Below are 144,179 nucleotides of genomic sequence, written 5' to 3' on the forward strand. Positions count from 1 at the left end.
GAATACTATTATAGTATATGTGACATTCACATGGGGAAAACATTCTGGGATGAATTTCACTTGGTCCCGGAGAAGCTCAAATGGAAGGTGCCGTCATAAACTCATCCTGCTGATGAGCGTCTTGATATTTTCTCATTGAAAAATAACATTCGCACTAGATACCACTAGCTAGAGATAATACGTGAGAAATACTCCTGCAACGTTACGTAGAATTTGGATGTAGATATGCAAGGTGGCATCTCCACCATAGAAATATAATTATATTACCCGAGGTGGCAAGATAATGATAGAAGTCTTGAAAAGAATCCCACAAGACAACAACAAGATTAAAACTCACCATTTTATTATGATAATGTTATTTGATATGTCAAATTACAAGTGTATGATGTAACAAAAACAGTTACAAACATATGTATGCATATTTACATGATATATTTATGAAAAGTAACAAGCTACATCTGTATGAAGAAAATACAACTATGACATGAGTTATTGAACCATACATTTTACATCATATACTTGGAATTTTCAAACCATGATAGAAATAGCTAGACATATATAAACCAATATAACCAGGACAAGAGCTGTTAAGTTTTAGATGGAAACTATGATGGACGTGAGGCACTCCCCCCCCCCCCCCGATGGTTGTCAGGGTGTGAAGCCAATGGCACTAAGAAAACGAAAGAAAAGATGCACGAGAAAGAAAATAAACAGGCAGTGTTTACAGAACAACTAGAGTACCATTGTTACTGCAATTTTCAAAAAAAAATCACAAATGTTTCCCACTATTTAGAACTAATCACATAAAATGTTACATCATCAAGCGCTGTAAGAAGACAAAAAAAGTCTACATATATCAGTGCACCAAAGCATCGGAGAATGTAAAAGTGACCACTCAACTGCTGTGAAAAGTAACCTTTCTAAGCAACACACTGAAGAAACACGTTTATATAGGCGTTTCATTTGAACCGAGACAAAGTGGAGAACGTACATTTTGTATGCATTCCAAAGATATCCACACTTTAAGATTGAAGGAAAGAATCATAAGACTAGCAGCAGTGGTTAAAAACTGAAGTCTTACATTTGCAAAGTTAACTGACAGGTAAAAGATATATATTAAAGCAGACAGACGTTGCATATATATAACACAGTACATGATAGCGAGTTGCACTGTGCTGGTTAATGCAGAATGAAACAGGCTATTTCAGTATCTCTCAGCTATACTTGTAAAAAAGAAAAATGTACATCCTACATTTTGCTTCTCAGCCAGCAAGTTTTTAAATCAGGTTCATCAAACCTTGGTTCAGCTTGCAATATGCAGGGCAATCCAAATTACAATATGGGATGAGAACAGAAAGGAAATGGACAAACAAACCAAAACGGGTGAACACACGCCTAACACACAAGAACACACACTCGTGGTCATGGTTATATGCTGTCAGAGAACTAGATATTGTTTTAACAGTCTTTCAGAGCAGATCTTTCTCTCCCTCCCAACACAATAACATTAGTGATTGTATCTAGCAGCTTTATATATAAACTTTTTAAAAATAAGTGGACTGCCACTACTTTGACATTGTTAGCACTCTAGCCTTCCTTCCTCGGTACAAAACTAGAAAGAAACTCTATTCAACGCGCAATAGTCACTTCAATCCTCAACGCCCTCTACTTTTCAATGTGAAATAATACTAAAAGGTGACCTATGTACATAATGCTGTCAATTGAAGCTACAGTATATGCTGACAGCAGTGATAAATACAGCTCTATCTTCATTTCCCAAAAAAACCAAAACAGGATTATTATCAGGTATTTAAATATAGTGTTACATATTTACAGGCATTTGGATTTTGGTACCTGGGTAACATCTATATAGCATTATTAAAGTGTCCTGTCACTGACTCAGTGTGGAGAGAGGTCTATATGTTTCCCATGGTCAAGAGTTTGCATAGAAAGTAAAGAGTGCCCAGCATGGGGCATAAGGGTGGGATTTGGAAGAAGTTGACTGCCCCCGTCCAGTCTGGAGACAAGACAGAGTTGCCACTTCCTTTTCTCGAGGAGTGGCGGGCCGAGGGATGGGGTTCGTATCTACTGGCCAAGGTACAGGGCGGTAATGACATGGTTTTCAAATTGGGAAGGGCGATTTTCTAATCAGTTTGATCTAAATGATCAAAGACGACTCTTTGTTCTCAAACATTATTCAGGTGCACAGGCAGACAGTCTAAAATCAACAGTTGATGCTGTTGTGTGGAATTAGCAATATCATACGGTCTTTTTGAGACACAGTATCAAATGAATACAACTGGGGGTCTGTCTAGTCATTCATTGGTTGTTATCGTGGCTATTGTTCTTCTGTGTGAAATATGGATTTGAACAAGGACCTTCATATCTACCAATCAGGCTTCAACAAAGTCTGTTTTGTTACAACTAGTCAAAACAGAGGAGTTTCTACGATCCCTGTGCTTATGCACCAATCATACTCATATGCTTTAATAACCTATAGCCAAATGTACTTTCTTTCTGTGACCTTTAAAACGATGCATCCATTAATTCACGACTGGGCAAATGTTACATGATGTATTCTAGGAGTTACCGTGAACAAGCTGCAAAATGACCTAATAACAGCAGTACATTAGACTCATTCTTACAAATGCTTCCATCACAAGGGGACAGACATACAGTACTTTTGAAACTTGGAGATGGTGCTGTAACCAAAGCTTGGAGTCCAGTGCTTTCAAGGTGGGTTTTTCCTCACGCAACATTTTTGTTTTAAAATTGGTGATTTCTTGTTGCCGACTAATTCAAAAATATTTAGTTTTTCCCAAAACTAGCCTAATTTTAGTCACCAAAATTACATGTAAAAACTTGCTGGTTGAGTCAAATTTCAGCTTTATAAATTCAAAACATAAAATGAGCAAGAAAAAAGAAGACAAACACCAGTTTCACCATGAAGCAAACATTTGATTGAGTCAAAATTGAAAATCTGGTAAAGTACATGGAATTGTGAAGTATTGGTCTCATTCGTGTAAGGTGATTCAAGGAGTGTTAACATTAACTTGGGAAAAACATTTTTTTTGGGGGGGGGGGGGGTTCAAAATACATTACCATGTTTCCCCTTCTGCTCATGGAATCGATCCCTTTATGTTGGAATGCAAATAAGTGGTCCAAATCGCCTTACCAAAACAAGGAAATAATTCTAACATTATCTATGGTGAACGTCAAAAGCTATGTCATACTGTACCCGTCAAAAGATAAAGGTGTTACGCTCTTTTTTTGTTCAACATTCGATGAATAGTACAAAATAAGGAAACACGTACACATCCACCACAGCAACATCTCTGAACTGTTAAATGACTCTGTAAGAATGGTCTTATGGTTTATCGTACCATTAGAATTGTGTGAAGTTTACCTTTATGGGGGGAGGATAAAACATGTCTGGTGCACTTTCTCGGTCTAATAATTACACTGTCGGCCAATGCTCGAGTCATAGGAAAGGCCACTGTTACCCAAACGCAATTTCACAAAAATGCAAGAAAATATCCCTTTCAGCATACTGGAACACTAAGTATGTTTTCTTTCCGCACAATTGTTTCCTTTTCTTTTTGTCGTCATTTGTTATTCCTTCATAAAGTTACACATTACTTCTAGAGAGAGTCTGACATGGTGGCCTGCCTGTGTGTATTATGTACGAGTGTGAGTGTGTGTTTAGTAATATCACCATGTCTGTTAATCACAATGCCTTCTCCTCGCGTTCAGCTCCTGAACTTAACTTCACACTCAGAGCCCCGTAAAGCACGAGGTCGGTCTTCCGTTGCTCTCTGCGTCGGAGGACACAAACATCTCCAAAAGACATCCAGAGCCAGGGGTCTATAACAACATGTCACCCCCCTTTGAGAGGTGAATGGAAAAACAAGCTTCCGCTTTCCTGTGTTAGCTAGCTGTGTTGTGGGTAGGTCGTCCCGGGTGAGGGGGGGGTCAGAGTTCAGTCAGGTCACCCGGCGGCCTTGTGCTTGCCCCCGCAGCATCGGCAGGCCTCCCCACAGTGGTGGCAGGCTCTTAGCGGCAGGTAGCAGCACATACAGGGTGCGATGAAGGACAGTGCCGTCAGGGCCAGCCAGCGCAGGCAGAACTGCTCGTCGGCCGTGTCACACGAACACGGGTCCGAGAAGTCTCCCTCAGAGTCGGACATGCAGTGGTACAGCATGCTCTCGGCACACAGCATGCAGCTGACTTTATAGATGCACTGCTTGATGGGGTCTGGAGCGTCCTGGCACTGCCCCCGCCGGTTGTCCTCATGATTGAACATTTCCCGACAGTAGATACAGCGTGAACGCTCACCGTCCTCCCGCCGCCGCCGCCCTTTTTTGGACTTGAGCAGCGGCGAGGGCTGGGTCTTGATGGAGGAGTCTTTACCCAGCCCTCGCCCTGTGTCCATACCCATACTCCCAGGGCCCGAGTGGGACTCCATGCCCGGCCCCTCGGGGAAGAGGTACTCACACTTCTTGGTGTCCAGTTTGTGGAAGGAGGCGGGGAAGTCGGGGTCCTCTCGCTCCACATCATGCTTCCACATGAAGGGGTGGCGGTAGTCCTCGTAACCGCGGATCAGAACGTCCTTACGAGGGTTGATCCTAACGATCTCCTCCTCGTCCATGTGAAAGCTCACGTGGCGCGTCGACTTGAAGGAGACCTAGTGGAGACAGTTATTATAGTATTTGTATATTCAGTTCAGGAGGGCGCACAGACATTTTAGCATGTTGTCAGCATATATTAAAGTCGATTTTAGTATGCATCTTGACTGATCTTTACTGTTCTTCCATGTCATGTAAAAAAAAATGCTTCAGAAATAGTATACTTAACTAGGTTTAATCTCCATCAGTGATAAAGGGCGAATGATATACAATAATATAGAGTAAGTCTAGAGACGTTTGATACTGACCTGAGGAGGCAGGTAGCGCCGGTTGCTGGAGGGGAAGTCGTCAAAAGGCTGAGCGCGGACATAGCAGCCTCGGCAGGGCTCAGTGGACACCACACTGTGGACACTCAGGGGGGAGAAGGGCTCCTTCATGGGTGTACAGATGGAGGGCGGCTCCTCACACAGGGGCTGCAACACAACCACACACAACCAGTCAGACGTCGGCCACATTTATCAACTTCTAAACTCAGCAAAAAAAGAAACTGCCCTTTTTCAGGACCCTGTCTTCCAAAGATAATTCGTAAAAATCCAAATAACTTCACAGATCTTCATTGTAAAGGGTTTGAACACTGTTTCCCATGCTTGTTCAATGAACCATAAACAATTCATCAACATGCACCTGTGGAACGGTCGTTAACACACTAACAGCTTACAGGCGGTAGGCAATTAAGGTCACAGTTATGAAAACTTGGGACACTAAGAGGCCTTTCTACTGATTCTGAAAAACAAAAGAAAAATGCCCAGGGTCCCTGCTCATCTGCGTGAATGTGCCTGTGTGGGACAGGTACAGGATGGCAACAACAACTGCCCGAGTTACACCAGGAATGCACAATCCCTCCAACAGTGCTCAGACAGTCCACAATAGGCTGAGAGAGGCTGGACTGAGGGCTTGTAGGCCTGTTGTAAGGCAGGTCCTCAGCAGACATCACCGGCAACAACGTTGCCTATGGGCACAAACCCACCATCGCCGGACCAGACAGGACTGGCAAAAAGTGCTCTTCACCGATGAGGAGTCGCAGTTTTGTCTCACCAGGGGTGATGGTCGGATTCGCGTTTATCATCGGAGGAATGAGCGTTACACCTAGGCCTGTACTCTGGAGCGAGATAGATTTGGAGGTGGAGGGTCCGTCATGGTCTGGGGCGGTGTGTCACAGCATCATCGGACTGAGCTTGTTGTCATTACAGCCAATCTCAACACTATGTGGTACCCTTCCTGCAGGCTTATCCTAACATTGCCCTCCAGCATGACAATGCCACCAGCCATACTGATCGTTCTGTGCGTGATTTCCTCCGAAACAGGAATGTCAGTGTTCTGCCATGGCCAGAGAAGAGCCCAGATCTCAATCCCATTGAGCACGTCTGGGACCTGTTGGATCAGAGGGTGAGGACTAGAGCCATTCCCCCCCAGAGATGCCTTGGTGGAAGAGTGGGGTAACATCTCACAGCAAGAACTGGCAAATCTGGTGCAGCCCATAAGGAGGAGATGCACTGCAGTACTTAATGCAGCTGGTGGCCACACCAGATACTGACTGTTACTTTTGATTTCGACCCCCCCTTTGTTCAGGGACACATGATTCCATTTCTGTTAGTCACATGTCTGTGGAACTTGTTCAGTTTATGTCTCAGTTGTTGAATCTTATGTTCATACAAATAATTACACATTAAGTTTGCTGAAAATAAACACAGTTGACAGTGAGAGGACGTTTCTTTTTTTGCTGAGTTTATATTCAACACATCTTATTCCAACTTATACAAGGCGTCTTTATTATACTTCTAAATAAGAAGCGTAACACTGACTCACATTAGCTACAGATGCCACTGATATCCTAACTATATGAATTCCAACATTTGTCCACCAGGTGGCAGCCAGAGCCCACATTTCTCCCTGTGCTTCTGCCTGAGATGACTCAAGCCCCGTCTGTTGAGAACTCAGAGTTCCTATCAGCCGCCCATGTGTTCCCACAGGCATTTTTATTGCTGTGAGATCTACAAACATGGGCCTGATTGACACATAGCCACTTTTCAACCCTGTAGCCAGTTTCGCAGTCCCATGTGGCTCAGTAGGTAGAGCACAGCGCTTGCAATGCCAAGGTTGTGGGTTCAACCTCCACAGGGGGACCAGTACCAAAATATATGCACTCACTACTCTAAGTCACTGTGGATAAGTGCGTCTGCTAAATTAAAATGTAAAACATTCCCTCCTCTTTAAGGCTAAATGTGTCCTCAAAGGAGTCTTTTTTTCCCTTTGAAAATAGTCTCAGAAGGTATTAACGGCATCATCCAGACAGCTCCTAGTCAACTGAAAATACTGACAAAGACTGTTAATAACTATGTAACATCCACACACTAAATACATTCATACATGTTCAGACACACACCTGTTAGGTGACAATGGAGTATGAGCCCAACCCCAGCAGGAGAGGCAGAAAGGTATGGAGGAGAGGAGATGGATAGGCAGCCATGACAGAGAGAGGCCTTATGGCCAGCACATTTCAGCACTCACACAAGCATGGTGTCCCATCTGTGCACATGCCAGTACACGCATGCAGACACAGGCACACAAATTCTCACACACACACACACACAATATATATATATATATTAGTACGCAACCTTACACGCAGTCACACAAAGATACATATTCTCACACACATAAGCATACACTCCCTGGCTCCATCCAGGCTTGTCCATCTCTCCCTCCCTCCCTCTCTCTCTCTCCCTGCGTGTGGAGGAGGCTGCTGGTTAGTCAGTGCACTGTGTAAAGTAGCCCACGCCAGTGTTTTAACGCACAGCGGAAATCTGGTTTGCGCCCAGCTGCTGTTACAGTAATTACTGTCCTGTGGTTGCTAAGAGATGCCTCTCTCTCTCAACAAAGTGTGTGCGTCTTGTTTCCTCTCTGCTTCTCTGAATGCTAAAATACTGTGTCACACACACCCAAGTGTGTTAGACGTCTGAGCAGGAAGGACAGACTAAGAAGAGGAGTGGAAAGAAGAGAAAGAACAGAACAGGATAAAATAAGTGTGTGTACGAGAACATATGTATACGTATGTATGTATGTATGTATGTGTGTGTGTGTGTGTGTGTGTGAGAGAGAGAGAGAGCACGGCCAACGAGTCTGCCGAGAGAATGTCATAAACCAGCTCCAGCTGGAGAAATGCAGCCCATAACTTAAAAAGACAGATGACAGCTGTGTGTGTGTGTGTGTGTGTGTTTTAGGGGAGTGAAATGGGAACCAGATTTGGGCTTCCTTTTAAAGCACAGGGCTGAGCCCCACCATTCAAAGGCATGCGTGGGGGCCAATCTGGTTCTGATCTGACCCCAGAGATGTCGAGGGGGAGATGGCGGGGAGCAACCTGGCGCAGGACCAACATCAGAGCTTCAAGCGCTCCCACCCTCCCAGGCACACACACGGGGGAAGGGGCTTGGCTGCTCCACACGCTGGAAACCCCATAAGGCACAGGTGTGTTGAATCAGCGACTAATAAGGAGTCACAGGTCCAGGCATCTGCATGACGACCTCTGAAATATCTGGATCCTCGGTTCACAGTATTTCATTGTGAAACATCCCAAGCAAAAAGCATTCAGATGTGTGTTAGAGAGAGAAGCAGAGGGGGAGAGAGTGGGATTGTGTATGACGAGTTCTTCAGTGTCACAGACGATGACTCATTCCTAGTATGAATCCTCGTAAACGCTGCTCAGCCCTGCTCTACACAGATTCTATGGGGGGGCTTCTCTTCAGGAAGCTTTCTCCTCAACCAAACTACCTTACTTGGACTAAAACATGCACCGTTTGACCACCCACCACTGGGGTTTGCTTCTTTAATCTCTCTTGAACTATATCACCCCCCACCTCCTCTCAAATACTTGGCTACATCAAAATCTCTGCAAACACAAACTACATCTCCCACAAGTCCTATCTTCTACATCCATTTGAGATAAGGAAAGGCTCATCCATCCCCCTCAGCTGAGGTCATGCAGTAGATGTGGTTTTTCTTCTTCATACATCTGTCAAATGTTGCATCTAAACAAGGTTCTGCAAAGGCTAAGTCAAGGACAGCAGCATCTTGTCAATGAAGTGTGTGAATGGCTATGAGAGTGTGTGTGTGTGTGTGGGTGGGGGGGCATTTTTGCAGTATGTCAGCCTTTGACAGTGTCGACTGTGCATGTGTGTGTGTGAGAGAGACTGGCAGTGGGTGTGAGGTGTCAGGGTGAGGGAGGGCAGGATGTGGGCTGATGAGGGCCCTACACCACACACAGGCACACACAAGATACAGAGCCGAGCATTACACACACACATCTGGACTGGGGGTTAAGAGGTTCCAGATACCAAGAGACCTGGATGGCCATTGATGTCTGCATATGCTCGGAGTTTCAGAGTATCAGGGGAAAACCAGACATCCTAAAACGCTCTACATGGCAGACATGTTACAAGTCCCGTCAAGCTCATACAGAGTGACTAGGCTAAATCCAATAAAAGGCCAAACAAGCCTCCAAAGTGCCCTACCTCCCGTGCCAAAGTGCCCTACCTCCCGTGCCAAAGTGCCCTACCTCCCGTGCCAAAGTGCCCTACCTCCCGTGCCAAAGTGCCCTACCTCCCGTGCCAAAGTGCCCTACCTCCCGTGCCAAAGTGCCCTACCTCCCGTGCCAAAGTGCCCTACCTCCCGTGCCAAAGTGCCCTACCTCCCGTGCCAAAGTGCCCTACCTCCCTGCCCGCCAAAGTGCCCTACCTCCCGTGCCAAAGTGCCCTACCTCCCGTGCCAAAGTGCCCTACCTCCCGTGCCAAAGTGCCCTACCTCCCGTGCCAAAGTGCCCTACCCCCCGTGCCAAAGTGCCCTACCCCCGTGCCAAAGTGCCCTACCCCCCGTGTCAAAGTGCCCTACCCCCCGTGTCAAAGTGCCCTACCCCCCGTGTCAAAGTGCCCTACCCCCCGTGTCAAAGTGCCCTACCTCCCGTGTCAAAGTGCCCTACCTCCCGTGTCAAAGTGACTCGTCTCAAGGATCTTGGCTGGGCTACAGCACAAGGTCACTTTCAGCTAAATCAATTAATGTCAGACTTTCGACAAAGAAATTAAACTGGACAAAACCCAACTTATTTCTATGGCCTTCTTAGTCTGCACACACACAGTTCTCGCCGTCCGAGTTAAATTCTGGGATGGAGCACAGCACATAGTGATGGCTGAAACGTGTTCAGTTATGAAGAGGTGCAGGCTAACGTCACACAGTAGATATGTTTCCAGTAACTTGTCCAGTGATTTATTTTTAACTTTTAAAAAGTTTGCGCAGAAAATAGATGTGACAATTGCCTGCTAGGGAGCATTTCCATTCAATCTTGTGTCGATGAATACAGCTGGACGTAATGACATCACACCTACAAAAAAATAAAAACAGTAGGAAAGAAAATAATGACAAAACTAGTGCCAAATAAAAATGCAGTGGTCGAAGTGCTTCCATTAGCTATTTAGGCAAATTGCGCATTAATAAATTGGCAACAGCCTGTTTGCCCTTCCACCTATCTGTTTCACGTCTCAGGTAGCCCGCGAAAGCCAGCATGGATAGATTGCAATAATTGACTAATATTTGACATGTTCTAATAATTGTGTCGCCACGGTCGATGTCTTGGTGAAACCTGCACGCCTGTAGAGCTGAAATAATTGGATGGTGAAACTTTCCAGCCAACCAGAAAAGCAAGGAGAAGCAATTCTGGCATTCTTGAAAGTCAGGACAATCCTTGTCCTGCAAAGGAACATGATTGTTATACTAAAAAATGTTTTTGCAGGCAGTAGACAGAATTAAATGTGGAGTGGAGATTTATAGTTATGCGGTGACATCACGAGCGTACCTTCAAAATGATTCGGCAAGGATAAATATGTTGTAGATCTTTAGAACGTTTCTCCTGTATCTGCCGTTTCCATTACACATACTGCAAAAACATTTTAAAATTATTTTTTTACATTGCTTTTGTCAAATAAACCTGGGTCAGTCGAAGCTTGCCTAGCGTTAGTTAGCTCCATCTCTTTGGCTGCGTGGCTTGGTGTGAGAGTGTGACTCGCCTCACAGTTTCTCGCCCGTGTAGCCCACTCCCAGGTCTCAGACCGCAACACTCTGATGCCAAATTACCATGGCGACACCCTCGGTTGCTCACTTACTGAACCCCCCTGCTCCACCCACCCACCCACCGCCCGCCCGCCGGCTCCTTTGCTGCCTGGCAACAGCTGTCACTGGACTTCCTGTACGGTTGATTTCTTAAAGAGGAAGCTGCTCTCCACAGGAACAGGAACAGATCCTCTCGTTTCTCTCACGCCCTCTGACCTTCTCTACTCCACTCTGTGAATCAGGTCAGATACTGTGGGGTCAAAGGTGATTGCAGCCCAGCCACCAGGTCACTGGTGGACACAAAACCCCCAGATACTGGGAATTAAAGAGCAGCAGGGGATACTAAATCATTAGCTTAGCAGGTCATCTGAAACAATGCCTTTTGGAAAGAGGTTCAGTTTGCCATGTATACTTTCACAAATACAACACATTGGCCCTTCGTGTCACAAATCTGATAGGTTTGTCTACTTGTGGTGTTTCATAAGCAAAACTTGAGCAAGGAGCAGTGGTGTTTTTACAGCACACTCCATATCTAAAGCAAAATCAGCTTGGGTGTGCAGGCCTTTACCTTCACTCCTTGTTGATGAGATTGAGAAAACTTTGCTATCTACACTGCCGAACAGTACCAGTAGCTTGTAAAAGGTCATACTAAGGAGGACAAAGAGAGCCAACTCCTTTATCAACTTACCAACACACTACACCTGAGCACAGCTCAATCTATCAAGAGATGAGGAAATACGAGTGGTTTCAGATAACCCACAAAGACAAACTGGAGAAATGTACCATGTTGACTTTAATATTTTTTTTTTTTACGAAACTTGGTTCCCAGGTATCAGTTTTGACCCGGGTGACAGATATGCACACCTAAGCCGTGGGCACACTCGACAACTCCCCAGCAATGAAAGGTAAGGCAAGACCCTGGCTGTTACAACAGACCCATATCCTAAAGACAACTGTCAGAGGAGAAGACAAAGGGCCTGAAGCAGTACTGGGATAGAGTGTCGTGTTGAGCCACTGCTCAGATTTACCTCGGCCCTGCATCCTTGAATCAAGCCCAGGCAACAGAACTGAATTACACTAGACTGGTGGGAAGTCAGGTCAGTCCGACAGAAATCCGTAGTGCTACCAAATAAAGCCATGGAGAATATACGAGGACCCTTGTCCCTGGACTCACCTGTAATCCATCCAGGGAGTCAGAGTCACCAAACGCAGGACAGCCTAAAAAGAGAAGATTGATTAAAGTCAGAAATTCAATAAGAATTCCAGCATGTAGCTACACAGACACAACAGACAGTTCACATAACATACTGTACATCCCCACATCCCTTTATATCAAAAGTCCCTAAAATGTTACAAGTCCCCTGACGTCACACATCCCCACAAGCATGCCATCGGTGATAGATGGGAAGAGGGAAGCCATTGAGGGAAGTATGGTAGGCCCAGACTTACATTGACCATCACAGCTAAATGGGGAAATGAAAGCTACTCTGTGTTAGTAAGGCACATGGCCTAATGAAATCTGCTCTCTTCATGTATAAGTACAACTTGGACCGGGGATAAAAAGCCTTGACGATTTTGAAGAAAGTAGACTTATAAGAATACTACATTAAACAAAAATATAAAATCGCAACATGCAACAATTTCAATTTAAATAAATTCATTCATAATCTATGGATTTCACGACTGGGAATACAGATTAGAGGTCGACCGATTAATCGGAATGTCCATTTTCAGCTTCCAGGAATTGTATACAGATTCTTGAGACATGGGGCCGTGCATTATCATGCTGAAACATGACGTGATGGCAGCAGATGAATGGCACAACAATGGGCCTCAGGATCTTGTCACAGTTGATATGTGCATTCAAATTGCCATCGAGAAGATGCAATTGTTTTATGCCTGCCCATACCATAACCCCACCGCGGGCACTTGTTTCACAACGTTGACATCAGAAAACCGCTCGCCCACACAACGCCATACACGTGGTCTGCCATCTGCCCGGTACAGATGATACCGGGATTCATCCGTAAAGAGCACACTTCTACAGCGTGCCAGTGGCCATCGAAGGTGAGAATTTGTCCACTGAAGTCAGTTATGACACCTAACTGCAGTCAGGTCAAAACCCTGGTGAGGACACTGAGCATGCAGATGAGCTTCCCTGAGACAATTTGACAGTTTGTACAGAAATGACTTGCTTGTGCCAGCCCCACACTTGTCAAGCCGCATCAGCTGTCAAGTTGGCTGGTCTCACAAGATCCCGCAGGTGAAGAAGCAGAATGTGGAGGTCCTGGGCTGGCGTGGTTATACGTGGTCTGCAGTTGTGAGGCCAGTTGGACGTACTGCCAAATTCTCTGAAGTGATGTTGGAGGCGGCTTATGGTAGAGAAATTAACATGAAATTCTCAGGCAACAGCTCTGGTGGACATACCTGCAGTCAGCATGTCAATTGGACGGTCACTCGAAACTTGAGACATTTGTGGCATTGTGTTGTGAAAAACTGCACATTTTAGAGTCCAAAGTTAAATGTTGGCAGTAGTCTAGAAAACAGAGATTAGCTCCTTTCCACTGGGACGGACGAAGAGGAAACTGTTTGTACCTACGGCATCAAGAGGCTCTTTTAAGACTCCCAGTTCACTTAATTAGGATCACCAAGATCTCATTTAAAACAAACCAGGCAAGCAGCAGGAGAAGCCAGGCAAGCAGCAGGAGAAACCAGGCATCTGTCTGTCTCTCCGTCTCTAGTTTAGAGAAGACTGTCGGGTGGAAACGTAGCAGAATCAAACTGCGGAAGCATTCAACAGTGTGCGTGTATCTTTGTGTCAGTCTCTGTCCATTGTTAATGTTATTTTTTCCCTAACCTTTATTTTTCCAGGCACGTCTATTAACAACAAATTCTTATTTACATTGATGGCTTGGCCAAACGTCTGTCTGTAGCACATTGAGACAGAGACTTTCTGCAGCACGACTCTGTCAGTGCTGGGCCATGGAGCTGCCTGAACCATGTACCCACCGTTGCCATGGCAACAGAGGACTGCAAGGTTGAGACACACACACACACACTGCAGTCCGGCAACAGAGCGATGCAACGGGAATACAGAGGATCCTGCCTGTGTGGAGGAGAGGCATTACACAACACTGGAGGAATACAGAGGAACCTGCCTGTGTGGAGGAGAGGCATTACACAACACTGGAGGAATACAGAGGAACCTGCCTGTGTGGAGGAGAGGCATTACACAACACTGGAGGAATACAGAGGCACCTGCCTGTGTGGAGGAGAGGCATTACACAACACTGGAGGAATACAGAGGAACCTGCCTGTGTGGAGGAGAGGCATTACACAACAGAGGATACAGGGAGGAGAGGAGCAGAGTAGAACAGGCACTGGGAGCCAGGCAGCACTCTTATTATACAGCCATTCCTGACAAGACCAAAGGTATAGGCATGTGTGCTAATTTACAGCAATGATATTTATGCTAATACACTAGTATTGACTGTTACTTCTACTGGTTTATCAGTACCTAAGACATTTTGAGATAGAGTTACATACACATTTTGGTATAGGCTAGCGACCCTTTTTCATATTGTTAGACCCCATCAGTCCCCCCGGTCTACAGGGCCAGGAGGTGGTATCCATAGCACCCAAGCCAGGTTTGAGTCTTGAGTAACACAGGCCAGGAGGCTGGATTTCAGATTGCTGAGCTGGCGCCTCTCCTGCTAATTGGATGCCATTGCTACCTCTGGCACTACCTCTACTGGAAACTCTTATCAGAGCCCCGAGCTGCTGTATTAACCTCTGCCCATCTCCAAACACTTAGCCCGGCCTACACTAGCCTCAGCCAATCTGTAACCAGGTTGGCCTAGCAACAACCAGGTTAGCCTAGCCCAGCTTCTGCCCACCAACAACCAGGTTAGCCTAGCCCAACTTCTGCCCACCAACAACCAGGTTAGCCTAGCCCAACTTCTGCCCACCAACAACCAGGTTAGCCTAGTCCAGCTCCTGCCCATTAACAACCATGTTAATCTAGCCTATCCCAGGTTCAGCACATCAACAACCATGGTAACCTAACCTATCCTCAGCCCATCTCTAACAATGCAAGCCAGTCGGGTAGAAAGTGGTTACCGTTTTTTAGGGATATTTTCAACCTAACTTCTGGAAGTGGGGACTCCGCTATTCCAAACTCCACCTATCTTAAAGCCCAAACTACACCTATCTTAAAGCTTAAAACTCCAAATTTCACCAGACACAGACTGCTGCAATTTTGAGACTGCCCCTATCCTCTAACTCAACTGTCTAGGCTGCCCGTCTGTACAGGAAGTGCTGCCCTTATCTCCTCCACAACTGGCAAAGATAGGAGGGCCAATCATGGGTGAATGAGCAGGGAGCAGGGGAAGTTGTCACAGCTAATCAATGCTATGCATCAACCACCTGGAGAACAGGTCAACCATTACACACCAGATATAAACCAACATAGAATCACACGCAGAAATTTACACTTTCACTCACACACACACACACAAATTCATACAGACACATGCATAATGTCAGAGGAAAGGAGTCTACAAAAGCACAAGTTCCGTGAGGTGAGACTGTACTGAACTGAGGTGAACAAAAGCTTGGGGATTCTTCCTAACCCACCTTGGTTGATGTCCTCGATGGCCCTGCGGATCCCTCTATCAAAGGCCCTGGCATCGGCAGGACTCTGGAAGGTCAGGCCAAACTTCTTGTCGTTGATCCTCCAATGGTGGAATATGGGGTTGACCTTGTTGTAGACCAGGTCCTTCTTTAGAATACACTCCAGAACAACCTGACCACACAGACACAGAGACGAAAATCTCTGTTAGTGACTTGAAGTTCCCAGATAGTAAAAAGTTGGTCCCACAACTTTAATGCAAAAAATATGATACAGAAGCACACAGATCACAATCTAGTCTAGCTCTCTCCAGAAGCAGAAGAAAACCCCAAAATAATGTATATACCCAATAAGCAAAGCCATTCATGGTTAAAGGGATACTGCAAGATTCTAAGGTTTTATGCTACTGCACGGGTACCCGTGGACTTCGTCATTGCGCTAACGCTAATTAGCATTGGCTTGCAAAACGACCTCTACCATCTCACTACACACATGGGCAAAGAAAACAGTATCCACAAGTTCACCTGACTCGAGGTTAGTAGAAAAATGTCTGAATTGCCAGAATCTTGCAGTCTCTTAACCTCCATCTTACTCCTCACCCGAAGACGTATAATTGTCTCGTTCAAATAAAACACCGAAAAACGAAACAAGTGGAGAAAGAAAAGCCCCAGTCCTGTCCCGACACTGGTTATGAAACTTTGGAAAAATATAAACAAGTCCAACACAAACATTTTAGACATCCACCCCCCCTCCTCATAAATGTGTAAAACACATAACATAATGGGGTTTAATGACAAATGATGATAAAGCAGTAGAGGGGGGTAAGTTTTGCAGGCATCCACAGAAACTACAGAGCCTTCAGAAAGTATTCACAAGTCTTGATATTTTTGTTTAACATCTTTTTTATGACTACCTCATCTCTGTATCCCACACAATACAGATAATTGTAAGGTCCCTCAGTCGAGCATTGAATTCCAAACACAGATCCAATCACAAAGATCAGGGAGGTTTTCCAATGCCTCACAAAGGGCGGTGCCTATTGGTAGATGGGTAAAAAAAATTAAAAGCACACATTGAATATTCCTTTGAGCATGGTGAAGTTACTAATTACACTTCGGATGGTGTATCAATACACCCAGTCACGGCAAAAATGTAGGCATCCTTCCTAACTCAGTTGCCAGAGAGGAAGGAAACCGCTCAGGGATTTCACCATGAGGCAAATGGTGATTTTAAAACAGTTAAGAGTTGAATGGCTGTGATAGGAGACAACCGAGTATGGATCAACAACATTGTAGTTACTTCACAATAAATGACAGAGTGAAAAGAAGCCTGTACAGTATAAAACATACATCCTGTTTACAATAAGTCACTAAAGTACAAAAATGTGTCAAAGAAATGTACTTTATGTCTTGAATATAAAATGTTTTTTGGGGGGGGAAATCCAACACATCACTGAGTACCACTCTTCATATTTTCAAGCATGGTGGTGGCTGCAGCATGGTATGCGTATACTTCGTCATCCGGAAGCTTAGGGAGTTACTTTTTTAATTGTTTTTATTTTTTAAATTCAGAATAGAGCTAAGCAAAGGCAAAATCCTGGAAGACCTGGTTCAGTCTGATTTCCAACAGACACTGGGAGACAAATTCACCTTCCAGCAGGACAATAACCAGTGTTGTAGTACTTGAGACATGTCTTCGTCTGGTCTCTGTGTAGGACAGTGAGGACTCGTAATTTCTTCCAGAGACCAGAGGAGTAAAAAACAAATGGTCAGCTTCCATTCAGAAAGCACATAAAATCACTTTGCGAGGCCAAATATATACACTCATTTCTTTAAACATTAATAAAGTATTCTTAACAGCCTTTATATCTATTGTAAACATGTTTGCACAGTGGTGAACCTATAGGCCTTCAGTGTGTGACAGGTTAGTACAGTGGCGTACCTATGACCTTCGGTGTGTGACAGGTTAGTACAGTGGCGTACCTATGACCTTCGGTGTGTGACAGGTTAGTACAGTGGCGTACCTATGACCTTCGGTGTGTGACAGGTTAGTACAGTGGCGTACCTATGACCTTCGGTGTGTGACAGGTTAGTACAGTGGCGTACCTATGACCTTCGGTGTGTGATAGGTTGGTGATTCTGAAAGGACAGCAACCCTAATACCAGCACTCATGTAGAATGCACTTTTTGTACAACACAAAGGGCCAGGGATGTAGTGGAGGCTATATACACACGTATAGGCCCTACACTCACTTTCTTTCAGTGGGTATTGTGTATTTTCACTTCTTAATTCCTACTGATGCATATCAAAGTAGTGTAGTGGAGGTATACAACTATACAAAAGGTGTATAGGTAGACTAACTATACAAAAACATTTATATAGTTAGTCAAGAATGCTCTAGATAATATGTAAACATCCTAACCAGCTCTGTTACGGAGAGTAAAATTGTCAGTGATGTGTGCTCTCATTTGTGTCTGGAAGTAGCTAGCTAGCAAGCTAACCAACTTTAGCCAGTTCGCTTGGTTGGGACAAGCATGCATTGGCAAGCAAGCTGCAGAAGAATGAGGCGGCTACAATTCCCTATCGTTTATCAATGCAATTTTGACGGCCAACTAGCTGAAAAAGTGAGGGTTTAATATAATGTTCCTTCGTTAGATTTTAGCTTGCTCTGGCTAGCATTAGTTGTTGATCTTGTTGTTTATTTGCATAACTGAGGGAGAGAGAGCCTACCTTTTCATGCTTGCTTGATCAATAGGACTGTAAAGTTCCCAAATGTAAGAGGACTCTGGTGGTGTTTACATATTTGCAGAAATCCATTCAGAAGTATTTTGTGGCTTTTGGCAAATGGTTTCAAGTGATCTAAAGTCACACTGTTGCAACTGCCTGTAAACACACAGTCCAGTTCAAAGTGAATGATGGCAGGCCCATGAGGCAAATGGCTTGTTGTACAAAAGGGCAACTGTATCTCTGACTGGCTAGACCGTGGGAAGACTACTGCTTGTATTTGGAGCTGTGACTATGTTGGCCTTCAAGAAGGCAGACGTTTCACTGGCCAAATCGGATAGCTCAAACCTCCATGCATACAGAGCTTCCACAACCTGGCCACAGCAAAGTTTGATACTAGTCTATGTAAGATTGAATTCATCTTAAAACCATGATCACAGAGAGACTGACAAAGAATACAGAAAAGAGCTGCTGTTTTTACAAGTTACTTTAAGTTTTAATTTAATTTATTACAAAACATAAAACGAGTAGCCAAGTGTAGATAGCCCTGCGTTATTTTTATTAGCAGCTATTTTAATATCGAGGAATATTTCACTTTCTCTGGTCATAGGAACAACATGAATTTGTGCATGAGGCAGATGCGGTGCGACTCGAGATTCGCCATCAGGTGGAAGACTGTGTCCCCTCTCTCTGGTCAGTCTCACCGGAGGAAAGGAAGTAGAGGGCAGGGCCCGTCGTGAACCTCTGTTGATCCCTGCATTGAGACTAATGCAGTGTTCAAAACAACTGGAAACTCTGAAATCTCAGACTTCAGACTACGCTGCATTCAAGACAACTGGGAACTCTTAAGAAAACGAGATCAGACTGCAAAAAAATTGTTTTGAACAATCATCCAACTTGGAATTCCACGTAGGAAACTCAGTCATCTTTATAGAGCTCCAACTTTCTGACCTGAAGATCACTGACGTCACGATTTGACCTAGTCCCCCCCAAGTTCCCAGTTGTCTTGAAAGCACCGTGTGGCATCAGATGCAGGTACCATCAGTACAGTAAAATAAGAACGCTAATTATTTACATGTATGCTCCACAGTGCCTCGCAAGTGCTACACCAACTGATCTATTTTGTTGTCAAAGCTCAAGTTTTTATATATAATATGGTCTGAGAATAACAATATTGGCAGGCCAGGCATATAGCCAATATGCTGTGATAATGTATTAGGCCTGCTGCACAAACATTATTCATACAGAACTGGTTATATTAGGTTAATGTTACATTTTTTGTTAAAAGTATTGTTCAAATAAATAATCTGAGTGGTAGATCTCGGTTTACTGGGAAAGTGACCTTGACACAGAAAAGGTTGGTGACCACTACCCAAGGCAGATTAAATGAAATGAGAGGTGGCCATTGGTCTGAGGTTGTGTGTGAGCGTGCACAACGAAGAGGGCCAAGTGAGTGAGACGGGGCGCGTGCACCTGGGGTTGGATCAGGGAGGGACGACACTTGGTAACTTGTGCATTCTGTTTGATGTGCATGTTTGAATCCCTTATTTGGGGGCAGTCTATAACATGGTAATCTGTGTTGATGGTATTTAGTAAATGAGATGAATCAATAAAACAAACAAGTGAAATAGTCTTACCAATGCAAGAACAATACTAACGAAACCCCTAAAACAAATCAACATTCAAAGAAAGTCTAGCCCTAATTGCACCATGACAGTCGCTATCTAAATCACTGTCGACGTGTGCACCTTTGTCGATGTTTGATAAGAGTGCATACGTGGCAGCTGTATGTGAGGGCGTGTGGATGTGTGATATACCTGGTGTGTGACTGTGGTCACATGAGTAGGCTAGGAAACATTTGGTGAGTTTGTGAGTGAGGGAGTATGACATTAGTGTATGAACACATTCCCAACAGGCCTAGCAGGTGTGTAACAGACAAGGTGTGTGTGTGTCGCTCCCAGAGAAAGAGAGGAGTAAGAAAGACAGGGGTAAGGGTTAAGCCCTTGCTGAGGGATAGAGAGGGGGGAGAAGAGGGGCAAGGGGTGTCTGCCTCTGGGGCTGATTGTGGGAGGCGAGACTGAGCGGAGCCGGAGTGGGTAAGGTGAGCGGTGGGCCCGGGAGGAGGAGGAAGTATCTCCACTAGGAGGAATGACGACAACGCATTCTACACATGGGAGGTAGAGCGAGAGGAAGAGAGGTGAGGAGAAAAAAAAAAAAAATAGGAGACAGGAAGCGAGAGAGAGCAGGATTAGGAAAGACAGTGAGAGATAAGTAAGGAGCGAGAGGATTCATGGAATTAAGATCGTCTAAACAGATTTGGGGAGTTTAGAGTTGCACTCTGGCTTTTGTGACAGGAGGAGGGGGACTGATTCCACTCTGGGATGTTATCAAAAGGACAGGACTGTTTCTCTGTGTGAGAGCAGACACCAAACAGCAGACACACACCACACAGAGATGGATAGATACCACATCCATCCATTCAGGTATCCCTTTGGTAATCTACCAAGCAGCAATGCTATCTAAAAACGAATTCCAAAAACAACTTCCGATGCACAGAGTACCTGGGGCTGAGTCCTCTCAGATCGTATGATCTATTATTTGTATTAATTTATCAGTTAAAGTGAGTGATGGTTGCTGATAATGGGCCTCTGTACGCCTACGTAGATATTCCACGATTTGTTTTTGTTTTTTAATAAAAAAAATCTGCTGTTTCCAGTTACAATAGTCATTTACAACATTAACAATGTCTACACTGTATTTCTGATCAATTTTATGCTATTTTAAATGGACCAAGAAAATGTGCTTTTCTTTCAAAAACAAGGACATTTCTAAGTGACCCCAAACTTTTGAACGGTAGTGTACAGTGGGGCAAAAAAGTATTTAGTCAGCCACCAATTGTGCAAGTTCTCCCACTTAAAAAGATGAGGCCTGTAATTTTCATCATAGGTACACATCAACTATGACAGACGAAATGAGAAGAAAAATCCAGAAAATCACATTGTAGGATTTTTAATGAATTTATTTGCAAATTATGGTGGAAAATAAGTATTTGGTCAATAACAAAAGTTTCTCAATACTTTGTTATATACCCTTTGTTGGCAATGACAGAGGTCAAACGTTTTCTGTAAGTCTTCACAAGGTTTTCACACACTATTGCTGGTATTTCTCCATGCAGATCTCCTCTAGAGCAGTGATGTTTTGGGGCTGTTGCTGGGCAACACGGACTTTCAACTCCTTCCAAAGATTTTCTATGGGGTTGAGATCTGGAGATTGGCAAGGCCACTCCATGACCTTGAAATGCTTCTTATGAAGCCACTCCTTCGTTGCCCGGGTGGTGTGTTTGGGATCATTGTCATGCTGAAAGACCCAGCCACGTTTCATATTCAATGCCCTTGCATCAAAATCTCACGATACATGGCCCCATTCATTCTTTCCTTTACACGGATCAGTCGTCCTGGTCCCTTTGCAGAAAAACAGCCCCAAAGCATGATGTTTCCACCCCCATGCTTCACAGTAGGTATGGTGTTCTTTGGATGCAACTCAGCATTCTTTGTCCTCCAAACACGACAAGTTGAGTTTTTACCAAAAAGTTATATTTTGGTTTCATCTGACCATATGACATTCTCCCAATCTTCTTCTGGATCATCCAAATGCTCTCTAGCAAACTTCAGACGGGCCTGGACATGTACTGGCTTAAGCACTGCAGGATTTGAGTCCCTGGCAGCGTAGTGTGTTACTGATGGTAGGCTTTGTTACTTTGGTCCCAGCTCTCTACAGGTCATTTACTAGGTCCCCCCGCGTGGTTCTGGGATTTTGCTCACCGTCTTGTATGTCTTCCATTTCCTAATAATTGCTCCCATATTTGATTTCTTCAAACCAAGCTGCTTACCTATTGCAGATTCAGTCTTCCCAGCCTGGTGCTGGTCTACAATTTTGTTTCTGGTGTCCTTTGACAGCTCTTTGGTCTTGGCCATAGTGGAGTTTGGAGTGTAACTGTTTGAGGTTGTGGACAGGTGTCTTTTATACTGATAACAAGTTCAAACAGGTGCCATTAATACAGGTAACTAGTGGAGCACAGAGGAGCCTCTTAAAGAAGAAGTTACGGGTCTGTGAGAGCCAGAAATCTTGCTTGTTTGTAGGTGACCAAAAACTTATTTTCCACCATAATTTGCAAATAAATTCATTTAAAAAAATCCTACAATGTGATTTTCTGGATTTTATTTCTCATTTTGTCTGTCATAGTTGAAGTGTACCTATGATGAAAATTACAGACCTCTCATCTTTTTAAGTGGGAGAACTTGCACAATTGGTGGCTGACTAAATCCTTTTTTTCCCCACTGTATATATTGGGGCAGGGGTGTATATATACCCATTGATTCTTGGAGAATATAACTATACACCCAATAACATTAATTCATAAGTCTAAGTATTAACTAAGTATTCTAGCTTTAAGAACTACGTTGGTTAAGCAAGATTGACTTTTTATCTTTCTTAAAACACTCCAATACAAAAGTAGCCTATTAGACAGGCTACACAAATAGTAGACAGAAATAGGAAGTTCGGTTAAATCTAGCAGTGGAGATAGAAATGTTGTATTAAGAGTCAAAAAGCTTAAAACCCTTTACATTCGTGGGAATTGAAACATTTCTTACAGAAGAAATATGAAAAGCATATGCATAACCATTGTAGCAATTGAAAGGGAACAATTTGGAGATAATGGGAACATTATTAGACCAAAAGGTGAGTACGCAACATTTCACTTGAATCAAAACATTACTCTGTTGATTTGATTATTTATTGTACTTCTTGCAACATTTGTTGATAACAAAATCTGAAAATACTCTGGATAACATAAGACTATTCATGGAAAATGTGGGGTAGGTGCAACATAACATTTATAAAGGTTTGAGTGAGAGGGCTAACTGGAGTCTCCAAGTGGCACACACCTCAAGTAAAAATCTCAATCTGGGTCAGGCGAGCATGATTTCAAAGCTTTTTCTATTGCCAACATGACTAGCTAAGTTTTAAAATAGGATCTGACAGTGCTAGGCTTGGACAAGGCAGTTCAGAGAAACACACCGTAATGTTGGTGTGTATATAGAAAGGGGTCATGAGTGTATTCAGGTGTGTGTGCCGCGCCAAATATTCTTCACAATAAACAAACATAGGCTCAACTCTGTTCAGAACAACCCAGGGTTTGACAACACGTCATCTTGTAACTGTACAAACATAGTGATCATAAACGTTGACACTATATATGACATGGGTTTTATGATTTGGAAATGTGAAGAGCCCATTTGGACTCACAGGTGTTTGGCTTGCTCGTATGACATCAAAACTGTATTTATTATAATCCACAGCGTCACATCTTTCAAAACACATGGTCCTCTTATTTACAGTATGCCCCCAAAGTTGCCCAATTACAGGGAGGGAAGGTGACAGCTTCTTGTCGCACATCAAATCAAAGTTCATTTGTCACATGCGCCGACAACAACAGGTGTAGTAGACCTTACAGTGAAATGCTTACTTACAGGCTCTAACCAATAGTGCGGAGGAAAAAAAGTGTGTGTGTGTGTAGGTAAGTAAAGAAATAAAACAGTAGAAAGACATTTGAAAATAAGAGTAGCAAGGCTACATACAGACACCGGTTAGTTCGGCTGATTGAGGTAGTATGTACATGTGGGTAGTTAAAAAGAGAGCGCTGTTATAATCTGAGACCTGCTAATTCAGCAGCCAATTAAAGCTGTGTTCTTTAACACACACACAAAGACAGAGAGAAACCAGAGAGAACAGAGAGAGAGGAGGCCCATTGGTGGCTATATCAGGAGCCCGCTGACTCATCAGTACACTCTGTGCCGCATCACTGCACTGATAGCCAGATCCCCCTCCAACATTGCAGTCACCACCTCTTCTCCCTCTTTCCCACTCCCTCTCTCTTTCCGTCAAATGTTTTGTTCCACTACCTCTTGCAATTTGACTGGCCATTTCGCTCTCATCCTTCTCTCTTTTTCCCTCCTCTCCATCTCTTTCTCTTGTTCTCTGGCTCCAACTCTTCCCATGTTTCACCCTCTTCCTTCCCTCGATGCATTTCTCTGTGCCCCTCTCTCTCTGGTGTCCTCAATCTGCTGGTGGCACAGTGGGTAATGCCAGCTGACACCCTGGCACTGGGTGGCATGCCCCATACAGCCTACATATGGTGGGGTGTTTGTTGTGGTGGCCGGGGAAGCCATGTTTTACTACATGAGCCACCCAAACATCTGAACTGAAGACGTGCTGTAGGTCTTGACTGTACAACACTCCGAGAGCACGCCCTGTCCCACCGCGTAAACACACACGGGGTGGGAACTATGAGTGTCAGTCTGAGGTGGAAGGATTGTCTCTAGTAAAACGGCGGGTTGGACCTCCCGCTTTAACAAGCCACTGGGATTGGTGACATCACCATATTCACGCACCATGTTGCACAGTGGCCCAGGCTCAGAATAGACAGTTACACTTGAAGTGACATGGCAGGGAGGAGCCACGTATCCGCAAAAATGAATTAATACAGTCATCTCTTAATTCTTGTCAAGGGAAATATATTTTTTTACATGAAAAAAGAGAAAACGGTATCAGAGTTTTAGGGCAAGAGCATAGGTATATATAGGTATATAGATAGATAGATGTTCATATATATATTCATGAATTAAAGCAGTGCTCAGAGCATGACTATCCATTCGTTCATTTCTTTCCTTCATTCTTTTCCCTCTGATATAGTTTAACATTTAATTTCCTACATCCCCCATTCTCTTCTCCTGAGCAGTCTGTCCTTCTCTTCTCTCTGATGATGTCAGCATGTATCACACACTCAGTCAGCCCTGCTCCTATTTACAGATACCTGCCTTGCAGTGGAAGAAAGACAAACAATCACTTCCTGTGTGTGTGTGTGTGCGCGTGTTGATCTCATCCCACGACCCCCTCAGTGGTTGTTGCGTCACAGGCTGAGTCGGTGCATAGTACATAGCGAACATACTTGCACTCCATTGTGAGTGACGAGTGTTAGGCGTGGGTGAGGTCCTCAGAGTGAGCAAGAGTTACAAGGTGAGGAGTGTGAGGTGTGTATAAAGAATGTGTAACCCCTTGAGTGGAAGGTTGGTATAGTTTTATAAGAATCATAGGCTACATGTCATACATCTTAAATGGGGAGAATTGTGCTTGGTGTGTGTGTTTAGAAAGCCAGTTGGACCTTTACCGATTTGTCTTTCAGCCTCTCCCCCTTGATGAGGAAGTCTGCTGTGGGGTTGGTGGTGGTGGTGTTTGGGTCTGTGGTGCTGCTGTTGCTGTCCGCTGTCTGGCTGACTTTGTAGACGGTAACGCAGCTGAGGCCCCCGCCTCCCAGAGGCAGCCACCCACCACTGGAGTCATCCCGAGTCATGACCACTGCTCTCACACGCGCATAACTGTCACTGCAGAGAGAGAGAGAGACATAGTTAGGGTGGGGACCACAACAAGACCATGGCATCAACTACCTCCACATATAGAGAGATGTTGAACACAACCATGTTGCCTCATGAATATAGGGGTGCCATTGCACACAGACAGAACATGGTTAGACATAATGACTGCAACACATTCCATGACCACTGCTTGAACACACATTTTATAACCGACAGTTATGTGACTCTCTCACAACTGTCAGTAAGTGAGAGGGGGAAAGAGAGAACCAGAGACAGGAAGACAGAGTTTGAGGTGTCAGAAAAAGACAAAATCATTTGAGCAGACGGGTCATAAAAACAAACGTTTGAACATCTTGGCCATCTATTGTTATAATCTCGACCTGGCACAGCCAGAAGAGGACTGGCCACCCCTCAGAACCTGGTTCCACCTCTATGTTTCATCCTGGGTTCATGCCTTTCTAGGGAGTTTTTCCTAGCCACTGTGCTTCTACATCTGCATTGCTTGCTGTTTGGGGTTTTAGGTTGGGTTTCTGTTTAGCACTTTGTGACAGGGCTTTACAAATACATTTGATTGATAAAAGACAATGGCAGGAGGGCCTGGGAACCCAACACACCCCAAAAACAACAGGATATTAAACTCTTGAATAACCATTTACAACCTCCATATCCCAATGGGCTTCACTGACAGATGATTTTGGCAGGACTTATCCTACTGGTTAGAGTTGAACAAATGGCAATAGCCAAGGATACCCAACCACAATCAAAAGGTATTGGAGAGAAGCATAAAATGAAGCATAAAATGCAAATCTGTTAAGAGTCTGTAAAGATACCAACTGAAAACTCAATCCCAGGTTACCATAAACTAAAACGCACTATGGTTATAACTAACTAGCACCACATTAAAAAGGCCCCTACATATGACAGAGGCAGAAAGTCGGTCTTTTGTGTGTGGTGTGCGGTATGTGTGTGTGTGTGTTGGGGGGGGGGGGTGCAGTCAGTGCATATGATGTGTCCCGCCTCTTTCAGGTCAAACAGTGGGTGAGTGACCACGTGGGCAGGCTACAGTACCAGGCTCATGCTGTGGCCTCACCTTTCCCCTACAGCAGGCCAGCCAGGTAGTTACTGTAGTGTAGTAAATGTATCCAGCCCTCTCCCTGTGCTCTATGGCTGCAGTCTGATGGCTCTCTGATTAGATAAGAACATTCCACTGGGCCACCGGAAACGACAAAGGTCAAAGTGTGCTGAGGGTAGCACTTCACAGATCCTACTAGTAACATATTAAAGGCTAGGAGGAAGAGAGAAAGGAGGGAGTTTGACCGCGAGACGTCTTTCTCTGTGGCACGGCGCACCCTCACCAAATGATGACGCCAGTATGGAGGACCAAACCTGCCATAATTAAAAATAAACAAACAATGAAAAAATTGACACAGAGCAACGAAATACGAAAACTGACCCAAATTAAATGCATCTCTCTACATACCTGTATGTATTCAATTATTGATCTATTATCCAATTATTTACACTTTTCATTTCTGTATGATAATGACAGGGTGACAAATGTCTGTGGGTGGTATCTAACACACCATTGGTTGTCACGGCGTGTTGCTAGATTGCTTTTGCCTGGCTCTGATGGTCCACAAAGTAAAACTACAGTAGCCAAGTTCTTCTGGCCTGTAGTATGGCTGCAATCAGACGAGCGGTAACCAGAGACTTGGCGGTGCTGGCTAACACTGCTGAAAACATTGCCTCTCCAGATCAACTGCTTTTCAGTGTGGAGGCATGCATAAAAAAATTGGGTCAGCTAGCTGCTACAACAGACAAAAGTGAACGCGTTAATTCTTAACAATTTGAAGGAAGTTGCCCGAGGAATTCAGATTCTGGCTGAATGAAAGCAAATCCCTGCAGCAATGTTCCAACATCTAGTGGAAAGCCTTCCCAGAAGAGTGAAGCCTGTTAGCAACTAAGGGGGGGACCAACTCCATGTTAATGCCCATGATTTTGAAATGAGCTGGCCGACGAGGTGCCCACACACTTTTGGTCATGTAGTCTGTTTTCTTGACACCCCCTTATTATCATATTGGAAGAAGAAATAAGGCAATGAATAATATCAATTAATAAAATGAATTAGTGGGATTACATTTTTTAAATAATTATTGATCTATTGGTGTGCATTTATTCATCTATGTGTGTGTGCATTTATTTATTTATAATTATGGCAGGTTTGATCCTCCATAGCCAGCGCCACTGGGTTTGGTTGCGAACATGTATTTACCCCCCTCCTGTTAATTGTGATCAATTGTAGTAGTCAGTGAGCCCGGAATGAGAGAGGAAATGCTAAATGACGCTTGATGACTGAAAATTTACAAAACGTTTACAAAGAGACTGCCTATTCAAGTAATGTCAAATAGGCTAATGGTCTCCGTCAAAAGACAGTTCCTGTCCGAGTTCCGTTTTCTCCACTCATACTAGTGTAAAGTCTCTCCACTGCAGCAACAACTCAAACAGGTGCCCTTTGCTCTGCAGCCACAACTCTTGGCAAACCTTTATACCAAGGTTATTAGTTATCAATTAATCCATTTTAGTAATCGAGCTTAAACATATTTTTTCCTTGCATCCAAACTTAGGTAGACCTGCATACAAATGCTAGCCAGCCCTGGTAATAGTTGACCAAAGTTCCTTCCAGGATCAATGACCAAAGTTAATAACTCCAAAATAAATTAACTAACAAAATAGGAAAGTTGGTTTAAGCAGCATTGAAGCCACACAGTCAATTCTGTTCCCGGTGGAAGGAGGGATGAGAGGTGGGAGAAGGCCTACTGCATTACTGTGCACATAATGTCGTAACACACTCCTGGTCATGCTAATCAAAAGTAGACTTCCTTCCTAGGAAGATGGATTCATACAAACAGTAGGGCTTGAAACAAACAGGAGAGATGTGAGCTAAGATTTTTCCTGTGCGAGCATCTGGCTTGAAGAGACAATTCTCTTTACATTCCACTGCTCGGAGGGGGTTCAAATCTAGGGGGGTAGTGTACGTGACGTGAGATATGAATCAAGATTTGCTTCTTTACAATACAGTAATATTTGTATACCAGTATACCAGTGTTTCCATTAGCTGGTAATAAAATTGCCCCCAGCCAATTGTCTGGGAGAAGAACAAAAAACGTGCAATATATGGCACTTTAGCCTGTTCATTGACTGAAATATGTCAATGTAGCACGAGAGCTGCTGATACAGCTCAAAACAATGGTTGTTACTGCTGGAGTAAAATGTGCTTTAATAGGCCCAATCATTGAGTAAAACCATTCTAAAGGCAATTGCACGCGTAAAAAAAAAATAATATATATATTTTTTTTTAACTATGGCCACGATTAAGCGGTACTATTTTTTATTTTTAAACTGGTAATTGACACTTCCCATTCACCATTCAAGTGCAGAGACAACTAGACAGGCTTCAGCGTGTCACACACCACTTTGCAATGAGCTGGAGGCAGTATGCATTTTGAAAACATATACATAATTTTTTTAAACCTGAATGTTTTACTACATATTATGATGCATGTCTTACCTTGGTTCAAAGTAGCCAAGACAAAATCTAACCAAACGTGCAGGCAATTCTTTAATACAAATATTGAAACAAGTAGTCCCCCCCTTTATGCTGCTGCTACTCTCTGTTAGTATCTATACATAGTCACTCTAATAACTCCACCTACATAGTACCTCGACTAACCGGTGCCCCTACACATTGACTGTACCGGTATCCCCTGTATATATAGTCTCGCTATTGTTATTTCACTGCTGCTCTTGAATTATTATTATTATTATTTATTTTTGTGTTAATATTTTTCTTAAAACTGCATAAGGGCTTGTAAGTAAGCATTTCACTGTAAAGTTCACTATTGTATTCGGCGCATGTGACAAATAAAATGTGATATTTCGTCGCAGGTTACTACTTCACAGGAGAGCCATTTGAACGTGAACTTTTGTTTGCTGTTGATCAAAATGCGTTTTTGGGCAGAAATGCCTTCTGGAACATGTGAACTTTCATGTGCCTTAATAACAAACATGTATACCATCTGTAAATACGAATACAATTGTTAAATTACGATTCTAGTAAAACAGAAACCTTCCCGCTAATGAATGGACTGGACATGCCGAGAGATGAGTTCAGATTGGTCAGCCTTGTAGCACCTTCTGTTTATAACATGATCTGCTCTGTACATGTAGATAATCCTTTCTACTGCAGCTTTCTTGAAAGATGATATGGAGAACTGCAAAAGTGTTTTTCTGGATTACATCTTCAAACTAAAGGCAACCATGGCATCCGTGACAAAGAGGGAGAAAAATCAGATGGCATTGCACACGGTCAGTGTGAACCAGAGTGACTTGTACAAGAAAGCTGTACAATCAAAACGGAAATGACAAAGTACGTGATATTTAATGAAAAGGGTTGCAGTCTGCTGTGAAGCGTTCATCCATGTATACAGGTAAGAGTCTAGCTACATTTTCAGATATAAAGTTTCTCATTTTGCCAGAAAGCTATAAAAATCGGTTTGTATTGCTACTACTCCATGGATTGGGATTATAGTTCATTATTTAGCTAGCTAGCTAGCTGTCTAAACAAAAAGACTCCAACTTAAAGCGTATAGTTAGCTTGCTAGCTAAAATTAGCTGGCTGACACACTAGCTGATGTTACATGTGTGATCTGTGGAGCAATATGATTTTTATCTCAGGAAACCATTCACATTGCTAGTTATAGCCTAATGTTAGCTAGCTAACTAACATTGAACCTAGTTGGGTAGCTTTAGCTAGTTATGACAATCGGTTTGTATTGCTAGTACTCTATGGGTTGGGATTATGGTTCATTGTTTAGCTCGCTCGCTAGCTAGCTACATGTCTAAACAAAAAAAGACTCCACTTCGCCAGATGACATAACCCATCAAATTAGCCAGGAGTGTCTGGCGGTGATTACGGCCATTTATTGTATAATAATGCTAATATATTTGCACCTGGAATTTGTCTTGCAGCATCAATAGAACACGCCCGACTCTCCTCAATCATTCATACAAGGAGAATGGTCTAATGCCTCCCATCAATAGAGCCAGCCCAAGCAAGCACAGGTCCCACCTAAAGCATGAGGACTTGCAGTGAGTTGTGAACTTCATCAACAACTACGCAGAAGATAATACTATTGCATTACCAGGACACCACCCAGGAAGCAAACACTTTGGTGGAAAGCTGCTGCTATCTCATGTGACAAAATCAGCGGTGTAGTGTCTACAAGGGATCGATGACAACACTTGCATAAAGCATAAACAAATATTTTGATTATTTTACCTCCAACATGATTGGCAATACTTTTCTAGATCTCAAATGATTTGTGTAGTCAGGCTGTCTTCCTTCAGGAATCTGTGAAGACACTGCTGGTGTAGTGAAGGACAGCACTGTGACAGGGGTCAACATTCCACAGCTGGATGGACTGGAGGATGGTAAGGTGCTGGTGGAAAGCTTTGGCTGGCACCAACACCTGACTCCTCTGCCACAGAACAAGCAGTACCAGCACTTCAGGTGAATATAATTTTCATTCCATCGTATAAGGTTATTCTTATTATATAAACTTGGGAGGTCAATTGATGTTATGCAAGGTTGTAATGTCTTCTATTTTTTTGTCTATTTCCTGTTGTTGCCAAGGAGCGTTCGGTGTCAGTCAGTACCAGGTTTCAGCTGCTGCGTATAGCTGATGTCTTTCCTTCCATAGATGATCTGCCTGTACAAGCACCACCTGGACTGGACACAACTAGACAAACTTATCTTTTTGAGAAGATCGGGGAGTTGTGCGACAAAAGAGGCCATGGACATCACATACCCTGCAGCAAAGTCAAGGGCAGAACAGAAACAGGCTCTCCGAATATAGATTCCCTTGTTCATACGTGGTGTGAACGGACGGAGGCAAGTTCCCAGTCATCCGGACTATCTTCAGTGCCTCTATGCAAATTAACATGAATCTCTCCTAACACACATAAGTCATACGTTGCTGATAATATTTGTAATATCCTGCTGCTCATCCACTTGACCTCTTAATGTATGCATATAACTTAACTTGTCTCAAGTTTCACTGATATCATTATTGATATTGTTATTGTACATACTGTATATTATTTTGTTCTTTCTCTACTGGCATTGACACTGTTTTATATTTTTTTAAATTGACACTTTCTATTCTTGATATGGCTAGTAATCATTTCACTGTACCATTTAAACCTTCTGTAGTGACCCATTTCCCTGAACAAGATGTGGCTGGGGGTTACATCATTTCCTTCACATGACCCATCAATTTAGACAAGTGTGTCTGGGTAAGCGTCATCTAATATCTATAAAATATGTTTATCTGGACACTTTTTGATATTGCTACTATGCAAGTAACCATTCAACTGTACAGTTGACACTTTCTGTAACCTGTGCATGTGACAAATACTTTGATTTGTGTTTTTTTATATACCAGAGACAGTAATGTGAACAACAACATGACCAGCACCAAAGTTAGATTAGGATATAGGCCAAGTACTAGATCGTTTATTTCTACCTGGAGTTTCTTTTTGTAGGCTACTATTTTTAGTCTTAATCTTTGGTTGTTTACTACACTTTTCACTCTGTTTAGCACATGACCTCACATGTGAACCCTTAAAGAGATGAGTGGGACTAAGGCTTAAGAGGGTGTGAATGATGCTGAAAGGGTGTAGACAAAGAGCTCTCCAGTAGGTGTACCATTTTCTCAAAAGTGGGGTTACAAGTTTATCAACTATGAAAGCAGAATGACTTTCCCATTGTTCCTCAACTGCAGTCTATGATATACCATTCTGAGTCTTTGCTTCTATCCAATGAAAAAAAAAAAAAAAAAATTGGTCACATTTTTTGCTGGTCACACATGACCATTTGAGTTATGCCGGAAACCTGGTAAGGCAATATCATTGAATGCAGACGGTTTCATAAACCGAAGAACGCCCATATTTCTGGAGGTATCACAATCAGGTGCTACACATACACCCACTCTGCCCTTCAACAGCTTACTAAAGTGCCGTTCCATTTCATTTCAATCACTTTTTGACCGCAGCCCTTTTGATTTGAACGAAACTTGCCATACATATTTGCCCTTGGTAGAAGTAGTCCAAAAGTTACTGTTTGTACCTGAATGGCAAAACATTTTAGGAGATTGAGTAGGGCTAGACGATATGGACAAAATATAGCACTGTATTTTTCAAATTTTTGACAGTATGACAGTATTTTATGCTTTGGAACAAATTTGCTTTGAGTAGTGCGTGACCCTAGGGTGGAAACAAAGTGATTTCAATGGGTCTATCTCCATTTTGATTGGTTCATGTTGAATTGAACAGTATAAAACAAAAATATAAATTTCTGCATTTCCTGCACTCATTTGAGATCATTTACACACTGGCATTGTATTTCCAAACAAATGTAGCGCACTTTTAATGAAATCTTCAGTGCTCATTGACAATGCATTGAGTAGAATGCTCAGTTGGGCATCAATTAGGGATGCAAGATATATCGGTGAACATATCGGAACCGGCTGATATTAGCTATAAAAAAAATGCCAACATCGACCCGATGTCTAGTTTAACGGCAATGTGGAAAACCGATGTCAAAGCTGACGTGCATACCTATATAACGTACGTACATGACGTAATGACGCAACGTAAAATGTTGCACTACACAGCATTCCTAACTTAGCCCACAATGTCTGCTGTGTGGATCGAGCAGTCAACAAGTCGATCAGTCATTTGAAAGAGTAAGAAAGTTTCAGCGAGACAAGTGAAAGGCGAAATCCATTAAAGCCAATATAATAGAATTCATTACCCTTGACAACCGTTCTGCCGTGGGTGATGTTGGCTTTCGCCGACTGGTCGAGTACCAGTACACACTACCAAGTGCGCTACTTTTCAGATGTTGCCCTACCGGAGTTACACAGTAATCGTGTCACTGCTATTAGCTTCACGACATGCATACTATGGAACGCCGTTTTTGCAGTCATTTTCATTATACATAGCAATGATTTAGGAATCCTTGACAGTAAGTATTAGCTAGGTTGCCACGTGTTGTTTGCCTATTGAAATTTAACTACAGTTCATGAAAATAAATAGCTAGCCTGCTACTTAACCCTGTTACCCAAAACTAAGGTTATATGCAGCCAGTTAGTGAGGCTCAACCGGACCGGGTTATGTGTTGCGAAGCTAGCCACAATAAGGATTAGGCACAATAGTGGAATTTGCGGGTTGCCTTCAAAATAAAAGTATGACATTGACGCAAATGAATACAAATAGCAGAATTGTGCCATACTTTTATTTTGAAGGCTAACCGCAAATTCCACTCTTGTGGCTAATCATCGGGGCTCACTTCACAGATTGGTCTGACTACCATCAATCAAATAAGAACCGTCTTATAAATTATTTTAGATGATGACACCTAGCTATATAGTTAGCTACTGAAACAGCTGTAGCTACTGAAACAGATATCGTTTTGCTATGTTTTGGGGGAAGATCATTGTTTGCATCCATGAGCTAGCTAGCTTTTCTTTATGACCAGCACTGTAGGTGCGCTAGACAACTTTACCAGCATCATAGCATATGCATCGATGAATCGTTGTGACATATGAAATACGAGTGATAGTGTAATCAATGTGTAATAACTACGTTAAAATTATGAACGCGTTCAATTATTATGCGACGTGCAGTCATATTCAGGTCCTGATTGGTCAAATAGACATGTCAAATAGTATATATTTTGACACGCAAAGACACAAACAGCGTTCCATAGCAAAGACCCAAACGGCGTTCCATAGCAAAGACCCAAACGGCGTTCCATAGCAAAGACCCAAACGGCGTTCCATAGAAATCCTGGTTGAGAATGAAACTACTGACCAAATGAACAAAGAAACAGAACAGCAAATAAGTCAAATAAATAGTTTTTGATTATGTCTTACTGGTACTGGGAACATACGTAAATGCCAAAAAAATAACTTTTTGTTCAGTGTGGTGTGCGTGTGTGTAACCTTTATTTAACTAGGCAAGTCAGTTAAGAACAAATTCTTATTTACAATGACGGCCCAGATGACACTGGGCCAATTGTTCGCCGCCATGTGGGACTCCCAATCACAGCCTGGATGTGATACAGCCTGGATTCAAACCAGGCACTGTAGTGACACCTCTTGCACTGAGATGCAGTGCTTTAGACCACTGCGTCCATGTTTGTGTGTTAACTATTTAACTGTACTAGAATGCTTAAAAGGCCAATAACATTTTTAATATTGGTCATCGGTTTCGTTTTTTTGGCATGGAAATGATTTCGGATATCGGCCAAAAATGTAATGTCGATGCATCATTAGCATCAAAACAATATTGTGATGAAACATGCAACCCATGAATAGTTAGAATATAAATAATAGTGGGCACTTTGAATACAAATGAAAATGCCAGGGAGGAGTTATTGTGACAGGGTCGGAAGCAGTGTTGGTCAGTGTTTCATAGGGGAACCTATAATCTTTGGCCCCATGAAATGTTTTCATTTAGCCAACATATTCCTATTTAATTTAGAAGATACTGTTGCACAAACATGCTGATTTAGGCCAACACCATCACAGCTATTAGGCTGTATTAGCTAGATACATTTGCTATGACTCAGTATATTTATTAGCTAGCAAACTAACTACCAATTAGCATTAGCGGCTAACACGATTTAGCTAAAACTTGCTAAGAAAAGAAAAACTAGCAGATTGTAGAGGCAAGAAACACAAATTAAGTGTAATTTTAGAATGCTTGTGGATTTATATTAATAAGAAGCAAAGTGGAAACAGCATCATTGTTATCAACATTGTTGCATCAGCTGCATTGACCATGCAGACTGAACGCAAGTGTCTCGTAGTCAAGCAAGAACAAATGCACTTCTTGAGTGACAGGGAGCGGGGCTAGGTCTGGAAAGCGGCATGGCGAGAGAGTGCGGAGAGGGATAACTATAAAAATATACGATACACATCGCATATCACATTTAATAAACCAAACATTAAAATACTGTTATAGAACATCTAGTAAAAACCCAAACCGGTCCGTGCATCAATATCGGAATATAGTAAAACACGATATACCACCCAGCCCTAAGATTGAGGTGCTTAAAGTTTACCCATTTTGCATACCCCACTCTACCATGAGACATCTATGTCTTCATCACTGGAAAATATACACAATTGATTTTGATATAATTTAAAAGCTTACAAACACTAACAATTCCTTGAATTATTATTTGTTTAAATAAAGAAAATATCATTATTTTAACATCAATTCGCTAAAAACGTGTCAACTCTGTTTTTCACTTTGTTAATTAGACCCTATTTGACATCTGAGGTGTTTGTGTTGTGCCTGTCAACTTGAGTGGAGTCAAATTCAATTGATTGGAAAGGGACAAATTATATAAGGTCCCACAGTTGACAGTGCATGTCAGAGCAAAAACTATGCCTTGAGGTTGAAAGAAAGGCCGTAGAGCTCCGAGACAGGATTGTGTCGAGGAACAGATCTGGGGAAGGGTACAAAAACATTTCTGCAGCATTGAAGGTCCAAGAACACATTGGCTTCCATCATTATTAAATGGAAGAAGTTTGGAACCATCAAGAAGCATCCTAGAGCTGGCCGCCAGGCCAAACTCAGCAATAGTTCCGGGTTGGAGCGAGCGGTCGCATCCGCACTCGGTCCGCAGATAGTATTACATTTCATTATAGTACAACGGTTTGATTTGTCTAATCTTAGCAATTTCTTCTTAGCTAGCTACATAGCCGTCTTTGTATCATAGATAATTGCGTAATTATCGTATTTCGTCGTCCTAACGCAGTCTACACTGCTATCTGCCCTGCAGCTAGCCAGCTAGCTAACGTCCACCGTCTACCGATTAGCAGCACAACTATTACACTCAACTGAACGACTTGATTAGTGTAGTGTTAGCTAGCTACATAGTTGTCTTTGCTGTCTTCGTATCCAAGATAATTGTGTAGTTTAGAGTGTGTAGTTTTAGAGTGATTATCTTAATTTACCGAGGTTAGCTAGCCAGCTATTTGTCGTCCTTAACGTAGGAGACACTGCTAGCTAGCCAACAGCTAGCCAACGTCTACCGAACAGACTTCCGCACTCAACAACCCGGTCGCATTTCGCTTCGCTCCACAGGTAGTATCACATTTTTCATTTCATTTCATTACAGTACAACGGCTTGATTTGTTTGATCGTAGCTAGCTACATAGCCGTCTTTGTATCAAAGATAATTGTGTAGTCTAGAGCGATTTCCTAGGTTAGCTAGCCAGCTATTGTCGTTCTTTAACGCAACGTAACGTAATCAACACTGCTAGCTAGCCAGCTAGCCCCGAATAGCAGCAGAGTAGAAACTATTACACTCAACGGAACGACTTGATTAGTGTAGTGTCAACAACGCAGCCACTGCCAGCTAGCCTACATAGTCAACAACGCAGCCTCTGCCAGCTAGCCTACTTCAGCAGTACTGTATCATTTTAATCATTTTAGTCAATAAGATTCTTGCTACGTAAAGCTTAACTTTCTGAACACTCGAGACGTGTAGTCCACTTGTCATTCCAATCTCCTTTGCATTAGCGTAGCCTCTTGTGTAGCCTGTCAACTATGTGTCTGTCTATCCCTGTTCTCTCCTCTCTGCACAGACCATACAAACGCTCCACACCGCGTGGCCGCGGCCACCCTACTCTGGTGGTCCCAGCGCACGACCCACGTGGAGTTCCAGGTCTCCAGTAGCCTCTGGAACTGCCGATCTGCGGCCAACAAGGCAGAGTTCATCTCAGCCTATGCCGCCCTCCAGTCCCTCGACTTCTTGGCACTGACGGAAACATGGATCACCACAGACAACACTGCTACTCCTACTGCTCTCTCTTCGTCTGCCCACGTGTTCTCGCACACCCCGAGAGCTTCTGGTCAGCGGGGGTGGTGGCACCGGGATCCTCATCTCTCCCAAGTGGTCATTCTCTCTTTCTCCCCTTACCCATCTGTCTATCGCCTCCTTTGAATTCCATGCTGTCACAGTTACCAGCCCTTTCAAGCTTAACATCCTTATCATTTATCGCCCTCCAGGTTCCCTCGGAGAGTTCATCAATGAGCTTGATGCCTTGATAAGCTCCTTTCCTGAGGACGGCTCACCTCTCACAGTTCTGGGCGACTTTAACCTCCCCACGTCTACCTTTGACTCATTCCTCTCTGCCTCCTTCTTTCCACTCCTCTCCTCTTTTGACCTCACCCTCTCACCTTCCCCCTACTCACAAGGCAGGAAATACGCTCGACCTCATCTTTACTAGATGCTGTTCTTCCACTAACCTCATTGCAACTCCTCCAAGTCTCCGACCACTACCTTGTATCCTTTTCCCTCTAGCTCTCATCCAACACTTCCCACACTGCCCCTACTCGGATGGTATCGCGCCGTCCCAACCTTCGCTCTCTCTCCCCCGCTACTCTCTCCTCTTCCATCCTATCATCTCTTCCCTCTGCTCAAACCTTCTCCAACCTATCTCCTGATTCTGCCTCCTCAACCCTCCTCTCCTCCCTTTCTGCATCCTTTGACTCTCTATGTCACCTATCCTCCAGGCCGGCTCGGTCCTCCCCTCCCGCTCCGTGGCTCGACGACTCATTGCGAGCTCACAGAACAGGGCTCCGGGCAGCCGAGCGGAAATGAAGGAAAACTCGCCTCCCTGCGGACCTGGCATCCTTTCACTCCCTCCTCTCTACATTCTCCTCTTCTCTCACTGCTGCTAAAGCCACTTTCTACCACTCTAAATTCCAAGCATCTGCCTCTAACCCTAGGAAGCTCTTTGCCACCTTCTCCTCCCTCCTGAATCCTCCTCCCCCTCCTCCCTCTCTGCAGATGACTTCGTCAACCATTTTGAAAAGAAGGTCGACGACATCCGATCCTCGTTTGCTAAGTCAAACGACACCGCTGGTTCTGCTCACACTGCCCTACCCTGTGGTCTGACCTCTTTCTCCCCTCTCTCTCCAGATGAGATCTCGCGTCTTGTGACGGCCGGCCGCCCAACAACCTGCCCGCTTGACCCTATCCCCTCCTCTCTTCTCCAGACCATATCCGGAGACCTTCTCCCTTACCTCACCTCGCTCATCAACTCATCCCTGACCGCTGGCTACGTCCCTTCCGTCTTCAAGAGAGCGAGAGTTGCACCCCTTCTGAAAAAACCTACACTCGATCCCTCCGATGTCAACAACTACAGACCAGTATCCCTTCTTTCTTTTCTCTCCAAAACTCTTGAACGTGCCGTCCTTGGCCAGCTCTCCCGCTATCTCACTCAGAATGACCTTCTTGATCCATATCAGTCAGGTTTCAAGACTAGTCATTCAACTGAGACGGCTCTTCTCTGTATCACGGAGGCGCTCCGCACTGCTAAAGCTAACTCTCTCTCCTCTGCTCTCATCCTTCTAGACCTATCGGCTGCCTTCGATACTGTGAACCATCAGATCCTCCTCTCCACCCTCTCCGAGTTGGGCATCTCCGGCGCGGCCCACGCTTGGATTGCGTCCTACCTGACAGGTCGCTCCTACCAGGTGGCGTGGCGAGAATCCGTCTCCACACCACGTGCTCTCACCACTGGTGTCCCCCAGGGCTCTGTTCTAGGCCCTCTCCTATTCTCGCTATACACCAAGTCACTTGGCTCTGTCATAACCTCACATGGTCTCTCCTATCATTGCTATGCAGACGACACACAATTAATCTTCTCCTTTCCCCTTCTGATGACCAGGTGGCGAATCGCATCTCTGCATGTCTGGCAGACATATCAGTGTGGACGACGGATCACCACCTCAAGCTGAACCTCGGCAAGACGGAGCTGCTCTTCCTCCCGGGAAGGACTGCCCGCTCCATGATCTCGCCATCACGGTTGACAACTCCACTGTGTCCTCCTCCCAGAGCGTTAAGAACCTTGGCGTGATCCTGGACAACACCCTGTCGTTCTCAACTAACATCAAGGCGGTGGCCCGTTCCTGTAGGTTCATGCTCTACAACATCCGCAGAGTACGACCCTGCCTCACACAGGAAGCGGCGCAGGTCCTAACCCAGGCACTTGTCATCTCCAGTCTGGATTACTGCAACTCGCTGTTGGCTGGGCTCCTGCCTGTGCCATTAAACCCTACAACTCATCCAGAACGCCGCAGCCCGTCTGGTGTTCAACCTTCCCAAGTTCTCTCACGTCACCCCGCTCCTCCGCTCTCTCCACTGGCTTCCAGTTGAAGCTCGCATCCGCTACAAGACCATGGTGCTTGCCTACGGAGCTGTGAGGGGAACGGCACCTCAGTACCTCCAGGCTCTGATCAGGCCCTACACCCAAACAAGGGCACTGCGTTCATCCACCTCTGGCCTGCTCGCCTCCCTACCACTGAGGAAGTACAGTTCCCGCTCAGCCCAGTCAAAACTGTTCGCTGCTCTGGCCCCCCAATGGTGGAACAAACTCCCTCACGACGCCAGGACAGCGGAGTCAATCACCACCTTCCGGAGACACCTGAAACCCCACCTCTTTAAGGAATACCTAGGATAGGATAAAGTAATCCTCTCACCCCCCCTTAAAAGATTTAGATGCACTACTGTTCCACTGGATGTCATAAGGTGAATGCACCAATTTGTAAGTCGCTCTGGATAAGAGCGTCTGCTAAATGACTTAAATGTAATGTAAATGCAATAGGGAGAAAAGGGCCTTGGTCAGAGAGGTGACCACGAACCCGATGGTCACTAACAGAGCTCCAGAGTTCCTCTGTGGAGATGGGAGAACCTTCCAGAAGGACAACCATCTCAGCAACACTCCACCAAACAGGCCTTTATGGTAGAGTGGCCAGACGGAAGCCACTCCTCAGTAAAAGGCATTGGCCAAAAGGCACCTAAAGGACTCTCAGACTATGAGAAACAAGACTCTCTGGTCTGATGAAACTAAGACTTAACCATTTGGCCTAAATGCCAAGCGTCACGTCTGGAGGAAACCTGGCACCATCCCTACTGTGAATTATGCTGGTGGCAGCATCATGCTGTGGGGTGGTTTTTCAGCGGCAGGGACTGGGAAACTAGTCAGGTTTGAGGGAAATATTAACAGAGCAACGTACAGAGAGATCCTTGATAAAAAATCTGCTCCATAGTACTCAGGATCTCGGACTAGGGCAACGGTTCACCTTCCGACAGGACAACAACCCTACCAAGACAATGCAGGAGTGGCTTCTCTGAATGTCCTTGAGTGGCCCTGCCAGAGCCCAGACTTGAACCTGATCGAACACCTCTGGAGAGACCTGAAAATGTGCCACATTTTTCTAAAAAGCTGTTTTTGCTTTGTCATTATGGGGTATTGTGTGTAGATTGATGGGAAACATGTATTTGATCCATTTTAGAATAAAGGTTGTAATTAGAGGATGACCGATTATGATTTTTCAACTCTAATACCGATTACCGGAGGACCAAAAAAAAACGCTACCGATTAATGGCCGATTTTTATAATAACGACAATTACAACAATACTGAATTAACTTTTATTTTAACTTAATATAATACATAAATAAAATCTACTTAAGTCTCAAATAAATAATTAAACATGTTCAATTTGGTTTAAATAATGCAAAAACACAGTGTCGGGGAAGTAAAAGTGCAATATGTGCCATGTAATAAAGCTAACGTTTAAGTTCCTTGCTCAGAACATGAGAACATATGAAAGCTGGTGGTTCCTTTTAACATGAGTCTTCAATATTCCCAGTTAAGAAGTTTTAGGTTGTAGTTATTATAGGAATATTTCTGTCTATACCATTTGTATTTAATTTACCTTTGACTATAGGCTGGCCAGCCTAATCTCGGTTGTTGATAGGCTTGAAGTCATAAACAGCGCTGTGTTTCAAGCATTGCGAAGAGCTGCTGGCCAACGCAGGAAAGTGCTGTTTGAATGAATGCTTACGAGCCTGCTGCTGCTTACCACTGCCCAGTTCGACTGCTCTATCAAATCATAGACTTAATTATAATAAACTCAGAGAAATACGAGCCTTAGGTCATTAATATGGTAAAATCCGGAAACTATCATTTCGAAAACAAAATGTTTATTCTTTCAGTGAAATACGGAACCGCACAACCTTCAATGTTATGTCATAATTATGTACAATTCTGGCAAATTAATTACAGTCTGTTAGGAAAAAATGGTCTTCACACAGTTCGCAATGAGCCAGGCGGCCCAAACTGCTGCATATACCCCGACTCTGCTTGCACAGAACACAAGAGCAGTGACGCAAATTCTCTAGTTAATATTGCCTGCTAACATTAACTTTTTTTTGAATTTTACCCCGTTTTTCTCCCCAATTTCGTGGTATCCAATTGTTGTAGTAGCTACTATCTTGTCTCATCGCTACAACTCCCGTACCAGCTCGGGAGAGACGAAGGTTGAAGGTCATGCGTCCTCCGATACACAACCCAACCAAGCCGCACTGCTTCTTAACCTCTTCAGTCGACCCTCTACTTTTTTGAACATTTTGTTAAAAATCGCGCAACATTTCAGCGCCCTGCTACTCATGCCAGGAATATAGTACGTTCATATGGTTAGAATGTGTGGATAGGAAACCCTCTGACGTTTTTAAAACTGGTTAAATCACGACTGTGGCTATTACATAACGTGCGTTACATCGGAAAGCGCAGGAAAACCTGATCACAGAAAATGGAAATAAATATCCTTGCGCCACTTCCAGCAATTGTTAACAGTGAGCCGAATTAGATAAGACCGAGCATTCAACTCCCACAGCATCCCCATGTTGTCTAGAGTCTTGTGAATTGAATCATCTTTGATTCTTGGTTGAACCGAAAGAGGGGCACGACTTACCTCCGGTCTCCGCCCAGATCATTCCGGAAGAGCTCTCTCCTGAAATTTTTTCCAAGACGACAGCTAATGATTTCTACATCGCCTATGGATGATTTTTATCGCTTATTAACATTTACTAATACCTAAAGTAGCATTACAAACGTATTTCGAAGTGTTTTGTGAAAGTTTATCGTCTACTTTTTGAATTTTAAAAATGACGTTACGTTGTGAAATCGCTGTTTTTTTCGTTTATCACACAGTCTACATATAACGATATCTTGGCTTTATATGGCCCGATTTAATCGAAATAAAGACCCAATAGTGTTTATGGGACATCTAGGAGTGCCAACAAAGAAGATGGTGAAAGGTAATGACTGTTTTCTATTTTATTGTGCGGTTTGTGTAACGCCGAAATGCTAATTATTTTGTTTACGTCCCCTGCTGTGCTTTTCTGTTGTAGTGTATTGGTGCATGCTATCAGATAATAGCTTCTCATGCTGTCGCCGAAAAGCATTTTAAAAATCTGACTTGTTGCCTGGATTCACAACGAGTGTAGCTTTAATTTGATACCCTGCATGTGTATTTTAATGAACTTTTGAGTTTTAACTAATACTATTAGCATTTAGCGTAGCGCATTTGCATTTCCAGAGCTCTAGTTGGGACGCAAGCGTCCCAAGTAGAGGCAAGAGGTTAACACAGCGCATCCAACCAGGAAGCCAGCCGCACCAATGTGTCAGAGGAAAGACCGTGCACCTGGCAACCTTGGTTAGCGCACTGCGTCCGGCCCGCCACAGGAGTCGCTGGTGCACAATGAGACAAGGATATCCCTACCGGCCAACCCCTCCCTAACCCGGACGACGCAAGGCCAATTGTGCGTCGCCCCACGGACCTCCCAGTCGCGACCGTTTACGACAGAGCCTGGGCGCGAACCCAGAGTCTCTGGTGGCACAGCAGGCGCTGCAGTACAGCACCCTTAACCACTGCGCCACCCGGGTGGCCCCTCATGAATTTATTTTAACTAAATATGCAGGTTTAAAAATAATATACTTGTGTATATATGTCCAGAGTTATTATTTGTAAGGAAAACAACAATGAAGGCAATGCGAGCGCAGGCCAGAAAATGTGCCCTGCGTAAAAAGTTTGTACAAGACTGAGGAAATACCTACATACTTGATCTGGGGAAACACTGGGGAAGTGCTTGGGCTCTCATTGAAGAGAAGTTTGTCCGGCTCAGAAAAGCCTCAAACATAAAATTGTCCACAACAGTGAAATGGGCTACTTCCATTTGAATTAATGAGGCAGAACACACCTCAGTTCAAACTATTGTTAGAAAATAACTTGTTTGAGAATAATTTGAAATTGACAAGTTGAAACATAGCCTATAGATCATTAGCAGGTAGCCTATAGATCATTAGCAGGTAGCGTATCTTGGTTTGAGGGCAGCGCAGGTTAACTTTCCTGTTGAGTAACAATCATATATTGGAACAGCGAGTGCTGGGGAGACCGTTAGAGATATTTGGAATTCATGCGTGAAAAGGTTAACAAGGTGACAGGGCATCATACATTACTCAAAAAAATAAAGGGAACACTTAAACAACACAATGTACCTCCAAGTCAATCACACTTCTGTCTGTTCACATGCTGTTGTGCAAATGGAATAGACAACAGGTGGACATTATAGAAAATTATAGGCAATTAGGTGGTGACCACACACCACTTCTCAGTTCCTATGCTTCCTGGCTGATGTTTTGGTCACTTTTGAATGCTGGCAGTGCTTTCACTCTAGTGGTAGCATGAGAAGGAGTCTACAACCCACACAAGTGGCTCAGGTAGTGCAGCTCATCAGGGATGGTACATCAATGCGAAATGTGGCAAGAAGGTTTGCTGTGTCTGTCAGCGTAGTGACAGAGCCAGTACATCAGGAGACGTGGAGGAGGCCGTAGGAGGGCAACAACCCAGCAGCAGGACAGCTACCTCCGCCTTTGTGCAAGGAGGAGCAGGAGTAGCACTGCCAGAGCCCTGCAAAATGACCTCCAGCAGGCTACAAATGTGCAGAAACAGACTCCATGAGGGTGGTATGAGGGCCCGACGTCCACAGGTGGGGGTTGTGCTTACAAGCCCAACACCGTGCAGGACGTTTGGCATTTGTCAGAGAACACTAAGATTAGCAAATTCGCCACTGGTGCCCTGTGCTCTTCACAGATGAAAGCAGGTTCACACTGAGCACGTGACAGACGTGACAGTCTGGAGACGCAGTGGAGAACGTTCTGCTGCCTGCAACATCCTCCAGCATGACCAGTTTGACGGTGGGTCAGTCATGGTGTGGGGTGGCATTTCTTTGGGGGGCCGCACAGCCCTCCATGTGCTCGCCAGAGGTAGCCTGACTGCCATTAGGTACCGAGATGAGATCCTCAGACCCCTTGTGAGACCATATGCTGGTGCGGTTGGCCCTGGGTTCCTCCTAATGCAAGACAATGCTAGACCTCATGTGGCTGGAGTGTGTCAGCAGTTCCTGCAAGAGGAAGGCATTGATGCTATGGACTGGCCCGCCCGTTCCCCAGACCTGAATCCAATTGAGCACATCTGGGACATCATTAGTTCAGGTCTGGAAGGAGATCCCTCAGGAGACCATCCACCACCTCATCAGGAGCATGCCCAAGCGTTGTAGGGAGGTCATACAGGCACGTGGAGGTCACACACACTACTGAGCCTCATTTTGACTTGTTTTAAGGACATTACATCAAAGTTGGATCAGCCTGTAGTGTGGTTTTCCACTTTAATTTTGAGTGTGACTCCAAATCCAGACCTCCATGGGTTGATCAATTTTATTTCCATTGATCATTTTAGTGTGATTTTGGTGTCAGCACATTCAGCTATGTAAAGAAAAAAGTATTTAATAAGAATATTTCATTCATTCAGATCTAGGATGTGTTATTGTAGTGTTCCCTTTCTTTTTTTGAGCAGTGTATATTGTTCGCTTTCTGCCGTGGTTGAGAAGGCCAAGCCCTTTGGATGAGTTATCTGTACAGCTGCCAATGCTTGATTTCCTTGCATTTTTCTCCCGTCTGCTCCTCCCCCTCTTCTCCAAGCAGAGCAGGTAGGCCCATTGCCCTAGCAACTCCAGACGCCACACAGACACAGCATGTACACATGCTGCTTCAGAGCCTGTACTGTTGGTCCTTCAGACTAGCATGCGTCTCAACTTTTTTCATTTGCACAATGTCTCTCGTTCACATTTGCTTGTAAATGTCCAAACGCATCAAAAATGACATTCGCATTCGGTAGCTCCTACCTATACATGTATAGCTTTATGAGCTGGTTTGCCGGTCTTTGCAATTTGATTATTTTCGTTTGCGCTCTTTGGCATATTTAGGTACCAGCGTCCATGCAAATGTGCTATTACTTTTGTTAGCATTCTGGTAGACAGCCAATGGCCTTATCTTTTTTTTTTTGGTGCCCCCTTGTGTAGTACTAAGCCAGTAATACTGTAAATCCCAGGATGTGAGAAGGACTGTATTACGATATTAAATTCAGGATACCGCCCAACTCTATTTCAGACCACTGCAATTTAGCTGGTACATCATTGAAATGTACATTGAACTGAAATGTTCACTTCCAATTACTACCACAAAGATGGCCACCAGTCCACCTACCGTCAAATGTCAAAAAAAAAAAAGGGGAATGCCTATTCTATTATATATTTTTCTATGACTTCAATCGGCTTCCTATGGAAGATTGACAGTATAATTTAAAACAGTTGATGTTCTCATCCAAGTCAACATTCTCTGATGTGTGGACCTCCAACCACCACTGTTTATCTTTTACAGCAGGGAAGGGCAACTTTGATGGGGCAGGGGCCACAAAATCTGAAATGATCATGAGGGGCCGCAGTGGCTCGTGGGTCTGCGTACCCACATCCATACCCACACATGCAGTCAGAGCCGGCTCTAGGGTTCTATGGGGCCCTAGGCAAAAATGTGTTTCCCCCTCTCATACCTTGTGAGCAAAACATTTTAGCGGACTGCAATTCTACACATTTTGTCATGGGTCGTAGAGAACATTTAGCAGTTTTTATAGCTCATTTCCTGCAATTGAACACATTTTGCCATAGGGTAGAGAGAAATATTTGCAGATTTGAGTCAGACTGGCTAACAAAATCAATGGAGGCCCCCTCGACCATGATTACTATACGTTTAAATAGCTGGCCGCTAGACTCACCTTTTTTTGCTGGCATGGGCTAATTGATTGAATGTCAGTGACTGACATAAGAGAACAACTGCTGATACACAACCACATTTCAAAATGGCACCTTCTGTATTCTACAATGTTACAACATTAAGTTGAGACTGACTGATCCGTGGGCCTGCAGAAGTGGGTCACACCCATCCCTGTTTTACAGTGATGGTAGCGTGGGGTATATACAAATGGGCAAACTTAGAGCACCTCTCCCCTTTAAATGTTTGGGCATTCAGGTCCAAAAAGTTACTCTGACCACTTCTATCGTGGGCAAATATGTATAGAAAGTTTTGTTCAAAGCAAAAGGGGTGTGGTCAAAAAGTGATTGAAATCAAATGGAACGGCCCTAAAGCAACATGACAATGAGCAGCATTTGTCTGGAAAAATAGGCCTTGCACTGTCCACAGACATTAAAAGATCTACAAATTGATTCAGTTCCTTTCATTCCAATTCAATTCATATTTCTCCTCTCATGCGACAACTCCTACAACCCTCAAAAAGAGAAACCCACAATCTGCTAAAAAGCGCGTGTTAAGCCTAGACACCAACTGCTCCACTGTCCTCACACACACACACACACACACACACACACACAACCCTCCTGTCCAGAGCGGGACGGCCTGTGGAGACAAAGGTTGGGCGCCGTGCTCCTCACTGGGTGCACACAGTCCACTGGACATACAATGAGAGCGGAAGCAGATCAGCTGGCTCAGGCCTGCAAGGAGAGAGAGAGGGAGAGAGAGAAAGAGAGAGGAGCCCCCCATTCCAAATTTTCTGCTGGATGACTGACTTCATTTCCGACAAAAAGGAGAAGAACAAAACAGAGGGAGTGAGTGAGCCCGGGGTAGAAAGAGGGTGTGGGTGGGGAGAGAGTCTTCAGCTCTCTTCCGGATTTAAAACCCCTCAAGTTCATCACCAAACTAGGACATGGGTCTCCTCTTCTCATGTGAGGGCATACATGTGCATTTCAGGATTATATCATCTTCCTCAATATAGGCTAGCCAAACAGGTTTGTGGAGTCAGGTCATTGAGAACGTTCGCTCAAACACCTCAAAACAATCTTGTTGGATGTGAGATTTGAAACCCAAAATAAGGTTATTTTACTCCAAGGTTTGGAAACTATGTATTTGTCAACAAAAAAATGCATAACTTCAAAATATGTAGATCTCATGTACTGTCAGTAGGGCCTTACATCCATAGGTCATGAGCATGTTTGCAGATTTAAAATCAGTTTCCTGCATGGCTTATGCTGTGTTCTTATGCAATCTGAGTGACTCCAATATAAAATCAATGGTATGACATTTTTTGAATGTTAGATTCTCCCAGACTGTCTAGTTTTTTTTTTTTACCCCCTTCTCTCCCCAATTTTGTGATATCCAGATTGGTAGTTACAGTCTGCAACTCCCGTACGGGCTAGGGAGAGGCAAAGGTCAAGAGCCATGCGTCCTCCACTAACGTGTCGGAGGAAACACCGCATAACTGGCGCTCGAAGTCAGAGTGCATGTGCCCGGCCCACCACAAGGAGTCGCTAGAGTGCGATGGGACAAGAACATCCCAGACGGACAAACCCTCCTCTAACCCAGACGATGCTGTGCCAATTGTGAGCCATCTCATTGGTCTCCCAGTCACGACCGTTAATGTTATGGAAAAGTATATTGTTCCATTATATTTCTATATTATTTTTTCTAAATATTTGGTTTAAGTTACACTGAAAACGTTAAGTCTTTTTTCATACTTATTTTGCATTGGCAAACACAATTGAGCAGTGGTGAGATCTCAGCGTGAAAGTCACATGCAGCCGCTTGTGCTCAATTCTTTATAATCTTTGCTAGTTAATGAGTCATTAGCCCTATAATTTCTGGTCAGCAACGAGGGAATGATTGCCTCCTACAAGAGCACAAAACTGGTTTTATTCTAGCCATCTTTGAAAAGCGAGTCAGGAAAATGCACTGAAGAGGGATTTTTCTTTGTGGCTTGATTTAACCACAATGGTAAATGTGCATTGATTTGTAGAAATTGCGAACCCTCTTTTTGTACTGCGGTGATAGGTCAGTTTTATGCAATAATTTTGCTTTGATTTGCCTGTTGTATGTGGAAATAGTGAAGTGATTGGTGAAATTTGCAAGCACTCATAACATACAGGGAATTGTTGATGTTGGTTTCTTGCATCAAACAACATTTTCAGTCACCTCCTTGTCTGAAGGACAAGTGGCTAAACATGTTAATGTCAAGACCTGCATGTTTTCAGAAATCTCATGGAACATAGGCCCACATTGACCACCACACATTGGCTGATACTGCAGGCTGCATCATAGAACAGCCATTTCAATAGTTATTTCCATGTTAAAAAGTCATGGCATGCATTTTCTCCAATGTTTTTGGTGGTAGGGTACTCAGGAAGGCCTACATTATGAACTTCTGTAGGCTAGGGCTGTACTTGAGAGCAAGCACGTGCTGGCCAGGCCTGTGTCCAGAGGGCCTGGCTGCTTCAGTGTGTGGTGGAGAAGGGGGATCCTGGGACAGCCATTTCCTGGCCTGACAAAGTGTCCGTTTGTCTGTGGCCCCGGCCCGTGGCTCACAGAGCTCCAGCATGGCATCATGCTTTGCTTCTGCCTCAGCCCTCTGGCTTCCCAGCCCCTGAGGGGAGAGGAGGGGGGTGAAAGACAGGAGAGGGAGAGTGGAGGAAGAGTGGGGGAGGAGGAGAGGGACGATGTGGCCTGAGCCCTGGGTGCTCGCCAAGTCACCATCCCCTCCCACCCCTATCCATCACCCTCCCCCGGCTGCCTCTCTCTACACAATGGCCGCTTCTCTGCTGAAATTTCACGTTATTGGATCCCGGGCCTGAAGTTTTGTACTCTCACAATGTCCAGGCAGTGGAGCATGCTGCAGGAGAGACACACTCTGCAAGCTAAAGGCAGAAAACCGTTCCTCTTTTCATTAGCATCAGAAAAGGGGAGAGATGACCCTCCCCAAATTGCCCCTTTTCTACCTCCCTTGTGCCCAAACCGGAGGAAGGCCGTCAAGCTCCAGCAGTCCACTTTGGGTAAAATAAAAATAATAATTTGCTAAATAAACAAGCTACTTACCCCAATCGGATTCTATAGATTATCCTTCTGCAGAGTGGGAAACAAACCGCTAGCAGGAGAAAAAAAAAAATCTAGATTTTTTATTTTTTTGCTTTTCACAGTGACTCATTCTTTTTTTGTGGCTGAATCGTCTACCTTCTTCCACACAAGCCAAGCAACCGTTAAAGGACAAATATATATCACACATCTTTATGCTTCCAAAAGACATATCTAGCCTACTGAATTCCACCATGACCTTCTAAACTAAGGGTTCTATTTGGCGTTAATATCAAATAGGCCTACAGACATCTATGTACAGCAAGTATCAGGTTAGTTAGCAATGAGCCTAGCTATCCTAAAAAAAGGGATAATGAAAGAGGTGTCCTAGCCACATATTCTCTCAACATGGTAGCTAGCTAGCAGATGTTCTGAAAGAGCTGCAAAACCTGGACCCGTACAAATCAGCTAGGCTTGACAATCTGGACCCTCTATTTCTGAAACTATCCGCCGCCATTGTCGCAAGCCCTATTACCAGCCTGTTCAACCTCTCTTTCATATCGTCTGAGATCCCCAAGGATTGGAAAGCTGCCGCAGTCATCCCCCTCTTCAAAGGGGGAGACACCCTGGACCCAAACTGTTACAGACCTATATCCATCCTGCCCTGCCTATCTAAGGTCTTCGAAAGCCAAGTCAACAAACAGGTCACTGACCATCTCGAATCCCACCGTACCTTCTCCGCTGTGCAATCTGGTTTCCGAGCCGGTCACAGGTGCACCTCAGCCACGCTCAAGGTACTAAACGATATCATAACCGCCATCGATAAAAGACAGTACTGTGCAGCCGTCTTCATCGACCTTGCCAAGGCTTTCGACTCTGTCAATCACCATATTCTTATCGGCAGACTCCGTAGCCTCGGTTTTTCGGATGACTGCCTTGCCTGGTTCACCAACTACTTTGCAGACAGAGTTCAGTGTGTCAAATCGGAGGGCATGCTGTCCGGTCCTCTGGCAGTCTCTATGGGGGTGCCACAGGGTTCAACTGGCCGACTCTTTTCTCTGTATATATCAATGATGTTGCTCTTGCTGCGGGCGATTCCCTGATCCACCTCTACGCAGACGACACCATTCTATATACTTCCGGCCCGTCCTTGGACACTGTGCTATCTAACCTCCAAATGAGATTCAATGCCATACAACACTCCTTCCGTGGCCTCCAACTGCACTTAAACGCTAGTAAAACCAAATGCATGCTTTTCAACCGTTCGCTGCCTGCACCAGCACGCCTGACCAGCATCACCACTCTGGATGGTTCCGACCTTGAATATGTGGACATCTATAAGTACCTAGGTGTCTGGCTAGACTGTAAACTCTCCTTCCAGACTCATATCAAACATCTCCAATCGAAAATCAATCTATTCCGCAACAAAGCCTCCTTCACTCACGACGCCAAACTTACCCTAGTAAAACTGACTATCCTACCGATCCTCGACTTCGGCGATGTCATCTACAAAATTGCTTCCAACACTCTACTCAGCAAACTGGATGCAGTTTATCACAGTGCCATCCGTTTTGTCACTAAAGCACCTTATACCACCCACCACTGCGACCTGTATGCTCTAGTCGGCTGGCCCACGCTACATATTTGTCGCCAAACCCACTGGCTCCAGGTCATCTACAAGTCCATGCTAGGTAAAGCTCCGCCTTATCTCAGTTCACTGGTCACGATGGCAACACCCATCCGTAGCACGCGCTCCAGCAGGTGTATCTCACTGATCATCCCTAAAGCCAACACCTCATTTGGCCGCCTTTCGTTCCAGTTCTCTGCTGCCTGTGACTGGAACGAATTGCAAAAATCGCTGAAGTTGGAGACTTTTATCTCCCTCACCAACTTCAAACATCTGCTATCTGAGCAGCTAACCGATCGCTGCAGCTGTACATAGTCTATCGGTAAATAGCCCACCCATTTTTACCTACCTCATCCCCATACTGTTTTAATTTATTTACTTTTCTGCTCTTTTGCACACCAATATCTCTACCTGTACATGACCATCTGATCTGCAAAATTGTAATTATTCGCCTACCTCCTCATGCCTTTTGCACACAATGTATATAGACTCCCCTTTTTTTCTACTGTGTTATTGACTTGTTAATTGTTTACTCCATGTGTAACTCTGTGTTGTCTGTTCACACTGCTATGCTTTATCTTGGCCAGGTCGCAGTTGCAAATGAGAACTTGTTCTCAACTAGCCTACCTGGTTAAATAAAGGTGAAATAAAAATTTTTAAATTAAAAATAAGTAAATAGCTACCTCAGCCTGGTGCTAGTGGCGACTCATCTCCGTCACTACAACACTGCTTAGCAGAGACAAAAAAATGCAACGTGCCTTCCGCACAAGAGCAAATCTACCCATCAAGGTGGGTATAAATAGGCTAGAAGAGTAACAAGGAAAGAGAGTGGTTGAAGGCCACCCTTTGTTTATGCCTAATCACAGAAAAACAGCTAAAGAATAAAAAAAATAACTAGAGCGCCATGTTAAGCTACACAGGCAACGTTTTTTGTAACATTGATTTTATGCCTTGCGCCGACGCTAACCAACCTTTCATTGCAGGATTGGGACTGTAACCCCAACAACAATGTTCTGGGTACCGCAGCGCCAGGGTAGTGTAATAAATCAAAAATAATCCCACATGTGTATCAGAAGCCCCAAAACTATTTGTCAAACATCAATCAAAGCCCCACATATTGAGATGATCTTCATTCGAACCGCAAGCATTTGGAAAATGAAAACCTTGCACTCACCATTACAAAAAAAGAGGAACCGCAAATTTGGACTGCTGCGGCGTCTCCGGGGCGGCTTTGATGTGAAAGTAGTCTCTGGAGACACTGCTTCTAATCGTCATAGTCAGTCTGAATCTCAAGACTGGGGACTGTTGGGAAAGAGTACCAGGACAAGGCTGAGAAGAAGCCATCATTACAAGGAATCCACCATGCTGTAAAGAAGCCATCCACCATCCACCATGGCTGTAAAATCACAGAAATTTAGCATTTAAACTATCTAGGTTGTAAACTATCCCTGTAATCCAGACTGTTCCAGCCATTCGCTCCACCCTCAACTTCCGGACTGGTCTCTGTGCTGTTGTGCGGTTTGTTGCTACTTGGCTAACTGCCAAAGTTTTCTAATTTTACTTTTAATACATTTACCAATGTCTTAGTTTTTTCATCGCTCTAATTTATACATTCAACTTTTTCACCCCAAACGCTTTATCTGGATATGGTTCTACAAAACCTCCACCAGCCAAAAAAGCTAGGTAGTAACATTAACATGATGCCATCCAATTGCAGTCACTGTACTCATAATATACAGGAGAACTATCGCCTTATGGTGAGGATAGCCATGTTGCAAGCACAGCTTCAGATGCAATTGTTAGGCAAGGGTAATGTAAGTGCAGGAAAGGATGGAACAGCGTCTGTAAGTACAGGGAGGAGTTTAAATCCCCCCCCTCCGCATAGTCCCCGCAGTCGGACAATTTTCCTCAAGTCTTCGGGAAAGAAATGCTGTCAGCATGCTCAACCTGTGTCACTCATTCAGCCGACAGAAACTTTCAACCGGTTCTCTCCATTAAGCAACAAGTCGGAGTCAGAGGCCGAGCCTTCTCGGGTCTCTCCTCCTCCCGTTACGGGGTCTGACCAACCGAAGCCTCCCACCATTAGCTTGGACAAATTGAAAATCCTATTCATTGGTGACTCCACTACCCGCAATATTGGACTGAAAAAGAATCATCCAGCTATCATACACTACCAGGGGGCAGGGCTACCGACGTTAAGGCTAATCTGAAGATGGTGCTGGATAAGGCTAAAACTGGTGAGTGTAGAGAGTATAGGGAGTATAGGGATATTGTTATCCACGTTGGCACCAACAATGTTAGGATGAAACAGTCAGAGGTCACCAAGCACAACATAGCTTCAGCATGTAAATCAGCTAGAAAGATGTCGGCATTGAGTAATTGTCTCTGGCCCCCTCCCAGTTAGGGGGAGTGATGAGCTCTACAGCAGAGTCTCACAACTCAACCACTGGTTGAAAACTGTTTTCTGCCCCTCCCAAAATATAGAAGTTGTAGATAATTGGCCCTCTTTCTGAGACTCACCCACAAACAGGACCAAGCCTGGCCTGCTGAGGAGTGACAGACTCCATCCTAGCTGGAGGGGTGCTCTCATCTTATCTATGAACATAGACAGGGCTCTAACTGCTCTAGCTCCACAACGATAGGGTGCAGGCCAGGCAGAAGGCTGTTAGCCAGCCTGCCAGCTTAGTTGAGTCTGCCACTTGCACAGTCAGCGTGGTCAGCTCAGCTATCCCCATTGAGACTGTGTCTGGGTTGAGCAAAACAAAACATGGCGGTGTTCGCCTTAGCAATCTCACTGGAATAAAGACCTCGTCCATTCCTGTCATTATTGAAAGAGATTGTGATATCTCATCATAAAAGAGAGCTACTTAATGTTAGATCCCTCACTTCCAAGGCAGTCATAGTCAATGAACTAACCACTGATCATAATCTTGATGTGATTGGCCTGACAAACATGGCCCAAGCCTGATGAATTTACCATGTTAAATGAGGCCTCTCCTCCTGGTTACACTAGTGACCATATCCCCCACGCATCCTGCAAAGGCAGAGGTGTTGCTAACATTTATGACAGCAAATTTGTATTTACAATTTGAGCTTCTAGTCATGAAATCTATGCAGCCTACTCAATCACTTTTTATAGCTACTGTTTACAGGCCTCCTGGGCCGTATACAGCGTTCCTCACCGAGTTCCCTGAATTCCTATTGGAATTGTCCTTACAACAAGGCAACCCTGCCTCCCTACAAGCTATGGGTATTGATCATGTTCCGGCCACAATTAGAAAAGGGGACCATCTTAAACAGCTAAACCAAAGGGAAAGTTTTGAGATTTACAAACTACAGGCCACTAAATACCCTGGTTTAAATGAAGATATGGATTTCTCACCTTTCCTGTAGGGTCGCGAGAGGTCCATTTGCTGTCATCTAGTGGACTTTTTGCTCTATTGCCCTCAGCTATGTTTAGACAGTTTTGGTCCACGTTTGCTGCGTTCTAGTGTACAATACAATAGATGGTGCCCCTATTCTTAGCACTTTGCCCAGTCATATTCAAATCTAATTTATAAAGCCCTTACATCAGCTGATATCTCAAAGTACTGTACAGAAACCCAGCCTAAAACCCCAAAACAGCGAGCAATGCAGATGTAGAAGCACGGTTGCTAGGAAAAACTCCCTGGAAAGGCCAGAACCCAGGAAGAAACCTAGAGAGGAACCAGGCTATGAGGGGTGGCCAGTTCTCTTCTGGCTGTGCCGGGTGGAGTTTATAACAGAACATGGCCAAGATGTTCAAATGTTCATAGATGACCAGCAGGGTCAAATAATAATAATATTAATCTCAGTGGTTGTCGAGGGTGCAACAGGTCAGTACCCCAGGAGTAAATATTCAAGGTTAGAACTACCTTTCTATGGGTTCTGATTCTTCTAGCCTCGAGTTGCATTTACAGTATTTCACTTTTGAATGTGTATAGTATTGCTGACTAGGTAATGTCCAATCAATTATGTAACCACTCCCTCTTCAAAAGAGGACATTGTATTATCACATCTTTGTACTCCCTGACGAAGGCCATGCAGCCGAAACGCGGCAGATTTTTAAATCTTTGTTTCTATTAAACATGCAATACAAATTAGAGGTCGACCGATAATGATTTTTCAACACCGATACCGATTATTGGAGGACCAAAAAAGCCGATACCGATTAATCGGACAATTTATTTTATTTGTAATAATGACAATTACAACATTACTGAATGAACACTTATTTTAACTTAATATAATACATTAATAAAATCAATTTAGCCTCAAGTACATAATGAAACATGTTCAATTTGGTTTAAATAATGCAAAAACAAAGTGTTGGAGAAGAAAGTAAAAGTGCAATATGTTCCATGTAAAATATGTGCCATGTAAGAATGCTAACGTTTCAGTTCCTTGCTCAGAACATGAGAACATATGAAAGCTGGTGGTTCCTTTTAACATGAGTCTTCAATATTCCCAGGTAAGAAGTTTTAGGTTGTAGTTATTAAAGGAATTATAGGACTATTTCCCTTTATACCATTTGTATTTCATATACCTTTGACTATTGGATGTTCTTATAGGCACTTTAGTATTGCCTGTGTAACAGTATATCTTCCGTCCCTTTCCTCGCTCCTCCCTGGGATCGAACCAGCAACACAACGACAATTAGCGCGTGCTAACTAGCCAGCCATTTCACTTCGGTTACACCAGCCTCATCTCGGGAGTTGATAGGCTTGATTTCATAAACAGCGCAATGCTTGACGCACAACGAAGAGCTGCTGGCAAAACGCACGAAAGTGCTGTTTGAATTAATGTTTACGCGCCTGCTTCTGCCTACCACCGCTCAGTCAGATACTAGATAATATCTAGTAATATCATCAACCATGTGTAGTTAACTAGTGATTATGATTGATTGCTTTTTATAAAATAAGTTTAATGCTAGCTAGCAACTTACCTTGGCTTACTGCATTCGCATAACAGGCAGCCTCCTTGTGGAGTGCAACGAGAAAGAGGCAGGTCGTTATTGCGTTGGACTAGTTAAGGTTGCAAGATTGGATCCCCCGAGCTGACAAGGTGAAAATCTGCCCCTGAACAAGGCAGTTAACCCACTGTTTCTAGGTCGTCATTAAAAATAAGAATGTGTTCTTAACTGACTTGCCTAGTTAAATAAAGATTAAATAAAGGTGTTAAAAAAAATGTTTTAAATGATTTCTTTTTAAATCGGCGCCCAAAAATACCGATTTCTGATTGTTATGAAAACGGCCCTAATTAAATCGGCCATTCCGATTAATCGGTCGACCTCTAATACAAATAAAGGCATTTTGATGAAATATATGAAGAGTGCCTTGGTCCTCCATTCTTTTTGAAGACCTTGTAGTCATGGCAGATAATATTCAGATTTTTAGTGACTTTAATATTCACTTGGAAAAGTCCACAGACCCACTCCAAAAGGCGTTCGGAGCCATCATTGACACAGTGGGTTTTGTCCAACATGTCTCCGGACCTATTCATTGCCACAGTCATACCCTGGTTCTAGTTTTGTCCCGTGGAATAAATATTGTGGATCTAAATGTTTAACGGAAGTGGAGTTCGGCAAGTGTTTTAAACTCAGACAAAACAGAGATGCTAGTTCTAAGTCCCAAGAAACAAAGAGATCTGGTGTTGGATCTGACAACTAATCTTGGTTGTACAGTAGTCTCAAATAAAACTGCGAAGGATCTCTGCGTTACTCTGGACCCTGATCTCTTTTGACCAACATACAGTATCAAGAATATTTCAAGGACAGCTTTTTTCCATTTTTTGTAACATTGCATTATTCTGAATATTTTTGTAAAATAAATGGATGCAGAAAAGATAATCCATGCTTTTGTCACTTCTAGATTAGACTACTGCAATACTCTACTCTCCGGAACCTGGATAAAAGCACAAAATCAACTTCAGTTAGTCCTAAACAAGGCTGCTAGAATCCTGACTAGAACCAAAAAATGTGATCATATTACTCCACTGCTAGCCTCTCTACATTGGCTTCCTGTTAAGGCTAGGTCTGATTTCAAGGTTTTACCGCTAACCTACAAAGCATTACATGTGATTGCTCCTACCCATCTCTCCGATTTGGTCCTGCCGTACATACCTACACTACACTCACAAGACACAGGCCTCCTTGTCCCTATCATTTCTAAGCAAACAGCTGGAGGCAGGGCTTTCTCCTATAGATCTCAATTTTGATGAAATGATCTGTCTATCCATGTGAGAGAGGCAGACTCGGTCTCAAACTTAAGTCTTTACTGAAGTCTCATCTTCAGTAGGTCCTATGATAGAGTGTAGTCTGGCTCAGGGGTGCGAAGGTGAAAGGCACTGGAGGGACAAACTGCCCTTGCGGTCTCTGCCTGGACGGCTCTCCACTGTGATTCTCTGCCTCTGACGGGGGCTAAGTCACTGGCTTACTAATGCTCTTCCATGCCGTCCCTAGGAGGGGTGCATCACTTGAGTGGGTTGAGTCACAGACGTGATCTTCCTGTCCGGTTTTGCGTCCCATCGGGCTCTTGCAGTGAAGGAGATCTTCGTGGGCTATACTCAGCTTTGTCTAAGGGTAGTAAGTTGGTGGTCGGTTGATACCCCTCCAGTGGTGTGAGGGCTGTGCTTTGGCAAAGTGGGTGGGGTTATATCCTGCCTGGTAGGCCCTGTCCGGAAGTATTGTCAGACGGGGCCACAGTGTCCCCCGACCCACCTCGGTCTGTCTGCAGTATCTATGCTGCAATAGTCTATGTGCCGGGGAGCTAGGTTCAGTCTGTTACATATGGTTTAATTCTCCTGTCATATCTGGTGTCCTGTGTAAACTTAAGTATGCTCCCTCTAATTCCCTTTCTCCCTCCTATTCCAGATCATGCCTCAGGACTAGCTGGCCTGATGACTCCTCCTGGCCCAGTCCACCTGGTCGTGCTGCTGCTCCGGTTTCAACTGTTCTGCCTGTGACTAGAGAACCCTGACGTGTTCACCAGATGTGCTACCTTGTCCCGAACCTGCTGTTTCCGAATCTCTCTCCCTCGCACCTGCTGTCTCGACCTCTGAATGCGTCGCCACTGAAAAGCCAACTGACATTTACTCCTGAGGTACTGACCTGTTGCACCATCTACAACCACTGATTATTATTTGACCCTGCTGGTCATCTATTAATGTTTGTTCTTCAAGATGTTCAATCTAGCCTTAAATTGCCATGTACACTTATAATCTCCACCCAGCACAGCCAGAAGATGACTGGCCACCCCTCAGAGCCTGGTTCCCCTCTAGGTTTCCTCCTAGATTCCTGTCTATTTAGGGAGTTTTTCCTAGTCACCGTGCTTCTACATCTGCATTGCTTGCTGTTTGGTATTTTGGGCTTGGTTTCGGTATAGCATTTTGTGACATCTCCTGATGTAAAATTGTACACAAATTCTTTGTTTTATTGAAAATGTATGGCCGAATTATCTTTTTTGTCGTAAGTACTATCGGTCTAAAATCAAAATACAATTTTGATGGTCACATACACATATTTAGATGTGTGTGTAGAGAAATGCTTGTGTTCCTAGTGCAATAATATTGAACAATACACACAAATCTAAAAGTAAAAGAATGGAATTAAGAAATATATATAAATATTAGGATGAGCAATGTTGGAGTATGTGAGTGAGTGAGTATGTATGCATGCATTAGTGCATTCAAAAAGTATTCAGACCCCTGGACTTTTTCCACATTTTGTTACGTTACAGCCTCGTTCTAAAATGGATTAACTTGCTTTTTTTTAAATCCTCAATCTACACACAATACCACATAATGGACAAAGAAAAAAAAATAGGCTTATAGAATGTACATAAGTATTCAGACCCCTTACTCAGTACTTTGTTGAAACACATGGGCAGCGATTACAGCCTTGAGCCTTCTAGGGTATGACGCTACAAGCGTGGCACACCTGTATTTGGGAAGTTTCTCCCATACTTCTCTGCAGATCCTCTCAAGCTCTGTCAGGTTGGATGAGGAGCATTTCTGCACAGCGATTTTCAGGTCTCTCCAGAGATGTTCGATCAGGTTCAAATCCAGGCTCTGGCTGGGCCACTCAAGGACATTCAGAGACTCTTCTTGAAGCCGCGCCTGCATTGTTTTGGCTGTGTGCTTAGGGTTGATGTCCTGTTGGAAGGTGAACCTTCGCCCCAGTCCGAGGTCCTGAGCGCTCTGGAGCATGTTTTCATCAAGGATCTCACTGTACTTTTCTCCGGTCATCTTTCCCTCGATACTGACTAGTCTTCCAGTTCCTGCCATTGAAAAACATCCCCACAGCATGATGCTGCCACCAGCATGCTTCACTGTGGGGATGGTGCCAGGTTTCCTGCAGATGTGCCTCAGTCAGGCCAAAGAGTTCAATCTTGGCTTCATAAGAACAGAGAATCTTGTTTCTCATGGTCTGAGAGTCCTTTAGGTGCCTTTTGGTAAACTCCAAGTGGGATGTCATGTGCCTTTTACTGAGGAGTGGCTTACTTCTGGCCATAAAGGCCTGATTGGTGGAGTGCTGCAAAGATGGTTGTCCTTCTGGAAGGTTCACTCCTCTTCACAGAGAACTCTGGAGCTCTGTCAGGTCACCTCCCTGACCAAAGCCCTTCACCGACGATTGCTAGGTTTGGCCGTGCGACCAGCTCTAGAAAGAGTCTTTGTGGTTCCAAAGTTCTTCCATTTTAGAATGATGAAGGCTACTGTGTTCTTGGGGACCTTCAATGCTGCAGAAACGTTTTGGTACCCTTACCCAGATCTGTGCCTCGACACAATCCTGTCCCGGAGCCTTACAGACAATTCCTTCGACATCATGGCTTGGTTTTTGCTTTGACATTCCCCAAATACCGGTGTGCCATGCTTGTAGCGTCACACCCAAGAAGACTCAAGGTTGTAGTCGCTGCTAAAGGTGCTTCAACAAAGTACTGAGTAAAGGCTCTGAATACTTATGTAAATGTGATATTTCCTCTTTTTTTATATAGATTTATATATATATTCTAAAAACCTGTTTTTGCTTTGTCATTATGGGTTATTGTGTGTAGATTGATGAGGGGGAAAAATGATTTAACACATTTTAGAATAAGGCTGTAAAGTAACAAAATGTGGAAAGAGTCATGGGGTCCGGACAGATTTCACTTGGTTTTGCAAATTAAGCACTAGGCAGCTGCAGGACCAGGGTTGGAGAGCCCATGGCATACATAGGTTGGGCATAATATCACCTGTCACTCAGCGAGAGAATGCTCCTCAAACAGTGGTTGATGGGTGGAGTAAAATAAGTGTTCTTATATGTATTTTTGCTTATATCAAGTGCATGATCTGCGATGAAACCAAAGTAGCCTCCTGGCATCATTGAAAAATGGACGCGCAGATTCAATTCGCTATTAGAGTGCATACAGATGACGCACACAGCATCAGCAGGCCTCGAGATATTTTACTAAATGTGTTTATATGAACTAACGGTCAATTACCATGAGACAGTCTTTTGCATGACACTAACCGGCTGACAACATTTCATGACCACCACAGCCATAGTTGAGAGACAATAGACATGTTGTCACCTAACATTGCAGAATAGAATATCCCCAAAACATTGTGACATATAAACATAGGCTAATGTGAAAGCATAAACCAACTAAAATAGCTAGTTCATAGAGGTTTATGATAAGCGAATAAAGTAAAGTTTAGCAACTTACTTGTTAGAGAAGTGTCCATTAGGCCCAGCTAGAAGGCATCTTCAATTAGTTTTTGTATTACAGATTTTTGTAAAACTAATTGCTCATCATTACATTCTTCCATTTCTGTAAGAACTGTAGTCACGCAAAAACATTCCTCCTTCGTGGCATTGGAGTGCAATTGCCACAACTGCACCACCAATCTAGTCTGTGTTGATCCTGGTGATGGGTTGTGGGTGTTATCCAGCTACCAGAATACCTCAGACGTTATCCGGGACTTCTCTCTACCTCTCCCTTTATCAGCCACGGTTAATAAAGCAGATTTTAAAAATATATTATTTTCTGTCGTTTCCCTCACTCGGATTGGGTCTGGTTGTCCTCGGAACTGTTCAGAACGGGTCTCGATTTTAAAACAAAATGTATTTATGCATATCGGGTACAGGTTGAAAAGCCCCAGGTCCATTTTGGACCCCTGAAGGCCTTTATTAGCTACTGCTGCGGTGGGCCATCCAAAGCTTCATTTTCCACAAATCTTTGTTTCAATACTCCGGCTCAAATAAATATGTTTGATGACACAATGGGCTCCCCTCCCATTGTTTTCTTCATGACTCTTGAATTTGTCACCAGATATATTTATAGGTTGTTGTTTACTGTAAAATAATGTGTAAAGTTAAACCTAGCATCTATGAATAACGGCATAACGTGCAGTTTCTATGTAGCAGGGATTCCCCCACATGCACAGTTGTTAACCATCTTCGCTGCTGTACTCGCAAATGTTTTAGGTGGAAGAGTACACATTTCCTGACTCAAAACGGATCCTACTTTGCTCAAAATAGCTAATTCGGCCATATGCTTTCAATAAAAACCAAATGTCCACACTTGGCAGATTTCTGAATCATGGATTCACTGGCAATGGAGCAGAGCGAGGACGGCATCCAGCAACGTCACCAGTCACGTGACCCGTTTTTGCAGCTGTTTCATGACAGCGCTACAGAGAGAGAGAGGGTGAGAGGGCAAACTAGTTTCAATGTATGGAATCACTTGGGAGTTTCTGAATTTTGGGTCAACGTTTCCTTTAATAGGCTACATACCCTGTTAAGAGTTTGGTTCATAAAATATTCATTTTATAAGATGATGATGTGTTTGCTTAAATCCCCTCATCTAGCCTATACCTACTTATCTTTTATAGACACAAACACACTTACATATATAGTTGAGCACAAACACGAACACAGGCCTACACAAACCCACACACAGGCCCCAACCCCTTCCTGTTTCAAAGAGATTGGTAACTCAAAGACAGGGATTTAGGTCTGTGGCCTCGCAGGAAAGAACCGTCGTAACCCAGCTGCAGCACCATCCAACAAGGCTTAGCCTTCATGCTCCTGCATGCAGCAGTACAACTGAAAACAATATGTACAATTCAGACATTATACTGCTCAAATCAATTCTTAGAAGCAATGAGATATGGCCAGGGCAAATTAATGAGAGACGGGCTCCTTGAAAAAAGACGTAACAATGTAGGCCAGGGATATTCAACTATATTCTTACGGGGAAAATGGACAAAAAAAAGAACAAAAAAAAGAAAAGGTTAACGGCAGGGGCAGGTTAAGGTTAACGGCAGGGGCAGGTTAATGGCAGGGGGGGACATTTTCCACATGCGATTATTCTTTGGAATAACTGTATAAAAAAGCAATGCACACACACACAAATAAAGCACTTAAATATTGCTACAAGTAATTACGAAAGAAGTGGAGGGCACTCAACCAACAAAAGTCGAGGCGCAAACAAAACATTTGCTAATTGAAAAGGAAAAAGGTGCAACCCTCATTCACCATTTTAACTATTAAAAGCTTCTTAAAAATCTGAAAACTAAGCGCCTCAATATTAACACAATGATAAGTCAAATCATACAATGCCAAATTCCAGGAAAGTGTCATTTTGGCACTGAACATAAGATGTTGGCGGGATTTTTTCCAGATATTCTAACAAAAAAAATGGAGGATTTTTTTAGTCTACGACACAACATAGCCTAATCAGTAGCATTTTCAAAGGGAAAATGGGCATTTCATATGTGTTACCTATAATTTGTCTTCAATGTTGTGACCAACTAAATAGGCTAAAACATATTTCACTGCACAATTTTATTTGAAGGAAAACTGTGCTTTAAGAAAATAAAAATCCTCCAAATACACTGGGAGACATTTACAAGTTTAGTAATAGGTCTGCTGCTAAAATACTTTTAAGAGGAAATGAGAATTACAAGAGGGAAGTGGCTCAGGTTTAAAATATACTGCATTATAACTCTGGCCACGGGAAGAGAACATTTATACTGTACAGGGCCTGCTCAGTTACACAGTAACACATGGTCAGTAACAAACCATCCCATTTGCCAGAGAGTTAGAGGATTGTCATTAATCATGCAAACAATTCAACACCCTCTAAAAGAACAAACAAACTAAACCATAAATAGCCTGTACATGGGTTCATTTCACAGATTATGAAACTGCTCATCCTCCATAACTAATTACCATATGTTAAGAATTGGTAAAGAACGAAGGATGATATTGTGGCAGGAAAGAATGACAAAAATGTTCGACATTTGACAAAAGAGATCTTGAGACAGTTTAAGTCGGAAGTTTACATACACCTTAGCCAAATACATTTAAACTCAGTTATTCACAATTCCTGACAGTTAATCCTAGTAAAAATTCCCTGTCTTCGGTCAGCTAGGATAACCACTTTAATTTAAGAATGTGAAATGTCAGAATAAATGTAGAGAGAATGATCTATTTCAGCTTTAATTTCTTTCATCACATTCCCAGTGGGTCAGCCATTAACATACACTTAATTAGTATTTGGTAGCATTGCCTTCAAATTGTTTAACTTGGGTCAAAAGGTTTTGGGTATCCTTCCACAACAAGTTGGGTGAATTTTGGCCCATTCCTCCTGACAGAGCTGGTGTAATTGAGTCAGGTTTGTAGGCCTCCTTGCTCGCACAAGCTTTTTCAGTTCTGCCCACAAATTTTCTATAGGATTGAGGTCAGGGCTTAGTGATGGCCACTCCAAAACCTGACTTTGTTGTCCTTAAGCCATTTTGACACAACTTTGGAAGTATGCTTGGGGTCATTTTCCACTTGGAAGATCCATTTGCGACCAAGCTTTAATTCCTAACTTATGTCTAGAGATGTTGCTTCAATATATCCACATAATAATTAACTTCTTCATGATGCCATCTATTTTGTGAAGTGCTCCAGTCCCTCCTGCAGCAAAGCACCCCCACAACATGATGTGCCACCCACGTGCTTCACGGTTGGGATGGTGTTCTTTGGCTTGCAAGCCTCCCCCTTTTCCCTCCAAACATAAAATGGTCATTATTGCCAACAGCTCTATTTTTGTTTCATCATACCAGAGAATATTTCTCCAAAAAGTATGATTTTTGTCCCCATGTGTAGTTACAAGTCGTAGTCTTTTTTTTAATGGCGGTTTTGGAGCAGTGGCTTCTTCTTCGTCTTGGCTGATTTCTTTAGATTTTTCCATAATGTCAAGCAAATAGGCACTGAGTTTGAAGGTAGGCCTTGAAATACATCCACAGGTACACCCCCAATTGACTCAAATTATGTTAATTAACCTATCAGAAGCATCTAAAGCCTTGACATATTTTTCTGGAATTTTCCAAGCTGTTTAAAGGCACAGTCAACTTAGTGTATTAAACTTCTGACCCACTGGAATTGTGATACAGTGAATTAATCTGTCTGTAAACAATTACTTGTGTGTGTCATGCACACAGTAGATGTCCTAATCTACTTGGCAAAACTAGTTTGTTTAGCTTCCCAATGATCCGTAAGAAGTTATGTCCCATCTCGACAACATCCGGTGAAATTGCAGAGCGCCAAATTCAAATGACAGAAATCGTAACATTACAAATTCATGAAAATACAAGTGTCATACATCATTTAAAAGAGTAACTTCTTGTTAATTCAGGCGCTTTGTCAGATTTCAAAAAGGCTTTACGGCGAAAGCACAGCATGCGATTATCCGAGGACAGCGCCCGGCACACAAAAGCATTACATACATTTTCCAACCAAGCAGAGGCATCACGAAAGTCAGAAATAGCGATAAAAATCAATCACTTACCTTTGAAGATCTTCATCTGGTTGCAATCACAAGGGTCCCAGCTATATAACAAATGGTACTTTTGTTCGATAAAGTCCTTTAGATTCCCAAAAAGTATGTTTCAATGGCGCACTTAACTCAGTAATCCACAGGTTTCCCTCATTCAAAATGCATACAAATGAATCCTGTACCAATAAACTTCTTCCAAACATATCAAACAATGTTCCTAATCAATCCTCAGGTACCGTAATATGTAAATAAACTATAAAATATAAGACTGAGAATACCGGAGACCATTACCGGAGATAAACAACGAAGTGCACGCCCTCACCGGAACGCGCAACAAACGCTACAGCCAAAATGGGAGCCACTTAGAAAAACTACAAATTCTAGCTCATTTTTCAAAAACAAGCCCGAAACTCTTTCTAAAGACTGTTGATATCTAGTGGAAGCCCTTGGAACTGAAATCTGGGAGGTTTTCATTTTATATTCCCATTCCCAGCCATTGTAATCAAAGGTGAGCTGGGGAAGAAAAAAAACTATTCTGGATGGATTGTCCTCAGGTTTTCACCTGCCATATCAGTTCTGTTATACTCACAGACATTATTTTAAAAGTTTTGGAACCTTTATAGTGTTTTCTATCCAATACTAATTATATGCATATCCTAGCTTCTGGGCCTGAGTAACAGGCAGTTTACTTTGGGCACCTCATTCATCCAAACTTCCGAATACTGCCCCCTAGCCCGAAGAAGTTAACAAGAAATTTGTGTAGTGGTTGAAAAACTAGTTTTAATGACTCCAACCTAAGTGTATGTATACTTCCGACTTCAACTGTAAGTGTGAGCTAGTTTTACGGCTGCACGGTTAATAATTTTTTTAATCTAAATTGCAATATCGACATGCGCAATACCCATATCGTAAGAGGCAGTGACAGTTTCAAAACGCCACTAAGCCGTCTGTAAAGCCTGTTTGTTTGTTTTTTACTATTGATTTATTCCTTGAGTTGACAGAGTTCTCTCTCAGTACGTCTTCTATTTGTCCGCTTCCCAATCCTACACACATACCAATCCCCGCCACTCAAGCAGACAGTTCCTAGTGCGCAACATTCTCTTTGCATTTTTATTTTATTTCACCTTTACTTAACCAGGTAGGCCATTTGAGAACAAGTTCTCATTTACAACTGCGACCTGGTCAAGATAAAGCAAAGCAGTGCGACAAAAACAACACAGAGTTACACATGGGATAAACAAACGTACAGTCAATAACACAATAGAAAATCTGTATGGTGTGTGCAAATGAAGTAAGGAGGTACGGCAATAAATAGGCCATAGTGGAGAAGTAATTTCATTTTAGCAATTAACACTGGAGTGATAGATGTGCAGATGAAGATGTGTAAGTATAAATACGGGTATGAATACTGGTGAGCAAAAGAGCAGAAAAAAATGCAGTTGGAGTTGGTTGGATGGGATATTTACAGATGGGATGTGTACAGCTGCAGCAATCGGTAAGCTGCTCTGACAGCCGACGCTTGAAGTTAGTGAGGGAGATATAGGTCTCCAACTTCAGTGATTATTGCAATTCGTTCCAGTCATTGGCAGCAGAGAACTGTAAGGAAAGGCGGCCAAAACAGGTGTTGCCTTTGGGGATGACCAGTGAAATATACCTGCTGGAGCGCGCGCTACGGGTGGGTGTTGCTATGGTGACCAGTGAGCTTAGATAAGGCGGAGCTTTACCTAGCAAAGAATTATAGATGATCTGGAGCCAGTGGGTTTGGCGACGAATATGTAGAGAGGACCAGCCAACAGGTCGCAATGGTGGGTAGTATATGTGTCTTTGGTGACAAAACGGATGGCACTGTGATAGACTGCATCCAATTTGCTGAGTAGAGTGGAGGCTATTTTGTAAATGACATCGACAGAATAGTCAGTTTTACGGGGGTATGTTTGGCAGCATGAGTGAAGGAGGCTTTGTTGCGAAATAAGCCGATTCTAGATTTAACTTTGGATTGGAGATGCTTAGTGTGAGTCTGGAAGGAGAGTTTACAGTCTAGCCAGACACCTAGGCATTTATAGTTGTCCACATATTCTTAGTCAGAACCGTCCAGAGTAGTGATGCTAGGCGGGCGGGTGCAGGCAGCGATCGGTTGAAGAGCATGCACTTAGTTTTACTAGCGTTTAAGCAGTTGTAGGCCACGGAAGGAATGTTGTATGGAGTTGAAGCTTGTTTGGAGGTTTGTTAGCAGTGTCCAAAGAAGGGACAGATGTATACAGAATGGCGTCGCCTGCATAGAGGTGGATCAAAGAATCACCCGCAGCAAGAGCGACATTATTGATATATACAAAGAAGAGGGTTGGCCCAAGAATTGAACCCTGTGGCACCCCCATAGAGACAACCAGAGGTACAGACAATAGGCCCTCTGATTTGACACACTGAAATCTGAGAAGTAGTTACTTCCGGGTTGGAGCGAGCGGTCGCATCTGCACTCGGTCCGCAGGTAGTATTACATTTCATTACATTTCATTATAGTACAACGGTTTGATTTGTCTAATCTTAGCTAGCTACATAGCCGTCTTTGTATCATAGATAATTGCGTAATTATCGTATTTCGTCGTCCTAACGCAGTCTACACTGCCCTGCAGCTAGCCAGCTAGCTAACGTCCACCGTTAGCTAGTCCACCGTCTACCGATTAGCAGCACAACTATTACACTCAACTGAACGACTTGATTAGTGTAGTGTTAGCTAGCTACATAGTTGTCTTTGCTGTCTTCGTATCCAAGATAATTGTGTAGTTTAGAGTGTGTAGTTTTAGAGTGATTATCTTAATTTACCGAGGTTAGCTAGCCAGCTATTTGTCGTCCTTAACGTAGGAGACACTGCTAGCTAGCCAACAGCTAGCCAACGTCTACCGAACAGAACTTCCGCACTCAACAATCCGGTCGCATTTCGCTTCGCTCCACAGGTAGTATCACATTTTTCATTTCATTTCATTACAGCACAACGGCTTGATTTGTTTGATCGTAGCTAGCTACATAGCTAGCTACATAGCCGTCTTTGTATCAAAGATAATTGTGTAGTCTAGAGCGATTTCCTAGGTTAGCTAGCCAGCTATTGTCGTTCTTTTAACGCAACGTAACGTAATCAACACTGCTAGCTAGCCAGCTAGCCCCGAATAGCAGCACAGTAGAAACTATTACACTCAACGGAACGACTTGATTAGTGTAGTGTCAACAACGCAGCCACTGCCAGCTAGCCTACATAGTCAACAACGCAGCCTCTGCCAGCTAGCCTACTTCAGCAGTACTGTATCATTTTAATCATTTTAGTCAATAAGATTCTTGCTACGTAAGCTTAACTTTCTGAACACTCGAGACGTGTAGTCCACTTGTCATTCCAATCTCCTTTGCATTAGCGTAGCCTCTTGTGTAGCCTGTCAACTATGTGTCTGTCTATCCCTGTTCTCTCCTCTCTGCACAGACCATACAAACGCTCCACACCACGTGGCCGCGGCCACCCTAATCTGGTGGTCCCAGCGCGCATGACCCACGTGGAGTTCCAGGTCTCCGGTAGCCTCTGGAACTGCCGATCTGCGGCCAACAAGGCAGAGTTTATCTCAGCCTATGCCTCCCTCCAGTCCCTCGACTTCTTGGCACTGACGGAAACATGGATCACCACAGACAACACTGCTACTCCTACTGCTCTCTTCGTCTGCCCACGTGTTCTCGCACACCCCGAGAGCTTCTGGTCAGCGGGGTGGTGGCACCGGGATCCTCATCTCTCCCAAGTGGTCATTCTCTCTTTCTCCCCTTACCCATCTGTCTATCGCCTCCTTTGAATTCCATGCTGTCACAGTTACCAGCCATTTCAAGCTTAACATCCTTATCATTTATCGCCCTCCAGGTTCCCTCGGAGAGTTCATCAATGAGCTTGATGCCTTGATAAGCTCCTTTCCTGAGGACGGCTCACCTCTCACAGTTCTGGGCGACTTTAACCTCCCCACGTCTACCTTTGACTCATTCCTCTCTGCCTCCTCCTTTCCACTCCTCTCCTCTTTTGACCTCACCCTCTCACCTTCCCCCCTACTCACAAGGCAGGAAATACGCTCGACCTCATCTTTACTAGATGCTGTTCTTCCACTAACCTCATTGCAACTCCCCTCCAAGTCTCCGACCACTACCTTGTATCCTTTTCCCTCTCGCTCTCATCCAACACTTCCCACACTGCCCCTACTCGGATGGTATCGCGCCGTCCCAACCTTCGCTCTCTCTCCCCCGCTACTCTCTCCTCTTCCATCCTATCATCTCTTCCCTCTGCTCAAACCTTCTCCAACCTATCTCCTGATTCTGCCTCCTCAACCCTCCTCCTCCCTTTCTGCATCCTTTGACTCTCTATGTCCCCTATCCTCCAGGCCGGCTCGGTCCTCCCTCCCGCTCCGTGGCTCGATGACTCATTGCGAGCTCACAGAACAGGGCTCCGGGCAGCCGAGCGGAAATGGAGGAAAACTCGCCTCCCTGCGGACCTGACATCCTTTCACTCCCTCCTCTCTACATTTTCCTCTTCTCTCTCTGCTGCTAAAGCCACTTTCTACCACTCTAAATTCCAAGCATCTGCCTCTAACCCTAGGAAGCTCTTTGCAACCTTCTCCTCCCTCCTGAATCCTCCTCCCCCTCCTCCCTCTCTGCAGATGACTTCGTCAACCATTTTGAAAAGAAGGTCGACGACATCCGATCCTCGTTTGCTAAGTCAAACGACACCGCTGGTTCTGCTCACACTGCCCTACCCTGTGCTCTGACCTCTTTCTCCCTCTCTCTCCAGATGAAATCTCGCGTCTTGTGACGGCCGGCCGCCCAACAACCTGCCCGCTTGACCCTATCCCCTCCTCTCTTCTCCAGACCATTTCCGGAGACCTTCTCCCTTACCTCACCTCGCTCATCAACTCATCCCTGACCGCTGGCTACGTCCCTTCCGTCTTCAAGAGAGCGAGAGTTGCACCCCTTCTGAAAAACCTACACTCGATCCCTCCGATGTCAACAACTACAGACCAGTATCCCTTCTTTCTTTTCTCTCCAAAACTCTTGAACGTGCCGTCCTTGGCCAGCTCTCCCGCTATCTCTCTCAGAATGACCTTCTTGATCCAAATCAGTCAGGTTTCAAGACTAGTCATTCAACTGAGACTGCTCTTCTCTGTATCACGGAGGCGCTCCGCACTGCTAAAGCTAACTCTCTCTCCTCTGCTCTCATCCTTCTAGACCTATCGGCTGCCTTCGATACTGTGAACCATCAGATCCTCCTCTCCACCCTCTCCGAGTTGGGCATCTCTGGCGCGGCCCACGCTTGGATTGCGTCCTACCTGACAGGTCGCTCCTACCAGGTGGCGTGGCGAGAATCCGTCTCCACACCACGTGCTCTCACCACTGGTGTCCCCCAGGGCTCTGTTCTAGGCCCTCTCCTATTCTCGCTATACACCATGTCACTTGGCTCTGTCATAACCTCACATGGTCTCTCCTATCATTGCTATGCAGACGACACACAATTAATCTTCTCCTTTCCCCCTTCTGATGACCAGGTGGCGCATCGCATCTCTGCATGTCTGGCAGACATATCAGTGTGGATGGCGGATCACCACCTCAAGCTGAACCTCGGCAAGACGGAGCTGCTCTTCCTCCCGGGGAAGGACTGCCCGTTCCATGATCTCGCCATCACGGTTGACAACTCCATTGTGTCCTCCTCCCAGAGCGCTAAGAACCTTGGCGTGATCCTGGACAACACCCTGTCGTTCTCAACTAAAATCAAGGCGGTGGCCCGTTCCTGTAGGTTCATGCTCTACAACATCCGCAGAGTACGACCCTGCCTCACACAGGAAGCGGCGCAGGTCCTAATCCAGGCACTTGTCATCTCCCGTCTGGATTACTGCAACTCGCTGTTGGCTGGGCTCCCTGCCTGTGCCATTAAACCCCTACAACTCATCCAGAACGCCGCAGCCCGTCTGGTGTTCAACCTTCCCAAGTTCTCTCACGTCACCCCGCTCCTCCGCTCTCTCCACTGGCTTCCAGTTGAAGCTCGCATCCGCTACAAGACCATGGTGCTTGCCTACGGAGCTGTGAGGGGAACGGCACCTCAGTACCTCCAGGCTCTGATCAGGCCCTACACCCAAACAAGGGCACTGCGTTCATCCACCTCTGGCCTGCTCGCCTCCCTACCACTGAGGAAGTACAGTTCCCGCTCAGCCCAGTCAAAACTGTTCGCTGCTCTGGCCCCCCAATGGTGGAACAAACTCCCTCACGACGCCAGGACAGCGGAGTCAATCACCACCTTCCGGAGACACCTGAAACCCCACCTCTTTAAGGAATACCTAGGATAGGATAAAGTAATCCTTCTCACCCCCCTTAAAAGATTTAGATGCACTACTGTTCCACTGGATGTCATAAGGTGAATGCACCAATTTGTAAGTCGCTCTGGATAAGAGCGTCTGCTAAATGACTTAAATGTAAAAATGTTACTGAACCAGGCAAGGCAGTCATTAGAGAAACCAAGGCTGTTGAGTCTGCCGATAAGAATACGGTGATTGACAGAGTCGAAAGCCTTGGCCAGGTCGATGAAGACGACTGCACAGTACTGTTTTTTTATCAATAGTAGTTATGATACCGTTTAGGATCTTGAGCGTGGCTGCGATGCACCCATGACCAGCTCGGAAACCAGATTGCATAGCGGAGAAGGTATGGTGGGATTCGAGATGGTCGATGATCTGTTTGTTCACCTGGCTTTCGAAGACTTTAGAAAGGCAGGGCAGGATGGATATAAGTCTAACCGTTTGGATCTAGAGTGTCTCCCCCTTTGAAGAGGGGGATGACCGCATGCATGGACCAAACAGCATGCAGTCAACAGAACGACGCAGCTTTCCACTTTGCTTGTTAATACAAATCCACGTTTTCTATATTATATGATTAGTTTTTGTAACTTGCCCTCTGCAAAATGCTAGTTAGTCGCTCTTAAGCTCTAAATGTGCCTAAAAAGAGTGTTAGCTTGTTAGCTCCTAATGCTAATTGCTAGCTATCTAAATCCACTGAGCTAGGGCAAATATTGCTAGCAAACCTTTGAATACAGGCCAGTACCAGTGAAAGTATATCAGCACTGTTTGTGAAACAGCTTGTTCTTAAATCAGAGAGAAAAATATGAATGTACTATTTAAAATGCATTTAAATAATTTATTTAAACCTAATTAGGGTCCCATGGGAAACACTGACCAACACTTTGATTCATTCTCTGTCACAAACATCTCCTCCCTTACTTTTCCATTCGTTGTCACGCCAAACAAAACTACATTCCAAGTGTCCACTGTATTCTAACCATAAAATTAGAATGATCATTGTATTTATGACTCCATCAGTTTACCCAAGTGTTCCGATCTATAAATCGCAAGTAAAAACGCAATATAAATGATACAAAAAAAAATCACTATTTGATTTTTTTGCTCATGTTGTGCAGCCCTAGCTAGTATCAGTGATCGTTTGACAATCTACTAGGACAGCCAGCTGACATAGTTACAAAAGAACAATTAGCTCTGACTGAATCCAAAGTCAAGTCTTTACGTAAGACTAAAACTTCCTTTCGACATGGTTTACAGAGACAAGTTCCAATTCAGTCAATACAGGGCAGTGGCCAAAAGCATTCAAAAGGGCTACTTCCTAAAAAGATTACAGAAGCAAAACTACAAACAACTGAGAACCTCTACTGAGCCTGACCACTACACACCAATGGATATTAGGCTCATACACCATGGCTATAGAACGAAAGGTGGTGTTACGTAGGCTATCGCAATATTATTTTGTGACGACATTATACTGTTTTTGCTACTGTAGGTAGCGTTAGTTGGCACTAGTCGGCTGCGCCAAAACTTCTGTTTTTTTCATCCTATAGCTTAATTATCCATGCTCTTTTTAAATAGTGAGAAAACATTCAGGACGTTTATTTCCCTGGCTGATCTAAACTCGTTCTCATGCTCTCTAGTGAGAAATGTGTTTGCAACATACAATAGCATTAAAATCGCAGTATCGAGTCGCAATCCACATAGTATCGGCAACTTAAATATTTGCCTAAAAAGATAAGCATTATTTCACAGAGCAATTCCAACCATAAACTATTTGCCAAACAGTTGGAGTAGCTATACGCTGTTGTCAAGACAAGATACTCACATTCAAATCAGTGGTCGTTTGGGTTGAATGTGTTTTGGAACGCCTGAAAGAGGAATAGAATGAGGGGCAGAACAGACCCCCAGGTGATAAGATCACAACAACCCACATTGACAGACAAACGCTGAGCTGTCAAATAATTCACCCTGATAGAAAAAAAGACTGAGGAATCACTTGACTGGCGAACTACACTAAACAATCGAAATATTAGACTAACCCTAATCATTCAATGACTTTACCAATACCAGACATAAAACAAATTACATCAAATGGCTAAACTTAGTAAAATATTTTGGCTAACAGTAAATTTACAGTTTGTAGGTGTATAGCCTGTAGGACTATTTGTTGAGTTACAATTGTTACAATTGTTAAAAAAAGGAAAATAACTTAGTGAATGAATGTTCAGCACAGTAGTACACAGACCTAGATACTCCCTCATAAGGATATGAATGAATGCTATTGTACAGCTATAGGAGACACAACGGCTTACACGTGACCTACTTTTTGTGTGTATGTACTGACAAGGCTGTGCAACTGATAAAAGCAAACACACACTACATGTTAAGGTTTTTAAATGTACGTAAACTGTAAAGTCTTGTCTGTAATGTCTTGGACCCCAGTAAGACTAGCTGTCGCCATTGCATCGGCTAATGGGATCCTAATAAAATCAAAGAAATATAATCAAGTCCAAGACAGTTAGACACACCCTGATTCATGTCCTTCCCTATGGTTGATTAAATTTTGCGTTTTGTGGATAACTAGGCTACCTTCTTCAAACACACGTTATAACTAGTCCTTCCTCTTTTCAGTGCAACATGCAGACCGGATATTGAACACGGTGGTATGTATTTCACACTCAGAAATAAAAGATGTTAATCCTTAAGAGTCGATTGACGCAACCCAGTTATAGCTCTGTTTGTCAGACCAAGGAGACATCCCGAAAATCAGCCTTCTCACAAAAGGCATCTGATCGGTTTGGTGTAAAAGACGAGACTCTCACGAACACAATGGCGTTTTCCATGTTGCTCTATGACCCCCACAACCCCACGGGACTGAAGGTAGCCCAGTACCATTTAACCATTACATTTTTTAGAAGTATGGAAGTAGTTTTGTACCCAAAAAAAGGGAGTTAAATGTGTCTAAAACGTATATACACTGAACAAAAACATAAACATAACATGTAAAGTGTTGGTCCCATGTTTCATGAGCTGAAATGTTCTATACGCACAAAAAGCTTATTTCTCACAAATTTGTTTACCTCCCTGTTAGTGAGCATTTCTCCTTTGTCAAGATAATCCATCCACCTGACAGATGTGACATATCAAGAAGCTAATTAAACAGCATGACCATTACACAGGCGCACCTTGTGCTGGGATCAATAAAAGGCCACAACAAGTTGAGGGTGCGTGCAATTGTCATGATGACTGCTGGAATGTCCACCAGAGCGGTTGCCAGAGAATTAAATTTGTCTACCATAAGTCCAACGTCGTTTTAGAGAATTTGGCAGTATGTCCAACCGGCCTCACAAACACAGACCAAGCCAGTCACCTGCGGGATCGTCTGAGGGGGAGGGTTGGCGCTGAGGAGTATTTCTCTGTAATAAAGCCCTTTTGTGGGGAAAAACTCATTCTGATTGGATGGGTCCAGGTCCCCAGTGGGTGGACAGTCACGTGAAATCCATAGAATAGGACCTAATGAATTTATTTAAATGTATTTATTTCCTTTTATGAACTGTAACTCGGCAACATCTTTGAAATTGTTGCATTTATATTTTTGTTCAGTATATATACATTTCCTGAGTGTTCTTATATCTTCTAGATATACGACAGACACTTCAAAACCTTATTACTTAACATTTTTTGAAGCTCTGTTCTGCCATTTCTGAATTAGTTATTCAATGCGTTTCTATGGGCAACAGTAGTAAAGGCCAAACTCAATATTATATCCACACATTGTTAAATATATTATTTATACCTACAATGGTCCTGAAAATCTAAATCAAATAACTACAATAACCCCAACGGTTTAGACTTTTAGGGATTAATAACCTGTACGAGTGAGTCTTTGCAGGTTGTCACTGAGTAGCGCACATCTTCCTATTCAACCACATGTTTTTCGTCAGACAGCTTTGTGCTATTTTGATGAAGGAAAAAGCTGTGGAACTTTATACATTTGCTATGCGAAATAAAAGCATATTCATCACACGTGACCCATGATGCTAACAGAGAAGGGTCGGCAAATCAGCTCCAAGTGATTTACATTTGGTAAATCTATTATTTCAAAGTATTCCCACACGTAATAGAGATATGTGATCGTATACAAATGTAAACAATGTTTGAAATTACTATGTTTCAGTCAAATGTTATATCTGTTTGGGATTCTTGCTGTCAATTTGCTGTCAAATTATGTTCCGGCCCCCAGAACATCCTTTAAGAAAAAAGAAATGTATCGTCCCAGGGCTGAATGCAGTTGATGATCCCTGTCCGACGCATTGACATGGTTTACTATAACGCTACTGTGAGGAGAAACAGTAAGGTATACATGCTTATAACCTAAAAATCCACCCACCCATCCTGATACAAAAACACAGGGTCGTGTTGTGCAATTCCTTTTCACGGTGCGATTGCATCCAAAATTCTCCCCATCCTCTCAATTCAAACAAAACACCACTAATAGAAAACAAACTGTAAAATATATGAAAATGTGGACAAATAACAAAATTGGACTGTCAGATTGTGGGAAGATGTATGAATACACTGATCAGATCCATAACAGATGACATCAATGGGAAACAATATATAGGGTTAGGGTTCCCACACGGAAAACAGACATAAGACAGGGGTGTACCTGTGCTAATTAGCTATCTGTGTCTGTGAACACTTGGGAGTAAACAAAAGACAGGCGCCGCAAACGTGTTGCCACTGAAAAATACTGTCGGCTGCAACTGTGTTAAAAGCAGGTAAAACAGTTTACAGTAAGTGTAGATTTAGCATGTGTTTTTTTATTTTGTATACATGAAAGTAGTACCGCAATTGAAAATCGATACTCGGTTTGATGGAGAATTTGGCCGTTTTGACTGCCAGAGCCAATTCGCCTCTACACAGAACATGGAAGGTCCATGGACAATAAGGAATAACATTAGGCTCCTGGCGGGTAGGAGCATTGGGTCAGTAACCAAAAGGTTGCTGGATCGAATCCCTGAGCTGACAAGGTAAAAAAAAATGTGTCGTTCTGCCCCTGAGCAAGGCAGTTAACCCACTGTTCACCGGGCGCCAAAGACGTGGATGTTGATTAAGGCAGCCCTCCACACCTCTCTGATTCAGAGGGGTTGGGTTAAATGCGGAAGACACATATCAGTAGAATGCATTCAGTTGTACAACTGACTAGGTATCCTCCCCGATCCCTTTCCTTTAGTCCATTGTTGGGCTCGACTGATGGCTAATTCCAGCCAGCATGAACATAAAAAGGGATCAGGCGGGTCCGTTCCTACCATCTTCCTTTACCTTCCAATGTATTTGGTAATTATTCATTGATCATATGTTGGCCATCTTATGCGCTGTGCTGCTGCTGTCACTAGGAAGAACAAACACAGAACCACATACATCATGGTCCTCGCTTATGTAATATATTGAATATGAAACACATGCCAAGTTCAAGGACAAAGCCTCCCTGCAATATATCAATCAACCCGAGGTGTGCTAGGCAGATAGATTGAATGGAGAACATCGCCGTCTTGGGGCACAAAACTGTGGAAATGTCAGCATTTGAACGCATTTCAACCGTCTAGAATAAGAAATATGGACGCCATTCTTTTGAGAGCATTGGAAGACTGCAATAAGAGCAAAGCATCCTTGCATTATCTATTTGTTTTTAAATGAATGGCCATCTGGATTAAGCTGATTCCAAATGCAGATAAAATGTTTGCGTAATCGCCAATGCGTTGCAAGACACTGTACTGCACATCGTACTGTGAATGGGCACCCAGGTACTTTATGAATGGAAGTGGTCACATGACCGCACCACCTCCCGACCAGATATTTCTCACTGACTGTCAACAAGCGCACGCAAGCGATCAGTCCATTAAAACAACACGGATTTACAGCGATAAATAATTGAAATGTACACAAATGACCCTATTTCAAGTTCACAATCACATAAATACTGCTTTCCGGGTTCAGGCCAGTGCATTTGGAACGCATTACGTCCATTAAAAAATATATATATATGAATGAGATTGTAATATGCAAATGAGTGTGATTGAGAAAAAAATATGGCGTCTTCTACTTCTGGATTCTGACATTGCAGCAACCAGTTTACAGCCACTTTAACATTGAATAATTATAATATTGAGGGAATATTTTTTTAAACCACATTACTATTTTATGATACTCTCTTAGTTCATGTAGAGGAGTTAGCGTTAACCTGTTATCAAATGCTAAGAAAACACTATCGTATATAATATTGAATCTTATGACAAGATCATTTTATAGCGGATAAGCATAGGGTCTTAAATCCTATGTACAAACAAATAATCTAGCCACAGTGACTGTGTGTGACTACATCGTGTAATTTATTAGTCTGAAATAGCAACAGATATTATCCAATTGCAGTCAAACCATAAAGGTATTCTTCAAAGACAATATTGATGAAACAACTAACATATATTGCATTAATTATGAGGCTATTGTTATCAAGTGGACTGTATACCATTTTCTGTACAGTTGTCAAAATGACCTATAGCATCTCTCGTCATAATATAATAAGAGGCCTCTATTTCTATTAAATCCAGTCCCAAAACACATTGGTTTATTTTATATTATCACAACAAACTAAATAGATATTTGTATTTTGTATTACTTCAATAGTAATCCAATTTAAATATGAACGTGAGTAGAACCAATGTGTAGAAGCAATGATCCTAGTGGAACAGAGTAGTCATTTAGAATCCTGCAAATCATTGCAGTGAAGATTAGACATGAAGGACATCGTTGCATTCTAGAATGTGGGGTAAAATGTACTCACTCGTTGTTTGGATTTGTCGAATCTTCGCTCATCTTTCCTCAAGGGGATCCAAATCCTGGCAATAGCATCGAGGACGCAGTGACGGCGGGGAAATAAACCGCAAATATCACCATTTTCTTTTGCATAAAACACCCAGATATTGGATAAAAGTAAATGGACTTACAGTGGTGCATGCATAAGTGAGCTTTATTTCGGAAAATCAAGTAGCCTAGCTAGCTGTAACTAAATTGCCAGGAGGAATGACAACCGATGATTCATTTTATCTTCCCTGGAAGTAAAATCCAACCAGAATAAAATACACAGCTTCGACATCCTCTTCGCCAACACGAAATCCAATGTGTTCAGATGCTACATTTTTTACAAAATAAACCCGACATTTGGCACGTTATTCGTGTTTTAGCTATCGAGCGTTCCCTCGCCAACTTCAGGTCCAGGACAACACTTGAAAAGCGCTGCAGCGTTGATCCGTCAATGTGTCGGTGTACGTTGAATTATAACCTCCACAACTGGGGGAAAAAGACAGGCCTACAAACTAATTTCAATGATGAAATTGAAGTACATTAGGCAAAAACGGTGAGTAAATTTTTCTCGAAGTTGTTGGACATCTGCTTTAATCGAATTCCATTTTCAACTCGGGCAATGAACATCGGAAAACTGGGCGGAAGCGTCGACCCAGCTCAAGAATGAAATCCTTCCGCGTGGCCGCAAAAACATATATGTCAAAGGGGTCTCAACTATCAATACAATTGCTTACATCTACTCGAAACATATTTCATTCGTTTTCATGTTCAAATATGCCTGTGTCATTTGGCATAATACAGTGATTATTTATATCCAAAGTTGACCTAAAGTAGTCCCTGCACTTCCCGAACGAAGTTTCCTTTCAATCACGCATTGATACACAGAAAAGGGAAGCGTCTGTGTGATAGCACGCAAAATAGAAAATAATATGTAGGAAGGATTGTGTGTGTGTGTGACTGTGTGATAGCACCGCCAATATCAAGTGTAGATTATGTTAACTTGCGTTGCATTTCAAGCATTTAATATCACAAAAAACAAGCACTTTCAATTCTGGATGACTTGTGCTTTAAAATGGAGGAGATAGTTTGGATATACAGTATGAGCCGAATACATGGAGCAGCACGTGGAATTACATCAGATTCCCTTCATGATTTCAAATAGCAGAGAAGGAAGGCTATAGTTGTATTCTTCAATCTGCTTCTCATTTATTGGCTGTAGGTTTGATCTTAAATTTAGGTCTGAGGCCCGATATGTGAATGGTGATTCTTGTAATTTGTTTGACTTTGAATTGTATACAATTATTGTATCATGTTGAAATTCCAAATAACATTGTATCTGCAGCGACCTCATGGCCAGGCCAGGAAAATTATCCTGAGTATATTTACTGGGACCAGAATATCATTTTCTCAAAACTGTTACCTTTTTTTCTTGTTCTTGGATGTAAAAAAGGTGATAATAATACACAATAATATGATTTTTTAATCTAAATTATATTTGAAGACAGGTAATAATGTTAGCCAGGTATTTAAGCCCTTCACAGCCATTGCTTTAGAAAATAATAGATTCTTGAATGAAATTCCATTAACCAGCAAGTGCAGGCCTTTGAAAAAACCTACTCCACTCAACATGTTTACAGATCTTTAACTTTATTATAAATATTGTATTGTTCTAGCTACGTGTTTCTCCAGAAGATAGTGTGAATGTAGCATAATGTGCTATTACATTGGCATTCCGCGGACAACCATTGGAAATTGGGAAATATCTCTGAGCTCTCCCTGTTGGATTTCATTCATGTATTTTGTGAGATAAAGACAGCTAGAAAACAAATGCAATACCAATTGACAAGTTAACTGCAAATCCATATGGTATGAATTGATCTTATTCACTAGACTAGTTGAAGATTTGTCATATGCAACAAATGGGGTGGTTATATAAGTCTTTATGCTATTGGATTTCTGTGCTGTGCGGAATGGCAAGAGATCAGGCTAAATGATTCTACCCGGTTGTCATAGTGACAGTATGTTGTGTGAGAAGTTTCTTTGTATTTCACTGGCTCCCATACAGCTTGTGCTACGGCCTATGTAGCAGCTGTATAAAACAGCCCCAATCAGTAGATACAGTACATTGCTCTATCTAATGAGATGCATAGTTTAACCCATATTGAACTGCTCTCAGGTGTTTGAAAATATTTCCTATCTGTCATGACAGTGGGGGGTGGAGCTTATCAGTGTGACACAATGGTCTGATTTGGTGGGTAGCTGCTGATATTCTTAGAACAAAGGTTGAGTTTTTTTGTTCAGGTTCATTTTCCAACAATATGGTGCAGTCTCGATGGACCAATTATGTACAGTCTTATACGCATGTCGACGTTATCAAACAGATGTTGGTGGCAATGGATTCATAAAATGAACTCATTATAAAAAGTCGGCTACAGTAGTGCACTTTTCACCCCTCCGTTCTTAAATAGAATCAAGCATCCTCATGCTTAGGCTTACGTCCACATGCCCAAATAAAGTGTCATTGGAGAAGAAAAACAATGACCATCTTTGAATTTTCCCACTAGCATGCCTCTATCCTTTGGAGTGTTCAGAGTTCAGGAAGTCAGTTTGTTTTCTCATCTCGCAAATATGAATTGCCTATATTGCATTTCCTGTGTTGTTCACTCGACACAGTGTACTGAGCAAAAGGGCAACAGGATGTTTAGCTCACAGAGAGAAGCCTTAGTGCGCTACTTCCCTCACAACGAGCAATAAGGGTCAACTGTTGAAGGAGATATATAACATAATGAGTCAATAAGATGTTCAATGGTGACCTACTTACAGTACCTGAAGATTAGACCTATAACAGGGTTAGCTACTCAAGTCTTAACCCAATGAGTCCCACCATAACGGTGCATTTTAGGATTCTAACCCCTTTTCAACTCGTTTCAAGTTTTAATATCACATGCACAAGCACAGTGAAATGCCTTTCTAAACATTGTGTGTTTGAGCTACAGACTTCTGGGTTGTACCGTTGGATTTGTCTATTTCTTCTGCATCAGTAGATACCATTAGTCTGTATGTTTAACATGGGTTGAGCTAGAGTGGTGTTTGTGAGACAAGGGTGGATCCCGAAGGTGCCCTGGGGGCGGGTCTTTTTTCCAAAAACGTCTGTAGAGTCTGAATGGTTTGAGCTACAAACTTTTGAAAGCTACGACTCTCCCACTCACAAGCTACACACAAGTCATTAGAAGGTAAGGTGTTCTTCTACATAGAAGATCATAGGAAATCCCTGGACATAGTGTCTATAATACTGTAATAAGCTCACGTAGTTGGTGTTAAACTCCACACAGTTGCCAATTCCCAGTGAGCAAACAATTTCTGTACAGCATTCATATAAATACATTTTTATTTGGCTTTTGCTTTGGCAGATCTTGTTTTTCTTATTGACATTTGTCAATAAACTCATGAATAAAACTGTTTATGTCAAATTGTTTTGTGTTCTACTTGTAGCCCTGGTTGTTCTGAAAAGAAAATGGTAAACCACTTCATTGTGAGGCTAAATATAAGGTCTGGACATGCAGATAAATGAAAATCAGATAAATTAAAAGCCCATTTTTTTTCTGGTGTCTCAGGGCTGATAGGGTTAAGGGAGTAACAACTCATGGCAACGCATTTCATAGATGTACCAACACATTTTTTATAGATGCAGTAGATCTCTGTTAGACAAATAATTCACTCACACTGCAAAAAATGCCCACCAAAATTCAACATTCCAAGGAAAGTGAGTTATGACACACATTGAAACACAGTCTAGGGACACAACGTGGCTACTGAAGGAAGATGCTCAAGGTGAAACATGTCCAAAGCTGTGTTCTATTCAAAGTAGTAGCAGCACCAGTTTTTCTCTCATGTATGACCGCAATTAGGTGACGACCTCAAACTCAGGTGATCGCAGGTGATCGCTATAATAAGCAGCAGAGTAGACAGACAATCTCTGGTCACAAAGGTCTCTCTTTGTACGAACATTATGGCGAGAACTGGATGTGTGTACATCATCAGACGTTCAGTCTGTGGAGACCTCCTGGAGCCCGTTAAGAGTAGATGATAAACAGACACATCTTAAAGACACCAATCTAAGGATCCTGTGCCTTTTTAAAAAAATATACATTGTGTCCCTCTCTCTCTTGTTTATTTGGTTTAAACCACAACGGGTTGGGTTCCCTTTATGTTCCTGTTGACTTCAATTTGCCATCTAACCAGACAATGTACTAGCCTAGTCTACAGGCTGGGACCCAACTCAACAGAGGTGGGGCGTTGAACAAGAGGTACTGTTTAAAGGGCTGCCAGCTGAACACAACAATGCATACCTATGATTAGTGCGGGTCCAGCCTCGGAAGCTCGTGGCTGTCAGGCACACTAATTGCTGGGTGTCGAGCGGAAAAGGTGTAGCTGCTCCAAGGAGAGGAAGTGTTAGGGGCCTTCAGGCATATTTGACTACTGCATATGTATGTAGACCTATGACTGCCTGTGGGACTTTTTCACCAGAACGTGACTAAAACTGGTTTAGAGTAGACATAGACAACACTGCATGGTAATATTGAAGTACTTTTGAGGTAGTGACATGTGACTATGAGTCCATGTGTTGGACCTGTTGTTGACCCACCTAAGGAGAGTGTACTTATCTAGGAAATTGGCCAGTTAGAGAATCTGGCTAAATGGATGGGTAAAGTGTGTCATGCTTAGAGAGTTGAGGGATGTGCTTGACCAGATCGAAATAGCTCCTGTTTAGTTCAATAACATACTGCACTGTGGGCTTAAAATTGATACTTGGACTGTTTGTTTTCGTTTTTTAACTTACAATGGGCCTTTTCTAGTCCTTTCAGACTAGTTTCTGTGGTTGTATGTTAGTGTTATTTAAACCTGATCCTGTTAAAGCAGGGAACTGTGTTTTGGGTGAGGTAGACAGGCCTTTGTTGCTTGGGGGTGGGGGTGTTGGGGTGGGGGGTGGGGGGGGCGGTGGTGTATTTGGGCAGCGTCAGTTGAATTGGCTTCCCTGTAATCATCCGACCCCACAGGATAAAAGGGATTAATGAACACGTTGGAAAGGAAGTTACAGATGACTGTTTACTATTCTCATGGGGATGTTTCAAAGAGCAGAGAACGAGAAGGACAGACAGACAGACGGACGGACGGACGGACGGACGGACAGACAGACAGACAGACAGAGAGAGACAGAGAGAGAGAGGCACATAGAGGTTTAAAGGTTACCCTAATTGTATTGATAAACCCCCCCTTATTGATTATCTATGTGAATATTCAGTGTATACACTCCTACAATGTACTCAGTGGATTGACCCATTGTCGTCTCACAACTCTCACTGTGTATGTGGTTTTCAAGCAGTCAGACAGCCAATATGACAAATGAATTGACAACCACTGCAGAGATGAATCTGAAATGAGTTATGAATGTGGTGTGTTTCTGTGAAAACTGTTTTAAATTTCAGTCCCCCATCGCCTAACCTGGCCCGGAGACTTTTCCAGTCTCCCTCAAAGCCGGAAGAGGAATCACTGATGGAATGCTCTGAGTCACACATGACTCCCCATCTTACTCTTTGCAAGAATATTTGAATATTTTTTCTCCCGTTGAGCATCCCCCAACACTCACCCAGACACCCACCCACACAACCAGTGACAATATGGTCCCCACTCCCTCCCGACTTCAGCTGTGTGACCCCCCCTTCCTCCCCCATCCTCCCCTTAATCCTTCCCGCTTCATCTGGGAACCACCAGTACCCCCTCCATAAAGAGGCGCATTGTGCCCAGATTATTTGATTGTTTTCAGATGTCAGAGCTTTTCCTACACAAAAGAGGAAGAACAGGGGCCTGTCCAGAAAAGCCTCTCGGGCTGCTTAGCCCCCAGGGGTGGGTGGGGTGGGGATGGTGGGGGTAGATGGAGAGACACAGGGGGATCGGCGGCGGGCTAGGAGAGCGGACACACGACTCAGGAAGTGACCCCTGCGATGCAAGATTACACACAATGTGCTCTCACACAACTTCTTCTAGTCCTTTCGCTCGGAACGTACCAAGTGCCGAGGCAGCCAAAGGGGTGGCACGGGAAGAGCGAAGGAAGGAATCCTCCTGGCTGCTCTCTTCAACATCCATTCAGAAAAGCTTGATGCTGGGTGGCGGCGGCACTTCAGGGATGAAAAGTAGCCGTATGGAAATGGATGAGTAGTAGGCAGGGGTGAGAGTTGAGGGTTGGGGATGAGGTGGGTGTTGGCCCGCTCTACCAGCAGATGTGAACAGGGATGGAGGGATGGAAGGAGGGGAGGGGTGGAAGAAGAGGGGAAGGTGTGGGGAGATGCAGGAATAGGGGGAAGCAAGCGGAACCACGAAGGGAAAGGTATAGTCCACTATGCTAGGGAATAATGGGTGTGATTCAGGGCTTTTTAAGCATGGAGTCCCGTGCCTGTCAAATAGCATGTAACCAGCAGCTTTTTTTTGTCTGTGTGTGTGTGATGGTCGAGTAGTGTGGAGGGGAAGCAGCTCGCTAACGCTGAATGGCGCTTTTGTTCCGGGGTCGTTGCGTTTTTTTACATTCGACCGAGACTGCAGATACAACTGTCTTTGCATGAGAGGACCAATAAAACGTGGTCTCTTCCTACTCCCTCCCTCCATCCCCCCTCTCTCCCCTTCACCCTTTCTACCTGTCCTCCTCACCCTTGAGAAGAGGATAGTGTCATTGGGCTCTTCAGAGTGCGACTGAGTTTGTCCAGTGAGAAAAGAAGGAGGGATTTGTGAAAATATGGAGGAGAGGAGAGGAAGTACATATCAGGCCTTTGCCATATGATTCCTGCAGAGCTCAGAGATGGAGGGAGCAAACCTGATGATGAGAGAGCAAATGAAAAAAGGACCCGGATGATGGTGCCACACACACACACACACACACACACACACACACACACACACACACACACACACACACACACACACATACACTCCACCCCCATCCGCACTGTCCGTGTGTGACTCACAGAGCAACAGCAGCAGCACCGTGAGAACGTGAAGCTGGCTGTACATTCACAGTGTATTCAAACCCTGCTCTAAATAGCTGTGCCTCCTATGAACAGAAAAATCCATGCATTCGAAATGACTGAACCATACATGAATTAAATATACTTTTTCACGCAGCTCTCAAAGGAGCGCTGCACAGACAATGGCAGACTCTCCCTTGCCTACATACCATATGTGTATGACTCATGGGAATGAGTCAGACTGTATGTGTGCAACTATGAATGTATGTATGTATGTATGTATGTATGTGGATGTACTTAAATGTGTTTTACATGATATTGTGTGTATGCTGTGTATACTGTATGATACAGAGTTGAATGTTCATGGCTAATGTTATACCGACCAAGTGCAATAATATTTTAGTTTGAAAAATAAAAAGGATGTACTATTTGTTTTTGTATGTGTATATATTGGTGAACATATGTGTATGTTCACCAATAGATGTTTACACATGGGGTGGGAATAAGCATGTATGTACATGTTTTAAGTGTGATTGAGCATGAATGTGAACATGTGTGTTTGTGGGGTGGTCTCTGTGTGTGTGTTTGTTTGGGGGATGTTCTGTGTGTGTGTGTGTGTGTGTGTGTGCTTGTGCATACATGCATGTGTGTTTGCATGTGTGTGTTCTGGCCCCCTCCTCACAGAGCAGAATGCACCTGGCCTGACAGGAAGGCGGTGGAATGCTGCTGGCCCGTCTCTCACCCAGTGAGGCTAGGCTGGAATGTGGCCCAGGCCCTCTCTCTTTCTCTACACTGAACAGAGCTCCAGGTTGAGGTACACCCACCCACACCCACACACGGTTGCACTTACTTCTATCAGATCTCATAGTCCTTAGGCCAGGGTCAGCATGCAGCCAAGGGCTCTACATGCACCTGTGTGTGTATGTGTGTGTGTATGTGTGTGTGTGTGTGTGTGTGTGTGTGTGTGTGTGTGTGAGAGAGAGAGAGAGAGAAAGAAACTGGGTGTGTCTGATCGAATGTGCCTGCGTGCCTGCCTGTGCGTGTGTTTGCTCGGATGAACAAATGTATCTGGAGTGCAACCTGAGAGCAATGAATTTTTCCTTTGGAGCAGAAGCTGTGTAATTTTTATTGCTTCACGCATTGTTATTAAATCGTTCCATGGCGCTGCAAATTCCAACCAACAGAGTGAAGAAACTGAAACTGCCAGATCTCTCTCCCTGGTCCTTCAACCTCAATCCCCACTCCACTTACCCTCAGCCTCTACTTTCTAGACCCGGTGGTTGTGTGTGTGTGTCTGTGTGCGCACGCACTAAGTGTAACAGAATATACATTCTTAGAATAAAAGGTGCTATCTAGAACCTAAAAGTGTCATGGTTCCTCCTGGCACCAGAGGGTGCCAGACTTCGCCTGAGAGACTTTCATTGGACTCAGGTGTGTCTTATGTTTTCATGATTGTGTCCCTGTTAAAAAATATGTATTTTCTGTGGTCCTTTGCAGAAGCTTGAATTGTTTACTGTGTGCGTTTGTTTCCTGAATAAGTTTTCGAGACTTAGTGTTTGTTTTTTCAAGTGTACTGTGATCCCGAGGCTACCGTTTCTCAGTAAAGTATTATGTTTATCCTTAGCCACTGAATCCTCGTCTGGTCTCTTCTCTGTACCTGGGTCCACCCTTACCATGTCACAAAAAGGGCTCTTCAGCTGTCCCCATATGAAAACCCTTTTTGGTTCCAGCTAGAAACCTTTTGGTTTGCAGAATGCATGAAGACAGCAGATGTGGCCAGGGCAATAATTTGGGAAGTTCGTACTGTGAGACGCCTAAGACAGCGCTACAGGGAGACAGGACGGACAGCTGATTGTCCTCGCAGTGGCAGACCACGTGTAACAACACCTGCACAGGATCGGTACATCCGAACATCACACCTGCGGGACCAATACAGGATGGCAACAACAACTGCCCGAGTTACACCAGGAACACACAATCCCTCCATCAGTGTTCAGACTGTCCGCAATAGGCTAAGAGAGGCTGGACTGAGGGCTTGTAGGCCTGTTGTAAGGCAGGTCCTCACCAGACATCACCGGCAACAACGTCACCTATGGGCACAAATCCACCGTCGCTGGACCAGACAGGACTGGCAAAAAGTGCTCTTCACTGATGAGTCACAGTTTTGTCTTGCATGCAAAGACAAAACCGTTGCATGCAATCACAACTCTGTGTGTTATACGGAAGGCATCCTCCTCCCTCATATGGTACCCTTCCTGCAGGCTCATCCTGACATGACCCTCCAGCATGACAATGCCACCAGCCATACTGCTCGTTCCGTGAGTGATTTCCTGTAAGGCAGGAATGTCAGTGTTCTTCCATGGCCAGAGAAGAGCCCGGATATCAATCCCATTGAGCACGTCTATGACCTGTTGGATCGGAGGGTGAGGTCTAGGGCCATTCCACCCCCAGAAATATCTGGGAACTTGCAGTTGTCTTGGTGGAAGAGTGGGGTAACATCTCACAGCAAGAACTGGCAAATCTGGTGCAGTCCATGAAGAGGAGATGCACATCAGTACTTAATGCAGGTGGTGGCCACACCAGATACTGACTGTTACTTTTAATTATTTTGACCCCCCCTTTGTTCAGGGACACATTATTCCATTTCTGTTAGTCACATGTCTGTGGAACTTGTTCAGTTTATGTCTCAGTTGATGAATATTGTTATGTTCATACAAATACAGTGGGGCAAAAAAGTATTTAGTCTGCCACCAATTGTGCAAGGTCTCCCACTTAAAAAGATGAGAGAGGCCTGTAATTGTCATCATAGGTACACTTCAACTATGACAGACAAAATGAGAAGAAAAACAATCCAGAAAATCACATTGTAGGATTTTTAATGAATTTATTTGCAAATTATGGTGGAAAATAAGTATTTGGTCACCTACAAACAAGCAAGATTTCTGGCTCTCACAGACCTGTAACTTCTTCTTTAAGAGGCTCCTCTGTCCTCCATTCGTTACCTGTATTAATGGCACCTGTTTGAACTTGTTATCGGTATAAAAGACACCTGTCCACAACCTAAAACAGTTACACTCCAAACTCCACTATGGCCAAGACCAAAGAGCTGTCAAAGGACACCAGAAACAAAATTGTAGACCAGCACCAGGCTGGGAAGACTGAATCTGCAATAGGTAAGCAGCTTGGTTTGAAGAAATCAACTGTGGGAGCAATTATTAGGAAATGGAAGACATACAAGACCACTGATAATCTCCCTCGATCTGGGGGCTCCACGCAAGATCTCATCCCATGGGGTCAAAATGATCACAAGAACGGTGAGCAAAAATCCCAGAACCACACGGGGGGACCTAGTGAATGACCTGTAGAGAGCTGGGACCAAAGTAACAAAGCCTACCATCAGTAACACACTACGCTGCCAGGGACTCAAATCCTGCAGTGCCAGACGTGTCCCCCTGCTTAAGCCAGTACATGTCCAGGCCCGTCTGAAGTTTGCTAGAGAGCATTTGGATGATCCAGAAGAAGATTGGGAGAATGTCATATGGTCAGATGAAACCAAAATATAACTTTTTGGTAAAAACTCAACTCATCGTGTTTGGAGGACAAAGAATGCCATACCTACAGTGAAGCATGGGGGTGGAAACATCATGCTTTGGGGCTGTTTTTCTGCAAAGGGACCAGGACGACTGATGCGTGTAAATGAAAGAATGAATGGGGCCATGTATCGTGAGATTTTGATGCAAGGGCATTGAATATGAAACGTGGCTGGGTCTTTCAGCATGACAATGATCCCAAACACACCGCCCGGGCAATGAAGGAGTGGCTTCGTAAGAAGCATTTCAAGGTCCTGGCTCCAGAACTCAACCCCATAGAAAATCTTTAGAGGGAGTTGAAAGTCCGTGTTGCCCAGCAACAGCCCCAAAACATCACTGCTCTAGAGGAGATCTGCATGGAGGAATGGGCCAAAATACCAGCAACAGTGTGTGAAAACCTTGTGAAGACTTACAGAAAACGTTTGACCTCTGTCATTGCCAACAAAGGGTATATAACAAAGTATTGAGATAAACTTTTGTTATTGACCAAATACTTATTTTCCACCATCATTTGCAAATAAATCCATTAAAAATCCTACAATGTGATTTTCTGGCTTTTTTTTCTCATTTTGTCTGTCATAGTTGAAGTGTACCTATGATGAAAATTACAGGCTTCTCTCATCTTTTTAAGTGGGAGAACTTGCACAATTGGTGACTGACTAAATACTTTTTTGCCCCACTGTATTTACACATGTTAAGTTTGCTGAAAATAAACACAGTTGACAGTGGGAGGACGTTTCTTTTTTTGCTGAGTTTAGAACCCTTAGCTGTAGAACCCTAGTAAACATATTCCAGCATGACAACCATATGGTAAAATCTATTCAAGTCCTGGATGTGTGTTTTAGTCCCTGTTGTACTTTAACCATACCCATGGTAGAGTATAATTTTCCATCTCCACTCGGGCAGACATATTTGAAATACGTATTTTAATTACGTCTGAGTATTTTTGTACTGTATTTTTTTATTTTCTAAATACTTTTCTATAACAAATGTTTTTATTTAGTGGTTCACATTTTGTGGCACCCCTTTTCACCCTGCATTGGTATCAGAAGTTTGATAGCACTATGGTGTAATAAGACCATCTGTTAAACTAACTAAATATCAATGTACAGTTTAAGTCGGAAGTTTACATACACCTTAGCCAAATACATTTCAACTCAGTTTTTCCACAATTCCTGACATTTAATCATAGTAAAAATTCCCTGTCTTTGGTCAGTTAGGATCACCACTTTATTTTATGAATGTGAAATGTCAGAATAATAGTAGAGAGAGAATTTTTTTTTTCAGATGTTATTTCTTTCATCACATTTCCACTGGGTCAGAAGTTTACACACACTCAATTAGTATTTGGTTGCATTGCCTTAAACAATTTAAACTTAGGTCAAACATTTTGGGTAGCCTTCCACAACCTTCCCACAATAAGTTGGGGAAATTTTGGCCCATTCCTCCTGACAGAGCTGGTGTAACCGAATCAGGTTTGTAGGCCTCTTTGCTCGCTCACGCTTTTTCAGTTCTGCCCACAAATTTCCTATTGGATTGAGGTCAGGGCTTTGTGATGGCCAATCCAATACCCTGCCTTTGTTGTCCATAAGCCATTTTGCCACAACTTTGGAAGTATGTTTGGGGTCATTGTCCATTTGGAAGACCCATTTGAGACCAACCTTTAACTTCCTGACTGATGTCTTGATAGGTTGCTTCAACATTTCCACATAATTGTCATTCCTCATGATGCCATCTATTTTGTGAATTGCACCAGTCCCTCCTGCAGCAAAGCACCCCCACAACATGATGCTGCCACCCCCGTGCTTCACGGTTGGGATGGTGTTCTTCGGCTTGCAAGCCTCCCCATTTTTCCTCCAAACATAACGATGGTCTTTATGGCCAAACAGAGGACATTTCTCCAAAAAGTATGATCTTTGTCCCCATGTGCAGTTGCAAACTGTAGTATGGCTTTTTTTATGGCGGTTTTGGACCAGTGGCTTCTTCCTTGCTGAGCGGCCATTCATGTTATGTCCATATAGGACTTGTTTTACTGTGGATATAGATACTTTTGTATCTGTTTCCCCCAGCATCTTCACAAGGTCCTTTGCTGTTGTTCTGGGATTGATTTGCACTTTTCGCACCAAAATACGTTCACCTCTAGGAGACAGAACGCGTCTCCTTCCTGAGCGGTATGACGGCTGCATGGTCCCATGGTGTTTATACTTGCATACTATTGTTTGTACAGATGAACATGGTACCTTCAGGCATTTGGAAATTGCTCCCAAGGATGAACCAGACTTGTGGAGGCAGATTTCTTTTGATTTTCCCATGATGTCAAGCAAAGAGGCACTGAGTTTGAAGGTAGGCCTTGAAATGCATCCACAGGTACACCTCCAATTGACTCAAATTATGTAGCTCATCGGAAGCTTCTAAATCCATGACATAATTTTCTGGAATTTTCCAAGCGGTTTAAAGGCACAGTCAAGGCACAGTCAAGGCATAGTCTAGCTAGCTACAGTTTCAAATATTACATGTTTCATGTTTGTAATTTGACAGAAAGAGCCATTAGCTTGGCTTGCTATAGCCTAAAGTTAGCTAGCTAACATTGAACCTGGTTGGTTAGTTACCTGCAGATTGATGCAGGGTAGTAACGTCATGAGCTGTGATTATGGTTAATTGTTTACCTAGCTAGCTAACGTTAGCTGGTTGGCTCGCTAGCTAACGTTATGTCTATGACCTTAATGTTTTTTTTTATCTCAGAGCTATTTGCCTGGCTAGCTATAGCCTAATGTTAGCGAGCTAACATTGAACCTGGTTGGTTAGCTACCTGCAAATTCATCAGGTTAGTAACATCATGGTTCACACAGTTGTGATTATGGTTCATTGTTTACCTAGCTAGCTAACGTTAATATAAAAATGAACAATTAAGCTCTAGCCCGTAACAAGGCCAAAAGTAATACCCAATGTTCATTTTCACATATACATTTAGGTCATTTAGCAGATGTATTTTATTAAAATACATTACACAATACAAGTACTTTGTACACATTATGCCCTAATCTATGGATTTCACATGATTTGGAATACAGAATACTGTTGGTCACATATACCATAAAAAGAGGTAGGGGTGTAGATCAGAAAACCAGTCAATATCTGGTGTGACCACCATTTGCCTCATGTAGCGAGACACATCTCCTTCGCATGTAGTTGATCAGGCTGTTGATTGTGGCCTGTGGAATGTTGTCCCTCTGCTCTTCAATGGCTGTGTGAAGTTGCTGGAACACGCTGTCGTACACGTTGATCCAGAGCATCCCGAACATGCTCAATGGGTGACATATCTGATGAGTATGCAGGCCATGAAAGAACTGGGACATTTTAAGCTTCCAGGAATTGTGTACAGATCCCTGTAACATGGGGCCGTGCATTATTATGCTGGTGAGGTGATGGCGGCAGACAAAGGGATGTAAAACACATTTGTTCATAACATTTGACACAAATAAGCTTTTATTTTAGCTCATGAAAAATCGGACCAACACTTTACATGTTGCATTTATACTTTTGTCCAGTATAGTATATTTTGATACAAAATACCATAAAGATATCTGTGTTTTGTCATTTGTAACTTTTGTCCATCTCTGCACTCGATGTGTGAGGCTAGTCCCCTTGCCGAAGATCTATTTTGAAGACTTTTTGAGGATGTCAGAGTTTCCCCTTTGTTCATCTGGTGTGCTGGTGGGAGGCTGCGTGAACACACCCCGTGAGCCCCCTCCAGTCCATGCTTACAACACAGCAGCAGGATCAAAGTTGGGGGAAGTTGTCCCTCACTAGTTTATGTGGCTGTCTCCCACGAGCATGCACAAAAACATAGGCCTCTTAATTGATTAGGAGTAATTTGTCTGTTTCCTTCAGAGCGGATGGAGGAGGAGGGGGTGAGAGGGAGGGGCGGAGAGGGAGTTTCAGGGTCCTGACAAATTTGATTATCTCCAAAGAAGTTCAGCTCTGCTTGGAAGAACTCATTGGATTCCAGGGAATATGTGTGGTTGCACATATAGAAATAAAGGATCTGATTCTTATTCATACTTGTAATAGTTGAGGTTAGGTTTGGGAGTTGAGTAATCTGATCCTAGATCTGTGGTATTTGGACAAGTTCTACCTAAATGTACACTTTTTTTGGTCATTTTAGGATGTGGATATTGGATGTGGCAAATAGCACCAGACAGTATTCTGCTTCGAATGAAGAGTCCCTCCATCCACATGATTCAAATGCATTTCAGTAAAGACCTTCTGAACTCTGTTCTTCCCTCCTAAAATATTAGTTGTATTTTTTGAAGAGAGGAGCTATAAAAAGAAAGCCTTCGCATAGTGCCGTCTTTCAGGGGCAATTTGCTGCATGGCAGTCTTGAGACTTGCAGAGCCAATTGATTCTTGTGTCGCTTTTTGATCTCTTGCACAGCATCAGGATTTCAGGATTTGTTTTCTCAAACGGGACAAATAAGCAGGGTCTGTCTGATTATTTGGGATGGCAAAAGAGGGAGGAAGGGGGAAGAAAGGGTGAGGGGGGGGGGTAACCTGAGGGGAACTCCATTCTTGGGCCTGTTGCAATGACTCTGACCGTGGCTAGAAAGCAAACTCAAAGCATATCCTTTCACATTTAAAGTGGCTTTATGTGGGCTGACAGTAGTGCTGGGCTGGCTGACATTAGCTTGGTGTCACACAGAACCAATTCAGACCCAACACAGCCCCCAGCTCCCCCAGAGCTGGAGCCTAGTGGGGCTCATTCTCTCAATTCAGGTTTCAGAAGGGAAATAGCAGATTTCACTGTTTAGTCAAATGTAGTGAGTGTGTGGGCAGGGATATTTACACACATGTTAGGTGTGCCTGTGCTTGTTTGTATGTGCTTTTGATGAATTGCTTTTGCATGTGAAAGGGGATCACGTGTGCCGATACAGTGACTAGCTAGATAGGTGTGTAGATGAACAACCAGTAGCACTATTGCTAGGTTAAATATGAACAATTTGGTTGTATATGGCTGTTTTATGGTCTCTCCTGTCACCTAGTGTACAGAGAACGTAAGTGCAGTAACGTTTTTGAATCGTCAAAATTCTTGCCCATAGACTGTATAAAATAAGAATGATGTAGGTTACTTATGACCTTTTGTCCATTTGCTTTCTAAAATATCCTTAGAATTTGGGAAGATGGCTTTTAATTATTGTACAGAGTGGTGATATACTGAGGACATTGTTCCTAAAGAGGGTTCTCTGGATCTCCATAACAATTTGATTGTGTAAGTAGGTATAGATATTATCAACGACCATACTAAAGGCTTATGATCAAACTGAAAGCTTAATATTGAGTGTGTAAACTGTACCAAATTCATGCAGTAGTCGTGGCCTTGATGAGTCACCGTGCAGTGGCTTGCACTGCATATAATATCCAGTAGAGGCTGCTAATTCACCCAGTTAGTGCCAGACAAGAGAACCCGTCATTGGCTCTTGCAACCTTACTCTAATCCCCTGATCATTAAAACCCACTTCCTGATCTGAATGCACCATTCAGCGTTTTTCATTAGAAGCCACTGACCAGATTATTGTGTTATCATCCTTTTATCTTGTATCCAGTTAATATTGTTCATCCAATGTTAAGGGCCTTGAGTATTTCCTGACCATGTGACTGTGTATAGGGATCTACCATGCTCTGTGTATGCATCCTATGTACTGTATGTAATGGTTATCATAGCATTAATCATCAATCTGAATACCTCTTCACAGAGTGCAGGAGGTACCTCTGTCTTGGCACTGTGGGTCTGCCCCAGACCTTTTGACTGTGTGTGTGTGTGTTAAGAGTGAGTGGGTAGATGTATGCATGTGCATGCATGAGTGTGTGTCCGGTGCATGCATACGTATCAGTTACTGCTCACTGCTTTGGGCCTTGGGTGTGAAGGTCTAGGGGCGAGGTACCAAGCAGGAGCAAGCATGCTTATGTCCCAGACAAGCAGACGATCCAGGCACACTCACGTGCTGTTGGGGTTGAGGTTAGGGTTACACATGACATTCTGACTTCCCTATGCCTGTAGACATCACAGGTACGTCACGAGAGAGAGAGAAAGCCTGCTGTAGCTACATGATCCTGACACAGTCTAGCCAGAAGACGGTGCCAAAGATACCCTTTTTTTATCATATCACACAATTTAGGAAAAATCTCACCAGAAATAAGAGGCAGGCATACCATCTCTGCATCTCCACACAAATGCCATACATGATGATGGTAACACTTTACTTGACACCCAGCATCATGACGTCATAACAGCTCACGTAACTTGTCATAACCTGTTAGAATATGGTCATAACACTGTCATGGCATATGTTGTGACATCAATTGTGTTATTTTCTAGCTGGTTATGACACCTAAATAAGAGTATACTAACCCACAAAACCTACCACACAAGGCAAAACATTGCTTTACACCATAGCCTATAAAATAGAATGTTTGTTATATCATCTTTTTTTTTTTTAAATGTACCATATTCAATTATCATTGTACTTGTGAGCGCATTGATGTCAGACATGCAACTACCCTAATGATTATGATGATCATAATGCTTCTTGATAGTGTCATAAGATGGTTATGATTCTTCTTGAGTGTAATAAAGTGTATTTTCTACAAGTTATTTAAAATGATGGGGGGAAAAACAAGACTGTAAAGAATTCATTACAATCAACAACAAAGCAACAAAGGTTTTAAGAAACAACCTTTAAAACTGAAGGAAAGTTCTAGGAAGGGAAAAACCCATTTGAATAAATGTGGGTTTTGACACGCTTCTGTAGGTGTCATAACCAGCCATAAAATAATGCAATATATGTCACAACAGGTGTAAATATATGCGTCATTAGTGTTATGACAGGTTATTACACGTTATGTCAGCTGTTATGACATGGTTATGACAGTGGGTGTCAAGTAAAGTGTTACCCACAATACTTGAATTTGATGTGGACAGTGCACACACACGTTAGGTGTCCCTGTGTGTGATTGTGATTCATTATTTTTGCACACAATACTTTAATTTAAACCTTTATTTAACCAAGTCAAAATACACCTTTCACAAGGGAGACCTGGCATTATACAGGCACTATAATCCGTCTCAAAGATGTAGCCTATAAAATTAGGTTAGGTAGGCTACATCACAAACAACACACAAGGCATTGCACAATCAACAGACAAAGACACCTGGCATGTGTTTCCTCCTGTCTTGTAGATCTGTCAGTCAGTTTCCTTCCCCTCCAGCCTTAGAGGATGAGGTGTGAGGGCGTTGACTCACTCCTCACACTGAAACCGCCAAACCACAACACTTACACTACAACGTTTCACACATAGCTCCTCAGATATCAGCGCACAGAGATCCTATGAATCTGAATATAATTCTGAGTTTCATGTGGTTTCATCTCCCAGCACACCTGAAAATATGCAAATGAGGAGAGTGTGTAAAAACATTCGGGTTTGGCATGGGCAGTGATGGTGATGTAGCGTGTCAAATATGGAAGCATATACACTGAGCATGGACAAATTGATCGTGTTTGACTGTTTTGTGCGGGAACTTTTGAGTAGCATTGAGGAAAACAACCATAACATGAAAGGTTGGCTTTAAAAAAAAATATATTTTTTATTTAGAACTATTGATAGACAATGTTTTAGATCAAGATTATCACGGAAACGCAGAGTTTTGTAATCTACCTAATCATCCAAGGCTCAGAAATGACAGCCATTCCTAGCAACATTAAGCTAGCTAGCTGCGTTGTTACCTAAAATGCTGAAATTGTTTTCTATCGGCCCAAACCACTGTGAAAATGAAACTCTGGGAAAATCTAATGTGGTTTTGCTCAACTCCTGCATCCTCTCTCCTCCGTCCTCTCTCGTCTCCTTTTGAAAAAGGTCAAAGGTCATTGAGGAGAGGCGGCGATGAGAGGGAACATGGATGAAAATGGCTGTCATGAAATGAGACTACTTCTACACTCGCGTGACATCAGGCAATTGACATTTACAAGCTTGGAATCCCAAAATAAATGTGAAAAGTGATAAAAACAAATGTAGCTAGTTGTGCAAGACATTTTATAGATAAAAGTGTTATATCTCGTGGGTTTCATGACCACGTTCTTTTAAAAATGCAATAATGATTAGACGGGAGACAGGAATCAGTTCAATCATTTATCTAGAAAGTGGGTGTCTTATAGACAACATTACCCATGATGCCCTGTGCATACAAATACGGTAAGAGGAGGTACAAAAGGTACCACCTTAATATATAAAATTTCCTCCACTCTTACATGAATTGTCCCCATTATGAAACAACAGTGGGGGACATAATTGGGGACACACTTTTTTTAATGTTCTTTTCACAGCTTTTTCAATAACCCACATGAAATAAACAACATTTTAATGTTGAACTTTTCAAGATGTATTTTCTGTCTTTTTATGTTCAACCATAACTCAAATTTGGGAATGATAGTAGACTATCTCAAACCTGGACTATACCCATGGGGATTATTCTGCCCCAGATGAAAGGGTTAGTCTGTTTACTCACAAGTTCAAGCGCCTCGGTGTCCGCCTATCGCTCATAGGGTAATGGCGGTCAACTTGACACTCAACAACGTCTCTAGGCTGTGGTATTGACACAGGTGTAAAAATGTGAGTTGCCTCACATTCTCGAGGGATGTGTCTAGTCACACACTTGAGTGGGTGCGGCTGAGTCAGTATCCTGAGAAGGTGAGCTCCTAGGTGAGCGCCAGTAACAGTTCTGAACAACCCACGATTGGTGGTTCTGTAGGCGTTGATTTACTCAACAGTAACTGATCTATGTGCCTGTTCCAGATTACGTCCTCTGCAGTCTGGACAGTGTAGAACCAGTCTGAGCAATGACTGTAGTAGGAACCCACTTTGGTCCTTTGAGGTAGTTCCTTGCTAAGACAGTTACTCCAGGATTGAAAATTCTGTCCTTTGCTCTCGGTTCACAACGTTAGACTTTGCTGTCCTGTTGACATTGCACTGTCTCCTTTGCGTTCGGAGGTTTGATAGGTCGAAGCATGTGCATAGCTCCCTCTTCATGAGTAGCAATGCAGGCGAAGCTTTGGTGGTTGCGTGTGCCGTGTTCCTTTAGGATAGCAGGAAGTTGTTCAAGCGTTGGTGCAGTGTCCCTTGACCCTTTATGGCATGTGTCATGGTCTGTACAAACCTCTCCACCAGCCCTTTGGTAGATGGATAATATGGGGTGGACCTAATGTGCTGTTGTACACCATTCACCTGTAGGAAGGTGGTCATTTCTTGGGACACTAGCTGCGGTCTGTTGTTGCTAATGAGTTGGAGTGACAATCCGAACCAACTAAACACTTCCCCAAGCTTCTCAATGGTCTTCTCTGTAGTAGTAGACCTCATGGCGAAGTTGATGTGTATGTGTTGCCACGCCTCCTCCGGCCAATCCCACAGATGAAGAGGTGCAAGTTCTGTTACGTTGTGAACCTTCTGGCATGAGGACTGTTTTTGCTTTCTCTTCAATGCTTCCATCTAATCCAAGTTGCCAGAAGTAGCTTTGTGCGACTTCTTTCATGCAAATCATTCCACAATATCTTGAGCATAGCTGGTGCAAGACGTGTTCCCTCAGTGAAGGCGGAATGATAGCTCTCTTCCCCCACAGCAGACAATCAGACTGTTCTGACAGCCCAGTTCTCCTCGAAAAGTTTAGGTTTGAGTTCCAGGGCATCTCCAGCGCCTTTTAGGCTTGGACGGTATCTAAATTGTCATACCTTCATACTGACCATGTGCCATACTGGGATATTCAGTAATACCGACACTAAAAACAAGGGGCTCTATGTCCACACCCCACAGCCTAAGTACATGTAAATCCCATAAATGCTAATGAGCGCATTACAAACATTTTATTTAGTTTCTGACCTCAACTATTTGCAGGATAGACATCCCAGCTCATACAGTTATACAAGTAACTCAGCAATGCTCTATTCACAGTTTGCTGCACGCACAAAACAAATATTAGACAGCAAGTGTAACGATTGAGGAGTAGTAGGAAGGATTGGAGGACCAATGCGCAGCGTGGTAAGTGTCCATATTGTTTAATAAGAATAATGAACACTGAACAAAACAATAAACGACAACGTGAAATAACAAAACCGAAACAGTTCCGTGTGGAACAAACAATCACCCACAACTCAAAAGTGAAACCAGGCTACCTAAGTATGGTTCTCAATCAGGGACAACGATTGACAGCTGCCTCGGATTGAGAATCATACCAGGCCAAACACAGAAATCCCAAAACATAGAAAAGGGAACATAGACAACCCACCCAACTCCCACCCTGACCATACTAAAACAAAGACATAACAGAAGAACTAAGGTCAGAACGTGACAGCAAGGCTCTTGACGCAGGAGGATTATCTGCTGTTACCAAGTGAAGCTTGATTACCAACTAGCTACCAAATTAGCAAACCAAATGCACAACTGCAGAGCATTTAGCACATTTTGGACAGTTAACTATGTAGTTATAAGATATCTAGCTGGCAAACACTTAATTGTAAATTCCATACTGTAACTAGATCACTTGGCACGTGCTGCACAACAGTGAGTGACTCACAAGGTTCTGGTCTCTCTTTGTTGTGTGCTTGTAAACAAACACCACATGACTGGGGACTTACCGGTAAGCTTTATTACAGTATGTGACAGGTGAAATGAAGGACGAGACCTTCTTTATCTCCTAACGTATTGCACAAGTTGACTGAAGGTATTTACTTAAAACGTAGCTACAAATATTCAAATTCGAAGAAATAGTTTCAACGGTATTGACCGTATTGACCGTATTGAAAAACCATCCTGTGGGTATTTCCAAATATATACAGCCCAAGCCTGTCCATCACTTCAGATAACACTGGGTCATTTCAAGGTGATTCTCCTCACTTGTGTTGAAGTGACTGGTGCGTTCTCCACTTATTTGAAGTAGAAGATGTCCACTTGCTGTGACTCCTGCTTGACCACAGGTATGGCAACGTGGAAAGTTCACCTACATTGCAGTGCAGTTCTGAGTTGCGTTACTTGATGTCGTCGATGTGTGCTGACCACAACAAAGCCCACCTTTGCATTCTGCTTGCAGCAAGTGACGGAATCCCAGTATGCGGTCCAAAGATGACCAGTAAGAAGGGTGAATTTCCTTCCATACTGGTGAAACGTACGCACGCCAAAAACTAGGCTTAAGGCTTCCCGCTCTATACGTGCATAGTTACTTCCTGCTTTGTTCAATGTACTTGATGTGAAAGTGATCGGCTCCTCTTCACCGAAAGGCATATGGGACACAACTGCTGCCACACCATAGGGACCATAGGGACTAGCATCACAAGCTAGTTGTATCGGCAATGATCAGTCAGTGTCAGTGCCTCAGATTTCAGGACTGTTTCCTTAGTTTTCATGAATGCTTCCTTGGATTGTTTCATCATTTGAATGTTTTGTCCTGACAAAGCAACTAATGTAGTAGCTCCAGCTTCATTGCTAAACTCAGCATAAAGCGTCCGTAGTAATTCAGTAACCCCAGGAAAGAGGAGTAGGAGAATCTAAGATAGCCTTGACCTTGGGCGGAGCCTCGTGGCGTCAATGACGTGTCCGAGATATTGAACCAATGATTGGAAGAATATACATTTGTCCTTACGAACTCGCAGTCCGTAGTCCTTCAATCACTGTAAGGTCGCGTCCATGTTCTGGAGGTCCTTTTCGTCTTACCCAGTAACGAGAATGTCATCCAGTTAGCATTGTACTCCTGGCAATCCACTCAAGATCTGGTCTATCGCCCTCTGGAACAGTGCTGGCGCACTTGTGATTTCAAATGGTAGATGGCAGTACAAAAAGAGCCCCTTGTGTGTCACAACGGTCAGCAGTTCCTTTGACTTTTCATCCACATACATCTGCAAGAAGGCCTGGCAGAGGTCGATCTTGCTGAACTTTAGACCCCAGCTAAGGTGGTCGATATGTGGTAGCGGATACTGCTCAGCAGAAAACACAGGGTTAACTATGCCTTTTAAAGTCTCCACATATCCTGATTCCACCAGCCTTCTTAAGGACCTGTACAATGGGTGTCGCCCATTCACTCACTTTAACCAGCTCCAGTACTTTGTTCTTGACTGGAGGGTCCAAGTCAACCTTGACTTTTGATCTGATAGCATAAGGTACGAATCGTGCTTTCAGAAACTTTGGTTTGCTGTCTGGCTTAATGTATTTCATGCTACCCATGTCACGCCCTGACCATAGAAAGCTTTTAATTCTCTATGTTGGTTAGGTCGGGGTGTGACTAGGGTGGGTCATCTAGGTGATTTATATTTCTATGTTGGCCTGGTATGGTTCCCAATCAGAGACAGCTGTTTATCGTTGTCTCTGATTGGGGATCATATTTAGGCAGCCATTTCCCCTTTGTGTTTTGTGGGATCTTGTTTTTGTGTAGCTGCCTGTGAGCAGCCCAGAACGTCACATTTCGTTTTTCGTCTGTTTTGTTTGGTGATTTTATAAATTATTAAACATGTGGAATTCTACGCACGCTGCGCCTTGGTCCAATCATTATGACGATTGTGACAACCCAGCTCTCCAATAAAGACTTATCTTTGTTTGTTTAAGATGGCAGGTAGGCCTGTGTCTCCATGTGTCATTGTACGCACTAATGGCCAGTCCAGTGTGAATTTCTCCAGCCACGAACGTCCCAGTACTTATTGTGATTGAGTGGCTCCATCTACTGGCCAGGAGAGAGGGTGGCCCAGAATGGTAAGAGCCTAATTATACACACCTGAATATAATTTGCTTGAAGGTTGGGTGGTGGATGTTTTAACCTGGGTTGTATTTCTGTTTTCTTGTGCTACTTCACACCTCTTGTCACTTGTTGTAATACCAGAACATGGAGAACCTCACCAAGCAGCTGACTGATGACAGTCCACCTCGACATGCACAGGGAGATCATTACAGAGCAAAGGAATCAAAATGCTAGGTTGCTGGCCGAACCTACAGACCCTCCCTGCTTGGGCTCCACAGGAAACCTCAGCCAGTGGACCCAACCCGGGAAGGTTCCTTTTGAAAATGACAGAGGCGGATGACGTGGAGGCCTACCTCTTAACCTTTGAGAGAACCGCAACACGGGAGGGTCGGCTTGAGAGCACCTGGGCTGGGCTGCTTGGACCCTTCTTGGCATTAGAAGCCCAACGGATAATTCATAAAAATCCAAATAACGTCACAGATCTTCATTGTAAAGGGTTTAAACATTGTTTCCCATGCTTGTTCAATGAAGCATAAACAATTAATGAACATGCACCTGTGGAACGATTGTTAAGACACTAACAGCTTACAGATGGTAGGCAATTAAGGTCACTGTTATGAAAACTTGGGACACTAAAGAGGCCTTTCTACTGACTCTGAAAAACTCCAACAGAAAGATGCCCAGGGTCCCTGCTCATCTGCGTGAACGTGCCTCAGGCATGCTGCAAGGAGGCATGAGGACTGCAGATGTGACCAGGGCAAGAAATTGCAATGTTCATACTGAGAGATGCCTAAGACAGCGCTACAGGGAGACAGGTTATCGTCCTCGCAGTGGCAGACCACGTGTAACAACACCTGCACATGATCGGTACATCCGAACATCACACCTGTGGGACAGGTACAGGATGGCAACAACAACTGCCTGAGTTACACCAGGAATGCACAATCCCTCCATCAGTGCTCAGACTGTCCGCAATAGGCTGAGAGAGGCTGGACTGAGGGCTTGTAGGCCTGTTGCAAGGCAGGTCCTCACCAGACCGGCAACAACATCGCCTATGGGCACAAACCCACCATCGCTGGACCAGACAGGACTGGCAAAAAGTGCTCTTCACTGATGAGTCACGGATTTGTCTCACCAGGGGTGATGGTTGGATTTGCTTTTATCGTCGAAATAATGAGCTTTACACCGAGGACTGTACTCTGTAGCGGGATCGATTTGGAGGTGGAGGGTCCATCATGGTCTGGGGCGGTGTGTCACTGCATCATCGGACTGAGCTTGTTGTCATTGCAGCCATTCTCAACACTGTGCATTACAGGGAATACATCCTCCTCCCTCATGTGGTACCCTTCCTGCAGGCTCATCCTGACATGACCCTCCAGCATGACATTGCCACCAGCCATACTGCTCGTTCTGTGCGTGATTTCCTGCAAGACAGGAACGTCAGTGTTCTACCATGGCCAGCGAAGAGCCCGGATCTTAATCCCATTGAGCACGTCTGAGACCTGTTGGATCGGAGGGTGAGGGCTAGGGCCATTCCCCCCAGAAATGTCTGGGAACTTGCCGGTGCCTTGGTGGAAGAGTGGGGTAACATCTCAAAGCAAGACCTGGCAAATCTGGTGCAGTCCATGAGGAGGAGATGCACTGCAGTACTTAATGCAGCTGGTGACCACACCAGATGCTGACTGTTACTTTTGACCCCCCCCTATGTTCAGGGACACATTATTCAATTTCTGTTAGTCACATGTCTGTGGTACTTGTTCAGTTTATGTCTCAGTTGTTGAATGTTGTTTTGTTCATACAAATATTTACACATGTTAAGTTTGCTGAAAATAAACGCAGTTGACAGTGAGAGGACGTTTCTTTTTTTGCTGAGTTTATGACCTATCAGATGACCAGGCTAAAGACTACAAGCTGGTTAAGGCAGCGGTTCTGGCCCAGTATGGCTACACGTTAACTTCTTCGATATAGGGGGCGCTCTTTTAATTTTTGGATAAAAAACGTTCCCGTTTTAAACAAGATATTTTGTCACGAAAAGATGCTCGACTATGCATATAATTGACAGCTTTGGAAAGAAAAGACTCTGACATTTCCAAAACTGCAAAGATGTTATCTGTGAGTGCCACAGAACTGATGCTACAGGCGAAACCAAGATGAAATTTCAAACAGGAAATGCCCCAGATTTTGAAGGCGCTGTGTTCCAATGTCTCCTTATATGGCTGTGAATGCGCCAGGGAATGAGCTTACACTTTCTGTCGTTTCCCCAAGGTGTCTGCAGCATTGTGACGTTTTTGTATGCATATCATTGGAAGATTGACCATTTTACACTACATCTACCAGGTGCTCGCTTCGTGTCCTCCGTCGCAATTATTGCGTAATCTCCAGCTGCGTGTATTTTTCCATTTGCTTCCGAGGAGAAACCCAACTGCCACGAATGATTTATCATCGAATAGATATGTGAAAAACACCTTGAGGATTGATTCTAAACAACGTTTGCCATGTTTCTGTCGATATTATGGAGTTAATTTGGAAAAAAGTTTGGCGTTGTAATGACTGAATTTTCGTTTTTTTTTTCTTAGCCAAACGTGATGAACAAAACGGAGCGATTTCTCCTACACAAATAATATTTTTGGAAAAACTGAACATTTGCTATCTACCTGAGAGTCTCCTCATTGAAAACATCCGAAGTTCTTCAAAGGTAAATGATTTTATTTGAATGCTTTTCTTGTTTTTGTGAAAATGTTGCCTGCTGAATGCTAGGCTTAATGCTATGCTAGCTATCAATACTCTTACACAAATGCTTGTGTAGCTATGGTTGAAAAGCATATTTTGAAAATCTGAGATGACAGTGTTGTTAACAAAAGGCTAAGCTCGTGAGTGTATATATTTCTTTCATTTCATTTGCGATTTTTATGAATAGTTAACGTTGCGTTATGGTAATGAGCTTGAGGCTATGATTACGCTCCCAGATACGGGAGTGCTCGACGCAAGAAGTTAATGACCTGGGCCTTGAAGTTCCAGGAATGGACCTTTGTTCCCACCCAGTCAGTTAGGGCCCAGATGCACGACCTTATCCGGCTGGCGAAGACCTGGTTTCAGAGTGACCCCGCAGGGCCCATCGTGGTGGAGAGAGTGGTAAATGTACCACTTCCTACGGCCCCTTCCCTATGATGGCAAGAAGGTGGCCAGCCAGTGCAATCCACAGTCCGTGGACCAACTAGTCCTCTTAGTGGAGAGCCACCAGACCAATGGATCTGCTGAAGTCTGGTAAGACGGACAAGACGGAGAGTAAGCTAAGGAAACAACCAGAGAGACTCCTGCCACCCGAGAGGTCTGCCAAATTCCCTGAGGTGGAACCGCCCCAACAACATAGGTTTGGACTAGACCCCGACTGAAGAAGGTGTTATGAGTGTGGTGAGGTGGGACACATGGCCTGGAACTTCCCCAGTAGAGATGAACCCAGGCCCACTGCACACTCCACGGATCCAGTTGGGGGGAGGCCCTTCACTTAATGACCTCCTGTTGGGCAATTAAGGAGACAACAGCCCCCACAATCCCAACCAAAGTAGATGGAAGAGATGCGGAAGCCCTGTTGGACTCCGGCAGTATGGTGTCATTGATACAGCCAAATCGTACCCCAGAGAATCCCGTGGCAGTGTCCTGCATTCACGGGGACACTAAGGAATATCCCACAGCAGTGGTGAAGCTTACAACCCCTCAAGGGAACTGTCAACTTCAAGTAGGCCTAGTCCCCAACATCCCGGGACCCCTTCTTGTGGGTCGTGTTTGTCCTCTGTTTTCTAAACTGTCGGGGAAGCAGGAGGTCTGGTGCAACTGTAAGAAAAAATCCTATCTGTGGCTCGGAGGAAAACCAAACAGGCCATATAAGAACCCCTCCAACAGTAGACAAAACCCAATATTTGCACTGCCCAGGGGAACCCGGATGGGGTTAGCAGGACCTTTTGATCCATTCCCAGACTGGGAGCTGTCAGAGGAAGATCTCGGGGAGGTGCCCCTCGTTCTCAACCTCAAAGGCCAGTTCAGAACGGCCCAGCTGAAGGACCCCAATCTCACCCAAGCGCCAGGTCACCAAAGTAGGTCACCAAAGTGACCTAGGTCACCAAAGTAGATGGAAAGATGGTCCCTGGGGCGTGAATTTAGATGGCCTTGCTTTGTGATTATGAGGCAACTGTTGTATTACGCTAAAGAAGTCAATTCTAAAGTTAACTAATTGTTGTTGGTCCCAAAATGGTATGTCCCCACCGTATTGCAGTTAGCCCAATCACATGTCCTTGGAGCCCACCTGGGCTCCTGAAGATAAAACATATCTGCACTTCGGATTTGGTATTTTATTAGGATTTTTCTTATTTTATTCACCTTTATTTAAACAGGTAGGCTAGTTAAAGCAAAGCAGTGCGACCCAAACAACACAGAGTTACACATGGAATAAACAAATATACAGTCAATAACACAATAGAAAAAGTATATATACAGTGTGTGCAAATGAGGTAAGATAAGGTAGGTAAGGCAATAAATAGGCCATAGTGGCGAAATAATTACAATGTTGCAATTAAACGGGAGTGATAGATGTGCAGAAGATCTAGAGATACTGGGGTTCAAAGGAGCAAAAAAAAAAGAACAGTATGGGGATGAGGTAGTTGGATGGGGTATTTACAGATAGGCTATGTACAGGTGTAGGGATCTGTGAGCTGCTCTGACAGCTGGTACTTAAAGGTATTTTTGCAATTCGTTCCAGTCATTGGCAGCAGAGAACTGGAAGGAAAGGCGGCCAAAGGAGCAATTGGCTTTAGGGGTGACCAGTGAAATATACCTGCTGGAGCGTGTGCTACTATGGTGGGTGCTGCTATGGTGACCAGTGAGCTGAGATAAGGCAGGGCATTACCTAGCAAAGACTTATAGATGGCCTGGAGCCAGTGGGTTTGGCGACGAATATGAAGCGAGAGCCAGCCAACGAGAGCATACATGTTGCAGTGGTGGGTAGTATATGAGGCTTTGGTTACAAAACCGATGGCACTGTGATAGATGGATCCCCATTAGCTGTTGCAAAAGCAGCAGCTACTCTTCCTGTGGTCCACACAAAACATGAAACATAATACAGAATGATATAATACAGAACATCATTAGACAAGAACAGCTCAAGGACAGAACAACATACTTTTAAAAAAGGCACCCGTAGCCTACATATCAATGCATACACACAAACTATCTAGTAAAATAAGGGAGAGGCGTTGTGCCACGAGGTGTTGCTTTATCTGTTTATTTGAGCAATATGAGATGGAAGGAAGTTCCATGCAATAAGGGCTCTATACAGTGCTGTACATTTTCTTGAATTTGTTCTGGATTTGGGGACTATGAAAAGATCCCTGGTGGCATGTCTGGTGGGATAAGTGTGTGTGTCAGAGCTGTGTGTAAGTTGACTATGCAAACAATTTGGGATTTTCAACACATTAATGTTTCTTATTAAAATAAGTAATGCAGTCAGTCTCTCCTCAACTCTTAGCCAAGAGAGACTGGCATGCATTGTATTAATATTAGCCCTCTGATTACAATTTAAGAGCAAAACGTGTCTCTCTGTTCTGGGCCAGATGCAGCTTAACCAGGTATTTCCTTGCAGCACTGGACCACAGTACTGGACAATAATCAAGATTACACAAAACTAGAGTCTGCAGAACTTGGTGTTCCACCCTGTAGTGGAAATTCTAACCAAAATGAAGAGAGAGAGACTGTACATTCCTCAGAAAGCAACTTTATTATAAGATTTGCAAAAATGGAGCAATCAACAATCACTCAAATAGTGCAGGGTTAAAAGCCCAACCAACATAGTTGGGTCTCAGCTTTTATATAAAAAGTACAAACTGTTTTGTCTAGGTCGCAGTTAGCAGATGTGTGGAAACAGGGGCGGAACATAGTGTGTTAAGGGAGATTGGTTTGTCTGTGCAGATTAAGATAGTCCAAGGTTGATAGCACGAGGGCTCAACCCCATAACTGCATTTATCACAGTTCACACTATAATGTGCTTCTTCCTGCAAGTTTCCATACCGCTGACTTCCTGCACCCAAAGGGATCTTAGCTATACACCCAGTCTTATGACTAAGTCACACAAAGACAAGTTTGTATCAGGTTAGAAAAAAACACTAGCATATAACAATTTACAATTCTTTAAGCAGTAAAACACAGGATAGCATGACTAATTTTGTCATTTTCCCCCACAATCCTCAGACAGATGGGCCCGTTGAAAGATTGAATAAAACCTTAAAGAGCATGCTCTGTAAGGTAGTAGACCAGGATGGAAGGAACTGGGACCAGTTGTTTCCATATTTTCTCTTTTCCATAAGGGAGGTACCCAAGGCGTCTACTGGATTCTCCCCGTTCAAGCTCCTTTATGGGCGACGACCCCGGGGCCTCCTGGACATTGCAAAGGAGACCTGGGAGACTGAGCCAAGCCCACATCACATCTTCATTGACCATGTGGCTGAAATGGGTGATCGGATGCAGAAGTTGTGGCCAATGGTAAGAGATCATATGGCTCAAGCCCAAGAAAAGCAGAGGAGGGTCTACAATTGGGGAGCTCAACCCAGAGAATTCCAGAATGGGGAGATAGTTCTGGTACAGGTGCCCACAACAGAGAATATGCTCCTGGTCACTTGGAATGGGCCATACAAGATCCTGGAGAAGATGAAACCAGTGAACTACAAAGTTTGTCAGCCAGGGCGCCAGAAGCCGTTGCAAATATACCACATAACTTTCTCAAAAAGTGGCATGTCTGAGAGGCGTTGCTTGGTGTTGCTCTGTCCCCTGTTCCCACAGAAGCTGCTCAAGGGGAGGTTTCCATCAGCACCCCGCTTACAAAACTACAGCTGCAAGAGATGGGGGAACTAGCGGACCAGAGCAGGGACATCTTCTCTAGCCCTCCAAGGTCGCACAACCTTAATGCACCACCATATCCACACAAAACCCAGAAATAAGGTAACATTACAGCCTTATAGGATCCCATCAAAAAGAAGGAGGACCAGATGCTGACGATGGGGATTATTCATTTGACACTTATCCTTTGCCCTGTGTAGATGAGCTGATTGACCGTCTGGGTAATGCCCGGTATATCAGCACCCTGGATCTTACTAAGGGGTACTGGCAGGTTGCCCTGGCTCCATTGGTGAGGGAGAAGTTGGCCTTTGCCATGCCTACAGGGCTGTACCATTACATGGTTCTACCCTTTGGCCTGCATGGAGCTCCGCCTACTTTTCAGAGGCTAATGGACAGGGTCCTGAACCTACACAGTGAGTACACGGCATTATATTTGTATGACATGATTGTGTACAACCATAACTGTGAATCTTACCTGAAGCAGCTCAACAATGTCTTGGAGGCTCTTCGCAGATCAGGTCTAAACACAAATGCAAAAAAATGCAGACTAAGACTTGAGGAAGCTGTGTACCTGGGTTTACCATTGGAAGGAGCAATGTCAAACTGCAAGAGAAGAAAGTTCAAGCCAAGTCTCAGGTAAAGAGGTTAATTCCTAACTATGTAAATGTAGCTTGTCCTCTCACAGTCCTGACCAAAAAGACCCAGCCAAACGAGGTCAAAGTGGAAAAGCTTTCCAGAATCTGAAGGAGGCCCTGTGCTCTGGACCGGTCTTGGTGATGCCGGACTTTGGGAGAGAGATGGTGGTCCAGACTGATGCCTCTGACACAAGGGTGGGAGCGGTCTTGTCCACAGAAATACGAGGGGAGGAGCATCCCATCCTATATGTCAGCCAGAAGCTGTTGCACCGAGAAATCAAAAACTCAACAGTGGAGAAAGAGTACCTAGGCAGTGGGCATTGAAGACGTTAAAGTACTACCTCCTGGGACAACACTTCACTCTGGTCACGGACCATGCTCCTCTAGTCTGGATGTCCAGGAACAAGGAGACCAACAATAGAGTGACGGTGGTTTCTCTCACTCCAACAGTATTGTTTCTCTGTTGTCCACAGGTCCAGGTCGAAACACGGAAATGCAGATGCCTTGTCCCCCCCACAACGCTCTGTCGAGGATGGCCGCCCTGCCCGGAGCTGAGGAGGGGTGTGTGTGATGGAGTGAGAGGGTGGGTGTGTGAAGGCCTGTATATTACTGCTCGTTGGCTACATCTGCTGGCCAGGAGAGAGGGTGGCCCGGAAGGGTAAGAACCTAATTAAACACGCCTGAATATAATTCGCTTGGAGGTTAGGTGGTGGCTGTTTTAGCCTGGCTTTGGCCAGATCTGGAGCAGCATTAGCTGACATGCAGAGCCCTCCAACGCTGGAAGGGATATTGAACCGAACTTGACAGGAACCTACCGGACGCTATTTGGCCTTAGACCTGACCCCATTAAGGACTAGCCTGTTGGATTTATGTTTTCTTTTGTTGGATACGGGAGCAGAGAGAGACCGGAAGACCTGTCTAGAAAGGCTCAAAGACGAGTTTGGTTTTGGTTTGGTTTTATTGTTATCCAGCACTGTGGCGCATTCTGTTGTTTCTTTCCCTGAATAAAAGTCCTGGGTCGGTTCCCTGGAGAAAGATCAATTTTGGTCTACGCTTGTGTTACTTCACACTCTCGTCACTCATATTTTCAGTGTCACTTTGTCTTGAGTCACTCACCTCTGTATTCGCTTGCTCAACAGCGTGAACATGTCCCTTTTTCTTTTGATGGAATGTCTCGTTCTTGTTTTCAGTCAAATTTTCTCTGAGCTCTTTTCGTTTCTGCAGGCCGTTAAATATGCCTCTTTTAACCAAATTCTCTGCAATCCATGTCCTTACTCCAGCATGTAGACGGAGAAGCATTTGCCTTGATTTCTCTGTCTCTGATTTTCAGTTTCCACACTTCCTGATAAACTCAATTGCTCAGCTTCTTTATCAGTTAGTTCCATAGCCACACTGATTTCAATAGCCTTTGCCAAGGTCAGATTACATTCAATTAACAGTCTCTTCTGTGTAGCTTCACTCTGTAGCCCACATACTAGTCTGTCTCTGTTGTAATTTAGAACATCATTAAACACAGTGCTCTGATAATTTCTTTAAAGACATGCTCCAGAACTTTGGCGAACAGTAAGTATTTTTTAAACCTGCAGCGTTTGGCTGGATGTATCAATGTGTAGTTCATACATGCATAATCTATGAGCACAATTACTGTCTTCCCTCAATTAGCCGTGCTGCGCCATTTTCTCCCCATGGGCCAACCCCTTAGCAATTTAAATTCCAGCCAATGTGCTTTAGCGCCTTGCCATTTGAGTGACAGCTAGCAAGATGAACACACAGCAGAGGGAGAGAGAGGGAGCAATAAAGTACTGCACATATGTGACGTAGTACCTAATTTTTGGGGACCACTTTTGGCTCGTGAGCACTACTTTCAGAACTACTGGCTAAAAAGTATGCAATAGTACCGGAGAATATCTTTAATGCAGCAAAAAAACATTGTAAATGATTCTCTCCTGATTTCTTCTGTGGAATCTTTAAGCAATAACTAGTGGTTTTGACAGAAAGTGTATTTTCACAATATCTCTCTTATCACCTGGCCTGTCTGGCTGTAGCAAGCTGATTTGTAAATTAAATGTATTTGGCCCTATTACACAAAAAAATGTGGGCACAATTTGTCCTCATTTGCAAAAACATTTTTTTATACCCCTTCTGTAAATGAGCTCCACTGCTCAGCACTTTCATTAAACTGTCTGGTGTTTCCAATAATTCCAGCCATTTTTCATTTCTCAATAGGCTCCTGATTGTTACTCACTTCAAAATTGTCCTCAACCACAGCAATGTTCTCCTGTGCCACGCAGGGTTGACATGTCTGTGGTTTTCCTGGGTGAAAATGTATCTGTCGTGGGTTTTTGAACTACTTCTAAATTGCGCCACCATGGCATTTAAGAAAATCTATTTCAATGCGATCTGTTGCTGCTGACGATCAGGCAGGGAGGACTGAAGCCTTCTAGCCATGACTGGAGAGGTCCGGAGGGGTGTAGTGTTGAGAAAGCGCTGCAGAAGGCAGCTGAGTCACGTGAGTGAGAGGAGACAGAGAAGCATGTGCTGACCAAGATGCACCTCCAGCAACACATAAAACCTCATATAATTCTCCCCCAAAACAATGACAATTTCTCTCAACCAGTGGCATATGGGCTTTTTACGTGAGCGCTGATGCCGCCCTGTGGTAAGCAGTGCCCACTCTGTCAAAGGCAGGGAAGCAAAATATGTATCTCATCCATTCCCAGCATGCCTTTCCAGGGTGCTGTTGGAGAGACTCATTGCTGCGGAGCTCCACTAACATTCCGTCCAAAAGAATCATCTAACATAAATAATGTAGCAGATATAGAATGGTAGAGAAAACATGGTCTTTTCTGTAGCCTACAGACTGGAGATAAAATGTATGACGATGTAATGAGACAGAAACTTTTTACATCATGGAGGTTTCTCTGATCAAATAGCCTGACCTAAATGGTTCCCAGTCAAATAAAAAATGATCTGACATGGTTAACAAACAACATATCCTAAAAACAGTACAGGTCAAAGTAAAATGAACAATATGGAATGGACAATCAGATTACTCATAACTGCTGCCCAGGAGACTTATCTCGTGGGCTAAATTGTCATGATCTGTGGTTTCAAGTTTGAATCCGTACATTTTTGACGAGCTGATTATAGCATTTCCCGCTATGTAAACACATTGCAAATAGGCTCGTGATAACTCCTCCTGATAAAGTTGGGTAGCTGATATTCAGAGCTTAAATAGTCAAATCACAGGAATCAGGATTTAAAAAACAATGCAACAGCCTGTTTTACAAACGGTGGGCAAATTCCATTGCAGGCCACCATGATAGGCTACACCCCAGTAAGCACCGACCGGCTGCCTTTTTTGTGTGTTTTACCAACGGTAGGCCTGCCACATAGGTGGGCCTTCCTAAAATTCAATTTCAGGTGCCACTGTAGGCCATACTGCAGTAAGCACGGTCCGACGCCAACGCCTTTTGGGTGACCGGCCTTAATTTCCACGTCCATGGACATTGGTTTTTATAATGTCTGGGGGGAAAAACCTGTTTTAGACGTCTTTTCAAGTCATTTTGCTTACTGGGACGGCCAGGACCGACCCTGCCTATTTCCAAACAACATAATAACTCGTCAAGGCACTGGAAAACAACTTTAGGTACACTGCAGCACATTAGATATATTCGCTGGTTTAAACTGCATTGTAATGTCAACTTTCTTATGGAAAATTGTATCAAGTGATGGGTTTTACATGGGTTTTACGCATGCTCTGTACTTGGGTCTCGAGTGCTGCGCAGGTGGAAATTTGAAATGGAAATTGGAACTCCCTCACATGCTTCTATTATGGGGAAAAGTCCACAATGAAACTGACATGACGTGAATGATATATTTGCATCTGTTGGTCATCAATTAGTCTATTAATTTCTATGCCATTGTAGGCTACTGTAGCCTTAGCCTACCATTTGATACAATAAATATGTTGAAATGATGATATCACTGGAGTCATTGCAAATCAATTTGTGACAGTTGTGTAGCCTACCTGGAGCTGGCAAACGTATTTAATAAATAGCCTATAACTTCCGTTTATTATTGTTGTAGCCTTGTGTTATGGGCTCCCGAGTGGCACAGCGGTCTAAGGCACTGCATCTCAGTGTACGAGGCATCACTACAGTCCCTGGTTCAAATCCAGGCTGTATCACATCCGGCCGTATTCCCATAGGGCAGCGCACAATTGTCCCAGTGTCGTCTGGGTTTTGCTGGTGTATGCCATCATTGTAAATAAGAATTTGTTCTTAACTGACTTGCCTAGTTAAGTAAAGGTTACATATTTATTAAGCAATTATTAATGGAAATGTTCAGTTAATTAAATTGTCAGGGATCAATTGTGATCACGGTCACATCTCTATTGCTAGCTGTTGTTAGAAAGCATCAGATTGATAGTAACAGTCAGTCAAATTAGGCTAAAGGTTAAAAAAAATTGTTGACAAGCATATTGTTGACAAGCATATTCAAATCAAATCAAATGGTATTAGTCACATGCGCCGAATACAGCAGGTGTAGACCTTACAATTAAATGCTTACTTACAAGCCCCTAACCACCAATACAGTATTAGAGAACAAGAAATAAAAGTAACAAGTAATTAAAGAGCAGCAGCAAAATAACAATAGGGAGACTATTTACAGGGGAGTACCGGTACAGAATCAATGTGCAGGGGCACTGGTTAGTTGAGGTAATATGTACATGTAGGTAGAGGTATTAAAGTGACTATACAAAGATGATAACAGAAAGTAGCAGTGGTGTAAAGGGGGAGGGGGGGGGGGGATTTGATTAGCTGTTCAGGAGTCTTATGGCTTGGGGGTAGAAGCTGTTTAGAAGCTTCTTGGACCTAGACTTGGCACTCCGGTACCGCTTGCCATGCGATAGCAGAGAGAACAGTCTATGACTAGAGTGGCTGGACTCTTTGACAATTTTTAGGGCCTTCCTCTGACATGCCTGCTATAGAGGTCCTGGATGGCAGGAAGCTTGGCCCCAGTGATGTACTGGGCAGTTCGCACTACCCTCTGTAGTGCCTTGCGGTCCGAGGCCGAGCAGTTGTCATACCAGGCAGTGATGCAACCAGTCGATGGTGCAGCTGTGGAACCTTTTGAGGATCTGAGGACCCATACCAAATCTTTTCAGTCTCCTGAGGGGAAATAGGTTTTGTCATGTCCTCTTCACGACTGTCTTGGTGTGTTTGGACCATGTTAGTTTGTTGGTGATGTGGACACCAAGGAACTTGAAGCTCTCAACCTGTTCCATTACAGCCCCGTCAATGAGAATGGGGGGGTGCTCGGTCCTCTTTTTCCTGTAGTCCACAATCATCTTCTTTGTCTTGATCACGTTGAGGGAGAGGTTGTTGTCCTGGCACCACACAACCAGGTCTCTGACCTCCTCCCTTTAGGCTGTCTCATCGTTGTCAGTGATCAGGCCTCCCACTGTTGTGTTATCGGCAAACTTGATGATGGTGTTGGAGTTGTGCCTGGCCATGCAGTCATGAGTGAACAGGGAGTACAGGAGGGGACTGAGCACGCACCCCTGATGGGCCCCCATGTTGAGGATCAGCGTGGCGGATGTGTTGTTCCCTACCCTTACCACCTGGGGGCGGCCCATCAGGAAGTCCAGGATCCAGTTGCAGAGGGAGTTATTTAGTCCCAGAGTCCATAGCTTAGTGATGAACTATGAGGGCACTATGGTGCTAAACGCTGAGCTGTAGTTAATGAGTAGCATTCTCACATAGGTGTTCCTTTTGTCAGGGTGGGAAAGGGCAGTGTTTAGTGCAATAAAGATTGCATCATCTGTGGATCTGTTGCAATTTGGAGTGGGTCTAGGGTTTCTGGGATAATGGTGTTGATGTGAGCCATGACCAGCCTTTCAAAGCACTTCATGGCTACAGACGTGAGTGCTATGGGACGCTAGTCATTTAGGCAGGTTACCATAGTGTTCTTTTTCCGGCGCCGACAGAGATGGCCGCCTCGCTTCGCGTTCCTAGGAAACTATGCAGTTTCCTAGGAACGTTCCCTAACCAGAAAACATTCCCTAACCAGAAACCGTGGATTGATGGCAGCATTCGCGTGAAACTGAAAGCGCGAACCACTGCTTTTAATCAGGGCAAGGTGTCTGGCAACATGACCGAATACAAACAGTGCAGCTATTCCCTCCGCAAGGCTATTAAACAAGCTAAGCGTCAGTACAGAGACAAAGTAGAATCTCAATTCAACGACTCAGACACAAGAGGCATGTGGCAGGGTCTACAGTCAATCACGGACTACAAGAAGAAACCCAGCCCAGTCACGGACCAGGATGTCTTGCTCCCAGGCAGACTAAATAACTTTTTTGCCCGCTTTGAGGACAATACAGTGCCACTGACACGGCCTGCAACGAAAACATGCGGTCTCTCCTTCACTGCAGCCGAGGTGAGTAAGACATTTAAACGTGTTAACCCTCGCAAGGCTGCAGGCCCAGACGGCATCCCCAGCCGCGCCCTCAGAGCATGCGCAGACCAGCTGGCCGGTGTGTTTACGGACATATTCAATCAATCCCTATACCAGTCTGCTGTTCCCACATGCTTCAAGAGGGCCACCATTGTTCCTGTTCCCAAGAAAGCTAAGGTAACTGAGCTAAACGACTACCGCCCCGTAGCACTCACTTCCGTCATCATGAAGTGCTTTGAGAGACTAGTCAAGGACCATATCACCTCCACCCTACCTGACACCCTAGCCTAGACCCACTCCAATTTGCTTACCGCCCAAATAGGTCCACAGACGATGCAATCTCAACCACACTGCACACTGCCCTAACCCACCTGGACAAGAGGAATACCTATGTGAGAATGCTGTTCATCGACTACAGCTCGGCATTCAACACCATAGTACCCTCCAGGCTCGTCACCCTGGGTCTCGACCCCGCCCTGTGCAACTGGGTACTGGACTTCCTGACGGGCCGCCCCCAGGTGGTGAGGGTAGGCAACAACATCTCCTCCCCGCTGATCCTCAACACGGGGGCCCCACAAGGGTGCGTTCTGAGCCCTCTCCTGTACTCCCTGTTCACCCACGACTGCGTGGCCACGCACGCCTCCAACTCAATCATCAAATTTGCGGACGACACAACAGTGGTAGGCTTGATTACCAACAACGACGAGACGGCCTACAGGGAGGAGGTGAGGGCCCTCGGAGTGTGGTGTCAGGAAAATAACCTCACACTCAACGTCAACAAAACTAAGGAGATGATTGTGGACTTCAGGAAACAGCAGAGGGAACACCCCCCTATCCACATCGATGGAACAGTAGTGGAGAGGGTAGCAAGTTTTAAGTTCCTCGGCATACACATCACAGACAAACTGAATTGGTCCACTCACACTGACAGCGTCGTGAAGAAGGCGCAGCAGCGCCTCTTCAACCTCAGGAGGCTGAAGAAATTCGGCTTGTCACCAAAAGCACTCACAAACTTCTACAGATGCACAATCGAGAGCATCCTGGCGGGCTGTATCACCGCCTGGTACGGCAACTGCTCCGCCCTCAACCGTAAGGCTCTCCAGAGGGTAGTGAGGTCTGCACAACGCATCACCGGGGGCAAACTACCTGCCCTCCAGGACACCTACACCACCCGATGTTACAGGAAGGCCATAAAGATCATCAAGGACATCAACCACCCGAACCACTGCCTGTTCACCCCGCTATCATCCAGAAGGCGAGGTCAGTACAGGTGCATCAAAGCTGGGACCGAGAGACTGAAAAACAGCTTCTATCTCAAGGCCATCAGACTGTTAAACAGCCACCACTAACATTGAGTGGCTGCTGCCAACACACTGTCATTGACACTGACCCAACTCCAGCCACTTTAATAATGGGAATTGATGGGAAATGTTGTAAATATATCACTAGCCACTTTAAACAATGCTACCTTATATAATGTTACTTACCCTACATTATTCATCTCATATGCATACGTATATACTGTACTCTACATCATCGACTGCATCCTTATGTAATACATGTATCACTAGCCACTTTAACTATGCCACTTTGTTTACTTTGTCTACATTCTCATCTCATATGTATATACTGTACTCGATACCATCTACTGTATGCTGCTCTGTACCATCACTCATTCATATATCCTTATGTACATATTCTTTATCCCCTTACACTGTGTATAAGACAGTAGTTTTGGAATTGTTAGTTAGATTACTTGTTGGTTATCACTGCATTGTCAGAACTAGAAGCACAAGCATTTCGCTACACTCGCATTAACATCTGCTAACCATGTGTATGTGACAAATAAAATTTGATTTGATTTGATTTGGGCACAGGGACTATGGTGGTCTGCTTGAAACATGTTGGTATTACAGACTCAGTCAAAGACAGGTTGAAAATATCAATGAAGACACTTGCCAGTGGGTCAGCACATGCTCGGAGTACACGTCCTTGTAATCCATCTGGCCCTGCGGCCTTGTGAATGTTGACCTGTTTGAAGGTCTTACTCACATCGGCAACGGAGAGCATGATCACACAGTCGTCCGGCACAGCTGGTGCTCTCATGCATGTTTCAGTGTTACTTGCCTCGAAGCGAGCATAGAAGTAATTTAGCTCGTCTGGTGGGTTTGTGTCACTGGGCAACTCGTGGCTGTGCTTCCTTTGTGGTCTGTAATAGTTTGCAATCCCTGCCACATCCGAGGCGCGTCGGAGCTGGTGTTGACGCTTTGTAATATGAGTAGTATTTTGATTTTAGTAACACATTTATGAATATTGAAAAATATTAACAAGAATATTGAAAATGTACAATTTTAGATTTGGCAAGTGTTTCTATATATTGTTGAACATAATATACTCTAAGTGCATATGGCCCATTTTATACAGAGAAATTGCCATAGTAGACAATTGAACCAATCACAGCCATCCTTTTACTTTGCACATCCTGCAAATCACCAGCAGAGGGCAACCATTTTAAATCCATTTTCACATTCACTCTGTTGGTAAATCTTACAAATTGGATCATAACTCTGAAAGTAGCAGAGATCCCAATCTGGAACTTTGATATACCTGTAGAGTATATTATGTTCAACAATATATTGAAAAATGTGACAAATCCTCTAAAAATATTTTCTATATTAATGTTTATATTCAATAATGTTCAATATTCATAAATGTTTGTAAGAAATGTGTTATTTAAAGGAAAAAACTACTAATGTTACAAAGCAAGCGGTAAAGCTTTATATAACGCTAACTTTGCTTTGTAGCGCCATACAGATTAAACATTATGGAGTCTTAAAGGCCTGGGTAAGACCAAAATGTCACAAATATTCCAACTTGAATTAATTATTTCTCAATTAAGCTTTAAGATGTAAATGTCATTTATTTCAACAAACCTTCTCCCAAAGGACCCTTCGACAGATTACATTTCTTGAAAATCCCACCAAACATGGTCTCGTTTTGTTCTAGTTTCGTGAGAAATCACCCACAGATGCAAAAAACATGGACTGTAGCTAAATGTATTATTAAATAGTAATTAGCCTACTCATTTGCTGACCTTAGAAAAGCAGGATTGTTACTGAATTTCTAAAAATATGTATATTCAGCCATTCTATCATATTTGTGTTATGTTGTGCCTGTCACTCAAATCTCTGATAATATTCTATATGTAGGCTAATTCTACGCTTCAGCATCCCTAAGTGGCAGAATCTGCCTCAGAAGCTAGGCTAAAGTCAGTTTGTTTCATAAGCATGACTGAAGCCTTCTCTTTGTGTAGGATAGTTGTCATGTGCTTTAAACTCTGGTGGTGCTTTGATTATGCTTTTTCTCCATTTCTATTGAGGTTTGGAAACATTTTGTTTAGAATATTCAGACCATAATACGGTTGGAACTTATTCTATTAGAGCACTGAGCTCCCGTCTTTAAACTCTGGTTGAGTTCAACCAGGTAGGCTAGACATGGTGTAATGGAATGAGAGAGATTTTAAAATTCCAACATTATCCTCAACGTTAAGTCAGACTGCTCCAAAAGCCATGTTTTCCATCATAAAGGCCTAGATACTGTACATTTTGACAGTCGACACATGATTGGCAACAGCTTTCTGATTGAGCCAGAGACAGATATAACCTCATGCGTGAGGAGGATACCATTGATTGTTATCTGGCGCTAACATGCGGTTGGTAGTATGGTGATGAACTTCACAGTAGTCATAAGCTATTGCTTCACTCTCATGCGTCTCCTCAAGGTTTCCTTGTCACCGTCCCTCTTCTTTGATCATTCTGATCTTTTCATCCTGTTAGGATAGATAGAAGGAACATGTGTCATCGTCATTTAACACACCACCCCTGATAATATGGGTGTTAATTCTAAGACATGTTATAAAACACACACGCACACACACACACACACACCTGTAGGCGTCACCCATAATGACACTAAACGTCTGCATAATATATCTGTATGTTAACACGTTAACCTTGGCGATTGACTAATGCTAAACAGATCTGAACCTGGTTGATATTTCTCTGTATTTGGGAGGGCCTGTAGCAACTCGCAGGCAGGGTGCAGACAATTGTTGCCATTCAGCAGGAAGAAGAAAAAAAGGAAGAACCGAAGCAGAAGGCCTATTTATAGAGAAGGTGCAGCTGGAAGTGTTAAGTATTGGTTGTGTTTTTCTGATTTGACTTTGATGTGTGACTCATAATGTTCCAATGTCCTTCTGTTTCCACAGCCCAGTCCTCTATTAAAGTTCTCTTTGTTTGCCGCAGAGAGCAGATAAAAACGGAGGTTGTTGCTCTCTTGGACGACACAACTCCTCTGTCTTTCTACTGGTGTTGTATTATACCATCTGGGCTTCCCCCTCTTTGCATCTGTGATAAGGATAAGGTCTCTCTCTCTCCATTATCTCTTTTCATTTGGCATTTGTTGCATCTCTCACTGTTTTTCTTCTCTCGTCATCTCTTCTCACCTCTTCTTTCATCCCCTCATCTCGTGTTCTAATGACAGTATTTATCTTTTCTTACTAGCAGATATTGCATCATAACGTATAATTCAGTACAATTCTGTCTTACTAGCTAATGTGTGATTATTTATACAAATCCCAAAATGTATTATTGTCTCGTTTGACAGTGCCTCCAGAACAACAAACTTTTGGGTTAAAGCAGTAATGCCAAATGTCCACTAGAGGCTGCCATTGGACAGGCCAGGGGGATACAATGCTTATTTGGGTTGTAGATAAAGCTGATACTATTCATCACTATTAAGTTATATGGAGAACATTTTCGGACAGCCCTTCTCTCAACTGATGAATACGAATACTAATCTGTGATGATGGATATTTGAAAAAGTATCAGAATCCATGAGATCTAGACAAATTCAGTCACATTGGTTGTCATCATCAAACGGTATCCAATTCATAACGTTTAACCTTCAGGGAAGATTGTATATGAAACATCAGTTCTGCTCTCTGACACTGGTAAAGTGAATCAAATATAACCCAGGTGAAATCAGAGGGCTGCATATTCCATAATGCTGTGAATGACACAGCAGAGAGGAGTATACATGTAGACCTATATAGGACAGTTATCAACAAGAGAGCAGATACATGTATAACTGATATCCTAAGCCTTCCTCAATAGCTGTGCCGCAATTACATAGGGACATGAACCCCAGTTTCCACAAAGAACAGAACACGCTCTTTCTCTGTGACTCTGAGATACAGCCTGCTCATGCTGCTCTCTGAACTCTGTATCTCACCTTCAACAGCAGGAAGGAGGAGGAGGGAAAAGAAAGAGTGCCACATGAAAAGAGGAGCTTCCTCTTCTGATAAACACATATCTACACATCCCACCGGACCCTTAGTCTGAGAGCAGCAGCCCCGCTAAATGCGCACTTGTCTGCACGGCACTACAAGGAGAGACACCGGGCGGAATTCGTGTTTTGTCCCTAGGTTGTTCGTTTGAGAGCGTTAGAAGATTTTTTAGCACGCCTCTTTTGACTGTTTCTGTACTCCCACAGTTTTCATTAAAACAGCTCTCCAGATGCAAAGCCACCACGCTTCACAGAAGACATGCATAATATCGGAGAAAAGGGGGGCATGAAAAAGAGAGAAAGATGTGTAAAGCAGCATATACATATGGCACTTGATATTGTTCCCTTTCAGGTATTCTTATGGGTGTTTTGGTTGGGGTTTAGATTTTTCGGGGTTGTTACACACAAAGGAAGCAGCCGCGACTACACACTTCAAAGAAGCCCCTGCAATCCCATATAGACAGACCACATGTGAGGAGCATGCTGTGCTGTGCTATGTGGTAGTGTGCTACAGACGAGGGCTTCTGCGAGAGTAGGCCATGGCTTCTCATTAAGACACTACTGTTTCCTCTACAGATTACACTGGGAAACATTACCGGCTCACTCGAGACTCATCCACTGCTAAAAAAAATATTGTTTTACAAGATTAGACAGTTTTACAGGATTAGAGCAGCAAAATAGAGCATACATTTGTCATCAGTTCTAGAAATATCAAACATGCGATTGTATGATAATGAAGATACAGCATTTGACACCTACAGAGGATGCCGTGTTTTAAATAGAGGAGAGCAAATAAATTGCTTCTTTTTTTTTTACATCTGGCATCACAAAAATAATAACGCAACATGTAAAGTGTTGGTCCCATATTTCATGAGCCGAAATAAAATATCCCAGAAATTGTCCATATGCACAAAAAGCTTATTTCTTTCCAGTTTTGTGCAAAAATGTGTTTACATCCCTGTTAGTGAGCATTTCTCATTTGCAAGATAATCCAACCACCTGAAAAGTGTGGCATATCAAGAAGTTGATTTTTTAATAGCATGATCATTAAACAGGTGCACCTTGCGCTGGGGATAATAAATGGCCACTCTAAAATATGCCGTTTTTTCACACAACACAATGCCACAAATGTCTCAAATTTTGAGTGAGTGTGCAATTGGCATGCTGACTGCAGGAATGTTCATCAGAGGTGTTGCCAGAGAATTTAACGTTAATTTATCTACCACCGCCTCAAACGTCAATTTAGAGAATTTGGCAGTATGTCCAACCGGCCTCACAACCGCAGACCACGTGTAACAACGCCAGCCCAGGACCTCCACATCCATCTCCTTCACCTGTGGGATTGTCTGAGACCAGCCATCCGGACAGCTGATGAATCTGAGGAGTATTTCTGTCTGTAATAAAGCCCTTTTGTGGGGAAAAACTCATTCAGATTGGTTGGGCCTGGATCCCCAGTGGGTGGGCATGGCTCCCAAGTGGGTGGTCCTGTGCAGTGTGGGTTGGTACTGATGGATGAATAAAGTCCAAATCTATCTGCCAGCATTTGACTGTGGCACCATCTCCGCCACCCCATGGAGCCAGGGGTATAGGCATCTTGAGGCAGGGATGCATTCCGCCGCCCCATCAAGAGCAGGTTTGGGGTTACTGGGTCGGGGTTGGCAATGTCAGAGATTGCGTGGTCCAGCTCCGGAGCAAGCTGCTCTGAGGGACAGTTTGTTGTGCCTTTAGAGCAATAATCTCTTCTGAGAAGATAGTAGCCTGGTAGTGTCTGAGGTGAGGAGGGTAATTTCAGCATCTCTGTGAGAAGGCTTGGGAAGAGTGGTATTCTGCAGAGCTGCTCCCTGAGTAGCATCTGGGATATAGTTCTTTACATCTGTGAAAGTGAAGCTACAGAGGTCCTTCAGTTCTGCCCGGTTATCAAGGCCCTGTGAACTTGACTTCTCCACTTGATGGTGCAAATCAAATCAAATTTGATTGGTCACATACACATATTTATCAGATGTTATTGCGGCTGTAGTGAAATGCTTGTGTTCCTAGCTCCAACAGTGCAGTAGTATCTAACCATTTACAACAATGCACACAGATCTAAAAGTAAAAACCGCAGTGGCCAGTGATTCAAAGTCTATGTACAGTTGAAGTCGGAAGTTTACATACACTTAGGTTGGAGTCATTAAAACTCATTTTTCAACCACTTCACAAATGTCTTGTTAACTTCAGACTGTAGTTTTTGCAAGTTGGTTAGGGCATCTACTTTGTGCATGACACAAGTCATTTTTCTAACAATTGTTTACAGACACATTATTTCACTTATAATTTACTGTATCACAATTCCAGTGGGTCAGAAGTTTACATACACTAAGTTGACTGTGCCTTTAAACAGCTCAAAAAATTCCCGAAAATGATGTCATGGCTTTAAAAGCTTCTGATAGGCTAATTGGCATCATTTGAGTCAATTGGAGGTGTACCTGTGGATGAATTTCAAGGCCTACCTTCAAGTTCAGTGCCTCTTTGCTTGACATCAGGTGAAAATCAAAAGAAATCAGCCAATACATCAGATAAAACATTGTAGACCTTCACAAGTCTGGTTCATCCTTGGGAGTAATTTCCAAAAGCCTGAAGGTACCACTTTCATCTATAAAAACAATAGTACGCAAGTATTAACACCATGGCACCACACAGCCGTCACACCGCTCAGGAAGGAGACACGTTCTTTCTCCTAGAGATGAACGTACTTTGGTGCGAAAAGTTCAAATCAATCCCAGAACAACAGCAAAGGACCTTGTGAAGATGCTGGAGGAAACAGGTACAAAGATATCTTTCTCCACAGTAAAACGAGTCCTATATCGACATAAACTGAAAGACCGCTCAGCAAGGAAGAAGCCACTGCTCCTAAACCGCTATAAAAAAGCCAGACTATGGTTTGCAACTGCACATGGGAACAAAGATCGTAATTTTTAGAGAAATGTCTTCTGGTCTGATGAAACAAAAATAGAACTGTTTGGCCATAATGACCATGGTTATGTTTGGAGGAAAAATGGGGAGGCTTGCAAGCAGAAGAACATCATCCCAACCATGAAGCACAGGGGGTGGCCGCATCATGTTGTGGGTGTGCTTTGCTGCAGGAAGGACTGGTGCACTTCACAAAATAGATGAGGATGAAAAATCATGTGGATGTATTGAAACAACATCTCAAGACATCAGTTAAAGCTTGGTCGCAAATGGGTCTTCCAAATGGACAATGACCCCAAGCATACTTCCAAAGTTGTGTCAAAATGGCTTTAGGACAACAAGTCAAGGTATTGGAGTGGCCAACACAAAGCCCTGACCACAATCCTATAGAACATTTGTGGGCAGAACTGAAAAAGAGTGTGCGAGCAAGGCGGCCTACAAACCTGACTCAGTTCTCTCTACTATTATTCTGACATTTCACATTCGTTAAACAAAGTGGTGATCCTAACTGACCTAAGACAGGGAATTTTTACTAGGATTAAATGTCAGGAATTGTGAAAAGCTGAGTTTAAATGTATTTGGCAAAGGTGTATGTAAACTTCCGACTTCTATTGTATATAGGGCAGCAGCCTCTAAGGTTCAGGGTTGTGTAACCGGGTGGAAGCCGGCTAGTGATGGCTATTTAACAGTCTGATGGCCTTGAGATGAAAGCTGTTTTCAGTCTCTCGGTCCCAGCTTTGATGCACCTGTACTGACCTTGCCTTCTGGGTGATAGCAGGGTGAACAGACTGTGGCTCGGGTGGTTGATGTCCTTGCTGATCTTTTTGGCCTTCCTGTGACATCGGGTTCTGTAGGACAGGTAGTTTGCCCCCGGTGAAGCGTTGGGCAGATTGTACCACTCTCTGGAGAGCCCTGCAGTTGCGGGTTGTGCAGTTGCTGTACAGCCCGGCAGGATGCTCTCAATTGTGCATCTGTAAAAGCTTGAGGGTTTTAGGGACCAAGCCAAATTTATTCAGCCTCCTGAGGTTGAAAATGCGCTGTTGCACCTTCTTCACCACATTGTCTGTGTGGGTGGACCATTTCAGATCTTCAGTGATGTGTACGCCGAGGAACATGAAGCTTTCCACCTTCTCCATTGCGGTCCCATTGATGTGGATAGGGGTGTGCTCCCTCTGCTGTTTCCTAAAGTCCATGATCAGCTCCTTGTTTTGTTGACGTTGAGTGAGAGGTTATTGTCCTGACACCACTTTCCCAAGGCCCTCACCTCGTCCCTGTAAGCTGTCTCGTAATTGTTGGTAATCAGGCCTACTACTGTTGTGTCGTATGTAAACTTTATGATTGAGTTGGAGGTGTGTGTAGTCATGCAGTCATGGGTGAACTGGGAATACAGGAGGGGGCTGAGCATGCACCCTCGTGGGGCCTGTGTTGAGGATCAGCGAAGTGGAGGTGTTGTTTCCTACCTTCATCACCTGTGGGCGGCCCATCAGGAATTCCAGGACCCAGTTGCACATGGCGGGGTTCAGACCCAGGGCCCTGAGCTTAATGATGAGGTTGTAGGGTACTATGGTGTTGAAGGCTGAGCTTTGGTCAATGAACAGCATTCTTACATAGGTATTCCTCTTGTCCAGATGGGATAAGGCGGTGTGCAGTGCGATGACGATTGCATCGACTGTGGATCTATTGGGGTGGTAAAGAAATTGAAGTGGGTCTAGGGTGTCAGGTCAGGTAGAGGTGATAACCAGCCTCTCAAAGCACTTCATGTCGACAGAAGTGAGTGCTGCGGGGCGATAGTCATTTAGTTCAGTTACCTTTGCTTTCTTGGGTACAGGAACAATGGTGGACAGTGTGTCAGAGGGCATAACCAGGGAAGTCAGAAGGTACTGTTGCACTGGAGTGTAACTGGTAAGGAGGCCCTCATAGCCTTGTAGGCTCCAGCCTACTCTTGTATGGACTGCTGCCGGTCCTCCTCTGGTGCCTAGGTGTATTTGCTTTGTGGGTGCTGATCAGGTGGGATTACCTGATTTGAGCAACAGGAGAGGGTGTACATTGCTGAAGGGCTGCAGAGGAAGATTCCTTAGGTGAGCGTGATGTTGCTGCAGTGATTTTATTGGATAGATCTGTTCAGTGAGATCTAAACCTGTGGCAGTGAAGGCACCATGGATCACATACTTTTCGTTAGGTTTGGAGAAAGGGGTTGTCTCAAAGCTGACTGTTGCGCCCTTGAGATGGGTGACATCAGTGCTGACAGTATGGAGGATGAGGGCCTCCTGCTCTCCTAAAAGTTGCAGTTGTCAGGCAGTAACATTGTTCTCTCTGCTCCATCGTCCAGAATGGCATAAGCATTGAGGGACTTGGATCCATTCCTCAAGAGCACTGGAACCTCCTTCAGGAGAACTTGGTTGGAGTGAGCGAGGTACACTTTAGAGAGTTTGATTGGTGCAAGCTGAAGGTTCTTGCTGGGCCACCTGATGAAGTACCTGTAGATGTATCCCACCACAATCATAACATGGCTTCTTCAGGCAAGTGCACTCTTCAGGCAAGTGGGCATGGCCACACCTCCAGCAACGTTTACCATCTTTTATCCACTCTTATATCTTGTTCTTGGATTCTCCCTTGATTTTTGGGCACCTAGTGTTAACTGCTGTTGCAGAAGAGATTTAGGCAGGTTAATCATCAGAACAGCCTCAATTCATCGGGGGGAGGACTATACAAGGTGTCAAAACCATTCCACAGAGATGCTGGCCTATGTTAACTCCAATGCTTCCCACAGTTGTGTCAGGTGGCCGGATGTCCTTTGGGTGGTGGACCATTCTTGATACACACGGGAAACTGTTGAGCATGAAAAACCCAGCAGCGTTGCAGTTCTTGACACAAACCAGAGCATCTGAAACCTATTAATATACCCCGTTCAAAGACACTTAAATATGTGTGACTTATTTCAGGAAACTATGCATACAGTATGTTGCATGTCACGGCTTCACAGGAGAGGCATTCGAAGGCATTTGAACATTTTTGTTGTTGTAAATAAAAAAAAAGAATAAATTGCAGAAATTCCTGTGAACTTTCATGTGCCTTAATAGCAAACTTGTATGGCATCAGTAAATACAAATCAAATTGTTAAATTACGAGCCTAGTTGGTTAAGCCACAGAAAAAGCCAGGAACCTTCCCACCAGCCATGATTGGCTGAGATAATGAATGGGCTGGACATCCCGAGAGAGGAGTTAGGATTGGTGTGCCATGTATCTTCTGTCTATAACATGAGCTGCTTGGTATGTGTAGATAATCCTTTCTACTGCAGCTTGTTTGAAAGATAACATGGAGTACTGCAAAAGTGTTGCTGCTGCTCTCAATAACATTGCTGCCCTGAATTTTTCAAAGGTCAGTGGGAAAAAGTTGTGATGAACTATTTTTTGAAAGTGGAATGCAGAGTATGATAAGGAGATTAATACAATTGTGGCATTTGATTGCAAATGCAGAGGGAGTCGAAAAGTGAACACAGAAGGCTGTTATGTATAACACCTGTCTTCAAACTAAGTGCAACCATGGCATCCTAGCTAGCTACATGTCTACACAAACTTTGCCAGATGATTACATGACCCATCAAGTTAGCCAGGATTAAGGGGCATCTATTGTATAATAATGCCAAAATATTTGTATCTGGAATTTGTCTTTCAGCATTTTGTATTTATATTGATGTGTGTATTTTCTGTAATTTCTGTAATTTAGGGCTCATCTGTAAAAGAGATAGCGGTCTCAGTATGACTCCCTGATAAAATAAAGGTAAAAAAAAATATTTTTAAAGGAATATCTGCATAGGCGTTGTCGTGTCTTTACTATCATTAACTGAAGACTGATAGTTTTTATCAAAGATTCTCTGTAATTAGTTATTACACGATTAGACTGATTAATTATGTAACCGTAATTACTAGGAAGTCGGGGCACCAAGGAAAAATATTCAGATTACAAAGTTATCATTTCCTAAAATAACTTTTCAGATATTTTTTATCTGATCAATTAGTCTTCAAATTAAATAATTATTTACTTTACCTCACGTTAGTCTCATTCCAAACGTCGTAAATTGTTGGTTATCTGCACGAACCCAGTCTTCACTATGAGTCATCCATACATCAATTGTCTTAAATAATTTATTTATTACTAACTAAGTAATTCTCTCTCACGTCTCATCTCTCACGTCACCCCGCTCCTCCGCTCTCTCCACTGGCTTCCAGTTGAAGCTCGCATCCGCTACAAGACCATGGTGCTTGCCTACGGAGCTGTGAGGGGAACGGCACCTCAGTACCTCCAGGCTCTGATCAGGCCCTACACCCAAACAAGGGCACTGCGTTCATCCACCTCTGGCCTGCTCGCCTCCCTACCACTGAGGAAGTACAGTTCCCGCGCAGCCCAGTCAAAACTGTTCGCTGCTCTGGCCCCCAATGGTGGAACAAACTCCCTCACGACGCCAGGACAGCGGAGTCAATCACCACCTTCCGGAGACACCTGAAACCCCACCTCTTTCAGGAATACCTAGGATAGGATAAAGTAATCCTTCTCACCCCCCCCCTTAAAAGATTTAGATGCACTATTGTAAAGTGGCTGTTCCACTGGATGTCTTAAGGTGAACGCACCAATTTGTAAGTCGCTCTGGATAAGAGCGTCTGCTAAATGACTTAAATGTAAATGTAATTCACAGAAATGCATAAACAAACAAACAAACAAGGTAAATGTGGTTACATGAAATGATAGGAGAATGTGCCCTAGTGGGCTAAACCGGCATGGCGGCTTGTTAGACAAAAGAGGAAGTGGGGGGGTCGACTAAGAAGTCACTACAGAGTGATAATTCTAACAATTGAAATGCTAATCCTTTACACATGAACACTCACTCATTCGGGAACAATTGCAATCAATATATATATTTACGCTCAGTGTGTCATCTTGATCGCTGGTGAAAAGTTTGTTTCTTTTGTAGAATTGTCCATCTCTCTCCCTCTCTCAGTTGTGGTTAGAGGGGATAGTTCAGAGTGACATTCATTATAGAATGGATGTTTCGTAGGTTGTCGTTCTTCGCGTTCAATGATACCGAATTCCTAGCTGCAGACTAGTAATTAATATCAAAGACTTGTTCTTATTCTGTCGGTATCGATAGTCTAAGGTTTAACCACGTGGTATGGTTATAAAACAATATTCAGCAAGGGTCTACAACCTTTGTCTCCTCCTCTAATGGAGAAAAACATGGTCTGCAACCTTTAGCCATCTCGTAATTGAGGTAAGCTCGATCTGCTTATCGAAAACCCTAGTGGGGGTTTTATTCGGAAGGGCCGAAAAGGGCTGTCTCAGGATGTCTGACCCTAACTGGGCTCAGGGGCGGTCCTCTGATTTAGTTCAAATCAAAAGGGAATTGTATTTTTCTTCATTAAACAGTCCAAAATCATATTACACAATTATACAAACAGTATCATACTCACTCATTCATCATATACAACAATTAGATGTAAACCTCATATCTGAGGCTATTATATAAACAGCATTATGGTAATGTGGCCACACCGTCTCCCATGAGCTTCCCCAAGTTGTGACAAACGGACAAGTTCGTAGCTGGATTCTTCACCGATCTTTTATACTTTCTCCGGAACATTAACTTTGTTCGTACCTCAAGTTCTGTGAGGTGGAAGGATTTCCTTTGTTCTCCATGAAAATCTACTCTCTCTATACTGTGTGGCCATGTGGCATGGTCTTCTCAGGAATTTACGACCTCTCTGACCACAGCAACCTAGTTGAAGGAGGCAAGGGGGAGGCGGTGAGAGGGGGATGGGGCTTGCTATACCCAAAGAGGCCAACGTCATGTCAGCGTACAGGCCCATTATCAGCAAAAATGACTCCTGTCTTCCAATGGCACTGTGTGTTAGCTAATCCAAGTTTATCATTTTTAAAGGTTAACTGATCATTAGAAAACCCTTTTACAATGATGTTAGCATAGCTGAAAACTATTGTTCTGATTAAAGAAGCAATAAAACTAGCCTTCTTTCGACTAGTTGAGTATCTGGAACATCAGTATTTGTGGGTTCCATGCGAGAAATTGCCAAGAAACTGAATATATCATACAACGCTGTGTACTACTCCCTTCACAAAACTGCGCAAACTGGCCCTAACCAGAATATAAAGAGGAGTGGGAGGCCCCGGTGCACAACTGAGCAAGAGGACAAGTACATTAGAGTGTCTAGTTTGAGAAACAGACACCTCACAAGTCGTCAACTGGCAGCTTTATTAGATAGTATCCGCAAAACACCAGTCTCAACGTCAACAGTGAAGAGGCAACTCTGGGATGGTGGCCTTCTAGGCATTGTTGCAAAGAAAAAGCCATATCTCAGACTGGCCAATAAAAAGAAAATATTAAAATGGGCAAAAGAACACAGACACTGGACAGAGGAACTCTATACACTATACTTCTGATCCTATGCAGCCAAGTCCCATCTACCTTTTAACTCCTCACAAGTGTGGCTTGTTTGGTGTCTGATGTGAAGGAATAACACAAGTCAACTACTTGATTGGTAAAGGCATGTCATCCTGCAAAGGCAGCAGCGCAGTCATCAACTATATGCACCATTTCTTCACCAACTACGGAATTGGGGAAACACGTGTGAACCTGAATTGTGACAAATGCAGTGGCCTAAACAATAACAAGTTTATGCTCTGGAATTGTGCCTGGCGGATCATGGAAAAGCTCCACCACAGTCTGGACCTTGATCACAGGCCACACCAAGTTTGACCCCGACTGGTGTTTCTCTTTGTAAGAGATTGCTGGTGTGGTGATGGATAGCAGTGTAACAAGGGTCAACATCCCACAGCTGGTTGGACTGGAGGATGGTACGGTGCTGGTGGAAAGCTATGACTGGCAACGACACCTGACTCTGTACTTCAGGCTGCCGCCACAGATCAAGCAATACCAGCACTTCAGGTGAATATCATTTTCATTGCATTGTATGAGATTATTCTTATTATCTAAACTTGGGAGGTCAATTGACGTTGTGCAAGGTTGTAATGTCTTCTCAGTTTTTTTGGTCTATTTTCCTGTTTTACAGCTTCGATGCTGTGGAGCCTTGTGTTGTTGTCGTCAAGAAGCGTTCGGACTCAGGTTTCAGCTGCCGTGCAGCGCTGACGTCCTTCCTCCCAAAGGTGGTCTGCTTCTACAAGCACCACCTGGACTGAACACAACTAGACAAACATATATTTTTGAGAAGAACAGGGAGTTTTGCGACGAAGAGACCATGGACAGCACAAGCGCTGCACCAAAGTCAAGGGCAGGACACAAACAGGCTCTCCGAATATAGATCCCCTTGTTCATGCGTAGTGAGGACAGACGGGTTCTTCACTGGGGTGAGTTCCCAGTCATCCGGACTATCTGCAGTGCATCTATGCACATTCACATGACTCTCTCCTAACACACGCACGCACACACCATACATTTCTGCTACAATTTTTTTTATCCTGCTGCTCTGCCACTTTACCCCTTATTGTATGCATATACAATAACTACCTCATCTATCACCAGTATCACTGATAACATTTAGAGGTCGACCGGTTGTGATTTTTCAACGCCGATACCGATTATTGGAGGACCAAAAAAGCAGATACCGATTAATCCGCTGATTTTTTATATTTTTTGTTGTTGTAATAATGACAATTACAACAATACTGAATGAACACTTATTTTAACTTAATATAATACATTAATCAAATAAATTTAGCCTCAAGTAAATAATGAAACATGTTCAATTTGGTTTAAATAATGCAAAAACAAAGTGTTGGAGAAGAAAGTAAAAGTGCAATATGTGCTATGTAAGAAAGCTAACATTTCAGTTCCTTGCTCAGAACATGAGAACATATGAAAGCTGGTGGTTCCTTTTAACATGAGTCTTCAATATTCCCAGGTAAGAAGTTTTAGGTTGCAGTTATTATAGGAATTACAGAACTATTTCCCTCTATACCATTTGTATTTCATTAACCTTTGACTATTAGATGTTCTTATAGGCACTAGTATTGCCAGTGTAACAGTATAGCTTCCTTCCCTCTCCTCGCTCCTCCATGGGCTTGAACCAGCAACAGAATGATTGGAATACATTCTTATTTTATTAAAACGAAGAACACTTAAACAAACTAACCAAACGAACGTGGAGCTATAAACAACTAGTGCTGACCAATTAACCAATTAACCAATGAACCAATTAAGGCCACCATAGACCTACATATACCTAGACATACCAAAACCCCATAGAATTACAAAAACCCTAGACAAGACAAAAACACACATACCACCCTCATCACACCCTGACCTAACCAAAATCATAAAGAAAACTAAGATAACTAAGGTCAGGGCGTGACAGACGATAATGTGAAGAACAACATGACCTGCACCAAAGTCAGATTAGGATATAGGCCAAGAACTAGTTAGTGTACTTTTACCTGGAGGTTTTCCTTGTTGTAGGCTACTACATTTACCACTTTTAGTATTGCATATTTGGTTGTTTACTAAACTACTCACTATGTTTAGCACATGGCCTCACATGTGAATCCTTAAAGAGATGGGTGGGACTAAGGCTTAAGAGAGTGTGAACGATGCTGAAAGATGGTAGAAAAAGAAGAGCTTTTTTAGAAAAATCACAAATAATTCAAGAGCAACAATAAAATAACAGTAACAAGTCCATATACAGGTGTACCGGTACATTAACGAGGCTATATACAGAGGGTACCGGTACATTAACGAGGCTATATACAGAGGGTACCGGTACATTAACGAGGCTATATACAGAGGGTACCGGTACATTAACGAGGCTATATACAGAGGGTACCGGTACATTAACGAGGCTATATACAGAGGGTACCGGTACATTAACGAGGCTATATACAGAGGGTACCGGTACATTAACGAGGCTATATACAGGTAAATTAACCGGCTATATACATTAACGAGGATATATACAGAGGGTACCTATATACAGAGGGTACATTAACGAGGCTATATACAGAGGGCACCGTACATTAACGAGGCTATATACAGAGGGTACCGGTAAATTAACGAGGTATATACAGAGGGTACCGGTACATTAACGAGGCTATATATACAGAGAGGTACAGAGGGTACCATGTACACATTAACGAGGCTATATATACAGAGAGGGTAACCGGAATATTCACGAGGCTATATACAGAGGGTACCGGTACATTAACGAGTCTATATACAGAGGGTACCGGTACATTAACAAGACTATATACAGAGGGTACGGTTACATTAACGAAGCTATATACAGAGAGTACGGGTACATTAACGAGGCTATATACAGAGGGTACATGTACAATAACGAGGCTATATACAGAGGGTACATGTACAATAACGAGGCTATATACAGAGGGTACATGTACAATAACGAGGCTATATACAGAGAGTGCGGGTACATTAACGAGGCTATATACAGAGGGTACGGCACATTAACAGGCTATAACAGAGGTACATTAAAGAGGCTATATACAGAGGGTACCGTACATTAACAAGTACATTAACGAGGCTATATACAGAGGGTACCGGTACATTAACGAGGCTATATACAGAGGGTACCGGTACATTAACGAGGCTATATACGTACATTAAGGCTATATACAGAGGGTAGATTAACGAGGCTATATACAGAGGGCACCGGTACATTAACGAGGCTATATACAGAGGGTACCGGTACATTAACGAGGCTATATACAGAGGGTACCGGTAAATTAACGAGGCTATATACAGAGGGTACCGGTACATTAACGAGGCTATATACAGAGGGTAACGAGGCTATATACAGAGGTACATTAACGGTACATTAACGAGGCTATATATAGAGGGTACCGGTACATTCACGAGGCTATATACAGAGGGTACCGGTACATTAACGAGTCTATATACAGAGGGTACTGTACATTAACGAGGCTATATACAGAGGGTTACATTAACGAGTCTATATACAGAGGGTACCGGTACATTAACAAGACTATATACAGGGGTACCAGTACATTAAAGAGGCTATATACAGAGGGTACCGGTACATTAACAAGACTATATACAGGGGTACCAGTACATTAAAGAGGCTATATACAGAGGGTACCGGTACATTAACGAGGCTATATACAGAGGGTACAGTACATTAACGAGGTACAGAGGGCCGGTACATTAACGAGGCTATATACAGAGGGTACCGGTACATTAACGAGGCTATATACAGAGGGTACCGGTAAATTAACGAGGCTATATACAGAGGGTACCGAGGCTATATACAGACATTAACGAGGCTATATACAGAGGGTACCGGTACATTAACGAGGCTATATACAGAGGGCACCGCTATATACAGAGGGTACATTAACGACATTAACTATATACAGAGGGGCTATATACAGAGGGTACCGGTACATTAACAAGACTATATACAGGGGTACCAGTACATTAAAGAGGCTATATACAGAGGGTACCGGTACATTAACGAGGCTATATACAGAGGGTATACAGAGGGTACCGGTACATTAACGAGGCTATATACAGAGGGCACGAGGCTATACATTAACGAGGCTATATACAGAGGGTACCGGTAAATTAACGAGGCTATATACAGAGGGACACCGGTAAATTAACGAGGCTATATACAGAGGGTACCGGTACATTAACGAGGCTATATACAGAGGGTACCGGTACATTAACGAGGCTATATACAGAGGGTACCGGTACATTAACGAGGCTATATACAGAGGGTACCGGTACATTAACGAGGCTATATACAGAGGGTACCGGTACATTAACGAGGCTATATACAGAGGGTACCGGTACATTAACATTATATACAGAGACTACATTAAAGACTATATACAGAGGGGGTAACAAGGATACATTAACGAGGCTATATACAGAGGGTACCGGTACATTAACAAGACTATATACAGGGGTACCAGTACATTAAAGAGGCTATATACAGAGGGTACCGGTACATTAACGAGGCTATATACAGAGGGTACCGGTACATTAACGAGGCTATATACAGAGGGCACCGGTACATTAACGAGGCTATATACAGAGGGGATACCGGTACATTAACGAGGCTATATACAGAGGGCACCGGTAAATTAACGAGGCTATATACAGAGGGTACCGGTACATTAACGAGGCTATATACAGAGGGTACCGGTAAATTAACGAGGCTATATACAGAGGGTACCGGTACATTAACGAGGCTATATACAGAGGGTACCGGTACATTAACGAGGCTATATACAGAGGGTACCGGTACATTAACGAGTCTATATACAGAGGGTACCGGTACATTAACGAGTCTATATACAGAGGGTACCGGTACATTAACAAGACTATATACAGGGGTACCAGTACATTAAAGAGGCTATATACAGAGGGTATTAACGAGGCTATATACAGAGGGGTACATTAACAAGACTATATACAGGGGTACCAGTACATTAAAGAGGCTATATACAGAGGGTACATTAAGAGACTATATACAGGGGTACCAGTACATTAAAGAGGTAAATTAATATACAGAGGGTACCATTAAAGAGGCTATATACAGAGGGTACCGGTACATTAACGAGGCTATATACAGAGGGTACCGGTACATTAACGAGGCTATATACAGAGGGCACCGGTACATTAACGAGGCTATATACAGAGGGTACCGGTAAATTAACGAGGCTATATACAGAGGACACCGGTAAATTAACGAGGCTATATACAGAGGGTACCGGTACATTAACGAGGCTATATACAGAGGGTACCGGTACATTAACGAGGCTATATACAGAGGGTACCGGTACATTAACGAGTCTATATACAGAGGGTACCGGTACATTAACAAGACTATATACAGAGGGTACGGATACATTAACGAGGCTATATACAGAGGGTACCGGTACATTAACAAGACTATATACAGGGGTACCAGTACATTAAAGAGGCTATATACAGAGGGTACCGGTACATTAACGAGGCTATATACAGAGGGTACCGGTACATTAACAAGGCTATATACAGAGGGTACCGGTACATTAACGAGGCTATATACAGAGGGTACCTGTACAATATCGAGGCTATATACAGAGGGTACCTGTACAATAACGAGGCTATATACAGAGGGTACCGGTACATTAACGAGGTTATATACAGAGGGTACCGGTACAATAACGAGGCTATATACAGAGGGTACCGGTACAATAACGAGGCTACATACAGAGGGTACATGTACAATAACGAGGCTATATACAGAGGGTACCGGTATTTTAACGAGGCTATATACAGAGGGTACATGTACAATAACGAGGCTATTTACAGAGGGTACCGGTACATTAACGAGGCTACATACAGAGGGTACATGTACAATAACGAGGCTATATACAGAGGGTACTGGTATTTTAACGAGGCTATATACAGAGGGTACATGTACAATAACGAGGCTATTTACAGAGGGTACCGGTACATTAACGAGGCTATATACAGAGAGTACGGGTACAATAACGAGGCTACATACAGAGGGTACCGGTACAATCCATGTCTCAATTGTCTCAAGGCCTGAAAATCCTTCTTTAAACTGCCTCCTGCCCTTTATCTACACTGACTGAAGTGGATTTAACTAGTAGGATCAATAAGGGATAATATTTTTCACCTGGTCAGTCTATGTCATGGAAAGAGCTGGTGTTCTTAATGTTTTGTATATTCAGTGTATAATGTAGTATGTATGTTTTTTTTGTCAATGAGGCATACTGCTTGTCCTCAGAGGATGGCTGCTGTTCATTGAATTGTTTGGTGTGATGTGTGTATGGCCGCCATCTTAATATGTTCAGCTGGTGACCACCTGACCCAGCAGGTGAGCCATCAGGTGACTTGTCAGGTGAATTGGCAGACATTTTAGAGAACCACTTTGCCATTGTGATAATGAACTGGGTATCAGTAGCGGTGCGTGGGTAAAATCACTGGGGAAGCCAAGCCAGGGAAAAAAGACATATTACAACCTACTGTATGTGTTGTGATAATTGCGTTGTTTTCACTACAACCTGTTAGTTCATATGCTTTGACGCTGTGATACACAGGCCTAACGCCGAGACGATAAGAAGACCTTTGGAGGCTGCTGAAGGGAGGCCCACTCATAATAATGGCTGGAACAGAGCAAATGGAATGGCATCCAACACATGGAAACCATGTGCTTGATGTATTTGATACTATACTCGTGGTAATGGCTGGAGGCCTATCAGAGGCCTCATGATGGCGTGTCCTTTTCATTGTAGTCGAGGGAGACCCTAGCAACAATGGAGGAGGGGTCACAAGGGACTTGTGTCAAATAACACATTTTTATTCTGAGATCTTGCCTGACAAGCTGTGAAAATAGCAAGTGAAAAGTGGATGAAAAGATTTTTGGAGGTTTTTGGAGGTTGCTAAACCATAGCAATCACATTGCTGGACATGTCATGATGACACACTTTTGCGCCTTCTGGTAGGTTCCGGCATCCCTTCATGACCAGGGGATCAGTCTGGCACCCAACTGTGGACTTTATCTAACAGAAAAACAGAGTCAACGTTTGTCATCATCCCTAAATTATAAACATACGGTAGCTCGAGAAATAACATAATCTCGTTTGGAAGTTAATTCGATGCTTTCCAGATGTAGACTGACTGGCTACAGATTGGATTACATTCAGGCCGGTGACACCGTTACACTATGCAACCAACTGCTACCTGATTTGAGTTTGTTGCTGCTAGTTAGAACACTGTTGTAGTCAGACATGAGTTAGCTGCATCCAATATTTATTTGTGCCCTAGACATGGATTGCATCTAAATGTGACTGTTTCGTCTAAATTACACTAATTTAGAGTGGCATGGAAATACAATAACAAGCAAATAATTAGTAGGAAACAACTGTCATGTTAAGTCTTCAAATTTACTTTGGAGAGATGGCAATGTTGCCATTACTGTTACTAGCAAAGATCATCGAAAATAGCTAGCAATGTTAACGTTAACTAGCTAAAACACGGTGTGTGTGTGTGTGTGTGTGTCCCCCCCCCACCACCACCACCAATCTTAGTTAGCCGGCTAAAGTTATACTGTATCTAAAGTTAATCTGGCGACATCACAATCATGACAACCGGTTTTCCTTCAAATTGTTTGCAGCCTTTTGAAATGTTATCAAGCCAAATCAGAGTTGTATTGAGGTAGGCTAACATTAGCCAGCTGTTTACTGTGTTGTCACATGCTGCTGCCATGCTATGTTGTCGTCTTATAGGTCTCTCTTTATGTAGTGTTGTGTTGTCTCTCTTGTCTTGATGTGTGTTTTGTCCTATATTTTTATTTTTAATCCCAGTCCCCATTCCCGCAGGAGGCCTTTTGCCTTTCGGTAGGCCGTCATTGTAAATAAGAATTTGTTCTTAACCGACTTACCTAGTTAAATAAAAATAAAATCCCTTGAACTATTGGTTGGGGCCGATGAAACAACGTAGCTCCACTCAATGAAGGTAAGTGAAGTGGACAGAGGGGCGATTTGCACGTGGAGCTTGGCCAAAGGGGGCATGATTTGTTGACATCATTTTAATCCAAACCCAACCCTCGTTCTGACGCACTGAGGTTCCAAACTGCGTTTTGGGCAAGACTGACTTTATGACCAAAATGATCCTATTTACACTTTATTGTACATTTTGGCAATATAATAAATGTTTCTGACTCATATTGATGCCACATTCGTTTTTACTGTCAGTCACTCTTGAAATAGAATCACGGGGAAACCTGTAGGAAACATTATGCTGAAGTTCCCACAGAAGAAGGTTGTTTCTTAACGTTCTCTGAACTATTTGAGAACATTCCCAATGTCAAACCAGTTGGAGAACTTTCCTAGAACACTACCAAAATGAAAATGAAATGTAACCATGTTTGAACTTTTAGGAAAGGTTTTTTATTAGAGTATTGAAATAAGTTATTTAAATGTGGAATGTTCCAAAGCCAAGCAACTACCCTGGACTATTCCCAGAAAGTTGTGGGAAGGTTTTATGCAAAATAACAATAGGATAACCACAATCTCAGAAACATATACTGTAGTTCTCAAAACGCTAGGTGCTAGCGGGGCTCTCCTAAATATTAGGTTCAATTATACATTTTGTATATGGTTTCCTAGAAACAAGGGTGGCTCAACTTACCCCTTTGACTGAACTTACCCCCACTCTCCCCTGCTGTATGTTAGATTTATTTTTATTTTTAAGTAGCTTAATGTAGACTTTGGTAACTTCTTGTTGCTTATCGTGTACCCAGTCAAGGTTTCCAGTAAGGCAGCATTTGTCTTGTTCACGCCAAGCCTTCTTGACAGGTCCTAATGTGTTAAAAGTCAAGCCAAATCCACAGCCTTGTATAGACACCATGTACATATCAGATGCACATAGCTGGCATCCTATAGCTAGGTGAGGCAAAACTGCTTGGGCGGTTGGCTGTGACTACCGTTGGAAGGAGAGAGCTCTGTTTTGGAACACTCTGTGATTGTCTCAAGGGCCTCCGATGCACGCCTGAATGTGAGACGGACATTTCCTACACGCGTGTATCTGCCCGCTCACACTTGACCCTGTCAGAACTGGACGTGTTGTTGAAGGCCATTGCAACAGAAGGGCTGACCTTTGACCCCCTTCAGTGGGCACCATGCTTACATACATTACAGATCCCAGTCAAAACCACAAAGGAAAAGCTGCATACAGGAAGTGCATCTATAGAGTCTAAAGTGGTGTCCTCTCCTTGTATCATTGTTTTATTAATCTCCAATGAAATGGTTAGTTGTAAAGGGGTTTCCCACCTTGTATCCTTTCCTTGATCTGAAATGATGTGGCTAGTGTTGTATCCGTGAGGGCAAACACTATATTTTCATCTTCCATATTTCTGCCCCATCCTATGTTTTTAGATCAGTGCAAACTATGGAGCGAAGGCAAGATAAGGAAGCCACTTTAGATTTGAGACTTTCCTCCAACTTTCCTTCATCTGATCTGACAAACTCTTTTTTTTGGTGTGTGTGTCCTCAAATAGAATTCATTAGAGAGGAATTGTGTAGTCGGGTAGGATAGCAGAGGTTAATAATATTGCGCCACAGAGGCGAGTGGCTTTTGGAGAAGTCAAGGGGCCTTTATTACTGGGGCCGGGGGTGGTGGAGTTTCATTTCCTGGTTTTAATGGAGTGGCTTTCTGCCTGGGTCTCTACATCTCCGCCAAGATGCACATTCATCTCTGATATGTTCTCTGGACCTCTGAGGATAGCAGTGGAGATGCACAAGACATGCTGAAGATCAACTAGAGGCTTTATTAAAGTAAACTGGATTTCCACTTTTATGTTTTTCAATGCTGCAGTAGTTCATGATTTTCTGTAAAATTGTAGACTTTAAAGAGGCTGAGGGCCTTATGCAGCATATGTTGGTCATTTCTATCTATGAGAATGTCTGTCATTTCTGAAATATTTGCTAACATTGCCATTGTTTGATATAGTATACAATCCCATAGAGATCAAATCCAATTTTATTTGTCACATGCGCTGAATACAACAGGTGTAGGTAGACCTTACCGTGAAATTCTTACTTACAAGCCCATAACCAACAATGAGGTTTTAAGAAAACAGAGTAAAGAAAATATTTTCTAAATAAAAAATTATAATAAATTAAATATATAATAATTACACAATAAAATAACAATGAGGCTGTATACAGGGGGTACCGGCACCGAGCTAATGCGTGGGGCCACAGGCCAGTAGGAGGCAACCTGTATTATACATCTGGTTAGGGGTAAAGCGACCTTGCATAGACCACAAACAGCGAGTAGCAGCAGTGTAAAAACAAGGGGGGGGGGGGGGGGGGGAGTCAATTTAAAAAATCTGGGTGGCCGTGGCCATTTGATTAATTGTTCAGCAGTCTTATGGCTTGGGGGTACAAGCTGTTAAGGAGCCTCCTGGACCTAGACTTGGCGCTCCGGTACCGCTTGCTGTGCGGTAGCAGAGATAACAGTCTATGACTTGGGTGACAATTTCTTGGGCCTTCCTCTGACACCGCCTAGTATGTAGGTCCTGGATGGCAGGAAGCTTGGCCCCAGTGATGTACTGGGCTGTACGCACTACTCTCTGTAGCGCCTCACGGTCGGGTGCCGAGCAGATGCAACCTGTCAGGATGCTCTCGATGGTGCAGCTGTAGAACTTTTTGAGGATCTGGGGACACATGCCAAATCTTTTCAGTCTCCTGAGGGGGAAAAGGCATTGTTGTGCCCTCTTCACGACTTTCTTGGTGTGTTTGGACCATGACAGTTTGTTGGTGATGTGGACACCAAGGAACTTGAAACTCTCAACCCGCACCACTACAGCCCCATCGATGTGAATGGGGGCGTGTTTGATCCTCCTTTTCCTGTAGTCCACGATCGTCTCCTTTGTCTTGCTCACGTTGAGGGAGAGCTGGTTGTCCTGGCACCACACTGCCAGGTTTCTGACCTCCTCTGACATCCTATTGAATTATTAGTATTCTAACTCCTATGGACAATCCCATGTGATGGTATGTTCTACCTCAGAACTTAAAGGAGTAATTTCAGCCAATCAGAGTGACATGTCCCATCTGTACGTTAGAAGACGACACAGCTAATTTCACATATTTATTGTTTTAATTTTAAGCATCGTTCCCGATCAGCCCTGCCATGGGGGCCGGTTTCCTATGTCAGGGCATGTTGCTGATCTCACGGTCTCCTTGCATGCACAAATGAGTGGGGGAGCGTGGACTGGCAGCTAGGACTCCGGGATGAGTAGTGTGCATAAATAAAACACAGTACGGTAACATGTAACCATGGCATTATCTAGGTCAGCCAGGCTCTCCAACCAAAGTCCCCTATTCGTCACAGCGGCGCTCACGACTCCATTTCACACATTGACCTGATTTTTGGGGACAGGCGCTGTACGGACATGGCTACCACACACACACACAGACACACGCATGCTTTTGGGGAAAATGCTATGTGATATGCACTGTACATTGTGTGTAAAGCTGTGTGTGTTCCATGTCTCTGTGTTCATGTAGTGTTTGTAAGATTTACTTAGATAAAAAAAAATGTGTCCCCATGGCTACAGTTAAAAAGTATGATAACAAAACAAATGAGTCATTCATTAAAAAAAATACAAATAAAGTAGATTCAAACCTCTCAGCAACATATTCACCAACCAGATAACCATATGAATGACTCCCGAGTGGCACTGCGGTCTAAGGCACTGCATCACTACAGTCCCTGGTTCAAATCCAGGCTGTATCACATCTGGCTGAGATTGGGAGTCCCATAGGGTGGTACACAATTGGCCCAGGTTTGGCCAGGGTAGGCTGTCATTGTATATAAGAATTTGTTCTTAACTGACTTTCCTAGTTACATTTTTAAAAATTACATGGGGAGGTAACCACAGAACTAAAACTCCATTCTGTAGTATAGCAGCTGACCACTGGATGGCAATGTCTGGCTGCTTTTTCCCTCTCTCTGCCATCTCTCCCTCATTAGTGAGGGCTGGGGGGCCCCCTCCAACACCATCCCATAAATGTCAACACCATTACAGCAGGGGACAGTGGGCCTGGACGTAACAAACACAGACGCTATGAAATTCCACTATGTGTGTCAAATCAATCACACAGCCAGGCCTCCTGCACTTTCACACATTCGACCACAATTACCTGCAAGTGGTGGTGGGCTGCTTCGTGTAGCCTACACATGCACACCAAAATAGATCTACGGAGTATATAAATATAACATTTAAATGGATTTATTTGTATAAAAATCAGCATGCAATGATAAAATAAGCAGTGTATTTTTATGTACTATATGTTTTCATACCAGCAGCTTTGTAGTATGTAGTAGGCACATAATAAACATCCTCAGGTATTCAGATTCTCACCTCTCTAGTCAATCTCTTCCTCTTCCTCTATCTATAACTCTCTCTCTTCCTCGCTCTCCCTCTCTCTTTCTCTCTCCCTGTTCTATTATCAGTCTGTGGTCTGCTGCTTGCTTCAGCCCTTTTCCATTCCCTTCAAAAAGCCTCCTAGGAGCAGGTGGACGGGAGATAACTTGCACTGCTCTTTGTTTTCACCCTGACACTGTCATTAATCATTGGCCAAGCCGCACTTCAACGTATAATAATAAGGACTGGCTGCTGTGTGGGGGCTGGCGCCCAATTGCCTTTCATTGCGTGGATGCCAAATTGGAGGTGAACGGCCATAGCCAGACACTGGTCCCACGTCCCCAGACTGTCTCATCATTTAGGTATTTATCCATCTCAGCCTTGTCCGAGGAGCTTCTCCCTCCTCAGCCCTCCGTCCCAGGAGGCCAGCTGCAGATTGTTAGGGGGAGGATCAGATTTGTTGCTCAGGCTTTTTGGCTTTGATTGTGTGCCTATAAGTTCGGGATTAGAGGTACATTTCCCACAGAGTGCAGGATTTGCTGCCGTTTAACTGTTTAACCTGTCTTAGTGTTGTGTGGCTGGGCTGGCAGGGCCGGGGCGGAGGGTGGGTGGGTGTCTGGGTGAGGGAATGAGGTGGGGTGGGGAAAGAGACCGGTCAACGTGCCCACAGAGACCCAGGGAGGCTAAGCCAGAGCCAGGCCAGCATTGATAAGAGAGGCTGCTGCTCCCTCCAGGACAGTCATTAGTCATGCGTGTGTGTGTGTGTGTGTGTGTGTGTGTGTGTGTGTGTGTGTGTGTGTGTGTGTGTGTGTGTGTGTGTGTGAGAAAGAGAGTGTGTGTGAGAGTGTGTTTATGTGCGTCACTTCTCCCAGACAACCATTGAGCGATACATCAGAATCATATAGGTGATGTCTTTTCAGTAAAAAATCTGAATCTGTGAAAGCATTATTTGAATGTCTGAAAATTGTTTAGTGTTGCATTGATAACATAGAAAACTAAGGAGTTGGATAGAAAAGCTTTAGAGAGAGACTCTTCCCTAGGGCCTAGAACAAAATAAACCCAAGCATCCATAATACTTAGAATAACAATGCCTGTGAATAACCAATATTATTAAACTTGTTTTCCTGAGGCCCACCTCATCGATTGACACAGTACATTTACACCCA

General features: G+C 43.6%; 1 protein-coding gene across 2 annotated transcripts; it reads right to left on the reverse strand.

Moving 5' to 3' along the window:
• Positions 1-322: 322 nt before the first annotated feature.
• Positions 323-79,075, reverse strand: LOC115146076 (sprouty-related, EVH1 domain-containing protein 1). 2 transcript variants are annotated; one of them, XM_029687859.2, is made up of 7 exons: positions 78,400-79,075; positions 52,551-52,678; positions 25,364-25,577; positions 15,417-15,585; positions 11,956-11,999; positions 4,934-5,098; positions 323-4,684 (listed from the first exon to the last, which is right to left on the reverse strand). In XM_029687859.2, the coding sequence occupies exons 3-7, from the start codon at positions 25,544-25,546 to the stop codon at positions 3,989-3,991; spliced, it is 1,257 nt and encodes a 418-aa protein (XP_029543719.1). In that variant the 5' UTR covers positions 25,547-25,577; positions 52,551-52,678; positions 78,400-79,075; the 3' UTR covers positions 323-3,988. The 2 variants fall into 2 exon arrangements, with proteins under 2 accessions (XP_029543719.1, XP_029543718.1); XM_029687858.2 differs by lacking the exon at positions 52,551-52,678.
• Positions 79,076-144,179: the final 65,104 nt, after the last annotated feature.

Source organism: Oncorhynchus nerka, linkage group LG18 (assembly GCF_034236695.1).
Source record: "Oncorhynchus nerka isolate Pitt River linkage group LG18, Oner_Uvic_2.0, whole genome shotgun sequence".
Classification (NCBI taxonomy): domain Eukaryota; kingdom Metazoa; phylum Chordata; class Actinopteri; order Salmoniformes; family Salmonidae; genus Oncorhynchus; species Oncorhynchus nerka.

Coding starts and splice junctions, on each gene's coding strand:
- LOC115146076 (XM_029687858.2), bottom strand. CDS start 78,431: ATGAGCGAAGATTCGACAAATCCAAACAACGA. Junction 25,578..78,399: donor TCGACAAATCCAAACAACGA/GTGAGTACATTT, acceptor CTCTCTCTGCAG/TGACAGTTATGCGCGTGTGA. Junction 12,000..15,416: donor CATCGAGGACATCAACCAAG/GTGGGTTAGGAA, acceptor TTCTCTTTTTAG/GCTGTCCTGCGTTTGGTGAC.